At 42.9% G+C, this 144,179-nt stretch overlaps 2 protein-coding genes across 2 annotated transcripts; one reads left to right on the forward strand and one right to left on the reverse strand.

Annotated features, from left to right (window-relative positions):
• Positions 1–234: 234 nt before the first annotated feature.
• Positions 235–111,015, reverse strand: SLC1A3 (solute carrier family 1 member 3). The gene is made up of 10 exons (XM_059725219.1): positions 110,657–111,015; positions 108,834–109,116; positions 82,590–82,727; positions 31,112–31,316; positions 29,808–29,850; positions 11,738–12,033; positions 10,464–10,697; positions 5,685–5,879; positions 4,039–4,173; positions 235–2,771 (listed from the first exon to the last, which is right to left on the reverse strand). Exons 2-10 carry the CDS (start codon positions 109,012–109,014, stop codon positions 2,567–2,569), a joined length of 1,632 nt encoding a protein of 543 aa, XP_059581202.1. The 5' UTR covers positions 109,015–109,116; positions 110,657–111,015; the 3' UTR covers positions 235–2,566.
• LOC132249639 (uncharacterized) lies at positions 76,176–82,595 on the forward strand. Its single transcript, XM_059725220.1, has 2 exons — positions 76,176–76,684; positions 78,963–82,595. The coding sequence occupies exon 2, from the start codon at positions 79,318–79,320 to the stop codon at positions 80,131–80,133; it is 816 nt and encodes a 271-aa protein (XP_059581203.1). The 5' UTR covers positions 76,176–76,684; positions 78,963–79,317; the 3' UTR covers positions 80,134–82,595.
• Positions 111,016–144,179: the final 33,164 nt, after the last annotated feature.

Consider the following 144,179-nt stretch of genomic DNA (forward strand, 5'->3'; position numbering starts at 1 on the left):
TCTTCCTTTAATGTTCTTTTTCATTTGTTTTGTCCATGAAGAGTAGACACTTGTTCTTGAAAAAGTTTAGGAAATGGACATTTGAATCTAGGAGAAATACTCATGCATCAGTAAGACCCTGCAGGGTAAAAAGTACTCAAGTCTATGGAACCTTTAAGTCCCCTTACATGTTTTGAATGTGCATGAAGATTCCCCCATTACATAAAATTTGAATAAGATGGCACAACAGCCAAATAATGTAAAACTATTTTTTATTGAAAATACATCTACAAAGTAACGTTTTTCAATCCCCACCGGGTGCCTCTAAATGCAGAGCCAATGAGAGCTCGGAAAAGGGATCTCTCTATAATACCTGATTTCCATAAGAAACAAAGTTAGTGTAAAAAAGATCACATACTCTGTGACACAATTCACTTTTCTCAACTGATGTCATAGAAAGACAGCCATTTATATTAAGTCTTTGCAATGTATTTCCCAATAGAGTTTTAACAATTAAATTGTTACTCCATTCTAAAGTTAACTTTTATACACACATACTGAATACAGTATCTATATAAAAATAACTCTAATTACAAATCAGAAGATGTGTGTGTCTGCATGCTAGGGTTGTATTCTGTTAGCAAAAAAAATCACACGTTTTCACTTTCCAGTTAGAGAATTTTATAGAACGTTGCAGGTTTTAAAGCATTCTTACTGCTCAGGACTCTGAGTTAAATCCTGCTCACCACTCTTGTAAAAGTATTCCCACTTAAACTACTCACATGAACAAGGACTTGTCACTCCTGGAAAAAACAGCCTGTCATGTGGCCCCAAACATGGGAAAAGACCTGCCTTCAACTAGCACACTGACGTTTTCACTTTATAGTTGTTATGTTCTTTCAGAGACAAAAGTTACATGTGTTAATCATGGGAGTTTGGTGAGTAGTGGTTGCAGCAAGGAAATGTCTCTGTTCTGTCTCAAAAACAAACACACCAGCCAAAACCTGGAACTAAACCAAAGTTTTCTGTGCAGAAAAGGCCATTCAGTAAGTGCTGTGCTTTTTTATTCATGCTCCTTCAGTTCCCCATCTCTAACTGCATTATAAACTTTACTCTTTGACTCCTACAATGACACAAGGAGAACAAAGGAAAATAATAAAATTAATATTTTTCATAAAAGGGCTTCATCAGGGAATAATCATGAAGTGGACAAAAAAGCTACAAGATTACTATTAGCTCCCTTTTTTTATTCCTTCTTCCTGTATTCCCTGAAGGAGACCTACAGTATTGCTCTTAAGATCCTTTTTATTATACTTTCAACATTTTAATAAATGTATTTACTATTCTGCAATTTATATTTTTTCTAGTAAGAAGTAACAAAGCACCCATTAGTTTAATTTTCTAAAATAGTATTCTTTATGTTTTAATAGAGATGTTGCTGGTAAACCCACAAAAATTTGGGAACCTCATAATGAGACAGTAAGTTCTGTCTCGCAAGTAGAATAAGGTGTATTTGGCTATTAGACTCACTACTTCTCAATTGAATGACCGAGCCGTTGGCAGACTTCCACTTAAATGCCCCTTCTGTCATGACTTCCAGCAATGCAGTTTCTGCAACACCGAGTCTGAGCCAGAACTCCATCTCCTTAGTTTCTGATCAACTTCTCCCAGGCCTGTAGTGCTTCCTACAAAGTGCTGATGCTCTCAGCTTGTTTTATCATTGCTGACTATTTAGACTATGAGCACACCCACTGTGTATTAAGTATTTTCCAAACACAGATAAAGATACCCTTCTTGCATCAAAGACCAGCCAATCTAGGGCTTAGATCCTGCAAATATTTATGAATATGCATAAGTGTTCACAGGTCAAAGGGAGCAGTAAACATAAGCGCTTGTCAAGATCAGCCCTTGCTAGTGCTTAAGTGTCTTAGTCAGAAGAATTCAACTGAAAAATGATATTTCAGCTCAATCTGGTAAAAGCTCTACTCATGAGTATTTTATGTGAACATCTCTTCCTTATTTTTCTTTCATTTACTGTGACTTTATTCTGCTTCTAGTATAGAATAAGGAAATAACACAGGTGAAAAATGACAGCAGATGAAAGACCACAATCCTGTTAGTTCATATATCTTGGTTCAGTTATCAAGTTAGGAATTGTTGATTGCGTGCTTATTGGTGCTAGGAAATGGCAATAGGTATTTAAAAAAATAAAAATGTTTTTTCAGGTTCTGTTATCTATTTTGTCTTTCCAGCTTATAAAAAAAAAAAAAAAAAAAAGGTCACATTTCTGGAGCTCAGTAACACATACATGGGGACTTTTAGGATTTAATACACACACTTTTTTTTGTATTTTTCATCAGTTAACGCATCTCTCGCAGGACCAGTGTGAAGCCTGTTAATTTTTTAAAGTAGAATGCCAACATACACCTTGGTCACTGCTAATTTGGAATGTTTGTGATTAATTCTTTTTCCGTGCTATCATAAAGGGGAGAAACATGGACTAAATGGACTTGGTGAAAACAAGGTATAAATGGTTGGAGAAGTATGTTTCCCACAATTCTAGTGTTGGATACATGCCTGTTTTATCCTACATCTTGGTTTCACTGTCTAATGGTTTTTCACGCTCATTTTCCTGTGAGATGAGTTGATATGGTTTCTTCATTTCATTCTCTTCTATCACAGAATTACCCATCTCAGCATCTCTGCTCTTCAGTTCATGCCGTGACAAATGTTCAACAATTCCTGCACCAATGGAGTCTCCCAAGACATTGGTAGTGGTACGAAGACGGTCCCTATGAAAAACAGTTGAATTAGTCTATTTTTTCTGACTTTTTCAAGTAATATGGATAGATTTACTATGGTAAAATAGTCTTTGAAAACTATTACTGGATTGTCCAATGCTTTTATGCACATGCATGTATCAGAAATGTCACAGGCATGAATCCTTTTCTATATGAACCAAAAATTGTATCGAAATTCTCATTCTAATGCAACAACATGATCCTTGTTAATATTCCGTAAATAATTCAGGGTGAGATTCATCCATGGCACAGTGGACGTCCTTTCAGCTGAAGCAGTGAGGTAATGCTATTAGTCAAATGGTACCCTGAATATCACTTGTAGCTTATAAAGTTTAGAAAGCCCTCAATTGAGCTGGAGACTTATGGGTTGTAGGAAGGAAGTTAGGGTAAAATAGGATCTAGATAGCTGATGAAATAGCTTATTTTACCATTTTTTTGCTTAAAGTTTGATTTAACCAATGTGATGTCCCTTGAGGCAAAGATCCTGAAACAGGTTCTGGTCTGGCATGTTCCTTCCTTGGCTGGTGAGTTAGCTTAGCAGCTTTGCAAGTATGGGAAAGGTCCCTGGATTCTGACGGTGGCAATGATATTCCAGCACTTCTACCTTGGCTGGGCCTGAAGGAATTCCCCAATCCTTAGGAATACTGCTCAGTTTTCTTTTCTAACATGTACAGGAATGGGAAAATTAAATTGCACTGTCATTCAGCTATATCCACCAATTCTCAGTTCATATTCAGTGGCTGGATAGGGCTAATGGATATTGTTCACTGTATTTATTTTATTTACTCATCTCTTGGGAAGGCACAGAAACTCTCACTGACCTGGAAAGTCAGGAAATTTGGGATAAAGCAGTTCTGAACTGAACACTGGAACCTTTCATGCCTTTTTCACTGTAGGATGCTCATTAGCAACATGCAAACAACAGCATCTTATACTGGAGTGTTATGATTCTTATTTACTGATGTCAGATTCAGGCTGTTTGAAAGCTTTCAGAATAGTTCCTTTGGCTGAGAGGGGTGCTTTGATATTTGTATTTGTTTTGTGTACGATCCTTAATATGCCCCTCATTTCCTTTAGGGTTACAGTGATGAGAAAATATGGTTTTTAAAAAAACAAACACAGACCCAACCCCCTCTAAATTTATAAAACAGTTTCTCACATACAGAGTGAGCCGACTGATTTAAATGATGTGCAGGCTCAGTAATGATTAGAATTTTCCATCAAAATATGGTCTATCTCTTCAATGTGAAATACTCACAAGAACCAATCCACTGCAATGATGAGAGTGATATCATCCGTAGGCAAACCTACAGATGTCAGCACAATGACCATGGTGACCAGTCCGGCCTGAGGAATTCCTGCAGCCCCAATACTGGCAGCTGTAGCTGTGATGCTGTGCCAAAATGAAGGAAAGTGAAGGAAAAAAGTTAGCTTCCAAAAAAATCTTGCTACCTAGTAAACATTTAATGCTTAACTCTTAAGCAAATACAAATGCTAGATGAGGACCAGATATTGATGTTTCAGATTTTTAGCTTCATGTGTTGGAGCAGGACACATCATAAAAGACTGGGTATGTCTCTAATTTTGTAGATATGTCTGAACTCCCTTCCCAGCCCAAGCTTTGTTAAAGTTGGGATCTGCATCCAATCTTAATGCCTAGTCCACATGTTAATAATAGGCCAAACCATGGATCTAAATTTGGACCTGGCTTTGAATTTACTAGTTTGGTCCCATCTCCTTTTTGTTTCATAAATAATCTTTTGCTTCTCTGGAAATATCAAACTTTTAAAGCAGACATGCAATAATTCCACAGCATCTGTCATCCCTACTAGATCCCAAGGCAGGGGTGGGCTATTATTTTGGATGCAGGGCTGCTTACTGAGTTTTGGCAAGCCATTGAGGGCCACGTGACAGGCAGCTGGGACAGATAAATATTAATTTTCTAAATTTTTAGGGGCTCTGTGGGCCAGATAAAATGGCCTGGCAGGCTGCATCCAGCCTGCAGGCTGCATTTTGCCCACCCCTGTCCTAGGGCATTCAATATAAAAAGCAGTTTACAGTATCTGCATTAATTACAGCAAGTTTAATTTAAGGAAGGAGAGCAGATAAGCAGAGCCATGATATGCCATGAGAATCTGAAAGCAGAACTTTGCCTGCTGTGTTGGATATTGAATTAGTATTAGTATTTCAAAGCCATCTTACTAAAGGATCATGTCCACTTTATGGTAACAAAATCTGGTCTGCATGCAAGAAAGGCAGCCTCTGGCTTCTTTACCATTCATTCCATCCAGGAAGAGCACATACACCAACTGAAGATGCTTCCTCAGCCTGAGAAAGCGTATTTAAACCCCAAAGCTTGCTAAGTAGAATTTTTCCAACCATCTGAGTTGGTCTAATAAAAGGTTCTTTGGGTAAATCTGATATCTTGTCTGATGATGTTCTTAGACCGACATGGCTATAACCTACACCCTGTGAGATTTTTTCAGTGAATGTCTGCTCCCCTAATAATGAGCATAGAAGCAGGCTGCTGTGCTGTGCAGTTTGTATATTGTATAAGAAAACAAATCACAGATGAAATAGATGATAATTCACCACACGAAATCAACTACATTGAGCAGAACATAAATCTACCACTCTCACGTGCTGTTGATGACCCTCAAACTCAATGATTATGTTTTCATATTACAATTTTAAAGGCTAACCCACTTGCATGCTTTCCAGGGACTCTTTTATGCTGATACACTGAGAATACAAATCATGTAATAATTGGTTAGCTACTAAGACATAGCTCAGACTCATACTTAGCAGTTGTGGAAGCCATTCTTCAGTCTGTAGTGGGTAAGCTAAGAGGGTGATCAACATAAAGGCACTTTTAATCAAAGCATTCCCAAATGGCTTCTGTACCTGATTGTGATAATCTGCCCAAAGTTCAGATCAAAGTTGTTAACTTGTGCGATGAAAATTGCCGCCAAAGCCTCATACAAAGCTGTGCCATCCATGTTGATTGTAGCACCCACTGGGAGTACAAATCTTGTAACACGCTTATCCACTCCATTATTTTCTTCTAGGCATTTAAATGTAACAGGTAGGGTGGCAGAACTAAAACAAGGAAAAGACATACATATCTAGAAGGCTGCATGTGCATCTATACACAGACAGAGGGAACCACAGCAATGCAGTCTGATCTCTTGTATAACAAAGGACATAGATTTCCTTGAATTAATTTCCATGTCAGCTAGAGCAGTATATTTTTCAGAAACCTAACCAGTCTTAATTTTAACATTTCTAATCATGGTGAATCTGTCAGAGCCACTTGGCAAGTGGAAACAAGGTTCAAATTTCCTCGTTGTTAAACATTTGCAATCCTTTCTCAATTTGAATTTTTCTAACTTCAACTTCTAGCCATTGGATCCTTCTATAACTTTGTCCACTAGATGGAGTGTTCTGTAGTCAAATTACAACACGGCTATAACCTACACCCCTGTTCCCCGTATAGGCACTTGTGGATCAAATATTCCTTAAATTTATCTTTGTTAAACTAAACTTATGAAGGATGGAGGCATGTTTTCAATAAGAGGCATGTTTTTTAATCCTTGTATCATGCTTGTGGCTCTTTCTTAAAACTTCTTCAGTCTGTCAACCTCTTTTTTGAATCGTGGAGCCCAAAACTGAACATGGTATCCCAGTAGTGATTGTATCAGTCCCAAGAATAAAGGTCATATTATAAACCACTTTTAACTTTGTATTTCTCTGCTTGTGCATCCAAGGTTTGCATTAGCCCTTTTGGCCACAGCATCATAGTGGGAGCTCCTATTGAGGTTGTTATTTACCATGAACCCCAGCCCGTTTTCAGAATCTCTGTTTCCCGTAATAAGGTCCCCTTTCTGTGCATATGGTCCATATTCTTTTTTTGTTAGGTATATGAATATACATATGACCATATGGAAAGGCATATATTTGCTTGCATCTAGCTTACCAACCAGTTCAGATTGCTCTATCAGTGACTTGAACACTCCATTATCAGCTACTCCCAAAATGTCTGTGGCATCTGCAAACTTTGTCAGCAAAACCGTTTTTTCTTTCAGATCATTGATAAAATGTTAACATGTGTAAGGCTGAGAACAAATCCCTGTGATACCTCAATAGATATTAACCTTTTCTTTGATGGTTACTGATTTACAGTTACATTTTGAGATCTGCCAGTTAGCCAGTTTTAAACCATATTATGTCTGCTGTTTATCTTGTCATTCTTCTTCATTAAACATAATGTCATGCAATACTTAGTTGAATGCTTTACAGATTCTAATATTTTTACACTGATGTTTTCATCAAACATTAATCTCATCAGAAAAACATACCAAGAAACTTTGCCAAAAATCATTTACCATTTAACCAGATTGATTTGCATTACTTATCTTATTCTCCTTTAATTCTTTATTAAATAAGTCCGGTGTCAGAAGTTCCATTATTTTGCTTGGCACTGATTTTAGGTTGACATGCCTGTAGTAAGCAGGGTTATCCTGTTTACCCTTTTAAAATATTGGCATCATATTAGCTTTCATTTTTTAAAAAAAACTTTCTTCTAGAACTTCTCTACTGTTCCAATATTTACTCCAAAAGTTAGTATTAATGATCCAGAAAGCTCCTCATCCCGTGTTTTAAAAAATTTTAGGTCAGAGTTATCTGAACCTGATGATTTAAAGCTATCCAGATTTAGGAGTGTTTCATCATCATCGTCATCATCATCATCGGAGGTCTTTTACTCAAATAGGTAATAGATATATGTATTGAATGTTCATGTCTTTCTGCACTATTATTAAGTCTATAATTTTCTTCTAGTCGTGCCAATACTATTATAAGAATTTGTATTCTTCTTGATATGTTTGAAGAGTGCTTCTGACTCTCCTAAAGTCTGCTGGCCATAGATTTTTCCTCATGTCCTTTTGCTTCCCAATGCTAATTTTCTACAGTTCCTAGTTTCTGAGTTTTTTTACTTTCTGCCATCTGCTGCTTCTTTCTTTTATAATGGAATAATTCAGAAAAATTCCATGATTTATGGAATCAATAGTATTATAATTTTTATAGCTGCCTTCACATCCTCTCTAGACATGATTATTTTTGGATTAGTGCAGTCTTTTCTTTTAGTTGTGGGACTGTAGGTTTTTTGGACATTTAATAAAATGTTCTTCAACAGTTATCAATTATTATTCATATTTCTCCCAACAAATTTGGCCTTCTAATTGTATTCAGCTTTGTGAAATTGACATTTTAAAAATGCCAAGTATTTATATTTTATTCTGTTTGCAGAATTACACATAATTAAGTCACGATCACTGGCATCTAGACTGCTACTTCTGTGATTTGTCAAGATGCTTTAGCGCAGAAATCTCCCACATGTACACTTTGAGTCAGAAAATGCTCTTGTAATTGCTAAAAAAAATTATTGATGAACATTTTAGTACTGGCAATATGATTTCTTATGAGTATGTCACTCAGACTGACATTTGCCAGGATAACAACTTTCTTTCCCCCCCAAAATATAGAATAATTTTCTCTGAGAGCCTTTTTGTGTTCTAGTATGATTTGGTAGTTTGTTGCTGACAGCAAAAAGTAACTTATCTTCTGTAGCTGTCAGAACATAGGTCCACAAGCACTAAGATTGTCAATAATTTAGAAGCAGGTAGTGCCAATTTTGACAGAGTGCCACAATTTTTGTTATCTTCACCTATTCAGTCTTTCCTGAATAGGTTATAACCATTGACTTTTTTAACCTTCCAGTAGCATAAATCTTTCCTTCAGGTTTCAGTAAAACCAACTAAATGGATTCATGCTTATAAATGGACAATTTACGGTCTTCTTGTTTATTAACCCAGCCCCTAGTATTGATATACTGTAATTAAAGATCTTTTTTATCTTTGTGTCCTTTGTATCTTGATTACTTTTGTTCTCAACTTCTTGATTTTTCTACTGTGTTTTCTCATGTATTCCCACTTTTCACCTTCATTTCACCTTTTCACTAAACTATAAGATTATCTTTAAATCCAAACCTATAATGATGAAGAACTCTTCTTCTGAAGCCATCCAAATTGTATAACTCCCTCTCCTCCTATGAAGGTGCATCAATATACCACAAAATGAAGACCTATTTTATACTTCTAGCCAGTGATTCACTTTCAGAATATTCTGCTCCCCAGAAAGGATCTCTAAGAAAGCTCCTGAGAGATTCTTCCTATTCAACATCCTTCCAAGTCATCTTGAGCTGTCTTTAAATTCAAACCAGTAATGGCACCCATTGTGTGGTATTAGTGCCAATATGCATGCTTACTGTTGGATACTTGCTTGCTGACTGGAAAAACCTGTACCCTTTTAGAGTCGTGTTGTTTCTGGGTTCCCAAAATAAAGTACACTATCCTGTTGTCTTCCGGTCCCTTGAACAAAATTATTTCCATTCTATTTTGTATATGATCCCACTGAAGGAGGATTGTCTGGCTTCCATGAATGATCGGAATTACTTTGTATTTTTCTTATAGGTTGAGCAGCCAGGCCCAAGTGTCTCCTGTATGCCTCTCCAGTCCACTCAGCCACCCGGATTGTCAGAGCTCTTTCTCTGTTTCTTCACTAAAGAAGTGGTCATGATTATAAACAGTTAGCTGTGTGGAATTTCTTCTGGTCTTCTGTTCCCTGGTAGTCACAACTGGTCCAGTCTTGCATACCGTCAAACCCTGTTGTTTTGCCTCTAGTGAGGAAGAAGTACCAAGCCTTCTCACTGATTCTTCTTGGTTGCCCAAGAACTACTTGGTCTCCCTGGTGCTTCCTAGTCTCTGTATTTGTTGTTCCAATCCAAAATCTTTTTTTCAACTTATCCACTAACTTTCAGTTCCTGTGTACAAAGTCCCTTCTCACTCCATGCAGGAATAAAATCATGGCACATTTATTTCAGGTTACAGCTCAGGTCTGCTGCTGGTCTCCATATTGATCATTGCACTTCACTTACAAATAAAGCCTTTCAGACTCCCTTTCTAAATTTCTTTCCAAACTTCTCTGATTACTTATTTCTCTCTCTTGTTTGAATACTCACTAGTTCATCTATCAACAGAATAAGCCTTGATGCTCAACTCCACCTCCTCACTGCTCAGTGACTTCAAAAACTGATACTAATGAAATCCTAGTGGTATTACTTAGGTTCATGCCCGTAGACCTGTGCCAACAGGGCTGTTTAGGGGCCATGGACCATTTATGAGCTCTTCACAGAAAACAATCAATGTGGAAAGTAAGCAAACAAATAGATCAATCAAACATATTTAGTAAAAATTGTATGCTTACTAGAAAGCATAGACCTGAATAAGGTGTGTCCAAATGCTTGTGACAATGAATTCATTCAGTTATGCCAGCATATGTTTTTTATCATGACAATAGTATATTTTATTTGTTAACATACTTTATTCTAATTGGGTACTATTTTTAAATTTATGATCATGGTAAGTACAAAAGTAAATGCTTCCAATGATACCTGTACATTTCTTTGAGACAACCCCCACTTTTTTAAGTGTCTTCTGTCATTTGCATAAGCTAAGGGCCCTGTCAGTGATGTCAATGGGAGTTTTTCACCTGAAGTGTGACTACAAAATTGGAAAATGTCAGATTTTATTATTATTGAGTCTTAAAAGTATCTTCTTATTGTACCTTGAAGATGTTCCCAAAGCTGTAATCAGTGCCTGAAGCAATCCTCCAATAAATACCCAAGGGTTTTTACGGGTGATCAGGAAGTAGAGCAGTGGTAAAACAATAATTGCATGAATGAGCAAACCAATGATAACTGTTACAGTGTACATGGCAAGTTGTCCACCAATTACACCCATGTCTTCCATCTCAACAATTTTTCCAGCAATCAAGAAGAGGATACCAAGCGGAGCATACCTATAAACAAGTAAGCAAATAAACGTTGTGCTGAACAAATTGAAATCTAACTTCAATCCCTCCCCCCACCTTTTTTTTTTTTTTTTTATACAAAGCTTTATACATATTAGCAACCATAACCATCCTAGATTGGCCTCAGTTCAAGATTCTGGCCTGTGGCAAGTCAACTTGGTTGCTGCCATATTTACTCAGCTCTGCTGGGTTAGGGGTCAGCTAAGGGAAAGTCAAGAGGAATGGTGGTAATTCTCCAAGTTGATGAATGCCTGATGGAGCCCTGTTTCCTATTTAAAACCTAGTTTAGCCAATTCTTTAGTAATTTTTTACATAGGCGAAAGCCCATGTAATACATGGGCTACTCCTTTGCCACCTGCCTCTAAATATTGGGTAGATGGCTGAGAAAAGGGGGCATAGTAATGGAGTGTTTAGGTTTGGCTAGTCCCAGACAAGTTCAGGTAATAAGTAGTTAGACAAAGGGTAGAGAGAGCATTTTGAAGGCTATTTTTTGTTGAGGACTGAGTGCAGCATTTCAAAGATACCTTAAACTACTTTTTCTTAGTTGTGCCAGACACAATTCAGCTACACTTGAGAATTTAGCCTTGAACATATGAATCTAAGATCTACAGAAAGATGACTGCTGTTGCAGCTGGACTTTTTTCTGTTGTATTATAACTTGGTGTGGGGAACTTCTGTGGAAAGCAGGATTGCTAAAGTACCTCTCCTAATATGTATGTCCTAACATTATGAAAACAATGCCAGTGGACACTAAAGACTATATTTATCTATTAGTAATGATGGCAATGGAAAATATTTATCTGCAGCAAGAACTAGAAAATATTAAAATATTTAGATTCTTAGGGTAAACTAACAGTGTAGAGAACTATGATCTTTAGAGGTATAGATTTTAAAGCTAGAAAGAACAATTAGGATCTTCCGGTCTGACTTATTGCCCAACACAGACCCTTGATATCCAGCATATACTGTCAACAAAACAGCAACACTTAGCATAATAATAGAGCATTTGGCAGACATAAAACACTTACCACATGATTAGAGCTACCAATCTCATGATAGCTTCATTAAGGCTATCAAAGAAGTCCTTTAATGGCTGCCCTTGCTCCTTCATGCTCCCAATCACCAATCCAAAGCTTATTGAAAAAACCACCAGTCCGAGTGCATTCACTCCATTTACAGATCCTGGAACAGGGATAATCTCCTCCTTTATTCGAGTTAGGGTTTCCATTGCCTCTGAGACGTTGCTGATTACAGAAGCCATAGTGGAGGTTTCATTGTGTGGAATTGCTACTTGAAATTCTCTCTTATCATAGTTTGTTTTGAACTAAAAAAAGAAAAGAAAAAAAGGAAAGATGGGAAACAGTAAATTGTGGCAAATAATGGTAAAGATATTTATGTATTAAGTCTTCTGTGATCCTATTCTCATTATTATGTTTCTGATGCCCATATTTGTGGTCATGTTTTTATAAAATATGTAGTAAGAAGATAAACTCTGACATCATCAGCACAAACTCGGGTTACTCTGGGAGTAGGGATTTATAGTGTGCCAGCTGCTTTGCAGTAATTGCCTGTGTGTACGAACTTAGTCTACTCTAACAGTTAAGTTGTAGTTTACCCTTCAGTGAAAAATGTATAATTTTACACTTTTGTGCCTACCTGCTGAAAATGGCTATCAGGCCCAAGGAGTTCAGTATGATCAGTAATAGTCCCAACTACTGCAAAACTCTGGAAGTATTTAAGTTAATTGAATGCAAAGCCAGCATACTTATGGTGGAGTGCGGGTGGCCTGAGTACTAGAAAGCCAACATGCAGACAAGACTCCAGCTGGTCTGAGTTCCTCTTAGATGCCATACATTAGACCATACTTTTGATGTACTGTCAAAGAGTATTTTCTGCAACTATTTCAGGCTTTAGGGTGGGTTCTGATCTGCCAGTAGAAGTTGTGTTAAAAATGTATTAACAGTTTTTTGGACAAGGAGGTATTTGAATCCTCAAGCGTGCCAGACGTGTTAGGCAGTGGTTCCCAAACCTTATCCAGCTGCATTCCCATCTACAGTCAGAGCTCGTTTTGCATGACCCCACACAATTACTGTTAGGCATGTCCGTACGGTTAGCAGCATGGAACTCGGGAACAGTCTCTGTGCTTCCAAGCACTTCCTGGAGGGAGCTAACCTGGGGCAGCCTATTTTTTAAATAAGTTGCTTTGGTTGAGCTATCACTTACAGCAAAGTGATGGCAGATGTCGGGACTGTTATTGCAGAGCTAGGAAGATGGGGTAAATCCCTGTTTTCTGTTAATTTTTGCAAAATGAACTGTCCCTATGACTGCAATTTCCCCACCATAAGGGGAAGCTAAATGGGGGAAGCTTAGGCCTGTTTCACTTGGAGGGAAGCTGCCTTGATTTAGCTTTCAAAGCAGGTAACAGAAGGACATGGGGCAGTTATGATGTAGCAGCTGATGTACGGCAAGTTCCCGCCTCTTGATAAGGGCACAGAATCTGTGCATTTACTTAATTCACTGGGAATAAGGTTTTACCACAGCTACAACAAGTTTGTGTGCCTGCAGCTAATTGTAGGCTTGGGGGAATTCAGGACTTTGTGATAATCGTTAGGGCAAAGCTTCAGTCCCTGATTCAATTCAGCGGAGATTTGGCCTGATTCAGTGGCCAAATCTCCGAATCTGAATCGAATCAGAGGACCCTTTAATTTCCCTGTTTTGAATAGGAACCGTCCGAATCGATTTGGAAAGATTCGGACATAGACACATAAATTTTTTTTTACATACCTCTAGGTAGCAGGCGGCTCAAGAATGGTGGGACTCATGGAGTGTCCCACAGGAGCACGGGGGGTCCCCAGCACACTCCCTGGCAGCCCCGGAAGTGGACTGGAAGTACTTTGGATCCACTCCCTGATTCGCCGCCAAGCATGTGCGCCCCCCCCTTCCCTTCCTGTGGGACGCCTCCATCTGTCCCAGCATTGCAGCATTCAAGAGCCACACTGGTACCTTGAAGTATGTAGAAAAAACATTTAAAGCTGTGCCTATGTCTGAATTGCTGATTCTCTGAATCAGCATCGGATCTTTAGATTTGGATTTGGCCAAATTGAATCAAGGACAGTGATCTGAATCAACTATTCGAATCACTGTCCCTGGTTCGGGTCGAATGCAAATTGACTAGGGCCTGCTCTGGACTAAAATTTTTTTAGCCCTGCAATACTGGACTAACATTTTTCTTAATTTCTAGTATTTCTCATATTCTGTTACAACAGTGGGAAATATTTGATTCTGTATTACTTAGTAGTGTTTTTTCAAGGTATGAAATATGGAAGAGTTCTAGGACCTAAAATACAGATACCCTTTTGCTGTTCCAACCTTATGTCAGGTATTAGGAGCTGGCACAGAGTTATGAAGTTTTTCTGCTGACTCGCCTTGCTGGATGAAACATATGTTCATTTAGCTTCAAAGCAGACTGTGAAAGTGTTTGAGTGGATATGAAGGGGATTTCTTAGATCATGGAAATGAAGGAAAAAGAGAGTGCAGGCTAAAACTTATACTTTGTTGTTGTTTTGGGTACTGGCACAAGTTCATTCAATGATGTGACAGTTGTGCTTCCTGCTAAACCACATGTGCATGGCAGGATGCATGATTTTGGGATCAGAGATCAAATCTCAATCAGACCATTATTACTTGGCAGTGTGGCAAGGTAAACCACATGTTGGGTAAGGGGGAACCCTGCAGCTCCCTGTGCCCTGACATGCTGGACCAGCTGATGAACTCTCCTTCACTCAGCACCCTGAAAACCATGGGGCGCAGCCATGCAGGACTGCACTCCACAGCTGTCAGCCTACCAACACAGAGGGAGCTGTCAACCAAGCCCTGCCAGCAGCAGGCTGAATAGTGTGGCTCTCCTGATTCGGGTTCATTTAGAGGCACAATGCAAACCAGCAACATAAACATTACACACATTTTGTGGAATATATTTGTGGCTCATTTCCCATTTTTTCAAGCTATTAATTGCCTGAACATGTGGCTGGGTTACTATTTATGTTGTAATGAACAGGTTAATTGCACATGTCCACTGTGGGCCTCAGTTGATGGGGAATATTTATCCTCTAGTCAATGAGCTTTTTGGGTGAAGAATAGGAAGGGAATGCCACCTACTTAGAGTTAGTGGCAGGATGGAACAGGTACCTTGGAAAGAAATAATAAATGTTGGTGCCATTTATCTGGGAGTTGTAGCAGCAGCAATAGCTTTGTAAGGAACTGCTCCAAGGTTTCCTTAACCTAAATGTAAGGCCCAGGCTGCCAATAAACCCCAGCCCTTCCTGGCCTAACTTGGGAATCAGTGGTTAATCATTTCCAGTAAGGCAGTTGTTATATATCAGTAAGAGAAGTCCTCAGTTATCTTTGAGTGGAGAGAGGTAGTTAGGTGGGTTAGTCTGAATTAAGGGAGAAGGTAGGATGGCACCTTATAGACTCACTCATTCAGAAAGGCATAAGCTTTCATAGACTACAGCCTGCTTCATCCGAGGCTACGCATCTGTAGTCTACAAAAGCTCATGCCTCTCAGTTAATCTATAAGGTGCAACCATGCCCTGCCTTCTGCCTAGTTTATCTTTGTGGGCCCTTTATCTGAAAGGAAAGGTAGGAGCAATCTCTTCTAATGTGAGTAAAGATGATTCTACAACTGACAGTGTTAAACCTAACCCAGATTTCAGTCAATACAAACATGTTTTGACATTGCACTGTCTGATTCTGCAAGTCTTTAGTTTTTTTAGTTAATTTTTCAATGGGTCTACTTGACTAAATAAAGACTGGTATGGGAGAGAGGCACTTCAGAGTTGGAACGGGGTAGTCTCACAAAAACTAGGTTGACATCTTTTGGCAGTATTTTATATTTTAGTTAGATAATATTTTTTTTTAAATTCTCTCTACAAGCTATTCAGTAAAGCAACTCAAGAGCAAGAACATGAGATATGTGGTAAATATATAAACATCTATATCCTTCTATAGATGGATTAATATGGAAATCAACAGCACTTACAGGGATTAAAGTAATGGGAAGATTGAACTGTATTGCCAACTGTGATGTCATTTCACTAGTGAAGAATATATTTTAAGATGATTTCTAGCTAAAATATCGAGCATGAAAACAAGCATATTGATTCTCCTGAATTACTTATTTAAGCTTCTGTCATTCCTTTGCATTAGTCAGCAATCCATATTGTCTAAAGTAATTTAATTTCAGTTGAAACTGACTATTAGAAACCTTGAAAATGACAGAAGTTAGCCAATTTTGGGATTACTAATACCATAAACTCTGTGCTTAATGAGCATTGTTTTTACATTATGTTCAGGTGAGTCTGTACTCTTGATAAAAGCACAGCTTTCTTTGCTCACAAGGCTAAAACACAATACATTATATGTGAAATACAGCTATGGAAAAAAGTAATATAGGAAAAGTGGTTCCTTTGATTCTTAATTCAGCATTTCTCTCATTTTTATGAAAGCCCCTGTGAAGGTCATTTCAATAATTCCAAACTACTTATTGGAAAATTAATGAAACAGTCATCATAAGTGATGCTGTAGCATGCTTCAGATAATTATAATTACAAGCAATAGTTGCATTGCATCATTTGTTATGTATGTGAACCTTCTTGTACATTTAATGTTGCCATTCCATTCTGCAGAGCTTAGTACATGAAGAAATAATAACAAATAGGGGAATGCATGAGCAGGTTCAGAAGAAATACAGGGAGGTGGCTACACCTTGCCAGTCACACATTCTTGATTTCCAGCACTGGATGCCACACATTTCTTTGTGCAATACTTCAGCAGGCACCCAAGTTCCCCTCATTTTCAGCATGTTGACCCTCCCATAAGCTCTTGGACTTTTTCCTTCACCATGACCATTCAGGTTATCTTTGTCTCTTTTACCTTGTGAGACAGCTCAGAGCAGAAAGAATCAGCTGAAATAGCAGTTGCAGCTTTCAAAGCAATTTGCTAGTATTTCTGGGTTCCATGATAGGAACTTCAAATTTGAGAGAGGAAGAGAAATGAAGTGGTTGGGATCAAAGACAGAAGGTAAGGCTAGGGGTATATTCAAGTATTTTGAGGAGTTAGAGAAAATATGGCAATCATGGACAAAGAAATGCTGATAGGGGCAGGCGGTTGCAGTATGATAGATCTGGGTTGGGCAGGGCAGAAGAAGAAAGTAAAACAAATAGCAGTGACTAGGCAAGTCACAAAACATTTGGAGAAATGTTCCACCTAGATCAGAACAGGATGTTGGTAGTGAGAGAGAACTGTATGGGGCTAGGCAGGGCACTGAAGGAGGTGAGGCTGAGGAGAAAATACTTGCACTTTGCCAAAACACATCACTTTCCAGCACCCTCTTTCTAACTTGACATGGTTTGCAAGTTTAGGTCTTTGACCGTACCTCCTGCCTGGTCAACATAAGAGTCCATCACAGACTATCACTAGTCTATCATGGTCCATTACTAGTCCATTTTGAGTGTGGGACCAGGTTGGACTAGTGGGATCTGAAATTTTGTGGTGCTTTTCTGATCAGGTTTTCTCATCTCTGACTAATCTTACCAGTAGAGTTGAACAGCGGTTTTTCTCCTCCAGTGTCGTCTTCTGCCACTGGGGGCTGCTGTGGTGCTGGCACTGATGTCAGGCACCTGTTTGTTCTGCCACTCTTGGGCTAGGAACAGACATTGCATTTGTCCCTGGATAAGTTGTGCCCATATTTATTCTGGATCAAAATATCCCAGGACAGGCATGTACACACCTCAGGGTTCTAATCAGGGTTTTATGAGCATTTGAGTGCACTGTTGCTTTTCTGCCATTGATTCAATGATGCAGTCTTGGGATAATTACAGACATACTTTTCAGTATCCCCGGATAAACTGTTGCTACCTCTTATCTGGGATACTTTCTTAGGATGTATCCTGGGACAACAGGCATGGACATCTGTAAGATTGCACTTTCTCCTGGGATCACATGATTTATCCCGGGATAAATGTGACATGTCTTTGCAGCCTCAGAGCTCCCTAGGCTTCCTGGGAGTGGAGAGAAGGGCTCAAGGAAGACCATACTGGAAGGCGTAAAGAAGACTGAATAGTTTCATAGTTGGTAAGGTTGGAAGTGACCTGAGCAGATAATCAAGTCTGACCCCCTGCCATGGCAGGAAAGAGTACTGAGGTGTTCATCTAGCCTCCTCTTAAAGTGCCCCAGGGTAGAAGCCAGCATCACTTCTCTTGGAAGTTGGTTCCAGATCCTAGCCACCCTGACAGTGAAGTAGTGCCTCCTGATATCTGGCCTGAATCTACTCTGAATCTACTGAATGAGAACCAATGGCAGAAGTGGTATGGCTGTTTTTTCACATCCTCCCTAAACAAGTAACCCCAGGCTCTCCCCCTTCCCCAGCCAGAGCTGATTTCAGGTTGTCCCAGGGTCTGTTGCAACAAGACTGTCCTGTTACATGACTATGGAAGCAGGGGGTAGCCACCAAGGAGGAATATACCTACTTGGCTTGCACTTGCAGGGAGTCAGTTAGGAAGGCCAAGGCAGCAGTGGAACTCAGGCTGGCAACAAGAATTAAGAACAACTAAAAGTCCTTTTTCAGGTACATAGGGAGCAAAAAGAAGGTGGATGGTAACATCGGACACCTACAGGACAGGCTAGGGCAATTAGTAACAGATAGGAGGAACAAAGCTGAGCTCTTCAAAGAGTTTTTTGCATCAGTATTCCTGAACACGGGCAAAGACCTATCTCCAAATTGGACTATAGAAAGACACAAGAGGGACTATAGAAAGGCCCAGCAATGGTTAGCACCGACCTAGTGAAGGGGCACTTGGAGGGGCTTGATGTGTTCAAGTCAGCAGGCCCAATGATCTTCATCCCAGGGATGCTGAAGGAATTGGCCAGTGTCATAGCAGGACCACTGGCAAGACTGTTTGAGCACTCATAGCACTTAGCACAGGTCCCAGAGGACTGGAAAAGGGCCAACGTGGTCTCCATTTTCAAAACGGGGAGGAAGGAGGATCCGGATAACTATAGACCTCTAAGTCCAGTAAGTCTCACCTCTATCCTGGGGAAAACCTTTGAAAAAATTATTAAGGACTATATTTCATAAATTCATAAATTCATAGATTGTTAGGAGCTGGAAAGGAACTTGTAGATCATTGGGTCTAGCCCCGCCACTCTAAGCTCTAGACAACTGGGGTAAGTGAACCCTGCAAGGTGACTGTCCAGTTTCCCCTTGAAATCCTCCAGGGTAGGTGACTGCACCACCTCTGGAGGGAGTTTATTCCACAGTCTGGACACCCTGGCTGTGAAGGAGTTTTTCCTGGTATTAAGCCTGAAGCATCCTTTCAGGAGTTTGCATCTATTGGTCCTGGTCTTCCCCGGGGATGCCCTAGGGAACATTTGTTCACCGAGCTCCTGATGCACTCCTCTGATATAGTGGTAAGCTGCTATCAAGTTCCCTCTCACCCTTCTCTTTTTTAGGCTAAAGAGGCCCAGGTCCCTCAGCCTTTCCTCGTATGGCTTGCCAAGTTTTTCCCCAACCTTGTTGAAGTGCAATGCCCAAAACTGGACACAGTACTCCAACTGCAGTCTCTCCAGTGCTGAGTACAGCGGGAGTATCACTTAGTTTTACATGAGATGCATCGGTTGATGCATGCCAGCGTGTTATTTACCTTCCTGGCCACCGCATTGCACTGATGACTCATATTCATGCGATGGTCAGTCATTACCCTTAGGTCCCTTTCGTCCGTGGTGCAGGTCAAGCTGTCACCACAGAACCTGTATGTATACTGAGGTTTGTTTGCCCTCAGATGGAGCACCTTACACTTGGAAGTGTTAAACTTCATTTGGTTCTGGTCTGCCCAACTCTCGAGCCTGTCCAGGTCTGCCTGTATCTGCAGCCTATCGTCAGATGTGACCACACTGCCCCATAACTTGGTGTCGTCTGCGAACTTGGTCAGCAAGCTCTTTTGGACTTCCCCCATCCAAATCATTGATAAAGATGTGGAAAAGCACTGGTCCAAGCACAGACCCCTGAGGGACACCACTGGCCACTTTGCACCAGGACAACACAGATCCATTTGTGAGAACTCTCTGGGTCTTACCCTGTAGCCAGTTTCCCACACGCTGAACCATCGAGCAGCTGGGCCCACAGCCTTCCTGTTTTCCCACAAGGATATTGTGGGATACTAGATCAAAAGCCTTTTGGAAGTCTAGGTATATAATGTCTACCTCATCTCCCATATCCAGGTGGTGAGAGACCTGGTCATAGAAGGAGATGAGATTGGTAAGACAAGACCTACCCATGACAAAAGCCATGCTGGCTGTCATTCAGAATTTTACCCTCAACGAGTGTATCAATTCTTTAATGAGCTTTTCCAGGATTTTCCCTGGGATACAGGTTAGGCTGATTGGCTTATAATTGCCCAGGTCCTCTGTCTTCCCATTCTTGAAGATGGGCACAATATTGGCCCTCTTCCAATCCTCAGGGATTTCCCCCGTGCACCAAGAATTTTGAAAGAGCTTTGCCAGGGGTTCTATGATGACCTCAGCAAGCTCCTTCAGCACTCTTGGATGAAGTCTGTTCAGTCCTGCTGACTTATAAATGTCTAGCTTTTCTAGTTGGTATTGCACCTGCTCCGCATCCACAGTGGGGAGGCTGCCATTCCCGGCATGCCCCCTATGAGCCTTATCTTGCTTGTCTTTCCCCTTGGTTAGGTGAAATACCAAAGCAAAGTGGGCATTCAGGAGTTCAGTTTTTTCCTGAATATCAGTTACCAGCTGTCCCAAGGTGTTAAGCAGGGGTCCCAGCAACGATTCATAGCAGGTAGATCCTGCCTGACACATCTTGTTTCTTTTTACGACCAGGTCACAAATGGTTTAAACAGGAGTTGAAGTGGATGTCATATACTTGGATTTTTAAAAAGCCTTTGACACAGTGTCACATCCCATTCTCATAAAAAAACCTAAGTGGCTGTGACTTAAATGATTACATGGTCAGGTGGGCGGTGAATTGGCTAATGGGATGCACCCAGAGAGTGGTGGTGGACAGGTTGGCCTTGACCTGGAAGGATGTGGGCACTGGTAAAGCTACAGCTGGAGTACTACATCCAGTTTTGGGTGCCACAGTTCAAGAGGGATGTGGATAACCTTGAGAGGGTCCAGAAGAGGGGCCACTCGTATAGTTAGGGGCCTGCAGAAAAGATTCTATGAGGACCTGGATCTCTTCAGCCTCCATAAGAGAAGGCTGAGAGGGGATCTGGTGGCCATCTACAAATTCATTTGGGGGGGGTAGGGGAAAGCAAGGTATAGGAGATACTCTGTTTACCAAGGTGCCCCTTGGAGTAGCTGGGAACAACAGCCACAAACTGACAGACAGCAGGTTTAGATTAGACATTAGGAAGAACTTCCTTACGGTAAGGCTAACCAGAATCTGGAATGGACTTCCAAGGGAGGTGGTGCTCTCCCCTACCTTGTGGGTCTTTAAGAGGAGACTTGACAAACATCCGGCCGGGGTCATCTGACCCCACCACTCTTTTCTGTCCAGGGCAGGAAGTCAGACTCGATGATCTACTGAGGTCCCTTCCGACGCTAAAAATCTATGAAATCTATGTTCTCTGCTGCCCATAGCACCCTAGCTGCACTGACAGTCCTCTCCCATGCAATGCTCCCACACTAGGGCTGTGTACAGCTTTGGTCCCTGATCTGATTTGGTGGTGATTCCGCCCAATTTGGTGGTCGAATCTCCAAATCCGAATTGAATCAGGAGACACTTTAATCTCTCTGAATCAATTTGGAAAGATTCGGCTATTTGGATATAGACACATCTTTAAATGTTTTTTTCTACATGCCTCAAGGTACAAGGTGACTCTTGAATGCTGCAATGGTGGGGCAGATGGAGGTGCCACAGGAGTGTGGGGGCTCCCCGGTGCAGTTGGCAGCATACCCAGAAGTGGACCAGAAGCGGACCAGAAGCTTCCAGTCCACTTCTGGGTCCACCAGAGAGTGTGCTGCCCCTCCCCCCCCCGCACTTCTCTGCAACTGGTGCCTCCAGGATCGGGGGGGGGGAGGGGCACCCGGGGTCACCCCATGGCCAACTGCCAAGCTGAGGGGGCACAGGGGGGAGACCCAGCGTGCTCGGTGATGGACCCGGAAGTGGACCAGAAGTATGTCCAGTCCACTTCTGGGTTTGCCGCTGAGCATGCAGGGGGCCCCCCGTGCTCCTGTGGGATTCACCATCCACCCCAGCATTGCAGCGTTCATTAGCTGTGCCTGGTACCTCGAGGTATGTAGAAAAAACATTTAAGCTGTGTCTATGGCTGAATCACTGATTCTCCAAATAGGCATCTAATCTTCAGATCTGGATCCCAAATCGAATCAGGGACAGTGATCTGAATCAATGAATTGAATCACTGTCCCTGATTTGGGCCGAATCTGATTGTATATGGCCCATTTTGCACACCCCTATCCCTTACCTTGCTTTCTGCAATGGATCGCACAGGAACTGAACATAACATGGTAAAGTGAATATAGGTTCATATGCCTTAGTATTACAGCACTTCATTAATGGTCAACGTGTCACATAGGAGAATGGGGTATAACTTTTGAAAAACAGTTGTCTGCTGTAGCTGCCAGTTAATGGAGTTACTTACAGATCAGAGATAAAATCTTACGGTTTTTATTGCTGAAGGTCACAAGTTCAAGATCTGCCCTTGATTCAGAAACAGTCATTATGTAATGGGAAGAGAAAAGAGCTTATGTTTTTCACTGATAGGTGCACAGTAGCAAGACCAAGAAAGAAACTGCTCTCACAGATGCTTCAAATCTTTGTCAAGGAAATGGGCTTCCTTTTGTAGGAGACAGTAGAGCAGAAGGCCACTTGTCCTCATAAAATGCACCACAAAATTTAGTTTGTCACCGTAAATGCTTGATCCTGATGCACCTTTGATGGCAATTCATATATGGAGTTTATGGCACTTTTGGTTTTCATATGTCTGCAGTGAAAAAATGCTGTAAATCTCTTGGGGGTGAAATTGTGAATTTCCAGCTTTTAGGCAATGTTAGTGAGCCAGGCTAATGTCAGTCAAATAATCCTCCTCCAGAAATATTCTGAGAATCCCACTGAAAATCTTAACATACCTTTTAAAAATAAGATTATGTTTACATAAATTTCTCTGTAAATCTGGTCCACGTTTACTTTAACTGTGAAAGAGGTTGATAGTTTATATGTAAAGTTATAATTACAAAACAGTTTATACAGTCTAAAATATGATTTGTTTTTTCTCTGTTACTTGATTCAATAAAAGTGATAAGATTCAGGCATTAATAGCACCAGAAATTTTGAGAGATGATATTTCAGTAAGAACTGAGTGAAGACTGGTATGTGAGAGAGGCACTTCAGAGTTGGAAAAGGGTAGTCTCATGAAAACTAGGTTGACATCTTTTGGCAGTATGGGGCACTAGTCAGAAGCAACTCTTTAATTATTTCCTATTTATTTATTCAGCTACTTCTGGCAACCCCTACCAAGGTGTAAGGTAGATCATAACCATAGTATATTTACAATCAGCAAAGCCTACAGAGCATTCTTACTTAGAAACACAGTAGTGGAAGAGATGTCTTGAATTACTGACTCCAGTTCCCCGCTGTCACAGGCTGTCTCATATCACATGCTTGGTTTCACAAGATTGCAATGTTGTTTGACCCCTGTTTCTCTTACTGGAAGGCTCTTTGAGAACCTTGCCCTTCTGATAGGGCTGTTCTATTAAAAACTTTTTTCTAGTTTCTAGCCTAAATTTATTAATGGCAAATTTATACCCATTTGTTCTTATGTAAACTTTGTGTTTCTGCTTAAATAGCTTTTCCACTTTCCCAGCTGTTTACACCCTTGATGTGTTCATAGAGAGCCATCATGATCTTTCTGGGTCTCTGTTTTGTTGGACTAACCAAGCCAAGATCTTTTAATCTCCTCTTGCATTGTACACTCTCCAGTCCCTTGATTATTGTAGTACTCTGGTTTACAGATATTCTATGATTGATGACTAGCCAGGTATTTTTCTCCAGTGTTATACCCAACTGATGAATGCCCAGCTCACAGCAGGAATTCTGCATGAGTTTGCACTTTGTGCTGTTACATTTCTGTTATTCCAATCCTAAAAGGCATCTAGTTCTTCATGTACAATATTCTGATCCTCCACTGCACTGTTAATATCCTCCAATTTTGTTTTGCCAGCAAATTTTCTTTTGTACATACTTTCTGCGCCCAGGTCATTCATGAAAATGTAAAATAAGTCCAGTCCTAAAACAGCTTTTCAGCAGTTCCACTAATAACTAACCTATTGCCTGATGGTCCCTTTTCAGCACAACCTGTTGTCTTTTTCCCTTTTGCCATTAGCTAAATTGTTTTACTGACAATATGAATATTCTGAATATGGAGGCATAACTTTTTAAAGGTACTGTAATACACAGAGAATTTTCACTCAGAAGGTACAGCTACTGCTGCAGGCATTATTTATGATACAGCAATAAATGGTGTATAGCAGGGACGGGCAATTATTTTGGCTGGAGGGCCACTTGATGAGTTTTGGCAAGCTGGTGATGGCCACATGGGTAGCCCCACCCCTTGATGGGTGCCCCATCCCCTGGTCACTATCTTGGGACCAGAAGTCCTGCCCTCTAACCTCTGACCTTTGCAACCAGAAGTCCCTCCCCTTGCCCCCAGAAGTCCTTCTTTCAGCAAGGGGGTTTATCATCTTGGAACCAGAAAAAAAACAACTCATATTCTAAAACTCAAACATGTACTACAACATTCATTAACTTGATTTAAAAAATATTCTTGTCCTTATTTACATGTGTTTGCATAGTGTACATAGAGGTGGTTGTATAATTGCTTAACTGAAGTCTTACTTTTGTACATTGTGGAGGAGTGTGAAGGAGTGTGGGGGCATGGGTAGGGGGCTGTGGGTGTGTGTGTATGTGGGGTTTATGGAGGGTGTGGGTGTGTGTGTGGAGGGTGTGGTTGTGGGTAGGTATGGGGTTGGGGGTGTGTGTATGTGGGGTGGAGGAACATGTATTGGTCTGTGTTAATATGTGGGGTGTGGGTGGGTATGGAGCTTGTGGAGGGCTGTAAGTGTGTGGGGAAGGGTGGCTGGGGGGGTTGTGGTACGTGTGCAGTGGTGTCGCAGGGCACTAAGAGCAGAGGCAGCTTAGCTAGAGAGCCCTGAGAGCTAGGCAGGGCTCCACAGCTGCAGGTTACCTTGGCAGCAGGATAATCAGGGAATTAGCTGGCATCTGCACCCAGTTAGCTGACGGGAAGGAAGCAGGGCCCTGGGCACATATAGGCCCCAAGGCTGGGCCTGGCAGGAGGTTAGTTCTCTGTCAGCAGCCAGGGGAAGGAGCTTTTGCAGAAATGCTATGCAGAGATGCTTATTTGCCTACTCTGTTGCTGGTAAGACTAATGGGTTCTAGGAGCTCCTAAAGTATCTGGGGCTAGGAGGCACACATTGTTGAGGGAGAAGCTTGCCTCCTTAAAGGGGCAGAGTGTGACCTCTAAAATTATTGTTGCTATTATGTTACAGCCCAGGGGCTTGTATTTATGTTGTTATTTGAATCTGGACTTGGAAGAGACTACTTGAGAAGGAGGCATCATTAGGGTTGAAGTGAGCCCAGTGCCAGTGAGGGTGCAGCAACAGGGCCGCAGGGAGCCTTGCATCTATGAGGGCACTGCTACAGGGGGTGGAGGGACCCCAGTGCCAGAGGGCACCGCTACTTGGGGTTAAGGGCTTAGTGATGACAGGAGGCCGAGCCAGACTGCAGCCTCCTCAAAAGAGACCATGTTTAAATACAATCTGTGAGGCATAGGGCATGGTAAAGGGGAGGTTTTGGAGCCACACATCTATCCCATAAGTCTTAGGGTGTCTTGAGAGGCACTGACTTTGGGTGAGATGCAGCAAGGGTAGGGTTGGAAGGGACCTGAGCAGATCATCAAGTCCGACCCCCTGCCATGGCAGGAAAGAGCACTGGTGTCAAACGACCCCTGCAAGGTGTTCATCCAGCCTCCTTTTAAAAACCCCGCAGGGTAGGAGCCAGCATCACTTCTCTTGGAAGTTGGTTCCAGATCCTAGCCGCCCTGACAGTGAAGTAGCACCTCCTGATGTCTAGCCTAAATCTACCCTCTGCCAGTTTGTGACCATTATTTCCTGTCACTCCTGGTACTGCTTGGGGGAACAGGGTCCCCCCAACCAGTTTGTAAATGGCCACTAGGTCCCCCCTCAGCCTTCTCTTATGGAGGCTGAACAGGTTCAGGTCCTTTAACCTTTCATTGTAGGGCGTGCCCTGCTGTCCCCTGATCATGTGGGTGGCCCTCCTCTGGACCCTGTCCATGTTGTCCACATCCCTCCTGAGGTGCGACGCCTAGAACTGCACGCAGTACTCCAACTGTGGCCTGACCAGTGTCGCATATAGGGAGAGAATCACCTGCTTAGACCTGCTTGAGATGCATCTGTGGATGCGTGACAAGGTATAGTTGGCCTTCCTGGCTGCTTCCCCACACTGTTGGCCCATGTTCATTTTGGCATCAATAATGACTCCAAGATCCTTTTCTGCCTCTGCACTGAGGAGAAGGGAGTTCCCCAGCCTGTAGGTATGCTGTTGGTTCTTCCACCCCAGGTGCAGCACCTTACACTTGTCAGTGTTGAAACCAATCCTGTTCTCGTCCGCCCACCCCTGTAACCTGTCTAGGTCTGATTGCAGCCTATTCCTCCCTTCTGGCGTGCCCACTTCTCCCCACATCTTAGTGTCATCTGCGAATTTGAACAAGGTGCTTTTTACACCCTCATCCAAGTTGCTGATGAAGATGTTGAACAGTGCAGGCCCGAGGACCGAGCACTGCAGAACCCCACTGCCCACATCCCTCCAGGTCGAATAAGACCCATCCACCACCACTCTCTGGGTGCGGCCCTCCAGCCAACTAGTGACCCATTTGACTGTGTAGGTGTTGACGCCACAGTCTCCTAGTTTTTTAATGAGAATGGGGTGAAAGACAGTGTTGAAGGCCTTCCTAAAGTCCAGAAAAACTATGTCAACTGCTACACCTGCATCTAAGGATTTTGTGACCTGGTCATAGAAGGCCACCAGGTTGGTCTGACAGGACCTGCCTCTAATGAACCCATGTTGGTTACCCCTAAGCATAATCTCCCCTGCTGGCCCCTTGTGGACGTGTGCTAGGATAACTCTCTCAAAAAGCTTACTGAGGACCGATGTAAGACTGACTGGCCTATAGTTTCCTGGGTCCTCTTCCTTCTCTTTTTTGAAAATGGGAACAACATTGGCCCTTTTCCAGTCATCTGGCACCATGCCAGGGCACCATGTGTGCTCGTAAAGCCATGCCAGGGGTCCCACTATCACCTCTGCTAATTTCCTCAGCACTCTGGGGTGGAGATAGTCAGGACCTACTGATTTAAATATGTCCAGTTCCACCAGAAGTTCCCTGACTAGGTCCTCACTGACCCTAGGCCTGGGTGTGCCTCCCCAGGACCTACGGGGGTCCCAGTGGGGGGGGGGGGTGACCCGGTCTCTGCTCAGAAAAAATGGAGGCAAAGAAATTGTTAAATAGGTTAGCTTTGCTGTCTGGTGTGACAACCAGATTACCTAGCGTGTCCTGCAGAGGCCCCACGTTACCCGGTACCTTCTTTTTACCCCCATGTATTTAAAAAAGGACTTCTTGTTGTCCTTGATCTGGGTAGCTAGTCCCAGTTCCATCTCCACCTTGGCCTTCCTGACCGCCCCCTCCAGCCTCGAGCAACCGAGGTATACCGAGTCCTCCCTGGTGATGGCCCCGCCCTTCCATTGGGTGTACGCCTCCTTTTTAGCTAGGAGACGTTCTCGTATACATTTGGTGAGCCATGGGGGCTTTTGCGCCCTCTTGCCCCCTTTGATCCGTGTTGGGATTACATCCCCTTGGACTTGGAGGATCATCTCCTTAAGGAACGACCACTCTTCCTGGACACCCGACTTCCCTCCCCTCCGGGACCTCAGTGCCTCCCCGACTATTCTCCTTACCTCATTGAATTCTGCTCTCTTGAAGTCCAGGGCTGCTGCCTTGCTGCAGGCCTTTGCCACCTTGCGCTGGATGGTGAATTCCAGCAGGCGATGATCACTGTCGCCCAGGTGGTCGAGCACCCGCAGACCCCTCACCAGATCGTTGCCCATGGCCAGGACCAGATCCAACAAGGCGTCTCCCCTGGTGGGGCTGTGCACCTCTTGGGTTAGATGGAAGCCCTGTATCTTGGCCAGGAACCTACGTGAGCAGTCAGACCTAGCTGACTGCTTTTCCCAGCAGATGTCTGGAACGTTCAGGTCAACCATGATGACCATGTCCTCCGTGAGCTGACTTACCTCCTGGTCTAGCTCTTCCCCTTGGTTGGGTGGTCTGTAGTAGACCCCCACCGTTAAGTCCCTTTCCCCTTGACTTCTTTGTATTTTAACCAACAAGATGTGGCGGTCAAGATTAGAAGGTGCCCACAGGGTGGAGCAGGCATCGTCATGGAGCCCTAGGGCCATCACGGCCATCCCTGGAAACCCCATGCCGTGACAAGAGGGAGGGTGAAGATGTGTGGGTGTGGGGTGTGTATGGTGGTGTGAGGGGGTGGGTGGGTACCTGTGTATGGTGGGGTGTGCATGTGGAAACCCCCCTAAAAACATGCCCCCCCACACATGCCCCCTCCCTCATTGCCCATAGCTTCTGCCAGCAGCAACAGCAGCAGGTGGTGAGGCCTTGGGGCATTCATGGCCTGCGGCAGGCAGAGCCCCTGCCAGCCCAGGCTCCCTGCTCTTGCTGCCCTGCCCTGGGCCCCCACCAGCTCTGGACTCGGGGCACTGGTATGGGCCCTATGCTCCCACCCAGCTGTCACTGTGCTTCTGCCTGCCCACTCACTTCTACTTCCCATCCTGCCTGCCACCACTGTCATTTCCCCACCTTCCCACCTGCCACCACCGCTTCTTCCTGCACTCCTGCCCACTCATCTCTGCTGCTCTGGCACCATGCAGTTCTTGGCTGCATGGCCAGGACCTCAGGATGGACTAGGAGCCAGCCTGGCCTGGCCAGGCTCTGGGGACTGGGGCGATTGCCTGCAACTCTCCCCTCTCCCTCCTTCCTAGCTGAGTTTTCACTCCCAGATGGAGGGAGAGTGGAAGAACAGCCCCAGTCCACTTGTGGGCCGGGGGTGGGGCTGGGCTGGGCTGGGCTGGGCGGGCTTTGCTGCTGCAGCTGCTGGGTCCTGCCACCCCTGGGTCCTGCTACTGGGTCTTCCTGTTGGCTCCTCCTGGGTCCTGACACTGCTGGAGCCTTAGACAGGCAGCCATAGTTAGTTAACAATTTTCTAAATATTTTAGGGCCCTGTGGGCTGGATAGAATGGCTTGGTAGGCTGGATCCAACCCCCGGGCTGTATTTTGCCCACCCACAGTTCAAGGTGAAGATCAGTATCTAAAAGAAGCCATCCAATCACTGGCAACATACATACGTCTGGTTAGTGCCAGTAGTCCCTTGATACGAGAATGACTTGCATATGTTTAGAGGCTCGCTATATTACTCTCTTTTCCCATTTCAGGGGAAATTTAATTGGCTACTTCTGTTTGTCCTTTTTTAACAGGAATGTTGATGAGAGGCAGTTTGTAGGTAGAGGTACTGAATATTGCCAGAGAGTGAGTGATTGATTTTAGCTGGGCTTGCTTTAGGCTTGTGAATTTGGCCAACGTGGAACAATTTTAATTTTTGAGTTTTCTGGCTTGGGTAAGTATCCCAGTACAAATGAATGAAAACAAAACACATGTTTTAGTGGTTTTCTTTGGCTAACCATTGAAATTAGGTATAAGATTCATTGCTGCTGTAAAGATGAGCAAAATCATTGGTTGTTACTAAAAAAATTCAACAATATTTCAGTGTCTATTTTGTTGCATGACATATATATCATATTTTTATTCATAATATAATTATAACCATAACAGTGTCCTAGCTTACGACATTAAAGATGCCATAGTAGAATTTCAGTTACATATAACAACACATTTTTACCTGTTTGAAGCAGGCTTCTACCAAGTTTGGAGGGAACATGTTTCTGTGAAAGGGAAAGAAAATAACATGAGAAATATTAAATCATATTAAATCTCTTAAAGTAGCATAGCCAAAGAGGAATAAACCAATTTTTGGAGGATTGGTAAGAAGAAAAAAATGCAAATGTTATAGTAAATTAAAACCTCACAGGTAGTATTAGCATCATTAGCTTTTTTGCATAAAATGTGAGGGGGATGGTTTGGATCAGCCAGGCAAGATCTGTGGGGCTAGTGATATATAACAGCCACAGTTATGAAACAGAATGGGGGGGGGGTGCTTACAAATGAACAATGCTTAGTGAGTCTACACTAGCTCAAATTTTGTATTTATGAATATGCTTTTGGGATGGATAAAGTTTGCTAAGTATTTAATTAACTTTGAGTTTTCAAATGAAAGATTTTGACAGTCACCCAATCTAGTGAGCCTAACTGAGCTTGCTAAAGGGCAATAATCAGTATGTATCCCTAAGGTTTGAATCTTTGATACCACAGAAGCATCTGGCACCTTTGGAGGAGTCTGTGTATGGGTGAAAATCTCTTCATGCTCCTTTCTGGAGTCCCCCTTCCTGGCAGCACATCTCTTGGAGGCCTCCCTCCACGTCTGTCCTCTATGATCCTTCCAGTGGGCTAAACAAAGCATAAGCTTCTAGTGGATTTCTCTGTGGAAAAGCCACCGGGCTCAGATACTTCCTTTCCTGCTCCGTCTTACCCTTGTGGAACATACGACTGTCAAGCTGCTTTGGGATAGAAGGAAGCAGGTTATTAAGTCTTGACTTCCCTCTTGCATGCATTTTATTCACTTTCTCTTGGAATTTTCTCCTTTCCATGCAATCTAAGCAGAACTGAGCATTTAGCCCCAGTTTAGGGACTACAATATAAAATTAGGATGAATAGCTAAATTATGGTCTCACATGGAGTAAGAAATCTGTTGGATTTTGTTGCAGAGTAGAGGAAAAGATCTTGGTGGTGGGATAGAGCTATACTGGAGAAGGAAAGGAGAAACCTGTGTGCATGGTTAGAGCATGAATCTGTAGATACAATAGGCTTTGAAGATTAAAAGTAATTTCTTGGCTGCTTTGTTCAGCTTTGTTGAAAAGTAAATATGTGACCCTCTGTATTTTATGTCAATGTTGGCATCACCTGCTCCAAAAGAAGTGTTGCTTGTTTATCTAGTCACCCTCTAAGGCTTTTCTTGGTAGAGCACCTCTAAATATTACTGTTGTTGCTGTTGTTACAGAAAATGTGCAATATCGTATCCATACCCACCTGATTAAATCAAGAAAGGCATCTGCTGCTGTCACATGCATAATTTTGCCTTCTCTGTGCATATTTTCCTTTGTACCTTTCCCAGGGTGGACGATGACCACAATGATAATACCAATCAATACAGCAATGATCGTTGTACTCATGTAGTAGACTACAGCTCGCATTCCCATCTTCCCTGATGCTTTACTATCCAGGGCAGCAATTCCTAATAAATTTAAGCACAAGGACATTTACCTCATACAAGTGTGGGAAAAGATTGTAAACTCAGTATCCTGAATATGGCTTTGTGGGAAGTTTGGATGACCAACATATTCAAAGCTACCCAGTGCATGGGCCTAGTAAAACCACTCTGTTGCTCTTTGCCTTTGTATTCCCTCCCATCATTCGCTTGTTCTTACAGATTTGACCAGTAAGCTTATATTTTCCTATGAATTATTGCCTATTATCAACTGTTGAAGATAGGATGCTAAATTAGAGAGACCATTGGCCTGATCCTATATGGCAGTGCCTATATTTCATAATTAGTGTTAGAGAAAAGATATAACAGAATCCAAAAAATGCTCCATAGAAATCTGCTGCACTTTATCTGTAATAGCAGGGAAGCCATCACAGAGTACACTCTGATTAACCATCTGAATAAATTATGTTCACTGTTTAAAACTGGTATGTTTATGAGAGTTTTGTGCATATGGTGAGTAGTTTTTTAAGGTCTTAATTCAATGACCTGGATTTACCTCTGGCCCAAGCCATGAGAGTTTCAAATAGATTATCGTGCCATTCATTCAATTCAGAAAATCCCTGCTGTTGTATGAATAAACATTTGAAGTCTTTTGCAAGCTTCCCAAAAGTTGAGACATTAATCCTGATTCTTGGCTGATCTTAGAGCAATCTGATTTAATGTGGATACCAGGGTGCTCAGTGTGGCATCTACTTAATCATTTGCTGACCAAGTTGCACAAACAGGGCTGCACTGTGGTTTTTAAGTGAAGGAGCTGTTCAGCCACAGGAGGCTCAGGAGGAACTCTGGCTCAGAGTAAGAATGCCTCTCGAGGACCACAGAAATGGCACATGTGGGGATACTCCATAGCTCTTGAAATGCGTGGTTCTTTCCTCACCATTTAAAGGGGCAAGTGACCTCACAGCCTGCATTTGGAAGGTGAGCCCAGTTATCTCAAAACAGGAGTAATGCTGCCTCTTATAGTCATGGGACTGCCTATGAATGTGAGATAAATGAACACAAATAATATGTCAACGTAAAACTTGAACCATAATCCAAATGTTAAACCAAACGTTTTCTTAAAATGCATATCATGTCTCATTGTTATAACAATCTATATTATAATTAGTTATTGTAATTACTGTAGAGAAGTGTGTAATATGGAGTTATGGGGGAAATGGCTCTAAATATGCACTGATGTAACTGAGATCAGAACATAAACCAGGGTCCTACACCTGGCTCAGCCAGATACTTCTGTAGTGAATTTGGTCAAGCCACTTTTGTCTGAATGTTCATCTCAACTGAGGTGTGCCTCCCACTTTTGTGGGAAGGCATTTGTGCCTGTAAAATTTGTACCCCCAACTTAACTGTAAAGGGAATTCACTAGGCTTTAACTACATTGTCTAGGTTCTTATTTGTAATGCAAAGGCAGCATTATATAGGCACAAATTGAGCTATTAAGTAGAAATCCCTGCTTTAGAATATTTGACCTCTAACTCTTAAGCTTTATATCCTTCATCTGTAAACCTCTGGTAGGTTACATGAATATTATAAGGCTTAAGTCATTAATGTTTGTATGATTTTAGGTCTTGGGAAGATGGCGTTGTGTACTATTAAGTATAAAGTATTATTGTTATAAACAGAAAATAGATTGTGAAAACCCATTTGTCTAAGAATATGGTTTTTTTACTATATTAAGATTTCATAAAATAATGTTTATTTTACGTTTCATAAAACGTTCACCCTAGTTTAATGTAAACACAAGCTCAGAAGCTGATGGCACTTTTCGGTCCAAATGAATACCTATAAGTTTTATACCAGCCAGCTGTGATTATTTTAACTCCTTAGCAAGTACTGTAACTGTAATTCACAAGATGAAGTATGAGTTTACATTCATTACTCAAGTCAAACGTTTCAAAATGTCTTATATATATATATTTTGTAAAAGAAATACATGCTTCCATGTTTGTAAACTAGAAAGCAATGTGCCCTGTATTTCTTTATTTCCTCTGCATTTTAACTAAGAATTGTTATAGACTCTGTTGTGCTCTCTGTCAGCAGATACCCTGCTCTTTCTGGTGCCTGATGGTGAGCACCCCTGAACCTTTGGAGTTTTACTGCAGACTTTGATGTTGTGATAAGTTATATACCCTCTTTGAACAACTGACCTAAAGTTTGGGTGCTGTCACCTTCCAGAGTCAATGACAATAAAGGGCAGTGAAGGGGCAGTGAACTTCTTCCAGGTGATGCTCACTTTGCTCAGCACTTTACTGGATCAGCCCCTATGACAGCAGTATAACTAGGGTAGGGTAAACGGGACACCTGCCCTTTTCCCTCCTGATCTCTGATTCTGTGCTCATGCCTTTATTTCTTATTTGAGTTGTTCCAGTTTCATTCCTGCTCTTCCTTTTCATGCAAATGATATTCTAGCTTGAAGTAAGGATGGGCTGACTGCTTCGTCCCTCCTTCTGTCCTTTAGCTGCCTGAGGGGAGTGCTAACAGCAAGTGTTCAGGACAGGGTCAGATACATAAATATTAACAACGGCTTGTGTTTTGCTTTGTGGTGTGGAGATGAGGCCAGTCCTAGGAGATGCTGAGCATTGTTACCTCCCACTAGAGTCAACAGGAGCTATGGACACTCAACGCTTCACAATAGGCAGTCAGCACCTTGCAGAATTGAGTCTTCAAGAGCTTTCAACATGCTGACAGCAAAAATTATCTTTAAAAAATGTAGATCTGTTTTTAAAACAAGAGAGAATAAAAGCTTCTATTTTCCTTGGGGCTTAAGGACTGAAGAGAGTTCTTCAGGATGAATAGGTCTCTGGCAGGGTCCATAATGGTGAAGCAATAAAGTTAGCTCTGAGGCTTTCACGTGTCACAGGCCATTGTGTACATATTCTTTCTTTTCACAGAAAGCCAGCAAAAGCTCCCATTGTTCTGTGGCGATGTATGTGCCCCTTTAATACAGCTTGTAGCTCTCTCCCACATGGCTGCTGGCTTTCAATATCTCTGCCATCTCATCTCTGCTCTGTCTTCCTCTTTCTCCATTCTCCCCCCTCCTCTGTCCTCAGTGGGCCTGGGAAACTCTCAGTGCCACCAGCCACCACAGACAATGATGCCTTGCGGTTGCCAAGGCAACCATGAGCAGACTGCCTGTAATCTACACACACGCACACACACAGCTGAATGGGAATGGTACAGACCCACACAATCGCACACACCGCTGAATAGGGACGGTAGACATGCACTCAAATGCACAGAGGAGGGGGAATGGTGCGCCAGGGGAAAAGAAGCCGGTACAACGAAAACAAACCTGCACTCCCCCTCCCCTTCACCTACTTTCTCCCTGTTTTGTCCAGAAATAAGTGAATCACACCGTGGCCTAAATAAAGCTGTAACAAACCGTTCTTCAGAGTTCTTGGGACAAGGGGCAAAGTGCTGCATCAGTCCCTGACAAGGATGCTACAGAGGAAGTTGGACGAAGTGTTTTGGGAACTAGGAAAGGTAGCAAGAAGTACAGTTATTAAGAGAGTGAGAGAGAAGATGGAAAGAGAAACAAAACGGCTGTAATTAATTGTGGCCTATACTACATATAGATTACATCTATTACAGAAATGACTGCTGTGCAACCATTATTTTATTCCTTACCCAATCTGATCATTATAAATGAGCACAGGTCAATTGCTCTGTAATTTGCTTGAGTGCTGTTGCATTACTATTATTTGATATTTCTTAGTAACTGCAAGAAGGGGTCATTAACTTATTCTATGATGTGAATAAATTAATATGTAGTATTGTAATGGGATAAGGTAAAGAACCAAAAAACACATGATTAAATATGAGATGATTTTTGTTCTCCTCAGTAACACCACATACATATATAGATCCTTACAGGTCTTATGGTTAGTGACTTCGGAGCTGTAGACTGCTCTTTGATATTGCAAGAATTAATGCAGCAATTGCAATTTTGCAATGCTGTTTCCCTTGACTAGTGTTGAGCTAAAATGTGAACCTGAATCAGTCGATGGATTGGCAAACCCTGCACTGTTGAAGGTAATAAGTCATTCAAAATCTGAGATTTTAGTCTACCTAGCTTCAATGTGGCAGTAGATCAGAGCCCATCAGGGACACCTTTCTGCCTTTGACCTGTTAGTTTATGCTCCTGTCTCGAAAGGCTAATTGAAAAACTTAACAGAAAACTTGCAATAAGAATGACTCATTCCTGGTTAGCAGCTGGTACATTTTAGACCCCAGTTCCTTAAACCACTTAAGGCATACCTTGATTCAGCTCTGAATACCTTGATTCAGACTTCAATGTATGTAAAGTTGATCACTGTTTATGTGTCCTTAGTAACCAACTTTTAAAATGATAGATTTTTTTTTTTTTTGCACCTATTGCCTTTAAACAAACCACAGTTTGCAAATCAGAAATGATGCTTAGAAGTTGAATTAGGTATTTGGATTTCATTTTTTTTTTTCTGTTAGGGAGTAAAAAAAAGTGTTTCCTATTATCAGACAGGTAGCTGCCTTCCTTGGGATTGATTTTGTTTCTGTTGAGGAGTTTTATCAACATGATGCCAGGAAAAGCAGATTTGACTCATTGATTTAATTTTAAAATTTAATTTAGAATAAGTCCCCAGCTTATGCTTTCATGTGGGAAATCTCAGTTTCAGGACCTGGAACCATTACACACTTGCCTTGGTGTGATTTATAGCAGTTTTATATTCTGTTGTAAATTACACTGGGATCAGGAGTACAGGCAGTCCTCAGACTTATGACACAATTGGCTCCTGAAAACCACGTCTTACGTCGAAACGTTGTAACTCGGAACCGATTTTCCCATAGGAACGATGTTATAAATGGGGGATTGGTTCCTGAACCAAGGCCCGATACCCTATTTTCACCAAAAATAACCCAGAATTTTGTACTCAATCAATTATAGTTGAGTAATACAGCTACATTAATGTACTTATATTGAAAATAGCAATCAGACTGATTTGGAAGGACTTCTTTGAGGTGACTTTGCTGGACTTTTTGAAGGGCTCTTGGAGTCTTTTTAGGAGATTTGGCTGCAGGTTTTTCTGAAGGCTTGTCTGCTTTCTTAAAGAAAGTGTCCAAGGAAGTTTGGGCAGATGTTCTTCAGGGAGATGGGCGACACAGTGAACTTGTTCACTGGCGTGGCATCGTGTTGGATCAAGCGTTGTAAAGTCGAAACAGGGTGTCAATTTATAAATGTTGTAAGTGCTGTTTGTTGTAACTCAAAATGTCTTAAGTCAAGGACTGCCTGTGTACAGACAAGCAGCTATCTCACTATGCAGTTGGCCACATCTTGCCTTGAGGTGATGGAGATTAGGTAATGGGCTGCTTGCTTTAAACAAAACACTACCATAGGATAAATTGACACATGATACCTACCCTGTAATGTACACATGTAACACATTGGCATAGTTTTACCCTGAATTCTTCCTCAAGGAATTCTACACTAGATTCAAGTACACTGGTGTAAGTCCAAGTTGTGTTTCTGCTCCTTACTTTATACCAGAGTAATTGTGTCAATGTCCAAGTTTGCAGACAATTTTTGCCTCCCATTAGCATGTTAGAGAAAACAGGATATTTATTTCCTCTCTTACAATAAAATAAATGACATTTTATGCAAAACAGCCAAGATTTTGCCTTAAACATTTTTACCTTTTTACTTCTTAAAAAAGTAAAGCTGCTGTAAACATTGTTTTGATATATAAATCACCAGACAGCATCTATGTTTAAGTTTTAAAACTATAACCACCCCTTGGTTGTATATTAGCTTAGAGAGCAAACTAGAATTTCTGGTCTTCATGAATACTGAATATGCAGATGACCAGAAAGTGACTTCCTGGGACTGTTTAAATTTGATAGTAGACCCATGTTTTTGGATAAAATTGGCAATGAACTTTTCAATACATATTTTGTCTACATTTCCCCTTAGGGTTTCAGCCACAGTGTTCGAAAACAGAAGGTCTTTTTGGTGCTAATTGTTTTTCAGTTCCCTTTGGTGGAACAGCAGGACTGCCAACTGTTGATTCAGGAGTGTAGCCCTAATTTGTTTTCTTTTAGTTTGTCTTTCACTAGTCCCCTAATAAAGCAGTCTTTAAGGACCACTCCCAGCCCCTCATATCCTGTGTGTCAGGGGTGAGTACACTCACAGCTTTAGACCATAGGAACCATTTAGTATGTGGGTGATGATTAAGGTATTTGGAAATGAATAATACTGTGCAAGGTCAAAGGAAAAAATCTAAGAGAAAGCCATTAGCTAGATAAAGCCAGTGGATTTTTGTCTCAGTGTAATCATGACTGTACTCTGAAGCTTTATCCTGATGGATGTAGAGGTTCTCCTGGGAGGTGCTGGGCATTAACTCCAAATGATGGACAATTAAAGACAACAGGCATTAAAAGTACTGAGCACCTTGCAGGATCAAGCCCAAATAAAGACAAGAGCAGTAATACATTCCAGGTTTAAATCACAAATTGAACAACACAAAGGTGGGTAGTAAAATAGCAAAGCAGTACAGTAATGTTAATGACCTTCAAGCACATAGAAGTGAAGCTTCAGGATTATGTTAACTCAACACTGCTAAAATTAATACAGGTGATGAAAACTCCATTCACACAAAAAACATTGCCCAGGGTCTTGCTGTGTGGAGACACTTCTGAAAGAGGTATGTTCACAAGGCAAGCTGCTCCAGAATATCTCCAGTCTCCCCTTTTCTTTCCTTGGCTACAAGTTTTAATAACTGGATTGTACATTTCAGTAGGTTTCCCCCCCGAGATTAATTCAAAATAGTGGACAGAAAAGTCTCAAGAAAATAGTATTAAAGAATTGAAATAGTCCTAGCTAGCTAAGTGTAAATTGAATTTAATTCTAAGTCAGCTGTCCACCTAAGAAATGTGTGCTGTTCCATTTCATGAGCAAACAAAAGAAAGTACAGATCCTAAGAAAATGTTAGCGCTTGACAGGACATGGGAAAGTCCAGCAGGGAAATTGAGTGCAATGATTTGCTGTAATGGACTCTACTGTCTCTCCTTAGTTAGCCTTCCACCATCAAACTGAAGGTGTAGTTGGGATGTTTCTATCTATATGAAGGAGTCACCTCCACTATTGAGGCTTTTAAATTATGCCTGCCAGAGATGATTACCACCAGTCTTGGTGCTCATATTTCATTTCAGCCCATTGGGCTGAGAAGCAATTTAAAATACACCAGATTGTAGTAGAGGTCAGGTAGTTTTGCAAGTAATAGGTACTTCCGTAAGACCCACAGACACACACACACACTAAAATACATTAGCAATTATGTCTAATATAAACTGCTTTGCCAAGCAAAGACTGAATCAGGGCTAATATTTTGCTATTGAAGGCTACCAATAATCTGGATCACAAATTTATCAAACTGTGCTTTAAAACTTTTTAAATTTATTTTTCCTTCATGTCTCCTGTTAGGAGTCTGTCTCAGGACCTTACTCATTTGATATTAAAAATCTTCTAATTGCCTAACTGCTTGAAAATGGTTTTAGTTTGACTATTCAGTCTTGGTAATTAAAATAACTCATTTTCCATATATATACTGTACTTATTTTATGTTAAAAGAGATAAGGAACAATTTAATCTTTTAAATATTTTTGCTGTAACTTGATCAGGGTATAGTTTGTTACCAAGGGCAGGGGCAAGATAAATGAACATCTCCAGAGTGCAACTGGTATCACTGAGTAATTTATCTGATGCTAGAGTCTTGTACTTCACAGAAGAATGAAACATATACAGTAAATACTGTGCACTTACATGTGGCACTTCATTGGATGTCACTGGTATTTCTTTTACTGCAGGAAACTGCAGTGCCGCTGGGGCAGGGATATGCTGAACTGTTCTGCAGACCCTAACTGCATTACTCTGAAGTGCTGCAAGGTAACAGGAAACATTTGGATAACTGGTGCTGAAGTTTATTTCCTGTAACTCACATCTGCTAGAGCAGGACCCTGCTGTGGCGCTGTTTAGATACCCATTTAACTCTTCACATTATTCAATCTTTTGCTCACAATATTGGAATGTGCCAAACAATATGCTTTTTGAAGGGAAACTAGGGAGTAATTTATCTTCTTTATGTGTGCTAAGCAGAGCAGGAGGGAGAGGCAAGCAGGGATTCACAGCAAGCCATGGAGCAGTGATTAGTAACAGCTGACAGTCTCAGACCAAGACTCTTTTTCTTTGGTTACCTCATTGTAATAGCAGAGTACAAAGGACTGACTGTCCCTATGCCAAGAATCTGAAACCCAGGAACACAGAAAATAGCAGCTCGACATTTTTTTTTCTGGTAACAAAACAAGGTCACTACCTACCTAGGGCAGTACCAGAAAGACACCCTTGTATGTTTAGGACATTTAGGTAAGTATCCTTTCCTCTAAATGTGATTTTTCTGTTAGGTTTAAAGTTATCCTTTACTAAAACAGTAGCAAAAACATTAATTCAGGAACATTTGCTTGAGAAAAAGGACTGCCAGTTGATGATTTGCTCAGATGTACTCATGTTAAATAAGCGTGATGTAATCTGGTAAATTATTTCAGTTTCATTAGAAACAAGTTCATCATAGTAATTAGGAAGCCAAAGCATATTAAGATAGCTTGAGACTCACAGGATATATAGTTACAAGGGAAAAACAAATATCCTGGCAATATGACAAACTTTTAAAGTGTTCCTCACATGAAAATATTGCCTTCCATTTATTCTTTATGTCAGCGCCAAAATAACCAGTTGGCGTGAAACATGTTTGCATTTTGGCAAGACACTGCTGTTCAGAAAGATGAAGGCACTTTACTGTCCCGATCATACTGCACATATTGCACCTGTAGGCTTCACTGTTTTACTAGTGCAAAGCAAAATACTGGATTTAATCTACTAAGATTTTGGTCTGTACTGAAGCAAACTAAGACCCTAATCCCTTACATGTGTGGGCAGTCCTGCTGCATTTTGGTTTTAGCGTTTGAACCTGAAAGTGGGGGTTTGTAAGGAAACAGAAGTGCTTATGATCTGCAGTATATTTTGTATACGTGAATAGCAACATTCCCCAAATACAGCTGTCTATGTTACCTGATTCGGTAACTCACATATAATAAGGTAACATCATGCTGTGTCAAGACATTCCTGAGCTAATTTAATAGTATTTTAAAAAATAATGCGAGAACCCCTTTGAATAAAGGTGTCAAATGTATCGTGGTAGAACTTAAATGAATAGGATCTACTTTCTGATTTGTAAGGAGAAAGTATCTTGACTTGTATATACTTCTTGTACACTATATAGGCTTCTGATACCTTTATATTAACTTACTTTAAAAAATGAAATCAATTTATGCTTGTGTGTGTGGATGACCATGGCCTGACACCACTGCAATTCACTTTATGTAGTTAATGTAGCAGCCATCACTTGGAAAGAAATTTACTCAGTCACAGAAGACTTGAGATAGAGAGGGGAAAGGCTCTGTCCTATTAGTTTTACTGTACTAATTAATGTCCATTATGAAATTGGTTCCGAATTGCAGAGTCTTTTGGGAAGCAGGTCTTGAGGGGACAAGAAGTCCAGGAAAGCTGGCTTTACTTTAAGGAGGCCTTTTTTGAGTGCTGTCACAAGTGCCATTCTGTCACATGATCAGTCCCGTGAAGTGCTCTGCAGCTGTGCCTTTACAGAAGAGCAAAGCTGCAGAGCCCTTTTAAAGGGCTTTATCGTGAGATGATCTGAACCCTCATTACATGAAGGTGCAGATGAAGATGCTTCAAAGCGGAGCGCCTTCATTAACTTGTGTCAGTCGTCTTCAGAATGGGAGGGAAGGTGGGGAGGACAAGGGGGAGGGTGGGAGTGGAGGGAGTTTTGTCTGGGGGTTGCCTAGCCTATACTGGTTGGTAGGGTGGGTGGATTGGAGCCCTATCCTCCAGGTGGGTCTGGGGGATTGCTGTAACTCATGGTGCTGCACATCTGTCAGTGCCCGTGCAGGCATGCAGGGAGAAAATTTCAAAGGTCAAAGCAGAATTTGTGATGTAGCTGGCAAAGAATGTTAAATGTAATAAAATGGGATTCTATCGGTATGTCAAAAATAAGAAGAACACCAGAGATTCCATATTTCCCTTACCGAATGCAGAGGCAGTCTAGTCACAGCCAGTGCATCACCATGAGTTACAGCAGAAGACTGAAGTATTTAATGGCTTTTTTACTTCAGTTTTCACAAGCAAGGGCAGCTACCAAAGGACAAGTGCAGTTGCATGAGAGATAGAGAAGGAGACAAACAACCTAGAACAGGGGTTTTCAACCTTTTTGGGTCAGTGTACCTCTGGTGGCTGGATGCAGAGCAGTGTACCCCAGGTGGCTGGACACAGAGTGGGTGGGGGCTAGGGGCTGGATGCCAAGTGGGAGGTGGGGAGGTGGTCTGTGGCCGAACACGGAGTAGCGGCAACTGCCACATGCGACTTGCCCCCATGTCCGGGTGGCCAGCGCCTGCATAGGATGGTGCATGGCGGCTCTCCATCCCCATCCCACTGCTCATACCCCCTAGGGCCTTCTTAAATACCCCTGGGGGTATGTGTACCCCCGGTTGACAACACTTGACCTAGAATAATGGCAGAACAGGTTAGGAATTACTTAGAGAAGCTAGATGGTTTTAAGATCATAGAGCCAGATGGGATGCACCTGAGGGTACTGAAGGGCAAGCCTGTGTGAAATTTCACCGGGTGTTTCATTTTGAAGCTGTTTTGACATGTTTTGAGCTCAAAACAGCATAATCAAAATGAAATAAAAGGCTTCAAAACATCTTTGAAATGAAATGAGGGCACAAAAAATGTTTCAAAATGTTTTGACTTTTGAAGCCAGTCTTACTTGGCATCAGCGCCAGTCCTAGGTGGCAGCAGCAGCCTGTTGTCATCCTGCGTGCAGATCTAGGGGCCCGAGCCCCTTGGGAGGAGTCTGGTACAGCCCTGCCACCCTCCCAGAGGTGCAGGCCCCCAGATCTGTGTGTGGGATGAGAGGAGGCTGCCACTGCTGCCTGGGGCCAGCAGCAGCAGCAATCTTCCTGGTGTTGGGGGCAGGCTGTGCCTAGCATTGGTCCCAGGAGGCAGCAGCAGCCTCCTGTCATCCAGCATGCAGATCCGGGGGCCTGCACCCATGGGAGGGCTGTGGGGCTGTGCCAGACTCCTTGTTGGTCTGTGGGCCCCTGGATCTGTGCGCTGAATGAGAGGAGGGTGAGGCTGCCGCTGCCGCCTAGGGCCAGCGCTGAGAAGATTGCAGCTGCCACTGGCTCCAGGCACCAGCAGCAGCCTCCTGTCATCTGGCACACAACTCAAGGGACCCATAGTCCCAGGGGGAGTCCGGCACACCCCCGCAGACCTCCCGGGGATGTGGGCCCCCAGATCTGCACGCTGAATGATGCGTTTTGCTTTGAACAGTTTGAGGTGCAGTTTCCAAGAAATCTCTGCACCTACCTCCTTGAAGTTTGGCAGTCTTCATGCCCTCAGAAAGGGCTACTATTCCTGCAATTTTCATCTGAATCAGGCAAGAAATGACCAAGTATTAGGCATTTTCATGATTCCCCATTATTGCCTATGGGCAAAATGTTGAAACGTGTCAAAACAGCTAAAGTTTCAACTAAACGAAAAAGAACAGTGCCTTGAAATGAAACAAAATGATGAAACAAAGCACTGTCCCTTCAAAATAGTGAAATGGAAGTCAAAACGAAATGGTGCTGTTTGGCACAGCCCTACTGAAGGGATTGGCTGAGATTAATTTCAGAGCCATTGACTATGCTTTTGGAGAACTCACAGGGGTCAGGTGAGGTCCTAGATGACTGGAAAAGGGCAAATATAGTGCCTATCTTTAAGAGTAGGAAGAAGGAAGATCCAGGGAACTACAGAGCAGTGGTTATAGTATACGTTGACTTTAGTAAGGCTTTTGACACTCCCATGACATCCTCGTTAACAAACTAAGGAAATACTGACTAGACAAAATACTATAGCTTGGAAACATAATTGGTTAGATCATAGTTTTCAGTGAGTAGTCCTTAATGGCTAAATGTCTAGTTGAAAGGCGATATCAGGCAGGGTTCCCCAGGTGTCTGTCTTGGGTCTGGTATTGTTCAACATCTTCATTAATTATTTGGATGATGGGATTGAGTGCACATGTAGTAAATCTGTGGCTGATACCAAGTTAAGTGGAATTGTGGGCATTCTGGAGGGTTGTGCTAGGCTCCAGAAGGTAGGAGAAACGGTTTGCAATCAATGAGATGAAATTCAACAAGGACAAGTGAAAAGTCCTGCACTTGGGATGGAATAAGTGCATGCACAAATACAGACTAGGGAATGACTGGCTACAGGTTGCAGTACTGTAGAGAAGGACCTGTGGGTTATGGTGGACCATAAATGGAAAATGAACCAACAGTGTGCTATCATTGAAAAAAAAAAAATCCAACAGCATTCTGGGTTGTATTAACAGAAGTGCCACTTACAAATCCAGGTAATAGATTCTTTCTCTCTATTCGGCACTGGTGAGGCCCCACCTGGAGTACTATATCCAGTTGTGCACCCCATACTTCAAGATGGGTTTGGAATGAGTCTAGTCTTAGAAAAGATTATCAAAGAGGCCATTCTTAATAGACTGGCCAATGGCAACATCCTGAGGGATAGCCAGCATGGGTTTGTTGTGAGTAGGTCTTGCTTGACAAATCTTATTTCCTTTTACGACCTATCACCTGGACAAGGGAGAAGAGATTGATGTCATATATCTTGACTTCAAAAAAGCCTTCGATCTGGTATCCCATGATCACCTCTTAGAAAAACTGGCTAACTATGGCCTCGGCCTCACCACAATCCACTGGCTGGGGAATTGGCTCTGTGGTCAGATCCAGAGGGTGGTAGTTGACGGAAGTTGATCATCATGGTGCGCTGTGACCAATGGGGTCCCTCAAGGCTCTGTCCTTGGGCCTATACTATTCAACATCTTCATTAATGAAGTGGACATTGGTATCAGAAGCGGACTGGCCAAGTTCACTGACAATACCAAACTCTAGGGTAAAGCATCCACACCTGAGGATAGGAGGGTGATCCAGGCTGACCTTGACAGGCTCAGGAAATGGGCGGATGAGAACCTGGTGGTGTTTAACACCGAAAAATGCAAGGTTCTCCACCTTGGGAAGAAAAACCTGCAGCATACTTATAGGCTTGGCAGTGCTATGCTGGCTAGCACTACAGATGAAAGGGACTTGAGGGTCACGATTGACTACAAGATGAACATGAGTCTTCAATGTGATGCTGTAGCTAGTAAAGCAAGCAAAACACTGGCTTGCATCTATAGATGCGTCTCAAGAAATCCCAGGACATCATTCTCCTGTTGTACTCGGCCTTGGTGAGGCCACAGCTGGAGTACTGCATCCAGTTTTGGACTCCACAATTAAAAAGGATGTGGAGAAGCTTGAGAGAGTGCAGAGGAGAGCCACGCGTGTGATCAGAGGTCAAGAAAACAGACCTTATGAAGAGAGGCTGAGAGTCATGGGACTCTTCAGCTGGGGAAGTGCAGGCTCAGGGGTGATCTGGTGGCCACCTATAAGTTCATAAGGGGTGCTCACCAGGATCTGGGGGAACATCTGTTCACCAAAGTGCCCCAAAGAATGACAAGGTCAAACGGTCACAAACTCATCCATGACCATTTCAGGCTGGACACAAGGAAGAACTTCTTTACTGTCCGAGCCCCCAAGGTTTGGAATAGACTGTGGCCGGAGGTGGTTCAAGCACCTACTTTGAATGACTTCAAGAGACATCTTGCTGGGATCCTATGACCCCTGATGACTTCCTGTCCCTGGGGCAGGGGTCTGGACTCAGTGATCTTCCGAGGTCCCTTCCAGCCCTAATGTCTATGAATCTAGTGCAGGGCAACAAAAATGGTTAGGGATCTCGGAGGCAAAACTTGTGAGGTAATCCTGAAAGGTCTAGGGTTACTTAGCTTGGAGAAGAGAAGACTAGGAGGGGATTTGATAATAGTCTTCAAATATCTGAAGGTTGATTATAGAGAGGCTGGAGATGGGCTTTTCTCTGGTTGTAGGAGCAGGACTAGGAACAACGACCTCAAGTTTAGATTAGGAGGACCTTTCTAACTATGAGAGTGGTCAGACGTTGGAACAGCATACCTAGAGAAGTTGTGGAATTTCCATGCTTGGAAACTTTCAAGAGCAGGTTAGACGGATACTTGGCTGGGACGGTTTAGTCAGGGATGATCCTGCTCCGAGTAGGGGGCTGGACTAAACTTTGTAAGGTCCCTTCCAGCCATACTTTCCTATGATCCTACACCACTGTAAAGCTCATTGCAATCGGATTACTGGGATTCTTCTTCCAGATTTTATTTCTTCTCATAACTCATACAGCTCTGAGTTGCAATGTTTCTTTGCTCATTGAAAAATACTAAGGTGGCTTGAAAAAAAGAAGTAGGCTTCCAAGAAATACACACATGAATTCCTGAAGTATATTCTTTTCAGAGATTTCTTTAATCCTGGTGTAATACTTTCTGTAGGCCATGCTGGAACACTGATTAATATACACACTGCTCACACAAAGGCTTCTGGTAAAGCATTGGCTTCAGTAGGCCTGGCCAGTAAACCCAACTGATGCATGAACTCCTTACATAAGCAAAACTTGGCAGAAGTATACTCCTTCCATGAGATGGCGGGGGAGGGGAGGAGGAGGGAGGGGAGATGGCTGTTCAAGGTGTAGTATAGTCCAGTGCCAGGATGATAAAACTGGAATAGGAATACCCAGATTAGGATGTGGAACAAGCCCACAATATAAAATAGCTTAAAATATTCAAAACACAGGTGGGATGCAACATGTAATTTTTGACCACTGTGTAGAAGGAGAATTGGAAATGATGGCAACTTTGTATTGGCCTAAGGGAGCCTATGTGGTGTTTCATAGTTTCATAGTAGCTAGGGTCAGGAGGGACCTGAACAGATCATCTAGCCTGACCCCCTGCCACAGGCAGGAATGAATGCTGGGTTCACAAGACCCCAGACAGGTGATCGTCCAACCTCCTCTTGAATTTTCCCAAGGTAGGGGCGAGGACTGGGAAGTTGGTTCCAGATTTTGGTCACCCTAACTGTAAAATATTGCCTTCTGATCTCTAACCTAAACCTATTCTCCATCAGCTTATGACCATTGTTCCTTGTCACCCCAGGTGGTGCTGGGGAGAAAAGGGCTCTGCCTATTTGCTGTTGATCTCCCCTGATGAGCTTGTAGGCAGCCACCAGGTCCCCCCTCAGCCTCTTCTTGCTGAGGCTGAACAGGTTCAGGTCCCTCAGTCTCTCCTCGTAGGGCCGGTCCTGCTGCCCTCTCACCAAGCGGGTGGCCCTCCTCTGAACCCTCTCCAGGCTGGCCACATCCCTTTTGAAGTGCGGTGCCCAGGACTGGACGCAGTACTCCAACTGCGCCTGACCAAAGTCACTGAGAGGGGGAGTATCACCTCTCTGGACCAGCTTGAGATGCACCTTTGGATGTATGACAAGGTATGGCTGGCCTTGCTGGCTGTGGTCTGGCATTGGCGGCTCATGTTCATCTTGGAGTCAATAATGACTCCAAGATCCCTTTCTGCCTCTATGCTTTCAAGAAGGGAACTCCCCAGCCTGTATGTATGTTGTGGATTCCTTCTCCCAAGGTGCAGCACCCTGCATTTGTCTACGTTGCACCCTGAATTTGTCTATGCGTTGTGCCAATACCTTGTCATGGGCATATATGCACTAACATCTTGTCTGTCAGTTCACAAGCATGTTAGGGCCATGCCTTGTAGACAGTAAACCTGGTTTTTGCCACCAAACTGAGCCCCTCATTGTTTTTTAATACAAGATTGGTGTTGGGATTTCCTGGCTGTGACTTTTTTTACCAGCGTCACAGTTCCAAAGACTTCAACACTAGCAATACATCAGTAACACCCAATGAGAACAGCAATGGCACTTCCTAATCCAAGTATTCCTGTGATGATGATATTGCATCCAGAAGTTATGAATATAAGATTTTACTAATTGCCAGTCAGTGAGGACGCCATTATGTGAAGATTTTTCCTTTAGTAACTCTAGCATATTATTCATTCCAGATTTGGTAATCAAGGAATACACATTATCCTTTTTCTTTGGTTTTGTTACCTATTCCTCATGTTCTGTCACATATGTTCTTTATGGTATCTTCATCTCTTTTTTTTTTAGTCTTCTCTCAGACCCAGACTTGCACGAAATCCTATTGCTTTTCCTCCTCTTATTATGTAAAAATTTACCTCTTCCTCACCAGCTCCACTTCCAAATGCCAAGTTCCCATCATGGTTCTCTGTGTAACCTTCTCTCTGACTTCTATGACATTCAGCAGCCATGATATTATTCCCTTCTTGCTGCATTGCATGCCAACTGATCTCCTCAAGTCCTTGTCTTGGCTTCCTGTTTCTTCACAGATTGTGTAAAATATCCTAATTCCTATTTTTACATTTCAGCATGGCTCAACACCACAGTACATTTCATCTCTCCTCTCTTGCATCTCCCCATATTGCTTCCTGTAGTCTGCCTAGTCCTTTATACCTTGTTTCCTTTGTTTTCTTTCTCACCGTATCCTTCTATTCATGTTTAATATGTTCTCTGTGCCTTAGTTCACTACCTAGAAAATATTATTCCCACTTTACTTCTCTTCATTGACCATTGTTCATAGTTATGCTGCAAGCTCTTTGGGGTAAGGACTGTGGTCTCTGTACTTTAGGTGTTTGCAGAAGATATTCATCGTTCGGTATAGGTTTCCCTCGCTTTATGCTATACATGCGTTCCTGGAAAGCAGCACATAACTTGAATTCGCATAAAGGGAACACACTTGGGAATGTAACCTTATTTGTTACATTGTAAGACCTCAACTATACTGACCCCCAGACCCATTTCTTTCACTTTTACAAGACAATTTTGGTACTCACCAACAGCAGACAGTATACACAAGCACAGGGTGGGGGTGAATGTTACCATAATGGGGATGGCAACTACAGAAACATGTTGCAGACCATGAGTGAGGAGCACAGGTCCACACAGGAGATTATATTTTGGTGTGCATCACTCCCACTATGCACTGCATAAAGCAGTTGACTGCGGGCTTCTACCACACCGATCGCATAAGAATGAATTTACGTCATGTATAACAATTTTTGGTATTAAAAGGGTCATTGCATAAGAGCGAATTTGCAGGTACAGAACCCGCATAAAGCGAGGGAAACCTGTACTTAGGTCCAGCTGGCTGACAAGTACTTAACACTCTTCTGTATCTACACCCTATGTCAGGGAAGCTTAGTTCTATAGACACAGTTCCTAGTACCATATCTTCTTTTCCAAGCCAAACATCCAAGCATGACACTTGTCAAACCAGCATTAATAAAGCACGCATACAAGTACAAGTAGCTTACAAACAACTAAACTTGCTCTCTATATCCTATTAGAGTTTGAAGTGACCTGCTGCCGTGGAACATCAACACTACTTCTTTCAGAAGGTAGCAATGTTCTATATGAGCATTGCTTGGGCATGCAGGGATGAAGTCAGGAAGGCCAAATCACAATTGGAGTTGCAGCTAGCAAGGGATTTGATGGGTAACCAGAAGGGTTTCTACAAGTATGTCGGTAGTAAGAGGAGGATCAGGGAAAGTGCATGTCCCTAATGGGAGGCAACCTAGTGACAGGATGCCGAAGAGGCTGAAGTGCTCAATGCTTTTTTTGCCTCTGGGAGCTGCCCTTGCCTGTGAAGACAGACTACTGCACTGGGCAGCACAATTTGGGGAGGAGGGGGGCAGCCCTCAGTGGTCAAGGAACAGGTTAGGGACTACTTAGAAAAGCTGGATGTATGCAAGTCCATGGAGCCAGGTGGGATGCACCCAAAGGTGCTAAGGGAGTTGGCTGATGTGATTGCAGAGCCATTGACCATCATCTTTGAAAACTCACTGCAATTGGGAGAGGTCCCAGATGATTGGAAAAGGGCAAAGAGTGCCCATATTTAAGAAAGGGAAAAAGGAGGATCCAGGGAATTACAGAGCAGTTGGCCTCACCTGAGTCTTTGGAAAAATCATGTAGTAGATCCTCAAGGAATCCATTCGTAAGCACTTGGAGGAGAAAAGGGTGATTAGGAACAGTAAGCATGGATTCACCACGGGCAAGTCATGCCTGACCAACCTGATTGCTTTCTATGACCAGGTGACTGGCTCTGTGGATATGGGGGGACTGGTGGATGTGGTATAATTTGATTTTAGTTTGACTTTTGATACAGTCTCCCACTACATTCTTGCAGGCAAGCTAACGAAGTATGGGCTGGATGAATTGACTGTAAGGTGGATAGAAAACTGGCTGGAGCATTGGGCTCAGAGGGTAGTAATCAATTGCTCGATGTCTAATTGGCAGCTGGTATCAAGTGGAGTGCCACAGAAGTCGGTCCTGCTGCCAGTTTTGTTCAATGCCCTCATCAATGACCTGGAAGATGGCATAGAGTACACCCTCAGCAAGTCTGCCGATGACTCCAAGCTCGGGGGAGTAGTAGATACACTGGAGGATAGGTCTAGGATTCAGAGTGACCTAGACAAATTGGAGGATTGGGCCAAAAGGAATCTCATGAGGTTCACCGTGGACAAATGCAAAGTCTTGCATGTAGGATGAAACAATCCCATGCACCTGTACAGGCTGGGGCTGACTGGTTGGGCAGCAGCTCTGCAGAAAAGGACCTGGGGGTTACAGTGGACAGTAAGCTGAATATGAGCCAGAAGCGTGCCCTAGTTGCCAAGAAGGCTAATGGCTGCATTGGTAGGTGTGTGGCCAGTAGGTCAAGGGAAGTAATTATTCTACTCTATTCAACACAGGTGAGGCCACATCTGGAGTACTATATTCAGTTTTGGGCCCCCCACTACAAAAGAGATGTGGACAAATTGGGGAGAGTCCAGCAGAAGGTGACAAAAATGGTGAGGGGGTTGGGGTACATGACTTATGAGGAAAGACCAAGGGAACTAGGATTATTTAGTCTACAGAAGAAGAGATAACAGGAGACTTAATAGCAGCCTTCAACTACCTGACAGGGGGGCGGGGTTTGAAAGAGGGTCGAGTTAGGGTATTCTCAGTGGTGGCAGATAACAGGACAAGGAACAACAATTTCAAGTTGCAGCAATGGAAGTTTAGGTTAGCTATTAAGAAGAATTTTCTCATTAGGAGGGTAGTAAAACACTGGAACAGGTTACCCAGAGTGGTGGTAAAGCTCCATCCTTGGGGGTTTTCAAAACCCAGCTGGACAAAGCTTTGCCTGGGATGATCTAGTTGGGGATGGTCCTGCTTTGAGCAGGGAGTTGGACTAGTGACCTCCTGAGGTCCTTTCCAACCCTGACTTTCTATGATTCCATTGTCTTGACTTGCTGTGGTTGTTGGTTGTCTGAGATCCTCTTGGGCAAAATGACAGACCCAGTGTTCCCCATCCCCTTTCATTCTGGCATTTGGAGAAAGTATCTCTTGTTCCTCCATTGTGTGTACACAACTACAATGCTAATCTTCTAAGACTTCAGACAGTCTTTGGGACACTGCTGTTTGTAGCAATTGTCTCCCGTTGTAAAGATGCATAGCGTCTCTTCCACAAAGCAGTGCCTGATTCTTTGACCTCTCTGTCCACGTAATGCATCCTTTCACGAAGAATTATAAGGGTCAGAAAGCAGACCCTTATCTTGAACCATTTTGGATTCTCTCTCATGTCTACCATGACATAGCACTGTCCATTCCTTCACAATCTCCATTCCAGAATGGGTGACTGTGTTTGACAAATATGAATTGCTTTGTCAAAGTTTAATTCTGGGCCTTCCAGTAGCCTTTTTCTGTGTTTTTTGCTCCAGATTTCAATAACAACCTACTCTCTTATCAGGGACTCTGTTAACTCCCAAAATTTCAAGAGTGGCTCTTTGAACTTAGATCTCTGATTTCACCTTCCATTTGTAGTCTCCATCTAAAACCAAATCTCTTGTGTGTCTTCTATTTGCATAGTCAGCTTGAATTAATGGAAAGCATTAAACATGCCGTAGGCTTCCAAACCAGTTATTTTCAGAAAGAGCTGGCTTTTGTCTGTCCTCCTTTTTGTTGGTGCCTACTAGGTCTGTGCGAAGCAGCTAGTATTTGCTTCAGATTCAGATTTGGCCGATTTGGGGGACAGTGATTTGAGTGGATTGCCCCCCCACCTGGCAGCAGCCAGTGAGTGGGGGTTTTTTTTTTAAAGAGCCGGGAGCTGGGGCTGGGCAGGGCAGCCTTCAGGGAGCTGGGATAGCGGGTGGGGGTTGGAGGCGCTCAGGGGGGCTGGGGGAGCAGGAAGGGGATGGGGCCTGGTGGGAGTCCCCCCATGGTCCTCTCTCATCTCCTGCAGCCCCCCCTCCTCTGTCCCCTACTTACCAGCATGGAGTCCAGGTCCAGCTTCCTACAGCAACCAGTGGGGACTGCCCGAATCTCTGAAGCTCTCCAAATCATTTCCAAATCGATTTGGAGAGCTTCAAATAGATTTGGACTTTTTTATTGGTCTCCTGATTCGTTTTGGATTTGGAGATTCAGCTGCTGAATCGGGCCGAATCTCTTCTGAATCAAATCAGCCCTAGTGCCTACTGTTTACATGTGCAGAATGAAGCACTGCTCACCCTTTTACAGTTGTTTTCCACTTTTCCAGAGGGCTTCAACACTGGTAGGTCTTTAAATTGCTCTATTAATTTACCCGGGGGATGGTCTCAATTTAGTTTTTTTTTTTTAATTGTCAGTACTATGCCATATTCAGAGATTTTCTTTTAAGGAATCTACAAGTGATTTGCTCTATTCTTTATTTAGTTCCAATAACAAGAGCTTTCCAGCCTCCCACCCAAATTCTTTATCACAGACTATAGTATAGCATAGAGATACTTGGGTTAGAATCTATGTTCAGCTACCCAGATCAGTTTATCTATGGCTACACATAGCTTTGTACTGGATGATTAACCTGTTGAGAGGTAGGAGGAATTAGCCACTACTCAGCTGTGTACTAAGTGTTTAGACTTCTCCTTGGTATTCCTGCACTTTCAGAACATCTAACAAAGTAGGGTGTTGCATATGAAAACTTATACCTTTCTGAATCAGTTAGTCTCTAAGGTGCTACCCTTACTTTGCTTCTGATTGCAGTGCAGTCAGCAGTATAGATGTACCCTCTATATAGGTTATAGATGTACCAGCACAGACAGCCCCTCCTCCCCCTCTCCCAGCCCTGCTCCTTGGAGGCAGCGGCATGGGATGCTGGTGGAGATGGATGGAGAGGACAGTAGTAATAATAATCATGTTCTAGCCTTCCAAACCAGTAGCAACACTTTTAATTGTTTCATTTCTGTAGAATGAGCCTCCATGCCTGTTTTATGACTGTATGTCATTATCTGCATTAAAAATTGCAAAACTGCAAAATGATGAATTAGGCTTCACAAAATAATGCAATGTTAGATTATATTTTAATCTTTCAAAGATCCATATCCACAGCATTAATTACTATATTTATTCAAATACAGAACAAGTTGTCCATGTGGCCTTTTACCCCACATGGGGCTCAGCATGGGGAAAAAAGCCCCTCCTTTTACATTTACATACAAGGAAACCTCACTAAATACATAGCCTGTCTTTGAACTGCTGCTAAAAACAGACTTTGCTCAGTAATGGAAACCATCTATGAAGTTGATTAAATGCATCCAACACTGAGCATGACTATAAAATACATGGCCCATATTGGGCAAACATGTTGATGGGAACCGTTTCTTTTTTGGCTCCTGGAAAAATAAACAGGTGGGTGTTCCCTCCACAGAGAGCTGGAATTGGGCCTGGATTTACTGCAATACCAGGCTGGCACCGAGACAGCCAGAGCCAGCCCTGCCACCCTCTCTGCGGTGCTAGAGATGCTTGATCTTAGCCAAAAGACTGAGATTCTGATGGGAACCTACCACAAGGATAGGTAAGTGAAACCCATCTGAATAACCTCTGTGGTACTGCCCATTGAGTGCAGTCACTCTCAATGCCAACTCTTTTTCAAGTCATGGTGAGCCCCTACATTGAATACATTTTAACTTCCTTTTCACTGCCACTGTGCAATGTGGCAAGGGGGCTGAGCACTCCATGTTGGAGGAGAATCCCACCCCAAATGGTCTCAGTCCGAAGGGGACATCAGTTCAGGAAGGGCTGGTGAAGGGCTTAACTTACCTGCAGGCACTGGAGCTGGGGAAACACAGCAGCGTGCAGCACAGACACACTGTTTTAAAAGTATGTGCTCCCTGGACATAGGAGGATGTGCAGGGAGTGATATGTTAAGGCATGCCCAGAGAGTCAGATGGCCTGGGCAGTGGAGCTGGACAGGGCAACCAGGAAAGCTCCATGACTTCAGCACACCAGGGGACTCGGCTGCTGAGCCAGCTAAAGATGGCACAGAGAGATCTCTGTCTCTGGTGAGTCAGAGAGTGCAGGACTCCATAGGAGTCAACGCAGAAGCCCATGAACGGAGAACCCAGAGCAGTTCTCCCCTTCAAAGGTGGTGGCCACAAAAGGCAGAGATAACAGTGGGACTTCATGCCTGGGCAGAGCAATTGTAGGGGATGTGCGAGTGAAAAACCCTGGCCAGCACTGGGTGGAAGGTGCTGCAGGGGCAATGCTTTCCTTTGATTTTTGTTGTGCTTGTCTAGAGGCTAAATCCTCTTAAAGCCTGTGGAGCCGGATCACCCGTACCTGCATTTGGCAGAGATTAGTAAAAAAGGCATTTATTTTAGCACAGCTCTGGTAAAGGATCAAATTAAGTTTTGAGTTTCATTTTCCTATTAACCTGTGCTGAGAGCAGACTTTGATTTGATATTGGCACTGTCACTGCAAAATTAGTGGGACAGACTTTGCCCATTCAGGATGAGGAACTAGGACCAAGGTCCATTCTAATATTCCTTCTGAAAGGACGCTTGAAGTTCTGAACTGAGAGCTACTTGTTTAAACCAACCTAACCCCATGCCCAGGTGTTACAACCCAGGGTCGTAACGCACCATTTCGACCACATCCTGGTTGGTGTGTTTGTTCTGTTTGTGTTTGGGCTGTTTTTTTTCAAATTTGCTCCTCAGTTTCACGTGCTCAGGGAGAGCAGAGTCTGACAGTAAGGAGAGAGGGAACAGGAGGCAGAAGGAAGAAGTTGGGGGGCAGAGGGAAAAGGGCCTGATTTCCCTAGATTTATTTTCCATGCTGTAGTAGTGGGAGGGGGACAAATTCAATCTAAACTCCAAGAACTAGATTCTGTACATGAAAAATTACATCAAATTTATAAATTTTCCATATGTAGAATCTAATTATGGGGGGCATCTTATAATCAGGGTCATCTCATATTTGAGAAATGGGGTAATATAAATTTTAAGACATAAAAATTATATTTAAAACTACTAAAAATATTTGAAGACTATCAAAATATAGTAACTGGCATGAACAAATCAGTGAATCTTTTAATAAAGACTTTTAATAAAGACTTTTAATATGACTTGAACTGGGCTATCAAACATTCTCTATAAAATATAGGAAAGAATTGCTGCAATCTATGGCATAAATCCATAATGAAAAGGGAAATGCATCATAAAGTCAGAGTAGTTCCACATGACACAATATAGCTAACAAGAGTGGCTCACTGCCTTGTTTGCATTAGCATTCCCAACATTGTAGCTGTACTAGTTTGTAATGACATGATGGGAAACTTGAAGAAAAAAAATGTAGTATAGAGAAGAAGCGTATACTTGCAAAGTTCAACATCAGTATCAGACAGATAGCAAACAAAATCACTGAGTTGATTATTGTTTATCTAGACAGGTGGACAACATCCTGATTAACTTTCCTTCTCTCCTCCCTCCCCTTGAATTACTAATACATTTCCCATATCTTTTTAATGGATAATGATCAAACAGGCTTAGATGAAAACTGTTTCTTATTTTGTGTTAGGATCTTCAAAGAATGTGCCATAGGAATGCTGTAGAGCCTTATTACTTTAGTTGCAATTAGCTCATTATTTTTTGAATTGTACTTAAAGATTTTTTCATAATTTATTAATTATGGTAATATTGTTCAGAGAACTCATTACAAACATGTAGGGCTTGGGTTTCTTGTGAATGGGCTTTTGTTTTCATTTCTTCTCAGTTCAGTGTTTCAGTGACCATTGAACTTAAGGTCACTAATGCAGTTAAAGGCTTACAAGATCAAAGATCTACATTTTTGCTTTGACTTTTAATCTACACCTCACATGCTTGTAGGAAGCAATAGAAAGTGATGATATTTCCTGCTGAATTCATGATAGTAGCTCTCAGCACTGCCTAGTCATACTATTTAGCTTGTTTCCAGGACCTTAGGATTAGAATAGAGCTGAAAAATATGTTTTACCTTGCAAAATTCATGTGCAGCACAGTTGCCATGTGTGCAGCATCCTATTACAGGCCAGGTTAAGGATTACAAGTTCTAGGAGGGTCTGAGATCAAGAAAAGTTGGTTATTAAGGAAAAGAAATGAGAGAGAGGATACTTTTAGAACAATATTATTATTGGATTCTGAAGTTATGCGCAACAGAACGGCAGAGGCTTCACGTATATTGAGATATGGAACACTTGCATATTAAAAGTAGTATTTAAACATCTGATCTTGTATTGGGGGTGGGGGGCAGATTTTTCCCCCCATCTGTCCCTTTAGCACCCCTTGAGTAGCACAAGAGGACTAGATGGTGGCCATATTAAGCCTGTTGAGAATTCACGAAGCTGATCTGTGTTCAGTGTTTTAAGGGTTAAAACACCCTGCAGTTGTAAATATAAAATGAAGTAGATTACTGGAGTAAGAACAGCCATTCATTAGGTGAACTTTTGACCAAAACCTACTTTTCTCTGGCTCTGAAAAGAGACTCTTTTCATTGGAGAATCCTTGATGCTATCAAAGTATTTGAGCGTATGCAAGAAGTGGGTGGGTGAAATGACCATAATAATGTAATTATTTAGTTTTGCTTTATTAATTGTGCTCCTTCAGCAGCAGGAAAATAAAAGTCGATGTGTTCTTTCTGCCCAATGCAGGCGTGCTCCTGCATTTTTTTTCACTACCACCTGCTGCTCTACAGAAATCTGTACTGATTAATTGCAACCCCAGTTATTTGTATTAGAAGCTAAGGTCTTATGCTGCAACATTTACTCACATGTTTATAGTTAAGTATGCGTGTAAATGCTTTCAGAAGTGTAGCCTGGGTTAGACCCTAAAATCAAATAAAAACACAAATTGAAACAGCGTATAATTACTATATCCTGTTTGTTATTTCAGAGCTGTGAAATACTCAGTGCTATTTGCATTATGCAAGCGTACAAAAATCATGGGGCATTCTTTTTCTGATAATTAGTACTTGGTGTGTTGTTCCTTTCACTGAACTTTTTCCAGTAGTTGTAGAGGCCTTACATGGCTGGCTGTTTCAGGCAAAATGAGTAACATGTGGGACCTGATACTAGTAACAGAAGTTATTCTTACCCAACTTATTTAACTGAAAAATGACTACTGAAGTAAATGGAGTTAGGGTAATACAAAGCTGGCATAAATGAGATCATAATCAATTGTGTTCATCCCACCGAAATTTTTCACAGTGTCTGACATGCATAAATTAGGACAGTGGGGGCCAACTTTTTTGGCAGATGTACTACAAATTTGTCCTGCATCCTGCCTAAGTACACTCTTATCTCCTTCCTGTGCTCAGTCTGCTGCTCTTCTTTCTGCTTCGTGCCCTGTGCTCCCTGCACCATCTGCTGCTGTCCCCTCCCTGATCTGCAGCACACCACATGACAGAACTGCCTGTGCACCCCAGGTTGGCCACCCTGAATTAGGGCATAAACATCTAAGCAAATGTAGTATCTATGACCTTACAATCATCAACAACCAAGTTAGGGAAAAGACTGGAAATACTTTCACCTTCCAAAAACTTGCAAAGTTATCTGTACCAGCTTTGTAAAATTTATCACAGAGAAGCAGTTTGAGGAACAGCCAAGGCAAAAACTCTGTAGAGATGGAGAAAGAGATGTATTAAAGATAATATTGAAAGATTTTGCTAAATGCAGGAATTCCTAAATTGTGGACCTGACCCACAGGGAGTAGCTTAAAAATCATAAGGTTTTTTCTTTTAAATGAAGTTCTTATTGTTTGTTTCCTGGTATTTTTGAGCCAGTTATGTATAATATGGTCACATTTTCAAGTTTACTTCACAAGCATGAAGTCTAGAAACTTATTTTTTTTCTTACAAAATGTGAGAATCAAATGCAAGCTTGAAACAAAATACAGAACAAAGAAGCAGGTAGATATTGCAATATAGACACAAAAGACCAGACTATATATAGTTTTTAGCCGCTTGATTCATTAGAAGTAACCAGAGAGCAGTAATGAAGACATTAGAAGCAATGGCCTATTTTTAAAGACAAAGGCCATAACAGTAAAGCCGGGCAGGAATTGGATTTTCCATTTTGAAGGAAATACTATAATTTTGAATCCTTTTCTTTCCAAAGTAGACTGAGGAAAAAACATGTCAGTTGAGACATTTTGACAAAATTGAAGTTTTTTATCTTTTCCACTTTAAATGCAGTTTATATGAAAGCCAGTTTATTTCTTTTTGAAGTGTTTCTATGTTTCTAAACAAAAACTTGCAAGCTTTTATTTTAAAAAATATTGAGATGGTACATTTTGATTTTATCAAGGTGGTTTGCTTTGTTTTTTGATCATGACATTTCTTCAACACTGAATTTTTGTAATCATTTCTATTTAAATTAAAACTGCATTTTGGTTAAACAGTGCTGATGATACTTTCTGACTTGAGGTAAAATTACCTTGCTTTGTAATTGGAACAATTTCTCAAGTTCAGAACTGGTGAATACAGACTGTACCCACTTACCAAGCAATATCATGACAGCTAGGAAAGGGAAATAAGGAAGGATGATGCAATACCTCAAGTCTCCCAACTCAGTTGACATAAAATGTTGACCATAGCATGGTTATGCATTCACTTTGCACCTCACTGCCCTTCCTGGGGAGTTTTTCATGCATGATGGCCCTGTCATTAAATCCCAAATGAAACTAGGTGTTGGGAATGTTCCTTTTTCTTGTGAGTCTGATTTCTGATCAGCCCTGTTTTGTACCCTTCCTTTTTCCTTCCCTCATATCACCGGTGACAGTTAGACTGTATAGTTGAAATAGAACCAGATAAATGACCTCTATGTTTCCGGATGTTCAAATGTTTTCTTGGGCCCTGGTACAGAGCTCATGTCTTGTGGCTTCTCTAGCACAGTGGCTCTTCTTACTTCCTATGAATGCTGGCCAGATACTAGTATGGCATGTTGTAAGCCAGGGTTATAAAAATTCAGAGTTCTGTCACATGCTGGGGGCAGTACCCATGACTACAGCAACTGCTGTTATAACTCTGCAGTTTTCCTTTTTGGCTAAGTACAGACAGTCAAAAAACCTTAGGCTGAATTGATTCAGTCTTTGCAGGTTAGTCTAAAGTGCAGGGATTGAACCGATAAGCAAATGAACACACATTCACGTTGATTCAGGAAATGCAGCCACATGCCTGCAGTGGCTCAAACCAGAAGCCAGGGGCACTAGATCATGCCTGCCAATCACTGCCAAAGGGGAGGGAAGAGAGAAAGTCCTGTTGGAGTGGAGAGGGGTGGCCAGGTTCCAGCCTGTACTCTGCAGCAGAGGAAGGTAGTGGCACTGAATTCATAAAAGCTTGAACAAGACTAATTCTTTCTCTGAAAACTATAAACTGAAGAGCTATAAATACAGCCTAGGCTGTGTGTTTGCTCATTCGTTCTGTTGCCCCCAAAGTTTCTGGGATTTGCAGTCCACAATCAGAGCAGCAGGAGTGTCAGGGTGGCTCGTCACTTCCTTTTCCTGCTTCCAGGTGCCTCTGAGATTTGTAGTCCACAGTTGCAGCCAGCATTGAGTTTTGGCAGGACAGGGCAGGGCAGCTCCATACTTGGGGGAAGGTGAATTTAACTCCCATCCCTGGCCCCAGCCCCCAGCTGGGGTTTGCCGCGGGGGGTGGGGGGAGGAGGGTGCAGTGAGCCAGCTGGTGAGCCAGCCCTCACTGCCCCCGGTAGGGAGCAGAGGGGTGGGGCCAGTCTTGCTCTCTGGAGCAGACAGCCCAGCCCAGCCCAGCCCAGCCCAGTCTAGGGCTGAAAAGCATGCTGGGATGCTGAGGGACTCTGAAACAGGAAGGGGTCTGAGACAGAAGCTTCATAAACCAGTTTGACCTAAATCAGTTAAGTCTGACGCTACATTCAACCAGGTTTATCTCAAACTAGTTTTGGCCATTTTGAAACCGGTTTATGTGCACTGAACTTGTATTCTGTTACAGGTTTAAACCCGTTTCTGATCACTTAAACTGGTTTATATATACCTTCTGCCCCTAGCCTTTGAGAACTAAATGAAAATAAAACAAGTAGTTCAAATCAGCAACTGCTAATTAAATAAAGCACAAAATTAAAGATGTCTGGGATAACTATCAGGAGGGAGAACCCAAAAGAGAGTGCTGCTCCACTTCTTATCAAACATTTGTCAGCTGCTATTTCTGAGTCCTGATGGCTTTCTGCTCACACAGCTATGTCTTGGTTTCCAAACTGTTCTTTCTGCAGTAATCTGTTGGGATTCAGCTATCTGGAACCTGTGTTTGCCAGTCCTTCAGGTTTCTATTACCACTGAGTTAGACAGCAGATGTTACTTCTGTCAGGAGCATCCTGGATGTCTTCAAGAAAAGAGTTTATAGTTTTTTTAAAGGTGCCTTCTGTTTCTCCTTCATGAATAGTCTTCATGAGTAGATGCAACCTTTGTCACCTTGACAGGTTGCCAGTCTTTTTGATTTGTGTTGAAGTCCTACCAGGTACTTATTATATATCTTTCACCAAGGTAGCTGAAAGCTTTTTTGTAGTATGTTGTTGAGAGAACCAGCACTAACTAACGTTAACATATGTGGTTCTTCCCTCTATTTTATTCTCTCCTCATTTTTCCCCTCCCCATAGGAAAAAATTGCACATTAATTTGGAGTGTGCATATTTATCCTTTGTTTTAAATAGAAAGTAGATCACATGTTAAAGAAGCACAAGTAGAACTTAGAAGGTTTGAGGTAATCTCAGGTGCTGCAAACATTTATTTCTTGTATTCTGTTTGGCTCCTGAAAAACCCTTATTGTGCCTGTAGCAGGGCACTAAAGGGTGCCTGCTACTATAAGGATGAGGCTGCCTGGCCAGAGAGACCTGGTCAGTCTGCAGGGCTCTCCAGCTGCAGGTTGCCAGGGTAACAGCCTAAGGAGGAAATAGGGAACACCTGTAGGAGCCACATGACTGGCTGGTGGCAGGGTTTTGGCCTAGATAAGCTATGGGGGCGGCAGTTACCAAGAGGAAGCCCTAGCAGCCTCCAGAGAGAGAGCGAGTGAGCGACCTCCTGCAAGTGGAAGCAGTTGGAGAACTGATGCTGTTTGCTTTGTTCCCCAGTGCAGTGGGACCTACCTAGGAACCTCCCAGGTACTTAAGTTAGAGAAAATGCAGTCATAAAGGGGCAGCCTCTCACCTAAACTGAACATATTTATTCCATCAAAGGCATGGCAGGCGAGATAGGCAGGCAGACTGCCCAGACAGGCAAGCAGGCCACGGTAGCAACTGGTCTTGCAAACCCGATCTGTACTTGGGCGCTGTACTTCAAGAAGGATGTTGATAGACTTGAGAGGGTCAAGGAGGGCCACTCATATGGTTAGGGGACAAGTCCTGTGAAGAGAGACTGAGGGACCTGGACCTCTTCAACCTCTGCAAGAGAAGGCTGAGAAATGATCTTGTGGCTGCCTACAAATTCATTAGGGGAATGCAGCAAGGGGTTGGAGATGCTTTGTTCACCAGGGCACCTCTTGGGGTAACAAGGAACAATGGTCACAAACTGACAGAGAGCAGATTTAGGCTAGAAATCAGGAAGAACTTCTTCATGGTACGGGTGGCCAAGATTTGGAATGGGCTTCCAAGGGAAGTGGTGCTCTCCCCCACCTTGGGGGTCTTTAAGAGAAGGCTGGATAGGCATCTGGCTGAGGTCATCTGACTCCAGCACTCTTTCCTGCCTAGGCAGGGGGTTGGACTCGATTTGCTGAGGTCCCTTCCAACCTTAGCATCTATGAATCTATGAATTGGGTGCCTGGAAAAAGAAAATGCACTAGTACAAGAGAAGTTAGTACACACCACCATGGAGCCTAGGGACATCGGTGGAGGTGAGGAGAACAGCACTCAGAGTGAATCTTATCCAACTAAGTTTGCTGAATTGGGAGAAAGACTCCAGAGAGCCTGAAACAGGGTGCAGTCCCTGGAAGAAGCAATAGAGGCTCAGAGAAGGAAGGTGATGCAGCTGGAAGCCCAACTAGCAGAACAACAGGTAGCGGCCAAAATCGACCAGCGGAAACATTGTCACAAGATAGAAGTTTTAGAAACAGCTGTAACCAAGGCCAAGAATCAAGTACGGGTGGTGACGCAGGAAATGAAGGAATTGCACGAGAAGGGAGAGCAATCGGTAAACCTGAGCACAGAGACCCTAAGAAGTGAAGGGGGACCTTCAGGAAGACATAAACCAGGAAGAAAAGGGGCCATGCTGCTCTGATAGGGCGTTCTTAGAGGAAAAAGTTCTATCAATGATTTTGAAATACATAGAGAAAAATTGGGAAGAACAAGTGATTAAGCATGAGAAAAAAGTGGAACAATTGAAAGAAAGGCTGGGAAAGATCAGCAACCAATATGAAGCTGAAGTGACAGCAGTAATCGAGCATGTTCAGCAATGGGAAGCAGAACTATGAAAGAAACCAGGAGGAACAGAGACAAGGAAGAAGAGAGGATGGAACCAGGGTCCAAGGAGGAAGAGTCACCCATTGCAAAGGAAAGGGGAACGGCAGCAGAAGGAGAGCCCTGAGAAAAACCCATCTACTAACTCAGAGGAAAAGAAGACCCAATCACAAACGGAGCTACAAAAGCAAGATGATGACTTGGGGAGGTGTGTGAGGAGAAAAGAAAGTGAGGAAATGGTGGGGGGACCCTAGAGCAGCCTTACCCAGATGCAACTGAGAAAGAGACCTCAGATTCACATAAGCAACCTGCTAGGTCCTACCAAGTGGTGGACAGTTAGAAGACTGTTTGAAGAAAAAGTGGGGGGAGTGGCTTATGTAAAAATATACCTGGGGAAAGAAGGCAGGCTGACAGGCCAGGGAAAGATCAAGTTTGTAGACTGAGATTATGCCCAAGAAGCCCTAAGAACTAGATGGGAATTGGGAGGAAGAAGCTTAAACATGAAGGGAGGTCTAGGAAAGTGGAGAAGATCAGAAAACCCATGAGGAGGGAAAGAAATAGGGTACTTGCCCTTATGGTATAGCCAGACTAGAGGAAGGGGGGAGCGTAGGAGGCCAGATGTAGGAGATGGCCAAACGCAGGATCTAAAAAAGGACAGAAAGGGTAAGAGAGACCCCTTTACATGGCACTTAGCCCTTGGGCTGGGCTGAAGAAGACACTCTACTGAAGCTGACTAATGTGTGGGGAATACCAGTGGTGGGGTAGATCCTAGCAAATCCCATGTGTTTGTCCCCTCGGGTAAAAGGCAAGTAGGAGGTGCCTGAAAACCCATAAATTATGGGGGCGGAGGTTATATTGGAGTTGGAGGAAGGCTGAGAGAAGCGCAGGAAACCAGAGCCAGTGGGGAAAAAAAAACAAAAAAAAACGAAGACCCACCTAGTGAGTTAGGGTCTTCTAGCTTATAGCACTAAAGGTCTTATAGTACTAAAGGGTGCCTGCTACTTTAAGGACAAGGCTGCTTAGCTAGAGAGCCCTGCTCAGTCTGCAGGGCTCTCCAGCTGCAGGTTGGAGGGAGTAGGGAACACCTGTAGGAGCCATGTGACCAGCTGATGGCAGGGTTTTGGTCTAGATAAGCTATGGGTGGGAGTCACTAAGGGGATGTCCTGGCAGCCTCCAGAGAGAGAGCGAGCTCGCTCCTGTAAGTGGAAACAGTTGGAGAACTGATGTTGTCTGCTTTCTTCCCCAGTGCAGTGGGACCTACCTAGGAACCTCCCAGGTACTTAAGCTAGAGAGAATGCAGTCACAAAGGGGCAGCCTCTTCCCTAAACTGAACATATTTATTCCATCAAAGGCATGGAATGAGAGACAGGCAGGCAGACTGCCCAGACAGGCAAGCAGGCTGCTGTAGCGACCAGTTTTGCAGACCCTGCCTGTCACAGGGCCAGAGAGATGGAACTGCCGAAAAAGGACCCCGACCTCAAGTCTCATGGGATCTTTTTTTTTTTTTTTTTTTTTGGAAGGTTCGGAGTACTGCATTTTGAATTTGACATTAAATTCTTTGGAGAAGACATTAACAAACAAGATAGGTTTGATACCCTGTTAGTAACAAATATTGCTCATGGCTGAGGCTTGCTCTCTTCCATTTTATACTATTTGCAGTCTCCTGGTAACTGATGGTTTCATAGTGAGAACCTAAGATTTTTTTTTCTATTTGCAATATGGGGTAAATTTTATGGTCAAACTTGTATGTTCTGGTTTTTTAGTATGTGATTCTTGTGTAATTCATAGCTAATTGTCTTTTACTTAAAAATCTTGTTGGATTTTGGCACTAAGATTTTCTTATGCTTCTACCTTAAAGATTCTGAATTAGTAACTTCAGTAATGTTGTGAGGCATGTTCTGATATTGTTCACTACTAGTATATCAACACTTCATTTGACTGTAACCAGCTTCTTGTCTATTTGTTCTACTTGTCTACTTACTCGTGTTTGCTTGAACTCATGTAGCAAATAAAATTGTCAAAATAGTCTTGTGAATTCTTTTAATTTTTAACGCATTTGGAATTCAGTGGGGATAGCAAACTATGATTTACAATATGTAATAAGCTGGTACTCAACATGCCATAAAACAGCTCAATTTGAAGATATTACAGTGCTCTACTAGTAAGTCATCTTTCTAAAGCAACTTTTATCTAAATCCATGTTAAATTAAGTGGACAGTCAGTGGTCAGTAGTTCTTTTGTATTATCTTGCCTATATTTATTGCAGACTTCTTATTTGGCTACATTTATTTATTTATTTATTTATTATTTTTTGCTTGGGCAGAATAAGAAGTCAGGTTCTTATTCTTATTCAAGAAAGTCCTTACTTTCTTGCTTCTTACTACCCAGCTAGGCACTGTAAATCATGGTCAGTTGTTCTGAGTACTTGTTGTAGGATATAATTACAATGTCTATACGTATCATCACATGACATACCTGTCTTTGTTCTTGTTTCAGGTGCCACTGAAAATAAAGTCTAGAATGACTCTTTCAAGCTGTTTTGTTTCAAGTTTTCATTCTGATTTTTAAGAATTTTATTTTGGAAATGGGTAGTACTTAAATCATGTTTACATTAGACTACTCTTCCTGCAGCTCCTTGCTTTCACTGCTAAAGTACAAGCAGACTTAGCAGTGCGCTCTCTGTTTTCTGAAATCTAGGCAATTACATTTGTGTTTTACACAATAACTTCTGTATCTTGGCTTCCAGTGGGTTGTATTCAATTTCTACTTTGATCTCTTCAATTCATAAAAAAAAAAAAAATCAAATGACTGCTTATCACCAAATCAGTTGCTAGTACTTTCTCAAAAGCTCCCTTATCCCACTGTATTCTAGGTTGTTTGTTTGTTTGTTTGTTTTTTAAATAATATGATACGAAGTATTGGAAAGAACCAGCCCATGTCATGTCAGTTTGTTTTGAGTGATGACTTGGATTTCTTTGTTAACTCCAGTATATTTAATTGTTGAGGCTTCTTAGAGCACTTTTGGGATTCACAGAAGTTCTTATCTTGCTGTTCTGCACTCGTTGTCAAACAACAGCCTGAGTAGATAATTTAGCTGTAATGAGCTAAGGCTGTCTTGGAATTTACAGAACACAAGTCAGCTGTGCTGAGTGCTCCCACACAACATGTAGCATTGCACAAATTGAGAGGTGCGTGTTAGGGTTTACAGTTTTTGCCGAATTATTAGTGGAGGAGGCTGATTGTGGTGGACTGTCTGTCTAAATAGCTATTACAAATCCTAAATTCTTACACTAATTTCTCCCCCATAGATTCCTTCTTCTGATTGCTATTTCCATTGAAATTTAAAAAAAAGATAATTTCCAGGCAATCAGCCTAACAACTCAGTGTAAATAACTAATTTGTAGATTTTAGCACTGATTAAAAGCTCCAACCTCATGAATGTGCTACTCAGAGGGGGAAAGGAAAAGTTTATTGAATATGGATCCAAGCCTAGCAATCCTTCTTTGCATGATTCCTTACTCCTATAAATATCTTATTTAACTGAGGATTGGTCTTTACGAACTTAATGATTTCTATGGCTAAATGTACTGATGGCTTCAGGTTTTGGCTCGTGCAAATGGCATTTTCCTGTGTGTGTGTAAACAAGCATTTGGGCATTCATACTAGGTCTAGTTAAGCAAGTCACATGACTAATGCACGTTTGTGCATGCAAGCTAACATGCATAATATGTGAACACACAGAGCGGAAGTCACCATACAACTTTGTTCTTCCAGCAGAGAAGTACTTGTAACCCACTGGTACTGCAATTCTATACACTGAAAAACGTTAAAATATGTTAAACACTTTGTTTCTCTTTTTTTTAAAGCTTTTTAAGTAACAGTGCTGCATATAATTAATTTAAAATGTACTAATTTGGCATCTTCTTAAGATGAGTCTTTCATGCTCGTATCTGTATGCGCTCCTTGGACCTCATCCAAGACCACTGAGATCAACGTAAAGCCTCTCCCTGTCTTCAGGGCTTTTGGTTGAAGAACTGAGTAATTCTTGTAAGTATGGAATAGTTCTGTTATTTGAAATCAAAATGTGACTCATGGAGAATAGTTTTGTGCTCTCACTTTCTGCTGAAAGAGTCTTAGGATTAACATTTATAGGCTTTGAGGAAGGGCATATATTAAAGAAGAGAAGAATGGCACTGGGGATGACACTGGAATAAGGTTTCCAGATGAGAGAGAGAGAGACAGAAGATGACAATGTGAGAAATGAGGCAAGATTTTTTTTGGAAGAATGGCTTCAGCAAGGCTTACTAGACAGGAGACATGGTGTTTGTCCTATCTAACCCAGCAGGCAAAAAATTAAATTATGATATATTCATCATATGATTATCATTTGTAATTTAATTTTTGCCTGATGGGTTAAATGGTATGAATCTTAGTGCATATATAAGATTCAGGCATCCAGAATATGTTCTGACCAGATATTGATCAGAGCAAGTGTTGCAGGAGACTTCACATTTCAGGTGTTTTGATGCATTGGGAATTTTCACCTGGCTGGTTATTCAGCAGCATAGGACAAAAAGACAATGACAAGTCAGAATTTGACCCAGTGGGTGCATCTACACATGCACTTTACTGAGGAGTTGACTAGATCTGCAGTAAAGCAGCATTATCTACATGTGCTCTGGTATTAGGGTACAGTAAACTAATTAACTCCACTGTAGGATAGCACTGTTAGGGATGGTACTATCTTATGGTGGAGTACTACACTGTGCTGAAATGCATGTAAATTGCACCCAGTCAGCCAGATGGGGGCCTGCTCTGCCCCAGCTCAAACTGCTGCTCTCCCAGGTGCATATGTAGATTCTGCATCAGGGAGCAGTTCACTGTGGCTCAAAGTGCTTTGGAGCGTATTGCACTGCATTAATTGCACGTGTAGATCCACCTAGTGTTTATGAATTTTGGAACCCAGGAAATTATGGAGTTTTGTTTTTGTCCTCCCTGAATGGGCCGTATTTATAGATCATAAAACCATAGTCCTTTCAGAGTTACTTTTTTCAGTAAAATTGGCACATATTCCACATAGTGCAGCCAAAGTAAAAACTGACAGATAAACGCTTTCACTTCTTTCACATTTACTATTTTATTTCTCAGATGACTACGCACATTCTTGAAATAGACTTTTAAAGGGCATAAAAAGAAATGGGTGAGAAATCTATAGAGCAGATTTAATCAGTGTTGTGTCCTACTGTACAAGCAAGATATTATTCTGAAGTTTCTTAGTTTTCATATGTGCGTTGTGAAAGCTGGAGCAGGAATATCTTCTCCACTTACCCTGAGACATAAAAAAGTCAAGAGAGAGCGCTGCTTCCTTGCTTCTAGTTCTCCCCTCAGGACACACATTGTTGCACATACAGTATGTAGAAACCTTAGCCTCCTCTACTAGCACATGTAGAAAAGACTTCACTATAGTGTACCTCTTTTCTCAATTAGAATGGGAAGTGACTTCTGCTAGAGCCATGTTTCCAGATAGACAGACTGTCAGAGCTACATAAAGAGTTAGCAATGCATGCATGATGATGGCTCTTGTCTCCACGTACACTAGTGCAAGAGATTTGCCACCTCTATTGCTTAAGGAAATACCAAGAATACTCTATGAATACTCTAGAACAGGGGTGGGCAACCCCCAGCACGCGTGCTATCTGTGGCACGCAGAGACATTTTTCCCAACATGCCGGGAGGCACGCAAGAAATTGTTTATTTTATTTTATTTTTTTAAATTGCTGCTCTGGGCTCTTGCCTGCAGCTACAAGTCGCAGTGCTGTGGCAGGCACCAGGGCAGAGCCAGAAGAACGCAGGTAGGGACACTGTCTGTGCTCTATTGCCCCTGCCCCTTGCTCCCAGGCTGCACCCTCCAGCCCAGCTGGCCCCTGGAGGGAGCTGCCCAGGCAGGCAGGCACCCTGTCCCACCAGGGGCAGCACTGAGGTGCCGAGTGCTGGGGCCGGGCGGTTGGGACAGGGTCTGGGTGGCGTGGGGGGAGGCACTGTGGACAAGCCTTAGGAAGGTGGGGGCTGGGCAGGAAGTGGGCCTCTGCAGGCTTGAGCTATGGTGGGTGGGCAGGCGGGGGTGCCCAGTGGCACCTGAGGTGCGGCCTGGCTCGGCCCTCGCAGCTCCGCAGGGATGGGCTGCAGCCGCCCTGCACATGTGAGGATGCTGCCTGGCTGGGACAGGACGCTGGGCTTGGGGGACTTCCCTCTCCGGGATCAGCCTCCCTGCATGCTGGGCACAGCGCAAGCAGGTCAGAGCTGTCCCCGGTGCAGGGGCCTGGCCATGGGAGCCTGGTATTTACTATAAATAAAATAAACAAAAAACAATAAAACAAAACAAACAAAAAAGCAACATTAATGATTATTAATTGTATTAAATATGCAGTGCATCCTGCCATGTACCCCCTCCAGCCCAGTTTTGTTTTTGTGGTGTGCTGGCACTCTGGCACCTTACAAGGTAGACATTGTGGGTTTTTTGGCACTCCAGCAAAAAAATGTTGCCTACCCCTGCTCTAGAAGATGAACAACAAGTTTATTCTCTGTGAATATTCTAAAAGGTGAACATCATAGAATTTTCTGCCCCTTCTAGCTCTCATGGGTATTACAAATTAGGATGAGGGAGTCTGAACTCTTAGGTTTGATTGCCTGCCAATTGTCATGATGTGGGCTAGAAGAGGACATTATGTTTATGAAATTGTGACCCATGTATTAGGGGACGCAAGATGAATAGGACTTACTAGATTTTCACCTAACTACACATTATGGGCATATTCATTGCCCAGTGTCAAATCCTGAGGGCAGGTATCAAAGCTAAAATTATCACAAGTGAAACTGTCAGGTGATGGCTTCTTTCTAGAAAAATGTACTAATTTCATTTTTCTAAAGACAAGTCAAATCCATTTTGTGCTGGAATATTAATGTTATAATAGATTTTTGGAAACCTTATTGAGTCATCACTAGCTCCAAGCACTCAGTAGGTGACCTTCAAGTGATGTGTTGCACACCATCTATCTTCTTGCTGATCTTTTACTACAAATCCTTTCATTCCTTCCATAATTACTTGCTTACAGTTTTTTCACCTTTACATCTGGCATGACCTATGTGTATATATATTCTTATCTGTTGATTTCTGACAACTGGGTTTCCTTTACTTCAGTAATAAATCTGACATAACATTCACTGTCTTTTCTGTCCAGGGACATGCAATAGTCCTTTATCTTACAGGCTTAAGTGTTCTTTTTGTCACCAAACCTTGTTACCGCCAGGCAACAGAGGGAAAGGAGAAGGGAGAAGACTCCTCCCAGGAGCTGAACTTTTGAGACTCACAAGGGAAAGAGGATGCAGTGGAAAGCTCAAAAGAGACCCAAGAATGGAGGTCATAAGCAGATAAGAAACTGGGAAAGGCTGCAAAGCAGGAGGAGCCAGGCAGCCTGTTAAGTTAAGTAGGAACACCTGGACAGCTCCCTTTCCCTTGAGGCAGTGGCCAGGTGCCAAATGAAGGCATGGTTTAGGCATGCAAGCCCAGGCTCTGAGCTAGGAGGGGAGGAAAGTTCTAGCCTGGAGGTGGTGGATGTGGGAGTGAGAGGAACTCCCGGAAGCTGGGAAGGAACCTCAGACAGTAGTGACCCTTGCTGTAACCCTGGAGGGTTAGAAGTAGCTTGCAATAAGGTAATCAACCCTTTTGTTCTGATTCTTTGTTTTAGAAATAAGTAAAAAAACAAACAAAAAAACCCAGAGGACTGGGAGTGGCTGTAAGGGTGGAGGAAGCCATGAGTGGGGTACCTGGCAGGACCCCTCCACTGCAGAGCTAAGACCCAGAGAGCGAGGGCCTGAAATAGTGGACCCTGAGCCAAGGGGTCTTATCTAAAGGAAAAGGGGTTAAGGCCCAAAAGGCTGAAGCTTGAACAATGGTTGGGACCTAAGGAACCCAATGCTGATTTTTGTGTAGAGAAAGAGGGAGCATGAGAGATAGTCATCAGCAAAGCGTGGGTGTAGCAAGCAGGCCATGATAAAAGCCCTAAGGCACTGAAGAAAGGACTACCCCAGTCTCAAGGGCAGTCTTCCTTTGAATACATACAGATTACCATCAAGTCATGGCAGGTGAGAAGCAGGAGGCAAAGTAGGCTGGGGAATTTGGAAAGGAAATGAGTAATGAAGCCCAGACCTGTCACACAGCAGCATCAATATCCTGTGATTCACTCCTATAAATTGCTCTGGTAAAAATTTTAAGCTACCATGGTTTTTCCAGACTTCCATAAGGGTTGAGCCACCTTTTGCTGCTTTACCCCTTTTTTCTTTGGAACAGAATTCTTGGTTGGATGTATATGATTCCAGATAACTGAATTTGCAATTTAACCTTTAATAGCGGTGTTTGCTTGTATCCTGTTCTTATAAATCAAGTCAATGTACATGCGTTTAGTTTTCACCACATGCAGGAACAGGCTGTATTCCTCATCAACTATTTTTGCTGATTCTAGTATTCATGCATCCTATCAGTGACTGCAGCAAAGAGGTATAGCATATTTGAGGTTTCTTACAAGGTGTCCATCAATGGAAATTAATTCTCCTTCTACTTTGTCAAATCCTTGCAGGGGTGGCCTTATTCTACTGTGTGCATGTCAAAAACACCTCCAGACAGAATACATCCTTAGGGCAAATTGCTTGCTGAAGCCAGCTGCTGTGGATGCCAAGGTCCCTTGTTGATAGTACAGTCTTGTGATGAGTTCCATCATAGAAAATTAGGGTTGGAAGGGACCTCAGAAGGTCATCTAATCCAACGCCCTGTTCAAAGCAGGACCATCCCCAACTATTTCATCCCAGCCAAGGCTTTCTTGTCTACCTGGGTCTTAAAAACCTCTAAGGATGGAGTTTCTGCAACATCTATGGGTAGCCTGTTCCAGTGCTTGACTACTCTCCTCATGAGAGTTTTTCCTAATATCTAACCTAAACTTTCCTTGCTGCAACTTGAGACCATTGCTCCTTGTTATCTCATCTGCCACCACTGAGAACAGTCTAGCTCCATCCTCTTTCAAACCACCCTTCAGGTAGTTGAAAGCTGCTATTAAATCCCACCTCAGTATTCTCTTCTCCAGACTAAATAAGCCCAGTTCACTCACCATAAGTCATATTCTCTATCCTTCTAACCATTTTCTATCCTCCGCTGGACTCTCTCCAATTTGTCCATGTTCTTTCTGTAGTTGGGGGCCCAAAATTGGACACAGTACTCCAGATGTGGCCTCACCAGTGCAAAATAGAAGGGAATCATCACTTCCCTCAATCTGCTGGCAGTACTTCTTCTAATGCAGCTCAATATGCTGTTAGCCTTCTACAACAAGGGCACACTGTTGGCCCATACTTAGCTTATTGCCCATTACAACCCCCAGGTCCCTTTTCTGTAGAGCTGCTGTTTAGCCAGTCGGTCCCTAGCCTTTAACAATGTATGGGGTTGTTGTCTCCTAAGTGCAGAACTTTGCACTTGTCCTTATTGAGCCTCATTAGATTTCTTTTGGTCCAGTCCTCCAATTTGTCTAGGTCTCTCTGAACTCTATCCCTACCCTCCAGCATAACTACTACTCCATCCAGTTTGCACTTGCTGAGTAATCTGCAACTTGCTGAGGGTGCACTCCATCCCATATTCCAGATCATTGATGAAGACATAGAAAAAAACCAGCCCCAGGACTTACCCCTGAGGCATTCCACTTGATACCAGCTGCCAACTAGACATTGAGCCATTTATTACTACCCTTTGAGCCTGATGATCCAGCCACTTTTCCATCCACCTTACAGTCCATTTATCCAACTCATACTTCCTTAGCTTGCTGGTGAGAGAGAATCTTGTGCTGTATCAAAAACCTTGCTAAAGTCAAGGTATATTATGTCCATTACTCTCTCTACATCCAGAGAGCCAGTCCTCTCATTATAGAAGGCAGTCAGGTTGGTCAGGCATGACTTGGCGCTGCTGACCGTTCCTAATCACCTTCTTCTCCTCCAAGTGCTTAGAAATGGTCCTTGACCTACTCCATGATTTTTCCAGGGACTGAGGTGAGGCTGACTGGTCTAGTTTCCTGGATCCTTCTTCTTTCCTTTCATGAAGATGGGCACTATATTGGCCCTTTTCAAATAATCTGGAACCTCTTCCAATCACTGCAAGTTTTTAAAGGTAATGGCTAGCAGCTCTGCAATGACATCAACCAACTCCCTCAGCGCCATTGATTAACTGCCTTGATTGTCATTCTGATGATTGTATTGTCTTTAACCACTCAACTGAAGAACTCCTGGTCAGTTTGGATTGTTTCTGTGAAGCATATGAAATACTTGGACCTACTATCAGGTTCATAAAATCAAAATACCTTACCAACCCACCCCAAACTCACCAGCTGCTCCTCCACATCTTACAATTAGTGGGCAATCTTTGGAGAACATTGAGCATTTCCCCTACCTGGGTAGCCAACTTTCCCAAAAAGTAAAGGTAGATGACAACAGTCAGCATCAGATAAAATCTACTACAGCTGCCTTTGGATGCCTCTGAAATTTTGAGTCTTCTGTGATCGTGACATTAGGACCTAAACCAAATTTCTTTTTTCCAATCTGTTGTCATCCCTACTCTGTTGAGTAGGTGTGAAATTTGGATGAGATGTTGGAAATACCCAAAGGCTTTGGAATGTTACTACCAGCAATGTTTTTGGAAAATTCCCCATATCAGTTGGAAGGACAGAAGAACAAACAGCAGTGTTTTGGCTCAAGCAAAACCACCAGCATTGAAGCTGTGTTTATACCACACCAGCACCATTGAACAGGACATGTCATAAGGATGCCTGACAACCAGCTCTCAAAACAGGTCCTATGCTCCCAACTTACTGATGCCCACCTCTACAGCGGTGACCAGAAAAAGAAATTCAAGGATATCTTGAAGGCTAGTCTGAAGAAATGTGATTTTTAATATCAATACCTGGGAGACTCAAGCACTGAATCATCCCTGGTGGTGATGTGATGTAACACAAGGCACTGATCATTTCGAGCAAACTTGCCTTACTAAGTAGGTGGATAGACAAGAGAGACAAGGGAAAGAGCTGAGAAGAGACATCACTAGGATATGTGCCTTCCTCCTGGAACTATTTCTCATGCGTGCAGTCAAATATGCAGATCTTGGGCTGGCCTCCTCGGTCATCTATGAACTCACCAATGGCTTCTCTATTTTCTGGAAGACTCTCATTCCTGTATCAAGGGACTGCCACCACTGCTGAGAGGCCTGTTCCTTAATTAACATTTCTTTTCATTTCAGTGACTTTGTTGCTAGTAATAACAATAATTTGAAGAGACATTATCATTTAGTGGATAGAGCACTGGAATGAGACTCAGGAGATTCATTTTCTTTTCCCAGCTGTGCCACTGACCTTCTAGGAAACCGTAAGAAACTCATTTAATCTCTCTGTAACTTTTCTTCCATTCCCCACCTTGTCTCCTCAGGCAAGGCTATCTTCAGGCTGAAGGGCATCATCATGGCTAATTCCTGCTTAAGCTCTACTGTGATTCAGATCGTCCATGGTAGGCTGTCAACCTCTGTCGAAGCTCCCAAAATTCAGGGTGGATAAAAGCTATAACTCAGCAGAATGCTGAAAACTGGTTGTTGTTACCTACCTTTTGCCCAACATCCTAGTGGTTTGGGCACTTGCCCAGAACATTAGAGATACAGAATAGGTTAGGTGAGGGCACCTTTCATACCTGTGATAGCAAGACCACCGGATAGTCTTACTTTTGCACTTTTGGCTAGCCTACCTCTGTAGCCAGTAGGGCTGTGTGAAGCTTTGGTCCCTGATTCAATTCAATGGCTGAATCTCCAAATCTGAATCGAATCGGAGGACCCTTTAATCTCTCCGAATTGAATTGGAACCCTCCGAATCAATTCGGCGATTCAGACATAGACGCAGCTTTGAATGTTTTTTCTACATACCTCTGTGTATCAGGGGCTCATGAATGCTGAGATGGTGGGACACATGAAGTGTCCCACAGAAGCATGGAGGGCTCCCCAGCGCACTTAGCAGCAGACCTGGAACTGGACCAGAAACACTTCAGGGTCCACCAGGGACCGTGCAGGGCCCCCCGTCCTTGTGGCCCCCAGGCTCAATGACTGGTACCTCCTGGGTCTGGGGGGGATACCCAGGGTCCCCCTACAGCCAAACATCAAGTCAGGGAGGCATGGGGGGCCCCCCAGTGCACTCCCTGGCAGACCCAGAAGTGTACTGGAAGTACTTCTGGTTCACTTCTGGGTTTGCCACTGAGCACATGGAGGCCTGTGGGACACTCCATGCACCCCAGCACCACAGTGATCACAAGCCATGCCTACTACTTTAAGGTATATAGAAAAAACTTTTATAGCTGTGTCTGTGTCCGAATTGCTGATTCTCTGAATTGGCATTGAATCTTCAGATTCGGTCGCATTGAATCAGGGACAGTGATCTGAATCAATGAATCGAATCACCGCCCTGATTCAGGCCAAATCAGCATCGAATAGGGCCTGCTTTGTACACCCCTAGTAGCCAGTAGGTGGGGCAGTCCCCTGAGGGAAAGGAGGCCTGGATTCTGGCTCTGGCTGCCAGGGTTATTTTTTGTTTTCCAGTCAGTGCCTTTTAATTGTTCCACATCAAACAGCTAGGAACAGAGACCCAAACCCAGATCCCCCTCCCCCATGACAGTGCCATAACCTACAGAGGCAGATTACCTCTGTCTTGCTTTCTTTGTTGCTGCCCCTATGACTCTTATATTCCTGGCTGTCCTGGTGGTCCAGCTTCAACAGTACGGATGGAAAGTGCTTACACCTCTACTCCACAGCCTGATAGCAAAGGCATTCTCCTGGTACGTAGGAGATAGATAGGGTAGACCATCTCCTTAGATCTCTTCTAACCTGACATTTCAATCATTTTAGGCATATATAACAGAAGTAGGAAGACCTGGAAGCAGTCAAAGGAATACTTTCCAAAATACTAATTGTAAACTTGCCATCAAGTTACAACAACCAAATATTTATAGCCTGATTTTGTCGTGATTTCTTCTTGTCCAGTGTTCTTTCACAGGTCATGAAAGCACAAAGTTGTAAGCTTCATTCTTTCTAATATATTTTCTATGCTGTGATTGTCTGAGGGAAAGATTATTTCAAGAAGGAAGCAATATTTAAACAATTCCAATCTGTTCTGGTGGTTTCTAGGCTAGTAGGTCACCACACACATTTCATGGGACTATGTACACATGTGAATATTTTGGTCACACATGTATAACATTACATTCTGGAAACAATTTCCCAAGACTACAAAAAGAAAAGGAATTTATTCAGCTTAATATCAGATTATTAACACCACCAAGGAAATGTATCACCATGTTTTGACTCGCCAGATAAAATCTTATATTTGCAGTGTGGCCAAACAACATATAGAAAATAAGAAGCATGGTACCCAATGTTACTGTCTTGTGACTTTAGTGGAGTTATTTTATGTTTGCATCTGCAAATGGAGGATAGATTTTGGCCCATAGAATGGACTCTAGCTTTGATTAGATGTTCCCAAGACTGCTTGGAGAAACACTAGCTTCTTGCCACTTGTTGCCAGTACTGTGCAAAACAAATAAAAACATCAGTGACATTAATCTAAAATTACACTGCACTATAACTAAAAGAATAGCTTGTCATTTATAAACTAAATAAACCCAGACTATTTACCTGGGTATAACAGTTTTGTCCCCTAAAGCCCCCACACATCTATGTGTTATAGAATTACACCAACAATTTACAAAACTACTATTTAGATAAAATGTTTGCATTAAATACTATCTTCTGTATGCAATATTTCCTATGCATACCAATACCACATATAAAGTCCATATTCCCAAAGTAACGTTATATATATTTTACAAGTATATTTCCCTGCATATGTATGTGTACATTTTCACATGAGAATACTTTCACACAATTACTGTACTGTTTATTACTTTCTGTAGGGTTTCCCACCCACTTCTTTGGGGAATAAATTCTGGACATCAAGGGCTGTATGGAGTTTCTGCTTTTGTCTCCATCCCAGTTAAGGAACTATTATGTATTTAAAAAATTTTCTTCAGAGAAAAAAGGAAAGTTTTTTGCCTTTCCTCACACTGAGGTCTGTGATACATTCAGACATTGTGATAATGGGGACTAGAAAGACAGACTTCCCTTTTAGCCAGCTCTTTCAAATATGGTGGTATTAATGTCATTCCTGAAAAACAGGGGACTAAACAGGATTATAGAGGCTAGCAGAGCTTGAAAGTAAAAAGTCAGTAAAAATAATGAGTTGGTGAGATGAGGTTCTTTAAGAAGGCACAGAGCTGAGAACTCCATTTCTGATTTCTGTTTCCACAGAAACTCCTGCTCAGGCTGTGGAGTCTGTCTTGGTCTGTGGTGAGTGAAGAATATCTTATCTTACTTTTCTGTTCATACATTTGAATGCAAGGAAGTTTATATCATTGCCTGGGATTTTCTTCCAAATTTCTTGTTTTACTGTTCCAGCCCCAGCTTCTCTCTCCTTCTCCCTCTCATACACTTAGTAGAAATATAAGGATTGAGAGGGATTTTCTCCTGCAATGATTCATCCAAGTCCTCCAGGCAGCTGTGCGCTGAAGCCAAGAAAACTTTTTATTTTCTGCATTTAGAAATACCTTCCCCAGCTGTGCCCAGCCAGCTTGGAGCCTCTGGGGCAGGGAAAGAGAAAAGGAGGGGTCAGATGTGAGGTCAGAGGTTGAGGAACACACTAGCAGAGGACAATTTGTGGAGGAGCAGGAAAAAGGTATCTAAGCAAGAACAGCCTGGAGCAGTATTCCCACTAGCCTCCAATGATTCATAAGTCAGTGTCTAGTTTCAGTTTGGATCTAGCTTGACATCTGCTTAAGCTATGCACATAGAAACAAACTCATATGCCTCACTCAGGTAAGTCAAAGGAAATAGTACTGCAGCTGCCCATGCTTTTGGAATCTTGTATTTCATTAATTGCTAATATACAGTCTGTAGGATGTAGTCTCTAACACCTAGTAAGGTGGGGACCTGTGCTGCTTTGTTGTGATAAAAATGGATCTAAACAGTGAACACTGGAGAAACAGTGGGGAAGAGGGCAGCTGAATATTTTGGCTCTTGTAGCAATAAAGATACATCAGGGGTGTTCAACTCCTGGCCTGTGGGCCAGATCCGGCTCCTGGTGCCCTGGCATCTGACCCACAGGCCTCCTCATGGGTCCATTGGGAGCCTTGCAGGCTGTGACCCTGCAGGCTAGATTGGATGCAAAGGGTGTCATGTGGCCTAATCCTGGCACACAGGGCTGAATGGGGGCAGTACAGGGCCCCAAGGCCCCAATCCTAGCATGTGGAGCCAGGCAGACGTGGTACAGGGCCCTGATCCCAGCATGAGCAGCTAGACAAAGATGAAACAAGTCTCAAATCCTAGGATGTGGGGCTGGGCAGTGGTAATCCTGGCACCCAGTGGCCAACTGAGGACACGCAGAGCCTGATCCAGACATATGGGCTTTATCCTGGTGTGCAGGATCCAATGTGGCCTGTGGACTGGTCCTGTGCCATCCATCTGGTTTGTAGGGCCAAATGATTGAGCACCAATGGTTTAGGTCATAGGGTTGAGTCGGAGTAGGTGTGGTGTAACTGAGGGTAATTAAACTTTAGATAGGCTGAGTGATATCTTCCTACCCTACGAATATGCTGTAAGTCTTTAATTTTATCAAGGAATCTGAAAACCTTGCATGAAAGTTGCTAGAGAAATAAGGGAAATTATAGAACCAGCATGATTAATACCAGGAACAGGTTAATAAAAATGCCTAAGACTTAACAGAGCTGCCAACTGGGAAGAAAAGGCTCCACAAGTAATAGGATGGAGGCTGGAGTCTTTTGCCCAAGTGATACACGCTTTCTGTGGCCTCCAACTGTCCACTGAAAAGACAAGAGATAGAGAGGTCTGTGACAGGTCTTTGTCTAGGCTCAGTAGTTTCTCTCTCCAGCGGTTCTTGGAACAGGGATGAATGTAAACTATTCTATTGAGATTTCTAACTCTTGCTATTGTGGCAGATGATATCAGTGTGAGGCATAAAGGCAAAGATGTGGGGTACAAACAACTTTATAACAGTTTATATTGCTTTTGTCACAACCAAAAGTTGTGAGTTTTTGTTTGTGTGTGCTTCGGCATCGCTAAATTATGTTCCCGCTAAATTGCAGCTTCCTTGCACGGTGGAGTTCTCTGCTGCAGAAGAGAACCCCGGTGCAACGGGGAATTTCCCGCCAATTTGTAGCTTTCTTTGCATGGTGCATTTCTTTTGCATCTCAGAAACGCACGGTGCAAAGGAGTTCCCGCCATTTGTATGAAGATTCGTGCCACGTTATTGGCCGATTCTAATATAGGCACACGTAACAGCTAGCGATTGGCTTGCTAGCTGTATAAAGAGCTTGGGTGGTTTCTGCCCAAGTTGGAGAGAGAGAAAAACTGGAGAGAGAAGGAGAGATTGGAGAACTCACCAGGAGGGAGATCTTCACGCTGTGTGAAGATCTCTAAGCGCTGATCCTCACGGACCCAACGCATCTCTTAAGCAGGCAACAGAGGTCTAAACAGCCTCTGGCCTCTCCCCGTCGCCGAGCGCAATCCTAGATGTATCCCTTTCCTATATACTCAATTTTCGAACCCACAGAGATTTAACAGCTCCGGGGCCTGAGAACCGAACAGAACCCACGGAGCTTCGACAACTCCGTGGGAAAGAAATTGCCGAACCCGCAGAGCCTTAACAACTCCGGGGCCAAAGAACTGAATTTGTCGTAATTCTCCAATGAGGATTTAAGTGGAGCTACACCTGGAAACTGTCCAGCCTACACCGCGACCATCTTGGGTGTAAGTAAATAATCTTTCAATCAACCATTACGCCTCTGTGACTAATTTTAGCCTGTGCGTGCCTTGCTGCCGCACGGTCTCCTCCGACCCCGCGTGCCTGGGCTGCTGGCCACAGCCCGTGTGCACAAAGACGGGCCCGGCTCGCCCCCGGCCCGCACATGGCGACGAGGATGGGATCAGGAGAAGACACGTTACAGCTAGAATTGGTTCAGAACTGTCCTTGGCGTGATAACCAATGCCAAGTGAAAAGCTTTGAGGAACTGGAGGCACATATCGCTTACCGCCAGGTGTGTGTGGTGGGTGAAAGATTTGTGAGCGGACGCCTGTCGCTAAAGGGAGAAGAGGGAGTCTCTGAAGACGGAGCCCCGAGAGAAAGGGAAGTGTACTTGCTCCCCGCGGCGTTCGGGTGTATAATGAGAGACGAGCCCCTCGATACTGTGTCCCTCACCGGACACAACCCGGCGGGCGAAACGAACCCGACTTTCACCTGGGAGTGTGCCCGATGCCGAGCATATCGTAGGCAGAGTGAAGAACCGGAATCGATCGGCCGGTTCCCTCCCCTCATGGCGGCTAGATTAAGGGGTTGTGAGCTACCATCCGAGCTCCGCGAAGACCTGGAAGCGGAGGAACAAGCCGCAGATGAGAGGGTGGCCCCGTGGTACAAGGGGGGAGAATGTAGTGGAACTTTTCGTACTGTAATGAATCTAATGCACAAGAATTTAAGTTTGAAAGCCCAGCTGCAGATGGCTATCCAAGCGGTCAAAGAAGCGGCTGAGAAAAAGGAGCCTGAAACGCCGGTCCAAGATGGCGCCGAGCAAGAGGGAGACCGTGTGGAAGAACCGGAAAAGAAGGGTGGAGCTTCTGAAGAACCCGCGAGAGTTCGGTCAGCGACTCCGCCCATCGAAGCAGCGTCGTCGCCGGCAACCCCGCCTAGCGACGCAGCGACGTCTCTGCCGACCACGCCTTCCTGCTGACGAAGGAGAGAGTCAAGTGGAGGAGTGCATCCGCCCCTCCTGCCTGAAGCAATAACAGCAGCACTAACCCCCGCGGCAGCCGTTCAGCCGATAACAACATCAACTCCCGAAAGAACAGCTTTCCCTACAACAACGACTGATCGAATTGCTACTGCCTACTATGCTCGCACCAGAGCTGAGTTGCAGGATTTGTGTAGAGCATCAAGAATCCAGCCTGAAGAGACTCTAGCTGTATGGTTAGGACGTTTAGTCATGGAACTTGGATCCGACATGCTGAACCAGGAATAAGCTTCCTAGTTAGACAAGCTTCGTGGAGTAGAGGACATGTCACTGACATCGACATGATAACAGTTAATACTCACTGGCCTATTCCACTGCCAGCGCTTATTGCAGGACTGATTAGTCAGAAAGCCCACGTGTGGCTTGCAGGACGGCCAGAATATACCGGCGCAGAGCATCTTATGCTAGCAATCATCGGCGTCTTGTACTGTGCCTGGAACCCAAGAGCATGTGCGCTGGGACTGACATCACTCCAGCGAATAAGACCATGGCCTCGCCATCACCTACGAGATCCTGGAACCGTTCCGCTAACCGTTCACAGCTTAGACAGTTGTCTCGAGATCTATGGGCAAAAGAACATCGTTGTCCTCCGGATTCTGCTCAGTCCAATGGTGAACCAACCTGTGAGTAATCTTCTTTGTCAGTTGCCACGACTGCGTATCCTGATGGAGCCAAGATTGTCTCTTGATCGGGACTGTCGACACCCGACCGGACTTCAAGGCACCAGACATCGTGAATCTGATCTTCCATCACTGCCACCGAGAACCCTAGAGGAGCGATACATGTTTGGATTTCTCCTACAGCGTTCCGGACTCAACAAGAGGCAGCTTCGGATTTTAGAAGACGCAGGCCAATGGCAATTAGCTTATGAGTTAGGTTTTCGTTATTTAGAAGAGCCAGATGATGGATCCTCAATGATTTCATCCAGTTGAGTCATGGAAATTGTTTAAATCTGTTAAATAAGATCATTAATCTATTTTTTTGAGAGTTTTCTGTTTACAGATCCGAGATTTAGAGTGCGTGGCGAAGAGGAGCCCTGAGAGGGATGACATCACCGAAAGAAGTGAGGGCCTGACGTATGACTTCGCCATGACGCCCACTGAAGCCCTGTTCATGCAATTTTTTTCATGAATCAGATTATGTGTTTGTGTTAATTATTGTTTCTTGATTATTATGTAACTTAATTCCAGGGCAGCGAATTTTATGTTTGTTTGTTTGTTTGTTTGCTTATCTGTTCGTTTGACGACTCACGACAAGGTTCTAGAGTGATGAGTGTATAGCATAATTTAGCTATGCTCTCAGCAAGGGGGGATGTCACAACCCAAAGTTGTGAGTTTTTGTTTGTGTGTGCTTCGGCAACGCTAAATTATGTTCCCGCTAAATTGCAGCTTCCTTGCACGGTGGAGTTCTCTGCTGCAGAAGAGAACCCCGGTGCAACGGGGAATTTCCCGCCAATTTGTAGCTTTCTTTGCATGGTGCATTTCTTTTGCATCTCAGAAACGCACGGTGCAAAGGAGTTCTCGCCATTTGTATGAAGATTCGTGCCACATTATTGGCCGATTCTAATATAGGCACACGTAACAGCTAGCGATTGGCTTGCTAGCCGTATAAAGAGCTTGGGTGGTTTCTGCCCAAGTTGGAGAGAGAGAAAAACTGGAGAGAGAAGGAGAGATTGGAGAACTCACCAGGAGGGAGATCTTCATGCTGTGTGAAGATCTCTAAGCGCTGCGGATCCTTACGGACCCAACGCATCTCTTAAGCAGGCAACAGAGGTCTAAACAGCCTCTGGCCTGCCCCGTCACCGAGTGCGATCCTAGACGTATCCCTTTCCTATATACTCAATTTTCGAACCCACGGAGATTTAACAACTCCAGGGCCTGAGAACCGAACAGAGCCCATGGAGCTTTGACAACTCCGTGGGAAAGAAATTGCCAAACCCGCGGAGCCTTAACAACTCCGGGGCCAAAGAACCGAATTTGTCGTAATCCTCCAACGAGGATTTAAGTGGAGCTGCACCTGGAAACTGTCCAGCCTACACTGTGACCATCTTGGGTGTAAGTAAATAATCTTTCAATCAACCATTACGCCTCTGTGACTAATTCTAGCCCGTGCGTGCCTTGCCACCGCACGGTCTCCTCCGACCCCGCGTGCCTGGGATGCTGGCCACAGCCCGTGTGTGCAAAGACGGGCCCGGCTCGCCCCCAGCCCGCACGGCTTTTGTAATACTATTTGTAAAACAGTCATATTAGCAAAGTGCACATTGAAGATTAGTACAATTTTGTTGCGTGGTTTCAGAATGCCATGTTTTTCTACATTGTAGAGTGTATAGATATTGTATGACTTGGCATTTATGTTTAAAATGATGAGAAGCAAAACTTTAAAATAAGTTGATTTACCTGTAACTAAACTGGATACGATAAGGGGAAGGACCAGCATTTGCAGCATTCTCATCAATAGTTCTCCTGGAAAGGAAAAGTATTTGACTTCTCGGTAACTCATGTTGTATGGTCGGAGGCAAAATCCAAGGATTATACCTGAGGGAAACAGAAATATGGCTCACTCTTTGGCAGTTGTAACATCATACAAACAAATGTTTGTGTAGCAGTTGCTGTTTTAGCATTTGCTTCTAATATAAAGTATTTATTACTGACCAGACTCCAGGATTCTTACCTACCCGGAAATCATCTTACTCCAAGAACAGGCCTATTAAGGTAAACAATGTATAACTTTTCAACGTGGGTAAGGGTTGTTTCAACATGGTTAAAGAGTAATGCCATGGGTAAGGAATTACTCATTTTGCTTGTTTGGTTTTATAGAAGAGGTCACTCAGGCCTTTGCTGCCTCAGCGGACAGCTTCAAATTAAAAGTAATCATAAATTGAATCTTTTGTCCTGTGGTCTGGGGAAAGGAAGAGTCTCTCAGATAATCAGGTTACAAAGCACATTAGGAATCAAGAACTTTACCCTGGGGGGAGTTACGTGAGTTACGTCCACAGGAGTAGACCATGGCCTATGTGTTGCAGGCAGTTTTTTGCTATAAAAGTGTTGGGAAAAGTGATTATTTAATTTAGAAATGAACAGGTTAAAACCTATTTCCTTACTAGATTCATTGCTGCTCCTGTGTGAGTTCCACATAGCAGCACTAACTAGAAATGTGTTTTATATCTTTTTTTTTTCCCCAGAAGGCTGTCTCTTTTGCTTTCTTTATACATATATTTCCATTTTTCTTTCTTAGGTCCACTAATCCAATGCAGAACCTAGAACTAATCACAAAGGGTTAAATTCAGAAAGGGGCTTTTGCATTGCCAGGTTTAGCTTTACAATATCAATTCTTGGACACCCAATAGCCCAGTGGAACACACGGGTTGCATTAGGGTACCAGCTCCCTGTCCAATCTATGGAGAGAATTAAGTACCTAAGAACGGGATCCTCAGAAGTTAGAAACCTGAAGGGGAGCTGACTGAGAGCACCAAAAGGAAACACCTGAGTCCCATCCAATAATGGTAATTGGGTGTATAACTCTAGACTAGAGAGAGATGCCTATCTCTACTGGAGATTCTCCTGGAGTGACTTAGTTAAGTCTGTTCTTTTGCATGAAGAAAGAGCAGGATAATTCTCCATCCTGTTATATCCAACAGCCTAGTAGCTAGGGCACTTGCATGGGAGGTGGGAGAGTCAGGTTGTAAGTACACAGTCCAATTAATATTTATTTATATAAAGTGGAACAGCTTCTGCATACCCCACATAGTATGTTTAGGGTACTTGCATGGCACATGGAAGACTTAGGTTCAAGCCACTGCTTGAAATCAGGCCGAGTAGAGATTTGGAAATGGGTCTCTCACCTGCTAGGTTAGAGCCCTAACCTCTTGATTACCGGCTATATTTGGGGACCTATCTAAGTCATGATGAGACAGAGGGCTTTTCATGGTTCGCTCATGACACAGGGTAAATTTTGTGGGCATTCCGGGGCGGCCCTGCCCTTCGCCACTGATTGGCAGAGGGCACCTTCACTCAGTCTGTATCACTACTGCTTTTTCTTTGTTTGTTTCGTTCTTTTTTGGGGTTTATTTCACAAGGAAATTGCAGACAATGCTGGATTTCCTGGTGATCTCAGAAAGCATTGTTTTTTGCAGTTTCTGCAAAATTTGCAAAACCATGATTTAGGTAGATCCCTAGCTATACTCGCATGCATGAACCAGCCAGCCTGCTCCAAAAAGTTTCATCCCTCATTATCTTTTGTGTGGGGCCTGATCCATGTTCCCAGGGTGGCTTCTTTATTGCAAGACAAAACCAAAAACATGCCTTATTTCAGATTCCTACCAAGTTCTGAAGATTGCTTCATGCAAATCATGCAAAGATTGCTTTATGCTTTCTATTTTCGGTGGCTCTGTGCATCAGTAACTTAGTATTTAAGGGACTTTAGTGAGCTATGGGGTCAGACAGCATCTTGAACCAAGAGTTTTGAGAATCTCAGGTGGATTTAGGTGCCTGAGGTAGTGGTTAAGCATCTAAGCCTGTTTGTGGAATCAGTCCAAAGGAGACTATAAATACCATATTTTCCTGCATACCACAAGTCCCCAAGTAAAACGCATGCCTTGTTTTTGGAAAGGAGAATATGGTTCTCCTGGAAACACAGAGTCTGGCTGAGGCAGGAGGAACTTCCTGGCATGGAAAGACAGCAACAAGGGCCCTAAACCCTTGTGAGGGCAATAGCAAGACTGTTACTTCTTTACTGCAAATAGTTCTTAATATGCGTTCCTGTAAATCAGGAGTGGCCAACCTGGGGCACATGTGCCACATATGGCACAGGCAGCCTGTGTGTGTGTAGCACATGGCAGATCTGGGAAGGAATAAGCAGCACAACGGCAGATAGGGCAGTAGAAGAGGAAGAAGAGCAGTAGATCAGGCAAAGAGGTCCGGGCAGGGAACAGAAAGCAAAGCAGTGATTAGGCTGGGGGAGAAGACTGGAGGGGGGTGGTGCGGAAACACTGGGGGAGGGACCAGACTAATTTGTGGTACATCTGCCATAAAGGTTGGCCCCCACTGCTGTAAATAATGAAGTGCTGCTTCCACACCACAAACCTCACTGAGAGACTACAGACTGCATGCAGCAGTTCACTCACCCTTAGCCAGTTCAGCAGCTCTTCAGACAAAAGCCACTGCCAACGGCACGAGAACGTTAACACTGGACTCTGCCACTGCTGCCTCATAAAGAAGTGGCAGCCATTTTAGCACAGCATCTGCAGCTTCTTCTCTGCCTCTGTTCCAGCAAAGAAAAATCAGCTTCCCTGCTTAAGATATGTACTCCAATTTTGGAGGGCTGATTTTGGGGTGGGGGGCTGGGGGGGAGAAGGAAAATTGTGTGGTATGCGAATAATTATGGCAAGTGGCATGAACAGTTTCTTCCATTAACATGGAATATGATTGCCTAGTTTTGTCAGCTACATGGGGCAGACTGCGTTTTGCTCAGCATTTGGAGCTAGTTACCAGTCAGTTAGTAAATGTAATATAAGCTACTGGGTAACATTTGATGCGCGTTGTGTTTGGGGCCCTCCATCGCAGGAACTGTATCTCCTTCTATATAATATCACATAACATAGGCTTCTCTGGAACATATTTTGGAATAACTCTCAAACACATGAAACTGGGGTGTCAGGAGGCAGAATATTCTCAGTGGAAAGTCCTCGCTCCTAGAATTTGCTTTCATTCAAGCCTGGCTACATTTGGAAAACGCTGTAAGAGGGATCTTGTTTTTATAATTGCTGGCTCCATTTCTCTCCATTTTCCAGACCTGAAGGGCACTTTATGATTGAAAACTTGTCCAGCATCTCTCCCAACTGTGCAGCTAGTCCAATAAACTTATCATAAAAAAATCCTTTGCCTCATATATTTCCTGGACCATCATTGCTATAACAGCACTGTTATCATTCAGACTATTGTTAGCTGCTGGTGAGGGGGAAGTTTGTTGGGACTTTCCTGAACTGCTGAATCCTTGCTGTTAAAATGTTCCTTGAGGGCATGAACAGCAAGGTTTAATTTAGAGCAGCTAAAGGCCACTCTAACTGGCACCCAGCTGCCCCTGGATTCAGGATAGCATCATCTGAAGCATGGAGGGACCAAAGTGTGTAGTTCGTGGTTCTGAAGAAAACTTGAGAGAAATTAGTTACTGTGATATATGTAATATATTTATCATATATTGTGTTCTTATGTACAGTGGTTATGTATAATGTATACATGATTTTGTTATAAAAATAAATGATTCATAGGGTGTGTCTACACATTGCCATATGGCAATGTTGCTACAGTGCTGTGCTTTAGTACTTCCTTTTGGAAATACTAAAGCATGGCACAGTAACTTCCCCTACTGCATTTTACAGTGCATGGTTAGATTGCACTGCAATGTTGCTGTACTGGCACGCTACAATGGGGGAGTATGCTGCCATGGCACCATAGCTGCCAATCACATGTAGACCCATGTGAGCACTACATTGCCATAGCGTGCTGTACGTCGACATAGCATGTTGCCATGTCGCTGTAGGGCTACATGTAGACACACCCACAGTATTTAAAAATAAGGCAGAAAATCTTTCTCTAATTATTAAAAAAAACTTTGCCTTATGATGTTTCTTTCTTTTACATATGTTTTAAATTTACTGCAGTTGGCTTATAATCACTTTCTTTTTCTGTCCAGTAAACGCATTTCAGTTGCAAAAGGAATCCATGTGGATGCTTTGTGTCTGTGCTTACTGAGCAGTACACTCCTATACCTGGATAATAAGCAAGTAGAACTAGACCAATTTTAGTTGGGTCCAATCCTGCAATTAACTTCACATGCTTTAGTATCTATACCTGTAGAGCATGCCACTAAAGTTGATAGGGGTCAGGGATATTGCTGCAAGATCTTGTCCTTACCCTATGTTATTATAATGGCTTGATTATTAGGTCTACTAAAGCTACAATATACAGCTTGGACACAGCAGAGAATCACGGCCTAAGTACATGTCTCCTTAAGTCAGGGGCGGGCAATTCTTTTGGGCAGAGGGCCACTCACTGAGTTTTGGCAAGGCATTGAGGGCTGCATGATGGGCAGCCAGGGGCAGATAAATATTAATTTTCTAGATGTTTTAGGGGTCCCATGGGCCGGATAGAATGGACTGGTGGGCTGCATCCAGCCCACAGGCTGCATTTTGTCCACCCCTGCCTTAAGTGAATATTATCTGACAGTGAGAGCAAGTTCCTTCAGCTTCATCCTTAAACTTGAAGCATCAAAGAATCCTGGAGACTTGGACTGAAATGTTGTGCACTGTCTGCATAAATACAATGGTTGTCCTGCATTACAGAGAGCAAACAAAACTCCTAAGATGAAGAAAAAAAGCATCCTGTCAGTACATTTTAGTAGCATTCCCCGTCAGCATTCTAGGTGAGCAGAGAGACAGGAGCTAGCAACATCTGAGCTCTAATCCAGACTGCTGTTGATTTGATAAATGGCTGTGGACAAATCATTTAGCCTCCCCCTGACTCAGTTTCCCCATTTTTAAATAGATACAACATCACGATCTACTTGCTGTCCAGGTCTATTCTTATAGATCAGCAGCTAGCAACCTTTTCAAGCTGAAAACCAGAACAGCCTGGCTTCAGTCTAGGATGGGGCAGGTGACTTCCCTGGCATATCAGCATCAGGTGGGGAGGAGTGCTTTTCCTACATCTGCATCAGGGCCAGGCAACGGAGATCTGTGCCCACACCACTGCTGCATCTCCTAACTCTATCCGCTCTTGAGCTGGGGTGCAAGTGTAGCTTCCAGCAGGTGGGGAGCTGCACTGGGGCCAGGCAGCTGGAAGCTGTGCCCATGCTACCATTTCTTCCTGTGTCCTTCCCTTCTTCCCCCCATCCCACTCTGCCCAGCCCTGGTGCAGTTTTCCACCTGCTGGAAGCTGCACCCATGTTGCAGCCTTGCAGAGGGTGGGAGGCAGGGAGAAGCAGTGGCAGTATGGATGCATTTCCTCACAGCTCAGTCTTGCAACGGGCACAGGCTAAGCCCTCCAACTCTGTGGGGCAGATCCAGTGGATCCATGGGCCATATGTTGCTGACCCCTGTCATACAGTATTAGCTATTCAAGAAAGAACTTAAAAGAATAATTCACTCCACTATAGGAATCGTGAGGCAAAGCTGTGTAGGTAGGAGGTCCAGTTGCAATGAGTAAAATACTCCTTTTTATATTAAAATCTACAATATGCCAAATAAATTTTCCCTTTAATATTAGTTTAAATATTCAAATACCACTTTTTCTAACCACGCTACTGGACATTTGGCAATGTTGTGTTTTTTTTAAAGTAGCTAACAAGACTGAACCGAAAAAGATAGGGCAAGTTTTCTTTGATTTGTTTGAATTCTCTCTGACGCACTATTTTCTAAAGGACTTCAATGATGAGACAAAGCAGTGCATTGGCCGTATAGTGATGCTCTGAAGATAAAACCTGGTATCAAAGTCAAATCAGGAAGTGGGACCTGATCCTGTTAGATGCTGAGCAAGGTACTCAGCCTGCCAACAATCACTGAGTTCACTGAGTATTGAAGAGACTGAGGCACTTATTACCCTGCAGGATCAGGACTACAGAGCCTGAATGCTAGAGCTGGCCTATCTCAATGAGAGTTTCAGGTTTCTGATTAAATTCTGAAAATTGGAATGAAATAAAGCCCCATGTGAAACGTGTTCGCACAACCTGTGGTACAGGTTTTTTCCTCTACCTTTTGTACCAATAAAGAACAATTAATCTATGATATCAGAGTCCCAGCATTTCAAATGGTAAAGCAGTGCACCATTTCTGCACTGTGGTAACAGAATTTTCTAAGTCTGCTTCAAGACAAAAATCAATGCTGTTTACTAAAGCCAAAGTGGCATTTTTTAAGACACCTGTAATATTGCAATGAAATTGTATATTCATAAACAGGAAGAACTAATGTTCAGGTTATTTATTCAGAGAGAGTTTGCCCTTTTTAAAGGTCCAAACTAATTTATGGGAGATTCCCTCATCGTGGGACATTCCCGCTGGTGTGGGGCCTTTTGCTGTCACCGTACATTGCTTGATGCTTTACTTGTTCTGCCTAGTAACAGGCAGAGCTAAAAGTGTAAAGAACAGTATCCTCTCTGCTGGCGACCTGTGAGAAAACATCCAGGTGCCACAAGATCAGAGGGGAGGCAGTCGTATGCCCTGCCACCCTTTCTCCTGGAACACGCTGAAGAAAAGAAAGTTGAGGAACGGGAACAGAATGAATAAAAACTGTGGGAGTGGAAGAAGGATAGGAAGTTCCCCAGGAAGAAAGTAAAGATAACAAAATCCTAGACTTAAGCTGGGGAACACTTTATTGCATTTTTCACTGGAGAAGTTCAAGCTAAGATTTAGTTTGGATAAACACAGTGGAGGAAAGGGTCCAAAACCCAACTTGCTAAAGAAAGAAGAAAGCAATAACACTGACGGTGATAAAAGGGCTGAAAGCAGGCAGCAAATTAGATGTGAGATTGCAGTGCAATATGGTATCAAAGAAAAGCAAACATAATTTGGGTTTGCTAATACATGGCACAGGGAGATACAGTACTCTGGTGAAGCTGTGCTCTGGATTCTGCCGTTTCAGGCAACACTGTACCAAAAATAAATGACAAATATAGAATACTTATGTTCCCCTACCCATAGCTTAAAAATTATTCCTGTTTCTCTTATTGTTTGAAAATATGATGACATTCTGTAGAGAAATATCTGAACAATAAACCCCACAGTGAGATGGTGTCTGTAGGCTACAGTTAACTTTGAAAGCAGGCAGGCCAAAATTCATATTTTTAACAATCGTTAAGACTAAACCATGAAGATTTTTATTACTCTTTTTTCCATATGAGAAAAACAGTATAAACATTTTTTTGCCTTACATGTGGTGATGGCAAAAGGAGTTTTATGGTCTTCTACCAAAGGAATTTAAACTTCATATTCTTATTTTGGTGGACAAAAGACTTTGCCTTATTTTTTAATATGACTTTAAAGAAGAATAAAAGATCTTTTCATAGAGAAGCAAAGAAGTTCTTGTGGTCCTATCTGTATTACAAAATGGTTTTGAAGTTGTTAGAGAACTGCTTCAGTACTAGTTCCACTGTGTTGTATAGATAGACCACAGTAGCAAACAGAGTTCTCCAGATTAGTAAAAAACAGATTGGTGCCTGTCTGTTAGAGATGGGCCTTAATTCAGCAGCTCTGAATTTTAAGGAAATTTAAGTCTATTTTCCTTTCTTTTATCAATTTTTTATTCTGAACTCATCACCTTAAGTCCTTCCATAACTGTCATACACCTTCAACAGTCTGGGTGATAGCATCATGTTCACTGTCTGTAGCAAGGCAGACAAATCTGATAGCAGAGTTCAAGTCTTGGACTTCAAAAACGGTAATTTCAACAAGCTTAGGTCACTAGTACAGGAAGTGCTGTGGGACCAGGGACTGAAGGTGAAAGGCGTGTATGAAGAGTGGTCATTCCTTAAGGACATGATCCTTGAAGCACATAGGCAGTCCATTCCCATGCAGAGAAAAGGAAACAGAAGGGCTGGAAGCCCTCTTGACTAAACAGGGAAATCATGGCCCTCTTAAGAAAGAAGAAAGAGGCTTATAAACAATGGAAGCTTGGGGCAGGCCCCAAGCAGGACTGTACAACAATGGCCTACACTTGTAGGGAACAGATTAGAAAGGTTAGTGGTGACTGAACTCAAATTAGCAATGGGAATCAAGGAGAACAAGAAGTCCTTCTTTAGGTACATATGGAACAGGAGGAAAACAAATGGGAGTGTGAGGCCATTGCTTTATACCTCAGGCCATTTGGTTACCACCACTCAGGAGAAAACTGAACTCCTGAATGACTACTTTGCCTCAGTATTTCACTGGGCCAAGGGGAAAATCATGCTAGGTAGGGTGCAGAATGAGTGGGGTAGGAATGACTGCTGTCCTACTATTGCAGTAGAATTGGTGTGTGATCAATTAAAAAAATTAGACATATAAGTCAGCAGGACCAGATGAACTTCATCCAAGAGTGCTGAAGGAGCTGGTCGAAGTCTCTGTGGAACCCCTGGCAAAACTCTTCCAAAACTTGTGGTGCCCTGGAGAGGTTCTTGAGGACTGGAAGAGGGCCAATGTTGTGCCCATTCACTAGAAGAACAGAAGGGAGGACCCAAGTAACTATAGGCCAATTAGCCTGACTTCTATCCCAGGAAAAATCCTGGAAAAATTAATCAAGGGATCTATCTGCAATAAGCTTGCAGATGGTAGGATCCTGAATAACAGCCAGCATGGCTTCATTGTGGGCAGGTCTTGCCTTACCAACATCACTTCCTTTTATGACCAGGTAACTCGCCACTTGGACAAGAGAGAGGAGGTGAACATTGTATAGCTTGACTTCCAGAAAGCCTTTGATCTGGTATCCCACGATATCCTTGTGAGAAAATTGGAGGATTATGGGCTTGACTCCGAGGCAGTCAGGTGGGTGGGAAACTGGCTGTGGGATAGGACCCAGAGAGTCCTAATGAATGGATCTGTGTTGTCCTGGTGAGAAATGGCCGGTGGTGTCCCACAGGGGTTGGTGCTTGGTCCAGTACTTTTCAACATCTTTATCAATGATTTGGATGTGGGGGTGAAGAGCTTACTGGCCAAGTTTACAGATGACACCAAGTTATGGGGGAGTGTGGTCACGCTTGAAGATAAGCTACAGATACAGGTGGACCTAGACAGGTTAGCAAGTTGGGCAGATCGGAACCAGATGAAGTTAAATGTCGAGAAATGTAAAGTGCTCCACCTGGGGATGAACAATCCCTTGCATACCTACAGGCTTGGCGGTGCCAACTGACCAGCACCATGAATCAAAGGGACCTGGGGGTTATAATAGACCACAGTATGAATATGAGCCGGCAGTGCAATGCTGTAGCCACCAGGGCAAATAATACACTGACATGCATCAATGTATGCATCTCCAGCAAAACCAAGGAGGTGATTCTTCTACTCAGCATTGGTGAAACTGCAGCTGGAGTATCGTGTCCAGTTCTGGGCACCGCACTTTAACAAGGACATGGACAAGCTTGAGAGAGTCCAAAGAAGAGCCATCCATATGATCAGAGACTTGCACGGCAAGCCATATGAGGGGAGGCTGAAGGATATGGGACTCTTCATCCTGAAAAAGAGAAGGCTAAGAGGGGACTTGGTAGCAGCTTGCTGCTACATTAGGGGAGTACATCAAAGCCTTGGTGAACAGCTGTTCACCAGGGTACCATTGGGGAAAACCAGGAGTAACGGCCACAAACTCCTGAAAGATCGTTTCAGATGCAACATTAGGAAAAACTTCTTCACAGTCAGGGTGTCCAGACTGTGGAATAAGCTCCCTGGGGTCACTTGACCCCACTTGTCTTTTCTGCTTCGTGCAGGGGGCTGGACCCAATGATCTCCTGAGGTCCCTTCCAGCCTTACAATCTATGAATCTGTGAACAGATTTATTTTTCTTAAATAATCTAAAATTTGAAGAGTAACAGAAATTGTGTTTTGTAAATCACCAAATTCACAGTTTTTAAAAATTATCATGGTGAAGATGCTGCTCTCTTTTTGTTTAGTTGCTTCTAAGGAGGACGCAAGGTCTCCATAATAGATGTATATAAAAAGCTAGCAGTTAGCTTATACTCTGAAGCATGAGGGCTTACATCCTTTAGTCAACTGTGCATGTTTCCATAATTGTTACCAATATGTAATCCTTGTTTGAACCCACTAAACTCTTGGACTTGATAATGCCTTGTGGTACCTCCCTGCCTGCCATCTGACACCTCCAGGGAAGGAATTCTACCTGATCAACACATCAAAAAGCTACTCAACACAGCTCACGAAGACACTTTCTTGGACTCAGAAGGACAGCGTTCCATCTTCAGCTCCCTCTGTGCAAAAATGAAGTCTATTTCCTAACTATAGGGACTTTCTACCATCTTTTACCATCTACACTTTTCCCAGAGCCTGACAAAGGGACTTTGATCCCCAAAGCTTGCAGAAAAGGACAATTTTCTTGTCATTTTCCAATTGATCTAATAAAAGGTATCATTTTGGAATCAAGAGTTCTAGTTTTTTTGTATGTCTTTTATGGTACTTTACGGTTTATAAAACACATTTCTATTAATCATTTTTAAATGTGCACTCCTGGGGGGTTAGGGGAAACCTGTGCCCTCAGGTCTGTACATGGCAAGTGACATAAGAGGGCTGATCACTTGTTAGATGTGGTTGTAAAAGTTTGAAGAGGAATTGCTGAAGTCAGCTCTTTGATGACTTCAGGTGTTCCTTATTTCTAGAGGTTTGCTTGTGTAGTTGTTCTGATCTCTTGCTGTCAACCCAGTTCTCTTTCCTTTTTTCTGACATTACATCTTTTAGGGCACCCTATAACCATGGAACAAGCTTTCTTTTTGCCACCAAATGTTTTCCCTCCCAACTTTCAGATTTATTGTTAAAACCTTCTTCCATTGTCTTATATTACCTTGTCATTAGTGATTTTTTCAGGGATCCTGGTTTTCCCTGATAAAAAAAAATCACAAATTCTGTGATAAATTGCAAATTCTCTGATAAACCCCCCTGTAGCAGGGCACTAGGGTGCCTGCTACTTGGAGAGCCGGGATAACCCCGCAGGTGCTGGTTGCTGAGGTAACCAAAGGGAATTAATGGCTCACACCTGCCTAGCCAGCTGACAAGAAGGGGCAGGGCCTGGCTCCTATATAAAGCACAGGCAGGAGGCCAGGAGGCAGTTCCCTACCAGCAGCCAGAGAAGAAGCTCTCGGTTAGGGAAAGAGAAGAGAAGCCAGGTGCCGAAGCAGTGTCTGTCACTGCAGCGGGATGGAGCACCCCTGGTAGGCCTGAGCATAGTTATAGCCAGGCGGCGCATGTTTACGTTATAGCCCAGGGGCTTGCGTTTGTGTTTGCTATTTGTTACACCGGTGGTTTGGGTGAGGCTATTAGGGGTTGGAGGAGGCCTCATAGGGGACTCCCACTAGTGTGGGGACCCCAGTGCCAGTGAGGGGGCAGCATTTGGGGTGCACAGACCCCAGCCCCGGAGAGGGGCAATTGAGAAGCCCCAGAGAGGGGGCATTGCTGAGAAGCCCCAGTGCGGGTGTGGTGAGCCCCGGAGGAGGGGGCAGCATTGTGGTGAGCCCCAGGGAAGGGGGCAGCGCTTGAGAAGGCCCTGGAGAGAGGGCGGCGTAACTGAGAAGGCCCCGAGAGGAGGGTGGCATTACTGAGAAGGCCCTGGAGACAGGGGCGGCATTACTGAGAAGGCCCCGGAGAGAGGGCACGGAGAGAGAGAGACAGGGCTGTGGAGAGCCCGAGTGCCAGAGAGGGAGTAGAAAGAGAGACAGAACAACGTCCGTGACATCTGCGAGGCTTGGGGCATGGTACAGGGGTGGTAGGAGCCACGCATAGCCCATAAGGCTGGGGTGCACAGAACACCCGAGACTGGAGAACCGTGGCCAAGAAGAAGGAAGGCAGCCTCCCTATAAAAATATATAAGATCAAAGACGTGGCAGGCGAGACTAGAAGGGTGCAAGTCAGCAGCTTGGCACGGTAAAGGAGGTGGCCGGGGAGAGCACGGTGACGCTGACGTCCCTCCTGTTACACCCCCCCCTCCATGATTGAAATAAAAGGCCCCTCCACAGTCTCCCTGGCCCTGCTTGTGCCCCTCACTCCCCGCCATTGTCTTCTCAGCCCTGCTCATGTACCTTGCACCCCACTCACAGTCCGTGCCCACCCAGTCTTGCTGGAGGGGCCCTCAACTGCCAGGGCTATGGGTCCAGGGACCTGGGTCTGCAGCCCCCTGCCCCTGGCAAGAGGAGGAGGCTGCTGCAGTGGAATGGGGCCCGGCTCCCCCCTGCTGCCTGCCCACTGTGGGCTTGGGTGGGTAGAGGGGTGGCTCCCTGCCATGGTGTGCACTCCTGGGGGGTTAGGGGAAACCTGTGCCCTCAGGTCTGTGCCTGGAGTGAAGGCAGGTATGTGCTGTGCACTGTGTGCTGTGGGCTTGGGATCTCACCTTGGTGCCCTCCCCCAGGTCCTCAGCAGCCCAGCAAGCGTGACTTGGCATTGCAGGGAACAGTGGGGCCATGCAGGAAAGCTGCATGTTGCTGTGAGCTCTGCTCTGCCCTGGTAAGGTGCCCCCTGCCTGCATGGCAGCAGCGAGGGACACAACCCTGTGCCGCTGCCTCTGCTGCTGCCACACATGCAGGGCATGCATCACTAGGGCAGCATGGAGCTCGCAGCAACAAGCAGCTTTCCTGTGTGGCTGCGCTCTGTCCTGCAGCACTGGGTCACACCTGCTGGGCTGCAGTGGCCCTGGGGGATGGCAGCAGTCTGGGAGCCCGAGCATGCAGCATGCATCCACCCCTACCCCATGCACAGATCTGGGGGCATGGGTCCCCCCTGTCCCTCTGGGAGTGTGTGCAGTGGCGGAGAGCCAGACCCACCCCCCCCCCCCAGATGAGCAGCCCACGTTTTCCTCCAGTAAGGGGGGAAATCCATGTTTATTCTGTTTTTCCACGGGAAATGGAAAACCTGGATTCCTGGTAATTTTTTTCATTTACCTGAACTGATTCAGTGTGGCCTGGCCATGCAGCTAAAATAGAGGATTGAGAGTCAGGAGACTTGGACACTGCTACAGACAATCTGGAGAAATATAAATTTTGTGCCTCAGCTTCCTATCTGTAAAACAGGGACAATTCATATATATGTTGTGTCTCTCAGCCGTGTTGAGAGTCATGGCTATGCAGAGTAGTTTAGAGAAGAAGCAGGTTAGAGCCTATTTAGAAAAGTTAGATGTTCTGGGATCTCTTGCTTAGAGAACTGAAAGAACGCAATGAAGTAGTTGCAGAGCCTCTAGTGATTATATCTGAGAACTTGTCATGGACAAGTGAAGTTTCAGAAGAAGGTAAATGTAGTGCCAATATGTAAAAAAAAAAAAAAAAAAAAAAAAAAAAAACCAACAAAAAACCCCCCAAAAAATATGCAGGGAAGGGACCAAGGAATGTTAACTGCTTAACTTAAATTTCCAGAAGGATATTAAAGAAAATAATCTATTTGTAAGAACCTAGAAGATAACAAGTGATAAGTAATAGTCAACATGGATTTGTCAAGAATAAGTCATGTCAAGCCAACCTAATTTCATTCTATGCCATGATAATAGGCTTTGTGTATCAGAAAGAAACAGCATATGTAATGTATCTAGACTTTACTAACACTTTTGACGTGGGGGACTGTTTCTGATATCATTTTTACTGGTGAAATTCCCAAACAATTCTATCAACTTCACAGAAATTACCCCAAATTACCACTGGTGCAAGAGAGATCATAACCTGTCTCATGGATCATATTTGATATATTCTGTACAGAGTTAGGTACAGTTAAAGTGATCATATATATTAATTATAGACTTGCATAATATAATATATATAACTATATAACATGTACTGTGTATGTTATAATTGTTATTTATATTATGTGACACTTATAGCCATAGAAAATAATGAACTAATCAGTTTATTATTATTATTATGTCTAGGTATTCACTCCAGCTCCACTTCCTTGATTGATATTCTGCTCCATAAAACATGGTTCCCAAGAGATAATAAAGTTATTAGCTTTTAAGCAGAGTGAAATGTTGACTGAAGTACCGGTCAGTTTACAGGGTTTCTTAATATTTTACATTTCTCTCTTGTCTAGCTCTTCCTGGATTGGAAGTTGATATATTTTTTACAACTTCTGTTTCTTTCCCAATTATGATAAAATAGTCTCAAGATATTCACATCCACAGGACCTTTTCTTTATACTATATTAGCATCTGAGAAATACAGTCAATTTTGTGATCTTATAGTTCCAGGTACTGTCCAAACTGAAAAGGCTGCTGTCTATAGAGAGATAAAAGATAATTTAATGTAAGATCCTACACTTTCCTTATTTGTGTTTAAAGAAATAATTTTGCTTCATCTAGGTATATGATCACCCTGTTAACAACTACTGCCTCCAAAGAGATAATGGGAACAAGTATTTTTAGCCAGAACATGTCTGTTTTATCTACGCACCATAGCTCATAGAAAGTTTTCTCTCTAAACCCCAAATTCCATGTTCTTTTCTCTCGAGAGCAATCATAACTCTTGCTTCATGCAAGGATCACCTATTTAGGCAATTTATTACTTGGCTAGTCGAACAATGTAGCTGAGATGGCTGTCATGGTGAATGAAAGAAGTTTGTGCCAAAATGCTTTTTGAAAGTCTAAATAAATGTGATCGCTTGGTTCTCCTTTGTCTGCATTCAGACGATTTGAAAAGATTAGAGCAAGGATTTCCCTTCAAAGAAGCAGGCTGATGTGTCCTTATCGTATCAGGTTCATTTAAGTGTTACTCAATTCTTTTGGTAATGAACTCAGACTTCCTAGCTTGTAATTCACAGGATCACATCTAGCACCTTTTTAAAAAGGCAAGTAGGTACTTGTACAACGTTTGCAATCCTATAGTCTTTAGATAGGGTAGGAGATTTTAATAAGCCCTTGCATATTTTTATCTGAATCACTTCATTCTTAAATACCTTAATAACTGTTGGATGAGTACTCTCCAGCACTACAGTCTTGTGTCTAACTTACTGATTTACTATCACTACTTTTTTCACCCTATAACCTCAAAGAATGTCTCATCTATATTACTTGAAAAAAGGTCTTTAATATGCATTGTCCCACTGTTCTCTTTAGCAATCAGGCTCCTAAGAAGAGTGATTGATCCATGATCCTGAAACTCTATTGCATGTCGGATTAATGTGTACACGTTCTCATAATATACAGATATATCTGCCTCTCCTGACCTCTTTAAATATTTTTCAGAAAGTACAGCAATCCTGAAGACCACATTGATAATCAAGGCTAAGTGTTAAGACATACCAAAAAATTGTCTCATCTGGTACCTGCCTTTAGCCAGAACTTTCAATAACTCTTTGATTAAGCAGAGACTTGATAGGTTGATGCCCAGTCAGTTTTGATTCACTTTGTAATGTTTTTCCGTAAATTACTGGCCATGAAAGGCATGAATTCACAGCATGTATTTAAGCTAGTCTAAGGTATAAGTAAGCGTTTCCAAGTTTCCACATACACATTATCTCAGAACGCACTAGCAATAGCCCTATGACAAAGTTCTCACATCAGTTTGTGCAGACTAGTTTGTGCAAACTAGTATAGGATTTTTGAAACCAAACTGATATCTACTAAGAATAATAATAAAAAATATCAAATTAACTTCCTTTTATTACTTTGAACCTGTGCTAATAAAGTGTCCAGATTTGGCAAATCTAATAAGAAAATGCATAGAAAATGCACCTATTTCTGTCAAAAATAAGATTCTGCATTAACTATTTTAACACAATTTGTCTCCCCTCCTCCTCATAACCCCATTCCTCTTTTCTGATGTACATATGGCTTAGAACTATTGTCTCTTCCTTTTCAGAGCTTTCCTCAAACCTAACTTTGCTGGATTGTTTGTTTTCCTTGTTCTGCTAAACTCTCACCTCTGCTAAGTGCAAAAAGGTACTGCTTCATGTTTGTTCTCTGAGTTTGTTTAACAAATAGTGATCGAGTCATCTTCTGAGGAAACTTTCCCTGGAACAGGTTTTTCCTTTCCCCTTGTTTTCAGTTGTTTCTCTTTGATTTCCTCACCAGTGTCTTTCCTACCCTGACTGGCTGTTTTTTCCACTTAACCATTCATTTTAAACTGCAAGCCCCTTGAACAGGAGTCTGGCTTTCCAACTCATGGATATGTTTTCCTTCTTTTTATGAACAAATGAATAATAAATATAATCAACTATTCTTGGCTCTCACTCAGCTTGGCACATTGAGCCAAGTATATAGCCAATAGTTTCGGAAATCTGACGATTTTCAGGTTCTTGTTTTTATGAGGCATACTAAAATCCATCATACCCTTTCTATACTGTTGAAAAGAAAATTCCTCCTGATTAATCTGTCAATAGCTACTTGTAAGACATTATTTAATCAGCTTTCATCTCTCTAGAATGTCTGTTTAAGTGTCAGTGTCATCTTTACATGCTGTATTGTTCTAAATGATACAGAAAATGTCAACCTGAATGAATGAAAATTTCAGAAATTTGAAAGCAATTGGGCACAGAATCTTAGGTTATGTTATTCCTACAGTCACTGTTGTAAATCTGCGCCATGGCTGTCCAACTTCTAAGTGCCTGGGGGACACGCACATACAAGTCATATGACAGGGGGCACACTAATGCAAGCTATGGGTCCATGGGCTACCCTAGGGGGTGCTGCACATGTGGGTAGTGCCTCCCCCCCACACTGCTGCACTATGCTGTGGGATCCCGTGGCACCAGAGGATGTGCCATTCCCATTCCTTCCCTTTGGGTAGGAGACGGAAGTAAAAGTTGATGGCGGGTGGAGGTGGTGGAGTCCAGGAGGGAAGCTTAGAGACACCAGCTGCAACAGCAACCAGAGAGATAAAGGGGGAGGGTCTGGGTTGCGACTGCATGCTAACCCTTCACAGGCTGCGTGCAGCCCCTCAGCCACCAGTTGAACAGCCACAGTCTTCACTAAACCGCAGTTCTAACTACAGTGTAGAAGAGAAAGAGTTAAGGAATTTTACCAATAGTTGTTGCAACATCTCCTACTATTGAATCCCCTGTGAGGGACTGAGGAATATGCAAATAAAAAAATCACATCCAAACAGTCACCATTGTAACATATTTGTTCATAAAGCTTGTGCCATATCCTGCCATCTTTTCACATGGAATTTCTCTATAAAAATCACAGTTACAAGCACACAAACATCTTTAACTCTCTCCCCATGTCACTGCCAACCTCTCACATTCCACACAGCATAGCATTTAAATCTGCTTTGTATGAAATAGTATTACTTAACAAGCTTACAAAGAATTTTTGGAAGTCCATTGTTATCATCTGCTTAGGAAAAATTATTTTGTTTGGACAGTTTGCCTGCAGGCTGTAGTACATGTGCACTGGTTTACTGGTTCGTTCTAAATATGATATTTTAGCACCACTCTGTACCAGATGGTTGTTGTTAGATGAGTTTTGAGCATAGGAGGCAGCTCTTGGCAGTGTAATGATTTACTTGCACCACAATGGATCTCTGCACAACTACTATCACCAGAACATACAGTGTTGACACACCAAGAGACAAAGCATGTTACTTTCTGTCCTGAGTATGACACTAAAGAAACCAGTAGCCATGCGAATTTTGGTGTGCTGTTCAGGTTTAGTAAGGTGGGACTGTGCAATAATTGTGAATCTAAGATCAAGAGGATTTGTTCCTAAATCTGGAAGTAGACAACAAAACAAATTTAGAGATGAATAATCTGAATTTCTAGATTATTCATTCAGTGGGGGCTACTTTTCTGGCAGGTGTGCCACATATTAGCCCCATAACCTTTCTTAGTGCCACTCTGATCTCCTTCCCCTGCCTGATCTGTTGCTCCACTATCTGCTCCCTGCCCTGTGCTCCCTGTCTGATTTGCGGCGTTGCTTTCTGCTTCTTGTCCTATCTGCTGTTATGCTGCCTGTCCCCTCCCTGATCTGCTGTTTGCCACACATGGAGGCTGCCATGCCACATGTGGCACCCAATGCCCTAGTCTTTGAGTGACTTTACTTTTTCAAACTTTATTTGAATTTTCTGGAGTTATTCTGGTTTAAAGACATTACAAAGTCCTTCTACATCCCCCCCCCCCCGATATATTTACACTTTACTTCCAAATAAGGGTTTTGCCTGGGAGGTATTAGTGGGAGGTTTGGAAGTACACAGTGAGAGGAGTCAACGAGGACTTGTGGGCTGCGGGTGTAGATGCTCCCACACCGCTTCTGAATTCTGAGTAGAATTTGGTTCTCCTTAGACCACCTTCAGCCCTGAAATATTTGCTTGTTCCCAGATGGCCCCATATTTCCCTCTGTGATGTGCTGATACTTGTTCTTCCAAGAGCATACTCAGGTGTAATTTCTTCATGATTATGCCTCTTTGTCTTGGTCCATGTAGATTTTATGAAGCCTAGTCTGGCATGATGGCCATGTTCATTTACAAAGTATATAATGGAGTCATAGGCATCTCTCATGAGGCAAATTATGTCTAGAAGGGTCATTTCAGCACACAAGGGGATGGCAGGCCAGGGCACACCCCAGCTGCATATTCTACTCCTCAGGACTTGTATGGGGGCTTTCCTGAGACAAGGCAAAGGAATCTGCTCCTATGTGTATCCTTTGCTTCTGGCTGCTAGATTTTGATTAATAGCAACAAAGCAGTACTGGTTCCTTTTCTTGGTAGAGCTAGACACTGTGAAGCGGATTTTATGCCTCCCCCAAGTTCATTAGGGACATGATCATGTCACAAAATGAGTAGGAATTACTGCTTCTTTTATCTGCTCCTCAGCATCACTGGGTAGCTTCATTTTTAATAGTGCTTCCCTGTCCCTGTGACCAGCTTCATAAGAGATCTGCTCATTAACTCTGTGTGACTTGATATTTTCCTCTGTGTGGCTGCCAACCTCCGCTGAAGAACTCTGTTGGAAAAAATCTGGACTCCCATGGAAGCTGGGAAGTGGGCAGAAGGGAACTAGGAGAGACTACAGAAGGAGACAAAAGAAGGCATTTTAGGACAGGGTGTGAGGCTAAGCAGTCGGAAAGTGTAAAGGAGCCACTGAGGCTCCTTTGACAAAAACCTGTCAGAGTTTTTGGTGAACATTCCCAAGTTTGCAAGACCTTCTCTAAATTTTCCAAGACCCATCAGGACCTCTGGCCCACCCTAAATTGACCTATTGGTCATTTTGGCATTGTCATCTCACCAGTGAACAGCTTCCCAAATATGCCTTTCCAAAGTGGACCTGTACACCAGCTCTTGCCAGGATCCACTAAAAGAAACACCCCTCGTGCAAAGTTTCTAGATGACTCATTTGGCAGATAAAAAAAAAATAAAAGTACTAGAGGAATTTTCAACATTGGCTTCGCTTACTCTCTTCCACATTGCATTTCTCAAGGTTGGCAGCAGGTCAGATTTCAGTGTGTGTGTGTGTGTGTGTGTGTGTGTGTTTGAAAATGATAATGATCTATAGGAGACAGGACACATGAGGTAGTTGAAGCCACAAGGACAATCCTTTCTTGGGGGTTTTAGGAAGGAGGCCAAAATCAAATATATTACACACACATCTTTCAGCTTTTGGATATTGAGAAACTTCTGATATGTTCATAGTTAAATTGTATTTACTTTAATTACTAAAAACTTTTTATCTGCATGGAAAGCAATTGTGTCTGTCATCTCTTCAAGGCTACTTGGCACTGCACATTGCCCTTTCTCATGGTTTTTGTTTGTTTGTTTGTTTTTTGCTCTAAGATGTATATATCCACCCTTTTTCATCAGTTCTGTTGTTTTTCTTCAGCTTTTATCAGAATAGCAGCAGAAATCAGAGCCAGTAGTTATGTTTCCCCTTATCTTATAAGGGTCATGATGCTATTTCCCGGTACACTTACTTTACAGAAGAAATGTCAGACAGTATCAGGTACTGTTCACAAAACAAATATAAATATATAATGCAACAATGAGGTAATAAGTAAGGCTAACCACACTCCTTCATGCATTAGTAGGTGCATCACGAGCAGGTCTAGGGAGGTGATACTTCCCCTCTATGTGGCACTAGTGAGGCTGCAGCTGGAGTACTATGTCCAGTTTTGGGCACCACACTTCAAGAGGGATGTGGATAACCTGGAAAGGGTTTGGAGGAGGGCTACTCATTTGGTTGAGGGCCTGCAGGTAAGACCCTATGAAGACAGACTGAGGGAGCTGAATCTCTTCAGCCTCCACAAGACAAGGCTGCGAGGTGATCGTGTGGCTATCTAGAAGCTATCTCGGAGCGGGGGGGGCAGCAAAGGCACCAGTCGCAGGGCTCAAGTGCCTATATACTAATGCTAGGAGCATGGGAAACAAGCAGGATGAACTAGTGCTCCTGCTTGCACTAAACCCCTATGACTTAGTGGGGCTAACAGAAACCTGGTGGGATTCATCCCACGACTGGGCGGTACATATTGAGGGCTATAGATTGTACAGAAAGGACAGGGTGGGGAAGAAAGGGGTTGCACTCTATGTCAGTGAGCAATATACATCGACCCTCATCAAGACAGAATCCAAGTTTGAGGAAGTAGAAGGATTGTGGGTTAGGCTACATGGGGGGCAAGGAGAAAGGGATTTGGTGGTAGGGGTCTGCTACAGACCCCCACATCAAGGGGAAGAAAGACATTCGGGGCTCCTGAGGCAACTCTCGGAGACCATAAAAGCTAAGGAGGCGGTAGTCATGGGGGACCTAAACTACCCGGACATCTGCTGGGAGTCGCAGACAGCAAAGTCCCACCACTCACGAAGGTTTCTAACCTGTGTACAGGACCTCCACCTGACACAGGAGGTACACGGTCCCACTAGGGGGAATGCCATACTGGATCTGGTATTGGCAACGGGGGATGACATGGTAGGGGACCTCCAGATTGGTAGCCATCTGGGGGACAGTGATCACCTAATAATAGAATTCAACATAAGACGGTGAGTGGGTAAGGTAACTAGTAGGGTGAAAGTGCTAGACTTTAGGAAAGCTGATCTCAATGCAATCAGGTGATTAGTCAGGGACGCACTGCAGAGTAGGAGTTTTGAAGGGATGGGAGCCCAAGAAGGGTGGCTGTGCCTTAAGGAAACAATCCTTCGGGCACAAAGCAAGACAATCCCTGAGCGAGGCAAAAGAGGGAAAGGGGCCAGGAGGCTTCCCTGGTTGACCAGAGAAATCCAGGGCAGCCTAAGGGCCAAAAGGGGAGCACATAAAAAGTGGAAACGGGGAGAGGTCACCAAAGACGAATATACCTCCTCTGCTCGTGCTTGTAGGGAGGCAGTTAGACAGGCCAAAGCTACCATGGAGCTGAGGATGGCAACCCAAGTAAAAGACAACAAGAAATTGTTTTTTAGATATATAGAGAGTAAAAGGAAGGCCCAGGGAGGAATAGGACCCCTGCTAAATGGGCAGAAACAATTGGTGGTGGACAGGGGGGACAAGGCTGAACTCCTCAATGAGTTCTTTGCCTCAGTGTTCCTAAGTGAGGGACACGACAAGTCTCTCACTGGGGTTGTAGAGAGGCAGCAGCAAGGCGCCAGACTGCCATGCGTAGACCCTGAGATGGTGCAGAGTCACTTGGAAGAACTGGATGCCTTTAAGTCGGCAGGCCCGGATGAGCTCCATCCGAGGGTGCTGAAGGCACTGGCCGACATCATTGCAGAGCCACTGGCGGGAATATTCGAATGCTCGTGGCGCACGGGCCAAGTCCTGGAGGACTGGAAAAGGGCCAACGTGCTCCCCATTTGCAAAAAGGGGAGGAAGGAGGACCCGGGCAACTATAGACCAGTCAGTCTCACCTCCATCCTTGGCAAAGTCTTTGAAAAAATTATCAAGCCTCACATTTGTGACAGCCCGGCAGGACAAATTATGCTGAGGGGAAACCAGCACGGGTTTGTGGCGGGCAGATCGTGCCTGACCAATCTAGTCTCTTTCTATGACCAGGTTACGAAACGCCTGGACACAGGAGAAGGGGTGGATGTCGTGTACTTAGACTTCAGGAAGGCCTTCGATACGGTATCCCACCCCATACTGGTGAACAAGTTAAGAGGCTGTGACTCGGATGACTACACAGTCCAGTGGGTGGCGAATTGGCTAGAGGGTCGCACCCAGAGAGTCGTGGTGGATGGGTCGGTCTCGACCTGGAAGGGTGTGGGCAGTGGGGTCCCTCAAGGCTCGGTCCTTGGACCGATACTCTTTAATGTCTTCATCAGCGACTTGGACGAGGGAGTGAAATGTGCTCTGTCCAAGTCTGCAGATGACACAAAGCTATGGGGAGAAGTGGACACGCCGGAGGGCAGGGAACAGTTGCAGGCGGACCTGGATAGTTTGGACAAGTGGGCAGAAAACAACAGGATGCAGTTCAACAAGGAGAAATGCAAAGTGCTGCACCTAGGGAGGAAAAATGTCCAGCACACCTACAGCCTAGGGAATGACCTGCTGGGTGGCACAGAGGTGGAAAGGGATCTTGGAGTCTTAGCGGACTCCAAGATGAACATGAGTCGGCAGTGTGACGAAGCCATCAAAAAAGCCAATGGCACTTTATTGTGCATCAGCAGATGCATGACGAATAGGTCCAAGGAGGTGATACTTCCCCTCTATCGGGCGCTGGTCAGACCGCAGTTGGAGTACTGCGTGCAATTCTGGGCGCCACACTTCAAGAAGGATGCGGAATACCTGGACAGGGTCCAGAGAAGGGCCGCTCGTATGGTTAAGGGCCTGCAGACCAAGCCCTACGAGGAGAGACTAGAGAAACTGGACCTTTTCAGCCTCCGCAAGAGAAGGTTGAGAGGCGACCTTGTGGCTGCCTATAAGTTCATCACGGGGGCACAGAAGGGAATTGGTGAGTATTTATTCACCAAGGCGCCCCTGGGGGTTACAAGAAACAATGGCCACAAGCTAGCAGAGAGCAGATTTAGATTGGACATTAGGAGGAACTTCTTCACAGTTTGAGTGGCCAAGGTCTGGAACGGGCTCCCAAGGGAGGTGGTGCTCTCCCCTACCCTGGGGGTTTTCAAGAGGAGGTTAGATGAGTATCTAGCTGGTGTCGTCTAGACCCAGCGCTCTTTCCTGCTTATGCAGGGAGTCGGACTCGATGATCTATTGAGGTCCCTTCCGACCCTAACATCTATGAATCTATGAATATGAAACTCATTGGGGGGGTCAGCAGGGAGTAGGGGATACTCTGTTTACTAGGTCGCCCCTTGGGGTTACTAGAAACAACGGCCATAAACTGAAGGAGAGTAGATTTAAATTGGACATGAGGAAGAAATTGTTTATGATGTAGGTTGCCAAAATATGGAATGGGCTTCCAAGAGAGGTGGTGCTTTCTCCTACCTTAGAGGTGTTCAAAAGGAGTTTAGACAAAGACCTGGCTGGGGTTACTTGACCCCAACGCTCTCTCCTGCACTGAGCAGGGGGTTGGACTCAATGATCTAATAGGTCCCTTCCAGCCCTAGAAGTCTATGAAATCTACGTGTTGCAATATGAACAAATAAAGAACAGACACACCAATCACTGGATGAATTCAGACCCCAATTTAAAACTTCGATCCTGAGATGGGAGTCCTGAGATTTATTATGATTCTACCCATTTAACCTCTAACACTATCAGCCCTGCTTAACAAAGTGAGAACAGGTTTTCCCAGCTGATCCCTTGAGAAAAAAGCCCAGTAGGAAAAGGTGGTATAACGGTATCCTTAGTCTTTTTTAATATCTCATTTAACTTTCACATGGTCCTTTTGTGAACACTGCTGACTAATGGTCTTGGCAACTAGTTTTTCTGTTCATCTACTTGTTAGAGCTAGGACAGCAGCAGTGTAAGGCTCCTCAAATACACTCTGCAACCTTTACCCAAGATTATGTTATCAAGGAAAAAGAGCAACTCAGTTTCCAGGTCTATTTAAACTTTGGTTTGTCTGTTGAGACAACCAACAGGGATACCGGCTAATGAAAGTTATTAGTTTTATGATGTGGACAATTGTCCATTAGGAACAGCACCAAGCCCACCGTACACCACCACTAGCTCGTGGATGATTAGTCACTGCCAACTTGGTTTGACAGCTTAGAGGACTCCAAACTCTTAAGCCACCTGTTTCTGTACTAATGAATATTTCTACAACAGCAAATCAGTAAAAGAGCTGTACCCATTTTTAACTGACAAAGAGTGAAATCGTTCTTTTCTCAGGAGTTGTATGTACACCCAAATTTTACTCAGGCATATACCATGAACTTACAGAACACTTATGGATCATGGGCAAATTCTGTAACTGTCTTGAAGTTTCTGGATTTACATCAGTATATTATTGTGTAGATGGGCAGAATTTGGCATGCTGGCCTTTGCAATGCTGGGCATTTTCAGCAGTTCTCCAACTCTTGTTTTAGTACTGCAGGTGCCCCCCAATTATGAGCTGGGGTGGAGGCACTAGTATAGATCAGGGCAGATATTTCCTACAATAAGAGCTGTACAGAACGGCAGAGATGACTCAGCTGCAAAAACACCTGTTGTGTCTACTTTTGTATGCCTACCATTGTTAATGTTAGTCCCAATGGAGCTGCCACATTGCCAGACCAACAGCAGACAAATTGCTAATGTCTGAACCCTATTCCATGATACAAACACTGAATTGCTTTTGAAATCATTCATATCTTTAACTTCAAAACCTGCATTGCCTGTTAATGGGCAACCAGATAGATTCCTAATGTTAGTTTTGTTAACCTGAGCACGTGGTCAGTTAGGAATCAAAAATATCATTTCCAAAAAAAATGATATTTCTATCATGACAATGACATATGTTACCCATATGCACATTATCACATATCTCCTATTGCATTAAAATGGGCATTCTTACAACTAGTGCTATAGAAATGACAGACATTAAAACCAGTCAGAATGTCCAATTCCAAGGGGGGCTTAGGAAGCAAAACACCTAAATATATACAAGATGGCATCACTTCTGTGTGTGGCGGTCATGGCAGTGCTCAGCTGAGCAGGATTGGGCCTCTAATGTATAACTATAACATTTGGCTTAAAATTTGGATGAGCACGTTAACAGTCTCATGTTTGGAATTAATCTCATCACAAAAAAGGATAATGTAATAACTGCCAACACAACCTACTCACTCCTCAATCAGTGGAATAAATTCATTCAATACAAGTGTTATTATTGAGATAGCAAAGCTAGAACCATGACAATTATGGATAACAATCTACTATTCTGCCTAAAGCACATTTTAGTGGTGGTTTCTTTTCTTCACATAAAAAATCTTTCCAATAAAAACAGTCCAATGTAAATTTTCAATATGTAGCTGTAGGATATTTTGATTGAACATTTTGGATCTTTCTAAGTCCAGCAATGAACTAGTTCCACTCCCCTCCTGTTTAAGGTTCTGATTTCCTTCTCATGCTCTACAAACAGTACTAAGTAAGGCAATATCCTGCAGCCCTTCATCAGGTAGAACTCCCCTGGACTCCCACATTTAGAGCGCACATAGAAGAGGGAGCACTTCAGAGAAAGCATGACTGTATTAAGGTGTGTTTAGCAATAAACGCTGCAAAAAATTCAGGCTTATTTGGCTTATCTCAGAAGCAAATAACTTTGTAATTAAGCCTAAGGACATCTTTCTGTTATTTCAACATGCTAGATAAGTAAGAGTTGCATTGCAACAGGTTTATGTAGGAACTAGATTTAATTGTTCAGACCCTTTGATACAGTTATAGCTGTGTTGGCTCTTCAGTAGAGGAATCCAAAAGATAGCCAAATTAATTTCCTTTACCAGAACGATGCTCATTTCCCCCAAACTTTAACCTGTGACACTTACAGCCTAAAACCCTCCAAGCCAGCAAACTCTTATCAGGAGAGAAAAATTTGGAATCTCATTAAAAATGCTAATTACCCAGGCCCAGTGACACTGTCAGATGCAATGAAGAAACAGAATATCTCTATTGATCAAATTACTCACCAACAATGACAGCAATGATGGTTAGGAGCACAAAGGCATTCCTTAGTAAGTAGCTTTTAACATCATCCTTTGTTATGCTCTGCACTTTCTTTTTTGCCATTAATGTACGTTTCCGGACTCCTTGCTGAAAACGCTCCATCCTACTTCCAGATCGTGGATCTTCTCCGTTACTTTTAGTCATCTAGCTCTCAAAAAGTGATTTCTTTTTTCTTTTATATTTTACTTTCGCTAAAAGGTCCCCAGAAAGGCTCAGATTCTTTTGCTTGGGTGGTACTGGAGAAAGCTGCAAAACAAGAAATACCAAAGTATTAAACTTCAGAGGGACAATCAAATATATCAATACACCCAAACAAATCCTTGTTACATATCAATCAGATTCAGGATATTTAGAATATGTAATCAGTTGATTGCAATAGATAGTGAATAACTGCATATTTGTAAGAAGACTGATTTGTAAGAAGGGTTCTACAGATTTGTTCAGATTTGCATTTCTGTGTTTCTAATGAATGGGCTCAATTCACTTGTCATTTACACTGATGAAAATCAGAAGCAATTTCTGTGCTGTAAAGAGAGCTGCAAAAATGTAAAGCTAGTTTAAGTCAGAGTAGAATAGCTTTCAGCCAGTATTCCAGTTCATGGAGTTAGTGAACACAGTTTAGTAAGTACTTCAAATTATACTTTTAATAATTTTTTTTTGTTTAAATCAGAACATTTGAATTGTTCTATATTTCAAATATTTCGAAATGATTTAATGAATTGCTCCACACTGATTTTCTTCCTGTCATAGGGTGAAAAAACAGTAGGAGTGAGTTATTTATCCCTTTACTTATTAATTTGACAGTTGTATTACTAGTGTCATTCATCTTTGAAGTGTGTACTGTATTTCTGATCACATCAATAAAACACCAGAAGATATCAAGCAAAGTAATTTCTGGATTTCTTGACATAAATTTGCTATGTAAACAAAAATCTGAATTAAAAAAAAAATGTTTTGCGTAGTGATGCTGTACTATGATTAACATAACTATTCCAGCAGTGCACTGCAATGTTTCATTGCTGGAATGCAAATTTATGAATGGATGTAGCTAGCTGTAACAGCTGAAATCCATTTCTAGATATATAGTTTACATCTTGCCCTCCATAAATCTATTGCCTAACTACTTTTTCAGAAGGCATTTAGAAAGCCCAAGTTTTACAAAAGGAGTTTTTAAGGGAATATCATGTAATTGCTTTTGGAATTCCTGTAGAAGTTAGGTGCATTTGTTCATGTGTTATTCTTTTGGAATTTTAGAACATAGTAATTTGTTTCTTAACAATGTTGCTCACATCTACACATGTTGCTTTCACACATCTCTTTACCATTACCCTTCTCTATCTTTCCACACCCCTTTAGATTTTATATATACATAAATATATACACCTATACTTTTAAAAGTGAAAGCGCTTATAATATTTACTTGTTCTTTACATAACTTGTTGAAGAATAAAAAAAAAAATAGTTGTTAGGTTGAGTTTAAGGTTTCAACTATTACATACAGCATTACTAAGCTTTGAAGTATGTGTGTCTGAGATTTTTCTTCAGAACAATCAGTTTGCAGTATTTTATAGCAAGCTTACAGATTCACCCGGTCCCCTTTTTCTCTCCTAGACCATTAAAGCAACCTCATCCCAATGTGGTATTTCTAATTAAGATTAACATCATGAAAAAGCCTTAAGTATAGCCAAGTAATCATTACAGAGCAACTGATCTAGAAAAGTATTTTGCAGATGACGAGGGTGAAAAGCAAAAACTACTGAAACAATAAAACAAACACCAAGCTCACCTTTTCAAATTCTGCCAGACTCCTCGGGTGCAAGAAAACCAGCAAAGTAAATTTCCCAGTAAGGTGAAGTAGAGTTGCGAAATTCAGTGAGCAAGAGACAGAGAAGGATAACGATATGCATGTGTTCTCAGTACAGCAACTTACTATTTCTGTAACTTAAGAAAAGGGGAGGGGACTATTAGCCCAACTCTGGAAAAAAAATTGAAAACCCAACAGAAGAGGGGAAAAAAGCTGAGCTTCTGGAATATTGATTAGTTTTGGCACAGTAAAAACAGGGTCGTTTTCTTTGTTTTTCCCTTTAGACCACTTTCACGCTTTGTCAGTTCAGCTTCATTAGAAATGCAAAATCAGGACCCAGGAAGAATTGAAGAATGACACACACATACACAACCCAGAAAGCTGGAAGCCTTCTTGATTAGACATTTCAAACGGAGTCTGTGAAACCTAAGCATAATTATATAACATTATTCCAATATTTTTTAAAATGATGAAATATGAGGCTATTCTGCTCTGAAAAGAAAAAAAAAGCAAACATTGTGGTTTGGAGCTTTGAAGTGTTTTCTAATCCTTAATGATAGTTATTTAAAGAAATGACTTTTTTGTGGGGTGGGGAACTACCCTCATATCTCTCAAGAGCAACTGGCAGAAAAATAGGATCAGATATTATTCTTTGTAATTTCCACGTAAATATTTGAAAAGCAAGATGAGGCTTGTAGTTCAGAGGAAGTCCCATCCAGCTTAGATTACTTTCAGTGTAGTGTGTGAATTATAAAAGGAAATATACTAAATACCCAGATTTCCCCAAGAAACCTGTGGCTTTTGGCTCTTTTCTGTTTTGTTCTTTTCTTTCTGTTCTTTTCTGTTCTTTTCCTGTCTAGTTTTCACAATTGGAAGGATACTTTCTTTGAGGGGGAGAGAGGGGTTGATCTCATAAGAAAAGAAGAAAAAAATGAATATTCTGCTGTTTAGGAGAAGATTTTAATTTTACATGCTGGTTTGGTCTTTGTAAGATGCTGTGTGATCACGCCAAGTTTTCTATGTACTGGAAGCTTTTGGATGATTCCTGAGCTGTGAATTTGTATTAAGACCTCAGGATGAAAACAGTTGCAATATGTGCTAAGAATATTATTACATGCCACACTGATTAATTCTACTATTATATCAAAGGATTGAACATTGATTAATATGCTTTTTCTAAAAAAGTTATAAAATAGGTTCTAATCCTCTTCCAGACTAGACATCATGCAAAGATAAAAGAACGTTAGAAAAAATGGAATTTGTGGGATTAAAATTACATCCCAAAAACCACACTAATGGTTTTGCTTTCTTCTGTAGGGAGCATTTCTATGTTCACCTTGTTAATGTGCCTGATTTCAGCTCACATTATAGATCTGAACTGAGGAGTTTCGCAAAAGATTTCTATCTTTTTCCCTCTTTTAATGAGTAAATGGGAAATTACTGTTTACTCTTCAAGAACAAAAATGCTTTTAATTAATTTAGGTTCAGATTCTGAATATGGCCTAAAGAATCTGGCACTTAGATAACATATGAGTAAAGAAAACCAACATGAAAACTGAACTCATTTTAAACAGAATGAAGTAGATTATAAATATAGGTTTAGTGAATTAAAATGATCTTATTTATTATCCATTTTAATAAAAAGAGCAAGAGAGAGTGGATAATTTGTGATGTTGCATGTTGAATAGTGATTTTTCTTTGACCTAACTTGTTGGGCTTTATCTCCTGATCAGAGTTCCTATATAGCCCATCCATCAACTTGAAGGTGTTTTTCATACTGCCATTTTAAATACTTTCATCATCCAGCCTGAAATAGGAATTTGACCTTATAACTGACCTGGCCTTAGTGATCTGCTTTTGTTTGAGTTTCCGTTTGGAGGCCGGCAAGCCATCTGTGGAACTTCCCAAACGGGGACTTGAACCTGTACTTACTGAAATGAACTCTAAAGCTCCCACTGATTTCAATGGAACAAGATCAGGCACCAAAGCAGGTGATTTGGATGTTGTCATTTCATTTCCAGTGAGTTTTAGGAGTGTGTAATGTTCTCCCATGAAAGAAAATTAATTGACCATTGAGACTTAATGAGAAAGTGAACAAAAGGTGGTCTCACAGTTTAGCATTTTAAATTCAGCCCATGATCATTTTTTTTTTTTTTAGTTCTTGGTGCGTGTTATCTTGGTAAAACATATTATATAAGTCATTATTGTTTCTGCTCACAGCAACATACCACTGAGTAATCTTTGAGTATCCTGTGATTGATGGAATTTTCTCTTTCTGCCTGTATATGTTCCTACTATGTTTTACTCTGACACCCCAATTTAAATAAAATCTGTTATCGCTGTGTGAAATGACACAGTACAGTATAAAGAAAAAGGGGGTGAATTGTTTTAAATAACTGGAGATAGTGTGTGAGCCACAGTGAAGCACACAAAGTGATATTCACTTCAATGTACTCATTAAGTTTTCACTATACATACAACAAAACTGGCACTAGAATTAGTTTTTAAATTTTATCTGTTAAGCAGTTGTGCCTTGGTCAATAAATTCCAGTAATTCTAGTGGTTTCCTTGTTTCTGGGAATAGTTACTTAAAACCGGGCAACATTTGACTGAAGTTAGTCAACAGAAGGAATATAAGAAAGAAGAGCCAGCATGTCTTGTGGTGAGAATAAGGGAATGTGAATCAGGAGAGTTGTAATATATGCCACTGAGTCATTATTTGGCACTAGCAAAATAACATGAATTTCTGTGTGCCTCAATTTCCCTTGGAGTGGAATGGAAATAGTGCTTTTGAAAAAGCACCATCTTAGGTCTCATTAGGGCCCATCACCAAAGTATGTGAGGGCTTTTGCCAACAGTTTGAGGTAGATCCTTGGTTGAAAGGTACCATGTTAACCATAGAGTATTGTTGTTATCTCTCAAGAGACATATCAAACAGCAACCCACTCAGGTCAGCTCTAGAAAACATAAGAGAGCAACAAATAACAAACTTCAGTATTAGCAGCTTCATTTCTTGAATAATAACAGAAAATGTAACACAGATGAGTATGTTGATTCCTTTTGAAATATACCGTTAAACTATTTGAAGTGAGTGCATTCTTCTCATTAAGCAGATTAGCACTAGGCACTTGTGCAGATTATTTTATAACAAAAACAAACAAACAAAAAAACCAGAATAGAAATTGCATTAGAATTGGTTCTTATATATAGTTTCTGATCTATTAGATAATATTCTTACTAATCATCCTGAGGCCTCAGAGCACCTTAATCATATAGCTAAGTAACATGAACTTGCTGTCCTGATGGGAAAGTTGAGATTCATAAATGTTATGACTAGTTCATTATGACAAAGTGGCAGAGATAGGGCACATAGTAAGACCTCTTGAACTTATGCCTAACCCCTTATCCATGGAGCCACGTTGCTTATTCTGTTTTAGATTGTTTTGGAAGCTTTATGTCTCAGTCTGGGTATGTTAACATGGGAGAGTTTGTGGGTAGATGAAATATTGTGGGTTTTTCTATTGAAAGCTGTTCAGTCATCCTCTGTTTATTATAGTGGAATTTAATATACCTGTATTTTGGCTGAACTTATGTGGAGACTGTGCTATACTAATCATTAACTATCAAATCCAGATTTTGTTATTGTTAATGTCAAAATTCATATTGAAGCCAGCAGGGCCCAAATATGGCTCTTTCCTTTATGTGCTCTATAAACATTGGAGAATATGTTAACAAAGCCTATCTAATACTTTAATACTTGGGGTTTTCTTCCACTTAAACAAATGCTCTAGTGTTGAAAGTATGAAAGAGGGAATCAAATTTCAATTCATACCAAAAATAAAGGGCATTTTTACATGTGTTCTGAGAGGCGTGCTAATTAAAAGCACCTGAGTATCATGTGTATCAGTGTCCCTGCACTGAAGAATGGCAGCAGGGCGCTTTGAACTAAAGGTTATCCAATGAGCACTTCACTGCCATTTTTCAGCGTGGGGCTGCTGATACATGTGATGCTATAATCTGTCAGAGTCTGTTAATTTTCGTGCTCCAGCAGACTTGATTATGATGTGCTGGATTTCCAGTGCATCAGAGCAAACTCCCTGCACATGTCTAGGAGCCCCAAATAGCTAGGTTTTCTGTAGGGGTATTCTGGAATTTCCTTCATGGGTAAGAGGTACTGTTTGATTGTATTTGAAAACATAAGGCATCACCTGACAAGATAAAATTACATGCTCTGAAAACTACTGAGTTTATGTAGACTATGTGATATCTTATAATTGAACATACCTGATTCCATGGTTAGTTATGTTATGGACAACTGCCTATTTGATTTTGCCTTGGGATTGCTTTAATTTAATTTACCAGACAAAATTTTTAAAAAAGTTCGTGCTTGCCAGTTTTTACCTTGCAGGCATACCCAATGTCTTCTATTCAAATAGCAGGGGCCATCTGAAAAATCAGCTAATGGTGACCGTTTTATGATGACCATGATATGTCATGTTATTTTAAAGTTCCTGCACTGACTTGCATTCTTCCTGTGGTATGGATTGGGTACACATTTTTTCTATGTAATCTGCCATACCAGAAACAAGAGTGCTTGCTGTCCTATGCAGGATGAGGTTCAAACCCAATCCTTTATTTATTACTTAACCATATATATTAATCTGAAATCCTTTTCTACAATAGTTATGAATAACTGAAATTCTATTATTTAGGTAATATTTTCATGGGTGTTTGTAAACATCAATGCAGAACTGTGTTAGCAAACAAGGTTCCCTTTCACAAAATGTATGTGTTTGGTTGGAAGCCTCCATTTTCCCTTCAGTGCAAATCAACATTTACAGCCAGAGAAGTTGGAGTGGTAGTATCTTTTAGGATAGTGCATCATGTTGTCTATGGTGCTCTAATGTGTTCTGAGAGTCAGTGCAAAACATGGCAAGGGGGATATAGTTCAGTTATAATCTGAACAATTTTCTTGGCAAGAACAACAAGAAATTTTTCTCCCAATGGAGGATTCTAGCATCAACCCTGCAGGAGGATGGGGTTGGGGAGGCAGCATACATTAAGGGTACGTGCAGACATCCCCAGGACCCATTCGATGGTCATCTGGCTTTAAGCTGCATGATCATAGATTGGGGCTTGCTTATCCAGAGATTCACTATTGCTGGGAGCTGCACTGGGAACATGATCTAAGTAAATTAGGATGGAGGGAGGGGTGGACTGGATTGGGGGAGCCAGGGGGCTAGTGGGTCCACAGAGAGGAGGTTGTCTGGATTGGGGAGGACTGGGGGGGTTTGCTGGGGGATGGTGGGTTCATAGGGGAGGGAGTTCAGGGGGCTAAAAACAGCCTGGTGAGAGTAACATGGTAGGAAAAGCACAGCCCTGGCACTGGGGTGAGTGGCTAAGCTTTTCCAGCCTTGGGGCTACACTCTGAACATGTATAGACATTTGGTAGATCAGGCTAGCGCATCCCCAATCTAACTTGGTGAACCTTCTCAGGTGAAGTTAGTTAAATTAGGCTGGCTATTTTTTCCCCAATCTAACCTCCCCAAACATATTAGAAGATAGATCGACCTGACCTGAGTTAGGTCGTTTTAAGTGTAACATCTGCACATACCCTAAACAGTCACTACACTGAATAACTCTGCAATTTAAGAATATGTAGGTGCTGGGAAAGAGGAGAGAGAACCTCTTTTTTGCATCAGCTTGGCAAAAGATCTCCATGGTGCAGATATCTTCAGCATGAAACTTCCTTTTAGTAACTTCAGCATCTCTTTCTCCTTTCATCGGCAGCAAACCAATGTGATCTACGTGAGTGAAGTTGGGGATGACAATACAGAGGGACCATTCTATTGATGATGGGGAATAAGAGACAATTATACAATCCTACCGATCCACCAACACAGTGGTATTCTGGGACCATAACCTTAGGTAAAACAGTTGCTAACATGCCCAGTCTGATCTGTGGGACTCATTTTCAGTGCTTTGTATCTAAACTGGTATTTAGGGGCTGATTGCAGTGCTTATTACCATTATTGAGCTGTACCTGGTGACTCTAGCCAGCCAATAAATTCCCTTAATATTTTTTATTTCTGTTCTCTAATACCTTTTAACTCTTAATTAAACAATATTGAAAAGTTTTTTTGCCGTGAATGTAAATTTTGATTTTTTGCCAAAAGTGCTAACGTGAAGGCTGCATACTCAAAATGAAACGTTCTTCCCTGTACCATGAAAGTTCCCAGTGGAGAAACCTTAACCTTGGCTATCTCTGTTCAACGTTATAGAATGGGTGGACCCAAACATAGACTGTAATGCCTGATTACAGTTGAATAGCAACCTTGTTTCCTTTAAGCATATGGAGCCAGATCCTTTCCCTCCTGGGATTTGGGGGCAGGTAACCTGGAGAAGTTAGACAAGTAGAGAATGTGATCTGTGGCTTTCACTCCTGAACATTACTTCAAGATCCTCCCCATACAACAAGCAGGGGCCTCCAGAACATGACCACAAGTAAGTATTAGTGTCCTACTAGAAATTTCTTCAATGATGTTTCTGGTTCCAAGTTTCCTTATATTGCAGTGTGGCTTCATTGAGGGATCTTTGACAGCTTGCTGCCTCTTAAGTGGGTGCCAATACAGAGAACACATGGAATAGCCGGTGCAGGCTTGGGGCTGGATTATGGGGCTACCCTGCATCCGGAATCCTGCTTTGCGCTCCGTTTTTGGATTCTTCTTTTTCAGCTTGATCTCTAATCCCCAGGAAATGTAATAGCTGCAAATCCTCAGGAAATGTATTAGCTGAGGAATGTACCTTGCAATGGGAGTTTGAACATGTTAGGATCACTGCTGGTGTAGATGGTAGAGAGAGAGAGCTACAGCATTGCCCCTGCTGTCCCTTTCATGAGGACACATGCTGTTGTTGGCACTAGCTGTATTTTGTGTGCATGCTCCCCAGTTACATCATGGCAGGCCTCAGTGCCTACAGCACAGGAAGGAATATGCTTATTATTCACTTTCTGTCATCCTTGAGCATCTGCTTGGGAAAACCATGATTTGTCTCATAGTTTGTACTGCCGTATTTACCCCAGTCCAAGGCAAATCTGAATTTAAGATGACAACCCAATAATTAGATTCTGTAAATAAGGGGGGAATTGTAGAGGTCAGCTATTAGGGCTAAGGGTGGTTGTCAGGCACTGAGGGGCAGGCAGCTTGGCCCTATCCCTTGCACCCTTGCACCTTAACTCCTCCTGCTTGTTTCCCCCCTACTTGTCTCCCCTTGATGCCTTTCTCCCTCCAGCACCTGTCCTACTCCTGTGTCCTCTCTGGTACTTGCCCCCCGCCCATGCCTGTACCTCCTGGCACCTGCCCCCGTCACTGAATCCCCCTGCAGCCTCTGACCCCTGCCACCATTACCTTCCAGCCCCACTCCAGCCTGGGGAATAGAGCACGTGTTTTCTCTGGCCCTAGCCTGGCCTGGTAGCAGTGGTGGCATTGTCAGTAGCTCTGGCCCAGGTTTGGGGGCTTGTCTGGAGCTACTGCTGCCACATCAGTAGTTACTGGAATGGGGCTAAAACAACACATGCTTCATGGGTGGAGAGGGGCCAGAGCCTGCCAGAACTGGAGGGTAAGTGGCAGAGTGAGGGGTAGGTGGGGGTAGAGGCTGTGGGGGTGTGTGAGAGATGAGAGGGAGGGGAGGGGCAGAGGTGGTGTGATGGTAGACAGCAGCTGTGGATCTGACCCTGTGGATCTGACCCCAGATCAGGAGTGGAGCCAAACCTGTAGTCACAGCAGCTGCCTGCCCCGTGCCACCTTGTACTTAAATGGTGGCATGCTGCTTCCTAGCTTGCTCCACCATTGCCCCCAGTGTCTTTGCAAAACCCCTGGTGACATATTACACAACTCCAAGGTTCTGCAAACACAGTTTGAAAACCAGTGCCTTACAGGGTGGAAGGGGACAGGTGTGTTTTCTAGTCCCACAGCTCAGTCTCCCACCCCATAGATTAAAGAGGTGTGAATTTGTGAAGGTAGCACAGAGTATGACTTGATCCGTCTAATGTTGCCTCAGCATCCTCTACCAAAGCAGGACAGACTGTTCCGATGGCTGGGAAGAATGTGAAAAGTGGTACTACTTATTTCTAAAATGTGGATTTGAGTACCATCTCTCTATGATCCTAAACCACAGAAGTACTGCTCTATAAATCAGCTTTTGCCTACAGTTGTACCTATAATGAAATGACAATATATAAATTAAAAGTGTTATGAATTCTGGTTACTTTTTGCAATATCAAATAAAGCATAAATGTAGACAGAATCAACCATTTAAATAAAGCTTAATTAAAGAAACTCATTTATTTGGAACATTATGGCAATGTGACTTTTAAAATATTTGTTTACTCTTATAGAATTGTAATTGCAGGGATTGAGACACGTAAAAATCTTTAGTAAAAATAATTACAATTTAAAAGCACGCCCCTCGAAGTAGTTGTTATAATAATGACTGTTATAGCAACTGTTTAGCATTTGGACTTTTTTGGCAGGAGAGTTATGCATTGTTTATTGTGAGAAAGAAGCAGGCTCTGAGAAAACATGCAAATTTTTAGCATGAGAAACTGCAGCTTCAGGTTTAGAAAACTGAATGGAAAAAAGCCTTTTGTGCGCCTGTTTGTGTGTATAATCAGTCTATATCAGCCCAGATGATTTCAAATCATTAAGGTTTGCTGATTGGTTTCTGTTTTGTATAATGCAAGAAAAATCTCTGAATGTCACTCCGCCTTGTAGTATCCCTGGCATCCAGATGTACAGGGTGTTTGGTAGGCAGACATTTTGCCTCTTTGCTTTTCATTTTGAGATACTGTGCTCTGCTGGGGCCTTATCCAATGCTCATAGAAGTTATAAGGAACCTTTTCATTTCTTTAAAAGAGTATTAGATGAGACCCTTCACATCCATTATACTTTCTCCATTTTGAAGGATGGTCAAGGTACTTTCTTTAGACTCTATGAAAATTAGGTCTATAAAGGAGTTAGGCCAGTGAACAAGGGCTTGTTTCCCTCCTCCCCCTCAAAGATCAGATCTTTCACTTGCAAGAAGTATGAGTCAGAGCATTCCTACTTTCATTTATCAGATCAATGTGCCTGAGGTGATTTGCAAAATGTATTTAGAATGATCATGTTTTTAGATAGCATATATTTCACTTTTGTTTAGATGCATCTTTTTTATTTTGAATCATATCAGCAAATGTGACAGCTATACTATATATTATTTATTTAGTACAAAACTTATGTTATAATCATGAAAACAAAAATACGACCAGTAGCCAGGTGCATACCAGGAAATTTTACCAAAATAGGAAGAGAGTAGGGCAAAATGACATCTTAGAAACTAACTGGTTTAGAGAGGCATGATCTTTCGAAGTCAATGACCTACTTCATCAGATGCTAGAATGGATTAGACTTAGACTGTGCATTCCTACCATTGGACAAAGTAGGTTGTTGCCTGCAAAGGCGCACACCTCTCTTGACCAGTTAGTGTGAAGGGTGCTACTACCTTCTGCCTGATTCCTGACTAACATGGCTAATCCTTTCTGTGCTTACAAAAAAACCCCTACATCAAAGGTATGACCTGAATAGCTGAGGGCCAGAAGTTGAGGGTGAAGGTTACAAGAAGTCCAGAAGCCAACGCTGAAGGCCATAGTAGTAGGTGTCAGTTCGAGTCTGAGATATCATGGTAAGAACTGAGATGGGTACAAGGTCAAGACTGGGCACTAAAGATCCAGAGTACAGGGTAATCAGGAGTGAGGTACTGGAGTCCAAGGCAGGGGTGAAGCAGGTAAAAGAGTCAATGGTTGAAGCCAAGGCAGAACAGTCCCAAGGAACAAGGTTTGATGTTCAGATACCTGTGGGTGGTGCTGCAGCCCAGGCTTCTTCTCTTGAGTTCAGAAGACCTGGTTTGAGTCCCAGGGGTCTTGACACCCTAACTATATGCTGCCCCACCCACATATGTATTAGTTTTAATATTGAATTTGCTTTTGTTTTACCATTAGTGTTTAAATAACGGCAGCAGAATGGTAATGATATTTCTGCTGTGGAATGCATACATTGGTCCCATATGCTCTTGCGGTGACCTTTAGCACTAATTGTATTTACTCTGAAGATGTATACAATTTTGCACAGAGCAAACACCTGAAGGACTAAGGCCTGGAGGTTGACCTAATCTGCTGTTCTCAGTTCCCATCACATCTTAAATTGTGCTACCAGTTAAATCTATCAGAAACTTGCATAGTCATGTTTGGTGAAGATTAAGGGTGTTTTTCTTTTAAAGTATGGCCAAAACAAAAGCTGATGGTTTTCATAAGTAACTGCTTAGTCACATGTGATTTGAAAAGAATAACATTGCTTGCTCTGATCTTTCACTAAGTTGAAAGTAAAAATAAAGCCACGCAGTACTTTTTTAACCTTCAGAACGGTCCTCAGTACAAATTGGAAGGATGGTGGGTCTGTCTGATGCCCTGAAAATGTGCTGAAGCCTGAGGTGCTGGATGCTGCTTCCTCCCCTATCTGTATAAAGTGACCAGATTTCCACAGGAGCAGTGCTTCTCAGTTTGCCTGCCAATTCCTGTATCCAAAAAGCCACAGTCTCACCTTCACAAGCCTGCTCACCCATTATTTCTCACTTCCACAGGTCTGGATTTTACTCAGTCTTTCACTCCCACTGTTGTCCATTCTGTCATTCACCTAGTCTCATCTGCTCTTGCACCCTTTCGGGTCCTCCTTTGGGCTGATTCTTTCATTTATCTTGTCCTTCTCCCACCTATATATCTTGCACTCTCTACTGTCCTTCTGTTGCAGAACTGCTCCCCAAGTCCAGTCCAATGATCTCCCTGCCCTTGTTCCCCCTCTGTCCTCCATTATTTTTCTGGTTCCATCTTACTTAGGGACATATCTTATTTTCAGTGAAATCAATCACGGACTTCTGTGGGAGAAAATCTGAGTCTTTTAAATCTGTTCCCCAAAGACCTCACTCCCATTTGGATCTTCAACTTCTAATTCCAGGTCATACTGTATTTTATACTCTAGCTGTTGGTATCCTCTATCGTCCTGCCCTTCATTCATTCATTCATTCATCTTTTCCATTCTGCCTCCAGTCTCCATTATTTTGCCCCTTTCCCCTTTTCTTTTCCTGGCTTCCTCTGTCCTCTCCTCTTTAAACTTTCCCTGTCTCCTTTTATCCTTTCTTTTAATCTCTTTCAGCAGGGCTGGAACATAAGGTTGAAGGTCTTGTTCATGCTGAGCTGTGGGCACTGAGCCCTTGCCATTGTTCTCCCACTGCAGCTTGCTTTGCTTAGCTATGGCCAGCAATAGATGAGACTCCCTTCCACTAACAGATCAATGGACAAGCATATATGAGAGCATGTTATGGAATGTGGAGCTGGATGGGAATCCCCTGAGGCAACCCAACAGGATAAAAGTACAACCAAGTCCCACTTACACTAAAGAAGCAAGGATATCAGGTCTGTCCCTAGTGACGGGGACATCCCATTCAGCCTACCAACTGGATGCAAAGGAGTCATTATTTTAATTAACTTCTTAAATTGAAATTACCTTAGAGGGAACAGCCAAATGCCTTGAAAAAATGAAACATTTAAAGGCCAACACAGGCAGCCCTCAGACTTCCAACACAATTGGTTCCTGAAAACTGCATCTTAAGTCAAAATGTCGTAACTCGGAACCGATTTTCCATAGGAACACTGTTATAAATGGGGGATTGGTTTCTGAACCAAGGCCCGATACCCTATTTTCACCAAAGATAACTGAGAATTTTGTACTCAATCAATTATAGATGAGTAATATAGCTACATTAATGTATTTATATTGTAAATAGCAATCATATTGATTTGGAAGGACTTCTTTGAGGTGACTTTGCTGGACTTTTTGAAGGGCTCTTGCTTGGACTTTTTGAAGGGTTCTTGGCTGGAGTCTTCTCAGGAGTCTTGGCTGCAGGTTTTTCTGGAGTCTTGTCTGCTTTCTTAAAGAAAGTGTCCAAGGAAGTTTGGACAGATGTTCTCCAGGGAGATGGGCAACACAGCAAACTTGTTCACTGGCATGGCATTGCATCGGATTAAGCATCATGAAGTCAAAACTGACCTCAGCAAGTCAAAACAGGGTGATATATAAACATCATAAGTGCCGTTTGTTCTAACTCGAAATGTCTTAAGTTGAGGACTGCCTGTATAGGGGAGAAGAAGTGACAATACACTTAGACTGTTGCTTTATGCAAGTTTTTGAAATGGCTCCAAAAATGCCTGTATTTCTTCCAGTTATTTCTCGCCAAGTAGTGTTAACTTCTAAATAGTGACGTATTGGAAGTCTTACTTAGCTGCTTTGTGAATGGACCCCATTCAGTAGTACTCCTGACTTACTCCACATTTAGGCAAAACTCCCATGAAGACAATGGGAGCTCAGGTCCCTAACTCACTCCTGACTCAGGCAGAACCCCCATTGTTTTCAGTGAGTCAGTGGTTTTGAATAGGGACCAAAGTCAGCTGTAATTTGGATTTTGATTTCCTGACCATGGTTCATTTAGCCTCTAGGCCTGCTACAGAAATGTGTTGTGTGCCACTAACTGACTATCTTGTTCATCCCATAATCACCAAATTATGTCAAAGCATTATATGGGTGTGTAATGTCACTGGGCCCTGGTCCTGTGAGGTATTCAGCATCTCATGAAAGGTGTTGGGCACTTTCAGGTCATGTTAACTCCAATGAAGTTGGAGAATATTTGATACGCTGAAGACTGCTATTCCAAATCAATTATCCAGTGATGTCATAATTCAGGGGAGGAGAATGAAATGGGAGATTAATTAACATGATATTATCAAAATGACAAATGTTTATCATGATGCATTTGAATAGTTTTAAACAGGCTCCCAGAGGTGTCATGCCATTATGAACTATTAAAATTTTCCATAAAATTTCAGTAAGAATTGGGGGAAGAAAAGGAATTTTATTTATGTAGAAAAATATAGTTTGGAAAAGTTAAAATGCTTTAAGTAATTTCAGGGATAATATTCTGTCTTTAATTGTTATTACCTCTGTAAATAGAATGAAAGAATAGAGCTCAGTTTCTGGAAGCATATTTTTCCTCTGCCTTTGTGCTATCCTTTTGCAGATTCCTGTAAAGAGTATTTGATTCTTCTTTTCCCCTGAGCCCCATATAGTCATCTGTAAGAGAACAAAGCAAGTGTAATACTCTACTAGTCTCATTTTGCAGTGTTTTACCCACATTTGCATGGATATAAATACCAACACAAGCTGCAAGTCAATGGTGAATTGGACCCAGAATCATGCATAATGTTAATGGATATTTATTTGGAGGCATATTGCGTGGCATTAGTATTCACATGCTTGCTATATACTACAAAATAAGCACCAAATAGATATGAACCATTGTGCTTCAGTTAGTTGATTTAATTATTTCTAGTTACTCATGTCTGCTTCTAGTGTAGTGCACTATTATACAGCAAGGTTCAGTGGGTCATACTTTGTGCTCACGATGACCAGGTAGACATTACATGTGAATCGGTATAAGTGACTGAAAACTGAGACCAGTTATACACCTATAACAGGACAGAAGTTCAGCTCACATAGACTGGTTTAAAAATGGTAGAACTTGGTCTAAGATAGACCTAGTTTCATAGTTTCATAGTTGGTATGGTTGAAAGGGACCTGAGCAGATCATCAAGTCCGACCCCCTGCCCTGGGCAGGAAAGGATGCTGGGATCAAATGACCCCAGCTAGGTGATTGTCTAGCCTCCTTTTGAAGACCCCCAGGGTAAGAGCGAGCACCAGTACTCTTGGAAGCTGGTTCCAGATCCTAGCCGCCCTAACTGTGAAGTAGTGCCTCCTGATGTCCAGCCTGAACCTACTCTCAATCAACTTGTGGCCGTTATTCCTAGTTACTCCTGGTAGTGTCCAGGGGAACAGGGCACTATTCCCCACAGGTCTTCCCTGGTAAGTTTATAGGCGGCCACCAGATCCCGGTTAGCGTTACTGACTGTCCTGACATTGTCGGCCCATGTTCATCTTGGAATTAATAATAATCAATAACTCCAAGATCCCTTTCTGCCTCTGTGCTGACAAGAAGGGAGTTCCCCAGCCTGTAGGTATGCTGCTGGTTCTTTCTCCCTCGGTGCTGTACCCTGCACTTGTCAGTATTGAATCCCATCCTATTCTCATCCGCTCACCCCTGTAACCTGTCCAGATCTAGTTGTAACCTGTCCCTCCCTCGCTTCGTGCTCAAACTCAATCAGTCAAGGTTAGATTGGCACACTGAACTTCTGTACCAGATCCCCTATCAATTCACATTGGATTGCTGTCTGCCAGGGAGATGCACTTGTACTCATGCTGTTCTTGGCTACTCCGGCTGAGCGCCCAGCAGGCCCTGCCCCCAGGCTGTCACAGAACCAAATCAGTACACAGACAAGCCAGCAATAGGATGCACCTGGAAGCCCAGGGGGAGGGGAGGATTGAACCATGGTGACTCGGTCTGGGGCTCTCCTGGAAGCCTAGAGCTGGGTGTGGGGAAGGGTCCGTGGTGATGGCCGGGGGGGGGGGGGGGAGGAGTAATGCTCGCCCAAGCCAGGAAGTCAATCGGGGTGGTCCAGGTGCTCAGCTATACTTGGCAACTTCCAGCAGCCCAGGGAGCCAGCAGGGCCTGCTGGGAGGTGTACAGGAGCACCCCCAACCTGTTGCCTCAGCCAGTATAGGCAGCCTGTGTGCCTCTCCAAATGACAAACATGTCTACTGTTTGCTACCAATCTAACCTCTTCTGCTTACAGAAACTTGGGGGTTTGATCAATTCCACCTCAGGCTTTTTGAATATCTGTATCTAGCCCATGTGTACTAAGTGAAAAGGAACGAAGCCCTGCTGTTGTATAACATGTGGGACTCATAATCAGCAGTCCTTTCTCTGGCTGTTTAGGCAGTAATGGTGTTTGAGGAGACTACGTGGGATGATATTAGGGAACACAAGTGTGTTTGGTTACTTCGGCAGACAAGGTTTGGTTACTTCGGTAGATGCAGAACCAGGAGGAACTATAGATTCCAAAAGCTGTATCTAGTAGCCTAAGGTTCTCCCACATTATATTCATTACAACTTCCATTGCCTCCCATAGAAACTGAAGCATGACTTCTGAGATGAAATATAATCTGGTAAAAACATTGGAGTACGGCCAGATTTTTCCAGTAGCACATTTAGACTCATACAGCAGAAGGGCAAGTCAGTGGGACAGGCCAGCCTGCTCCCATGGTGGAATGAGTGAGCAGTTGTCTGGGTTTACAGATGAAGTTTAAGGAGAAAAACATCTGTTAATTGGCAGAGTTAAAATCTAATTGCTGGAAATTAGATTTCTATATAGATAGATAAATTAGATTTCTAGACAGAGAGATAGATAGACAGGGACTTGCCCAACGAGGACTATAAACTCTTCTTTGACATAAAACCAATTAGAGAAGAATCTATCTATCTATCTATCTATCTATCTATCTATCTATCTATCTATCTATCTATCTATCTATCTATCTTATTTATTTATTTATTTATTTATTTATTTATTGCTGCACAGGTGCTGTTTACTGAACCATTTGCCACTGAGCCAACACTTGATGTAAGAAATAGTATCTACCACTGCACTTTTCACAAGCGTGCTGATTGTTCCAGTCTTCAAACTTTTCCCTTTGATTGTGGCTGCAAAGCTTATGATAATAAAGCCTTGCTTTTTTGAAGACCCTTTCAAAAAAAGGTCTTTTAATTTCCTCTTGATTTCTTTTTTTTTTTTATCATTATTATTTCTAAAATGTTTTCCCAGAGGAGGGTCCAGGCCTGTGTTAGAACAATTCAGAGTTCTATTCCATTTCTAGCTGAGTGCTTCAGATAAGAGCCCTGGAGAGAGGAACACATTCACTCCCCACAGTAGGGTATCAGTACATTATAATAACCTCTCCCACAGTCCTAGGATCTCAAAGCTATTCACTTCATACTGGCACCTTTAACAGAGTACAATAAAGAGAACATTCAAAGTCCCTGTGTGTTACTTCCCACTGAGAGGCTCAGAGCTCAGGATGTACAGCAGTCTTCAAAAAGCAAGAGAAATTCTATTATAATCTTCTATTTTTTTATAGAATACTTCTGTTCTAATTCAGCCAAACAGCTGTGTAAATAAAAGTGTTTTCAAGGCGAGCAAAGTTTATTTGGTTCTCAACACGCACATTTTCTCTGTATGTAAGCAGACAATATATATATACTGTAAGTGTGCAAGAGGATGCATGTACACAGTACACACACAAGATGAGATCACTAGCTGTTGACCTCAAAAGAGCTAGGTTGATTCATACCAGTTGATGATCCAGACCATTGTCTCTATAAGTGGCGTTTCAGTATGCCAGAACATCAGTAATAACAGTTAATTTTGTAAGTTTGCCTTACTTTTTATTTTTATGCACTTACATTTAAGACATACATTTCTCCAAGTGTTCTAATTGAGTAGTATAATAACAGATGATCTATAAAAAATTTTGTGTCATGTTATCCTCAGTAAAAAACAATTTATATGGAAAGTAACATACATGTATCCTGGTCACTTAAAACTTTTTTTTAAAGTTATTAGGCTGCTTTCCAGATCTGGAATGCATTTAATGTAACTTTTAAAACTATTTATCTTGCACATGCACCCCAAATGAGAATGTGGTATCCTCATGGTACTTTTGTATATGTATTTTACAAGTCATTCTATCCTCACAGGAAATACCTGTAGCAGTATCCCACTGAGCTTTTCTGTGATGATTTTTCTCCCTTTTTAAACATTAATTTTATAGGAGAAACAGGCTATAACACTTAAATTGAACAAGATGGTGAATGTTTCACTTATTCCTAAGAAGATAATTTAAGGAAACATTTCTGAAAGGGTGAATAGAGCTGTGCAGTGTGTAGAGGTCTTGACTTTTAATGAGGACTGTTGGGAGTGAACTTTTCATGCATGTTATGCTTTCTGATTTTAACCAATATAATATGAAGGAACCATACAGGCATGGTGGAGCCCAAGTAGCCATGTTTGCTCACCCACATTCACTTGGCTGTTTTGGCAGGTTTCTGAACATAGAAGACAGAAAGTGTCTCGAAAGGGCTCACAAGTTATTCACAATTTCTTCTGGTCACATTAGGAGGTAGGACCCAGAGACAGATGTAAAGTGGATGCAGTGGCAGTTGCATCCCTCTTTCAGACTATGCCGTGGGAGCAGCAGCCAGAGATTTAAGTCCTCAAATTAGTCCCCCCATGCTCAGTTGCACATCTACTCTTCCCTCCCATTTGCCCCCTCCCCCAATTGTTGTTGCCACTATCTCCACTGTCCACAGCTGCCCCAGAGGCAGGGGACTTCAGAGTCACTCTTGCCCCATTGCAGCTGGGTTGCATGAGGAGCTGTTCAGCTGGAGACAGTGGCAGTGGCAGAAGGTGGGTTTCTTCTCTCTGCCCAGTTCCCCTAACTTACTTGCCAGCCCAGAAGTAGGCTCAGGGTAGGGGGTAGCACCTGCTGCTGTTATCACCACTGCCTCTGACTGAGCCTGGCTTCCTGCACAGCCTGGTTGGAGCTGAGAAGAAGTGACTTTGGAGCTCCTTTGCCCATGGGACAGCCAGAGAGTGGGGGCAAGGCATGGGGCAAATGGGAGGGAAGGAGAAGGGATGTTCTGCTGAGCATGGAGAGGAAGGGATGCCAAGAGTGGGAGAGGGCGTATTACTTGTTTCAGGAACTTAAAAAAAAAAATCCCTGGTTCCCTATGTGGACCTCCTGTGGTATGATCTGCCTGTCTTGGTGGGGAGGCAGGGGAGGGGTGAAAGCTGCAAGTGGGGGTGCAGCCACTCCAGCAGTGCCAGATGCTAATCCCATACTCTTTTACCAAATCCCAGATCTGGGATGGGGCCACATGGAGCCTAGCCCACTTGACTGAAAGTAAGGAGCTCTGTTTTCTCTTCCTGATTCTTTCATTGATTTGCTGGATGAATGTGGGAAAGCCATTTTCCCTCTCCTATAAAATGGGCCTAATACTACTGACCTCAGTAAAGCACTTTGAATTGTATGCATGCCAGCTACCATGCAAGAGCTAGTGAGTATGATCTTTAATATTTCCACTGCCATTGCTAATTTAATTGAATTCTTTGAGCTTTTTACAATGGACATGCATCTCAGGCAGGTCCAAGGAGGTGATTCCCCCCCCTTCTATGCGGCACTGGTCAGGCTGCAGTTGGAGTACTGTGTCCAGTTCTGGGCGCCGCACTTTAGGAGGGATGTGGCCAGTATTGAGAGGGTCCAGAGGAGGACCACTCGCATGATCGGGGGCAGCAGGGCAGGCCCTACGAGGAGAGGCTAAGGGACCTGAACCTGTTCAGTCTCTACAAGAGAAGGCTGAGGGGGGATCTAGTGGCTTGTTACAAACTAGTCAGAGGGGACCAGCAGGCATTGGGGGAGTCCCTGTTCCCCCCGAGCACTCCCAGGAGTGACTAGAAATAACGGTCACAAGCTGGCAGAGGGTAGATTTAGACTAGACATCAGGAGGTGCTACTTCACTGTCAGGGCGGCTAGGAGCTGGAACCAACTTCCAAGAGAAGTGGTCCTAGCTCCTACCCTGGGGGTCTTTAAGAGGAGGCTAGATGAACACCTTGCTGGGGTCATTTGACCCCAGTGCTCTTTCCTGCCACGGCAGGGGGTCAGACTTGATGATCTGTCAAGGTCCCTTCTGACCCTACCAACTATGAAACTATGACATCTACTGTCCTAAAATGGGACATGTCTCATAACTGGTTTAGTGTAGTGCATTCACTGGATTCACTAGCACAGAACAGCTGGTCATTCACAAGGCTGCAAAGGCACATGCTGCATTTGTTGACAGCCTTGACATTGTTTTGCTATTTCTTTTTGTTCTGGATCAGCCCCTGGCCACTCTACCAAATTCCTGGCACGGACTCTCTCATTTACAATTTCTAAATATCCTTCATGCCGTTTTGAACTACTTACATCCTGAACTTTATAGGAATAATCACTCAGATCCACACACTAAACAATCTTGATAGACACTTAGTTGCCAGTGTGAGCTGCAAACAGTTGGCTATGTGCAGCAGTCGATTCACGCATCGCGTTGTGTACTTTGGGACTTCGGATCATGTTTAGCGTTGGGTTGTGCCGCTGCATTTCTCACTGTCAAGGGTTCCAGATCTGCTGTATACAACATATGTACTGTCTTTGCTTTGACTTCAGTATAATGCTGGAATATTTTAATAGTTACCATCAATAATAGACATGGACAAAGCCACTGGTATACTAAACTAAACATAGGAGCAGTTAAATGACCCCTTGTGTTGTAATAACTGAAACCATGGAAACTGCCATCAGAACAATAGCCAGCATGGCAAATCTGAGTAGAAGTTAAATCAGGTGGGCCAAGGAGCTTTTTTGGGGGACTGATATCAAACACAAGGGTGAGAGACATGCCTTGGTTGCAGCTGCGTATCCATGTGTTTGGCAGGAGCAGGAAGCTAGGAAAATGCAGCAGAGGGTCAGAGTGCCAGTAGTAGGAATGGCTCTAGTAGGAAGCTGAAAGTCAGATCTTTTGGGGAGCCAGTGTTAGGTGGACAAGGAAACTGGCTGTTGTTGCTTGTTCTTCCTGTCTTCAGTGAAACAAGACTTTGTGTTATGACAGGATCAGGGCCCAGGGGTGGCTGTGATGCCTTCTGGTGGCCACTCAACCCCAGCCCCTTCTCTGGCTCCCCAGGATGCCCCCTCTTTTACCTTGTCTGCCATGCTTTGATGTTATTTCTAGGGTTTTGGGAGGCCCCAGAGTGCTGCTGGGACACTATGCTATGGCCCTTCTTGCCCTATTAGTGCCTCTGAGCACCTATTCCCCTATGGATATTCAAGTCCTCCTTCTGTCCCTGTAGCCATGCCCATGCTTCACAGATATTACTTTAATTTGCAGGTGGGCTGCCTGGCCCACTGGTCAAACACTCAAGTCAGCCTGCTGAGCCCATGGCCCGGGCTAGACTCTCTTTTCCCTGGGTCACTGGCCCCAGCTTAGCTTCCACTCCTTCCTCCAGGCTTTAGCCTTTGTGGTTTAAGGCTGCTTTGGCTTCTGTCTTACTGCCATGGCCCTAGTCCTCCTGGCCTTGCCCTTCTTCCCAGACCCCAGGCCAAGCTGCTTTAGCTCACTCCCAGACCCCCACACCATGCTGCTTGACGCTGGCCTTCACTCTCCTAGCTTTAGCTTAATTCTTCACACCAGCCTCAGCCCTCTGGGTCCGTGACCCCCCAGCTAGTCTGCCTGCTACTGAGTGCCCTGCCAGGCACCCCTCTGTGGTCTCCACGCCTCCCCTGTATCCACAATCCGGTCCTCCAGTTAACTTAACCAGAACATAAACTCAAGCACAATGGCTGTACTACAGAAATCCTCCCCACACTGGGTCATTACTTCCCTACAAGCTATAAGTCCCTCTGAGCTCTTTCCTTATAGCTCTCTGGGACAGCTCAGGTGGTGGGCAGTCTATCACCTGTAGCCATCTCACTCAGGAGCTCCCTCCCTTGCAGCCTGTAGGGCCAGACTGACTGCCTGGTCTCAGGCACTGGCATTATGTGCCTCCAAAACCTAGCCCTTCCTTTCAGGGGCTCTCCAGCACCCAGAGGGTTTCCATTTTGGCCTGACAGTTGGGCCTGCCCTTTCCTGCTGCAGCTTCACTGAGCTGCCAGGCAGCTTAGATGTCAACCCCCTTTGCTGCTTACTGCAGTGCAGCTAGCTCATGCGATAGTGCCTCCCGCAATGGTAGCTCCAATCCTGGCTGTTACTGGCCTGCTTGCTTCCCAGCAGTTCCCTCTTACTCAGCTGCCAGTCCCACCCTGAAAGCTTAGCCTGTTGCAGTTCCTGTTACAGTGTACTTTTTTTTTTTTTGGTAAATAAATAGGTCTTTAGCAAAGCGACACCTGAAGGAGAATAATAAAATTCTCCTTCCTGCAATAACCCAGTATGGCCCCAAATATTCAATAACTGCTCAGCCCAAAGTATCTTTACTTGCCTTTCTGATTTGCAGATGTCATATAACCAAATTGCCTGCACATGTGGGTTGTTACTTTGAATTTCATCTTATATCAGAAGGTGCCTGAGAATATTGCCCATATCTGTTGTGTATTGTAGCCTTTGTTTGGGATACAAAGGCTACAATACAAGTCCCATTTCTTTGGGTTAGAAATTGATACTAGGGGTTGACTATCTGTAACCAGAGTAAATGATTTCCCATATAGATATGCCATATATATTTTAATGTCAAGACTCAATTTATTCCTTCTATATCAATTTGATCATAGTTACATTCTGCAAAGGTAAGAGAGCTGGTAGCAACAATAATAGACATTTCCGTATGATCTTCCATCTTGTCTAAAATTGTTGCCCTTATTTCATATAGCAAAGTCTATAGGGTCTATAATTACCCTTTCAGACATTGAGTTGTGTGGTTTCATCTTATACTTTAGTCCATTATATGGAACAACAATGTTCCTCTTTCTTGTAAATGACAGACAATAAACTATGATAGTAATTCACTATTTCCCGAAAGGAATATAACTGTAACATGTTTTTTAATTGGATTGAGATGCTTTGTTGTTTAGGAAAGCCATATTTATAGAACTGTGGCCACAAAACATTACTGGATCTTTGAAAAATCTACATTTTGTTTTCTTTTCTTTCCCTTATGTAGGGTACCTTGGAGTCTAGCCTCTGCCCACCAGCAACCCTTAGAGTGTTTTTCATTCTGGAGATATCTGTATATTTTTCTTTATGTTAATAAGAATAGTGATGGCACCACCTGAAATTAGCCCAGCCACTCACCCTTGTCCATCTTACTGTCCCCTTCCTGGACTTGACTAGGCATTTGAATCATTCACAAAACAAACTAGCAAAAATCATTTCTTAATAATTTTGCTTTCTTTCTCTTTCAGCAATCTAGTAGATAAAATCATTCATGACATTTTTTACTGGTGGCAGTGCTTGCAAGAGATCATGTACACACCAACATTTAAGTAATCATACTTCCATATCTGACAAACTTTATGTAGAAGGCATCAACAGACATAATTACACTTAGGGCATCAACAGACATAATTATACAATTACACTGGTGAAAAAATAGCAGTCAGGCTATGCAAACCTCAAGTAACTTTGCCTGGTCCAGGAGAAAATTATTCCTGAAAAAAATAGAAAAAATGCTTCTGATGCAAGTTAGTTGGGTTTAGGTTTCATCAGTCTGTGGGCATCCCTGTGTGGTTGTTTGCTGAAGGCAAACAGTCTATTGCCTGTTCTCCTACTGCTTAGAGGCCAGATGCCATAATAGCCACCTATCCCAGAACAGCTGCGCATTTCTCTGTCTGATCCCAGTGTAATTTTCATCAACTCAAGTAAATAACACTGGAGTTATGTACAAATCTCTCTGTGAACATGATCTCTAAAAATACAGCAGTATATCAATAACTGGAAAAGAGTAAAAAGAGCTAAGGCAAAAGATACTTAAAAGGAACTCCCCAAAAATGAGCATATAATGATTACCCTTATAAAATATTACTCTATTCAGTATAAAATACTGTATATAATATTTTATATGGTATTCCACAGAGGCTTAGGTTTTATCAAACAGTCATAATCTCCACCTTACTGTATGGAGCTAAGACATGGACAATGTACAGGAGACATCTCAAGTTGCTTGCGAAGTACCATCAGCACTGCTTGAGGAAGATCCTTCTACTCCAGTAGGTAGACTGATGTACCAATATTAGTGTCCTCTCACAAGAAAACAACACAAACATCAGGGCAATGGTCACCCAACATCAACTTTGCTGGGATGACCATGTCATCCAGATGTCCAACTCCTGACTCTGGAAGCAAGTTTTGTTCTCCCAGCTCAATCAAGGTGTACGCAGAAAAAGCTCTTCAAGGACACCCTCAAGGCCCACTTGAAAAAAATGAAACATCAACATCAACTTGTGGGAGACTATTTCCCAGGACCACCCCAAATAGAGGAACAGTCTGCTGCAAGGATCTCATTACTTTGAAACCTTACGACAACAACAGGAGAGGAAAAGTGGGAAAGACAGAAATAGCGTGTCACAGACTGAATCAAGAAACCAGAGCCACCCACCCTTCATGGACACATGTGCTCAAGTTGCAATAGAAACTTCTGATCCTGAATTAGCCTTGCCAGCCCTCTTTGGACTCACAGGAAAGGCAATCATGGAAGACAATCATCCTCAATTGCAAGGGATTGCTGGTGATGATTCCATAGAACTGACCAAATCAGAACAGCTTGAAATGTGGTTACTATGGTGTTTTGAAACATCAGTACCAAATCCTGCAATACTTTGTAATAGGACTCCTGCCGCCAATAACAGGTAACGATCAATGAACCCATTCAGATTAAAAAATAATAACAATTAAAAAGATCAACCTGCATTTGAACTGAAACATTAATCAGGCTGAATACTTTTCCCTTCCCAAGATGCATCTCTGTCCTTCCTTGTTTCAAATGATTTCATGATTAAAACTATGAAATACTATTAGCAAAGTTTATTCTTGCAGTCTTTTGCTTCGGCTATTGCCAGGAAATCTTTTCTGGTCATGCTGATGCTATCTACAGCACACTTTTTTAAAATAAAGAGCCTCTGATGGATTCAGGAGAACATCCAGACCTCTGGATTTTCGTATGTTCGTCCATCACTAATTGTATTACACATACCCAAATTTTTCTTTTAGTATTTAAGTCACTTTGCCTAAGTGTTCGTGTTTCATGATCTTCTCTTTGTTCACAAACATGAAAAAAGATGATAGAGTCAGATCTTCTTGAGATGAATGTGCAATAATTTTATATAGTAAAAGAAGTTTTGTTGATCTATTCTTTTATTGTTTTCTTGATAAATATGTATTTTGACCCTGAAGTTGTCTTCTTCCTGGCAGAAATCTCATTCCAGTGGTACATGTGGTTTCTTTGTGAATGATGCATAAAATACAGCATCTCAAGACCTATGTGGAACTTGTTGGTTCCAGTTTTTTAATACCATTCAGATAAAATTTTATTTGTTTTGCCAGGTTTTTTTTTCCTCCTCTTTTTTTTTTCCCCCTCTTTCAAGTTTTGGGTTCAAATAAATGTGAAATCTCAATCCATGCTCACAAGAAACTCCATAATTTCACCAGATTTAGGGTTATGCCCATTAATGCCTTCTCAGCACAAGGCTAAAGGGAAGAGGCTCCTGTATAAATCTTTGATGTAGGATCACCCAAAAGGTAAATCTGGGCTAATTTGTCTAGATCAATAGGTTCAATAAAGTAGGCTTTCCTTGGCCTTTCCCGTAATTTAAAATGGAGCATGAAATTTTCAGAGAATCAGTTCTTGGTTTCCAAAACTGTTTTAAATGATTGCAATTGTGAAAAGGAACATTATTAAATTAATCAAAATCTATTTATCCATAGATCAGTGTTGCTCTTTGAAATTCTGTTTCTAAGCTATACATTTTCCATAATGTACTTGAATTTGGAACTTTTTTAATCTTCTCATTTGCAGGACATTGTTGACTGAAATTGTGGGTGATGCTAGGAGAAGCCATAGGAGATGGCAAAAATAAGCTGGCTTGAAACCTTACAATGGTGTCTTAAACATAGATATGAAGGACTCATGTGCTGAGGTGAATTACTTTTCTGTAAGCAATATAGTGGAAAAATAGGAATAAAAAAGTCAGAAGTGAGAAAAATACCATGTTTTGAAGTCAGTTTCCTACCATATACATTTTTACCTAAAAAGTTATCTTACCAACACTTTTGCATTTAGAAAACAGAATGGCAGTGAAATTCCTTGTAAAGCTATTTTTATTCAGACCAGATGCCTTCAAATAATACATTCTACATATATCATTGGCATAATATGTTTTTGCCTTTTGTTTTTCATTTAATGCTTATGTTTACAAAGGTTGATGGGTTGGAGTAGGAGTTTCCTGTTTACCCTCCAGCTGCACAGTGTTGTATGAATCATACAGCAGCCTCATAAGGAGCTTCCCCAGTACCCTGCCAATAACCTCAAACCCCTGATTGGAGAGCAATACTTTTTTCATTGGTAAGAGAGAATTTATTATCCATGTGATTTTAGTCTGGGCTTGGGATGATAAGCAATCTAGAAACCACCAATTATATTAGTAGGATGGTATAGTAACATTGTATTTATGGGATAATTAGTGAAAAGGAACTCAGTCTGGTCTCTACTTTTAATTTTATGCTTGAATTTTTTGCACATACTGAAAATCATGTTTGAATGTGCACATTGAGACATTTGAGAGCTAACTACCTGATCAGCACATACCAGTCTGCACAGTGCTCTAGGGTAGTATGCAAACAAAACTTTAAGCATAATTTTAGAATTTTCCCAACAAGTGGGTTCATTGGGTTTAAACAAACCTACTGAGGGAAGAATAGGGAAGAGGCATTTAGAAGGAAAGAAGAAACAGATGCACCTGTGTCTAAAAGCAAGGCATAAGCCTGCAGGCAATGTGTGCAAATATATTGTATTTGCTCAAGCTGAAAGTGTTTAGATACTAGAAGGGCTCCTGAGGCTAAAACTGAGGAAAAGTAAGATATTTAATGGAGATAAAACCTTGTGGGAGTCAAAGTGGTAGTAATAGAAGTAGTTGTGAATATTTATAAAATATTCGCAATAACAGTAGTCTCAGTAACAGTTGACATCCTTTGGTGCTGAATATTATACAAACATAGATAATCACTGCCCTGAAAGGTTTTCAACCATGGGCACAATTAGACAAAGGGCACAGTATATAACAGACAAGCAAATTAACATGGTGAAGAATTGGCAATGCTTTGTTAGTTCCATGGAATGTAGTCATTTGTTTTGGGTTTTTTTTTACCTGGGTTTAATGGAAGAGAGAAAAAGAGAAGAAAAGAGGAATGAAACACTGCTTGCCGCTCTAGTCATAATCAATCAGCAAACTGGGGTTTGTAAGGGTCATGAAGAAATTGAATCTTAGAGAAGATTTGTAAGGTAATGGCTTCCTTCCTTTTCATGTCCTTGTGACAAGGTATTTACCAGAATTCACAGATTCGTTGGACTTTGATATGACCACACTGTGAGCGCTTCTGCTATGGCCTCAGACTTGTGACCTCTGAGCTCTCAACCATGCGCCTTAGTGCCCATAGCACTCCAGCCCCCAGGTAATGGCTGTTAACACTTTATGAGCTTTTTCCTCCAGTGCATAAGACCCCATGGAAGAAATCCTGGAGGTGTTTACAGGAGAAACTTACCAGCAGGTGATAAATAGATTTCGTTATTTTTTTTCAACAAATAGTTAATTTCCTGAGAAATGGATTTTGGGTGTAGAAGACTGGAGCTTCCAAAATTCAGGGCAAATTTAGCAAATAGTTCTGGTGAAAATGTGGGAAGAAAATTTAACAAAATGACAGAATATTTATTTTTTATATTTGTATACAAAATGTTTTGACTTTTCATTTTGAAGCAGTATTTTTCATTTTAAAATTGAGGGATATTTTTAAAACGTTTTAAACAAAAGGTTAAAAAGGCCGAAAATGAAACAAAACATTTAATGTTGTATAAAATGAAAGACGTTTTAGACTGACCCAAAACGAAGATCTTCTTATTTCAAAATGAGAAATGATTTCAACATTAACTTTTCCCCCCCTGAGTTTTCAGTTTGGATACCACATACAAAAATCCATTGTTTATCCAGTTCTAGAGATAAAGGCTTGTAGGATAAAGATGTACTTACTACACGAACTGAGTTATGGAAGATCTTAAAAGTAAATAGAAAAGGCTTGTTTTGGATATTAAAGTGAATGAAGGCAAGACAGGGGCTCAGAGAGGGAGCTGACCTTAAAGCGATGGTTGAGGGAGATGGTGTTAAAAAGCAGAATTCTGGGTTGAATTCAGGGCTCCAAGCTGGTCTTAGTCAAGGCCTAAACAAGTGGTTGAAATACATAGAATGAAATGATTTGCTGATAATTTTGTCTGTGTGGAGAAGAAATATTGGCTTTTAGAGATGCTATGTAAGAAGCAGCAGCAAGGTTTAGAAAGGGTTCAGCATGTGGATTCAGTGAGAAGGCCAATCAAATACAGCACATGGTTTATGTGCCAGAATGTCTGGGAGAATGGTGGTGGTCATGATGAGAGAGAAAGTGAGGTAAGGGGAAGGTATGAGAATAAAAATCAAGAGCTCAGTATTGGCTATAGTTAGCTTAAGATGATAAGTTGACCTCCAGGAATAGATGTTAGAGGGTGCATCTACACATTAATTTGATCTGGGGCCAATTTACTTGGGAGTAAATGCTCCTGGTGCATAAATGCTCCTGGGTAGGTCTCTTCACATGCAGGGTCATGGGAGCAGATTTGCTGCTCCTAGCAGCAAACTGCTCCCACTTCCTGTGGCCCTGCAGTGGGTCCCTACGTCCACCAGACAGAGCTCAATGCTCTGGCTGCAGCTGCCAGGAGCTGGCAGCCATCTTTTTTAGTTATCCCCACTCTTTGCTCCCTGGCCAGCCACTTTTCTGACCAACAGTAGCCTACAGAGGCTGGGGCCAGTGCATGATGGCTCTTCTGCTGCAGCCTCTGTCTCCCCGCACCATGGCTTCCCCAGCCTCTGCCCCTAGCAGCGATGCCCAGCACTCTGGGCTCCTTCTGCCTATGGTGCTGGCTCTGCTGGCCCAGCAGGCCCCTCCCACCAAGGCTCTGAGTGAGCCTTACACCCATCAGTGGCGGGCAGGGCACCGGGTGTGAGACACTGGCTGACCACCTCCTCCTGCACTCCCCACTGTAGCTCCAGCTGCCCATGGACCCATTCCTGCCTCACCCCCAGCACCATGCTAACTGTGGACATCTCTCAGAAAAACACTTTATTGCCCTCACCAAAAGCAGACCCCTTCTCCCCACTTTCTCCCCAGCAACAGAGCACTTCCACTACCAATCCCACCCACCACCAATAAACCACCCTCTTCCTTGTACAAGCTATTTACAACAAGTGAAGTACTGTGGTTGTGTGCATGTTCTAAGGGGGTGGGGAGCTGTGGGGTGGGATTACCTAGCGGGTGGAGCCCAGAGACAGGTGGCCAGCACCCCAGCCTCTGGTTGTTCTTCTGTGGGTGCACACTAGGGGTGTGAGAAGCAGGCTGTATTTGATTCAGATTAGGATTCGGTCCAAATCGGGGACAGTGATTCAATTCGTTGATTTGGATCACAGTCCTGATTCAATTTGTCCGAATCCGAATCTGAAGATTCGATGCTGATTCGGCCATAGAAACAGCTTTAAATGTTTTTTCTACATACCTTGAGGTACCAGGAGTGAATGCTGGGACGGATGGAGCATCCCACAGGAGTGTGAGAGGGCCCTTTGTATGCTTGGCAGTGGACCCCCCTGTGCCCTCCTGGCTTGGCAATCGGCTGCAGGGAGACCCCAGGTGCCCCTCCAGACCCAGGGGGCACCAGGCGCTGAGCCAGGGGGGTAAGCATGTGGATGTCTGGGCAGGGGCCCCCTTTGGGGACAATCTGGCTGCTGATGGCTGGCGGTGACATGGCTGCTTATGCCTTGTGTCTGGGGCTGAGATTGTGCAGCCATTGGGACATAGTTTCATAGTTGGTAGGGTCGGAAGGGGCCTGAGCAGAAAATCAAGTCCAACCCCCTGCCATGGGCAGGAAAGAATGCTAGGGTCAAATGACCCCTACAAAGTGTCTATGTAGCCTTCTTTTAAAGACCGCCAGGGTAGGAGCAAGTACCACTTCCCTTGGAAGTTGGGCAGGTGCTGGCCCATGCTCCCTGAGCTGCTGGTAGAGGCTAGGGCAGGGAGCTTAGTGGGATGGGCTCCTGGCACCCCAAGGGAGCTTGGGCAGAATACCTGTGCTTCAGTACACAGCATGGCAGTGGCCTGGGTCCTGGGACACAAGGGTGGCATCCAGGACCTGGTGGTATCTGGGCACATAAAGGGCATTGACCTGTGAGAACTCCACAACCAACAGTTGTGGTCAGTAATCATGCCCGCAAGGCCTTGAACTTTATGCAGCACTGCTGCACCAGCTGTTTGTGCCTGTGCTCCTGCATCTGGCCTGACATCCCCTTGTAGACATGCACATTGGAATGCCTGCCCCACGCGAACTTCCACTGCACCTCTGCCTTGCCTCACAGTGCCACAGGGTCACAGTTTCCTCTGTGGACCAGTTGTGGCCCCAGGTGGCAGCGTGTGGTGTGGATGAGGATGCCATCCAGCCTCCTGCACTGGTTCTCCAGGCCTCCACACAGCTGTCCCTGTACTGCCAGGCCTGGGAAGCTGCCTGCAGCACTCAGTTCAGGGGTACAGTGTGGGACTAGGAGCTGCATGGTGAGGCAATGCCCCACAGCACCTGCAGGGTCTGGGCAGGCTGCTGGGGATTGGCTGTGGGCATCTGGAGCTGGCCCTGGTGGCCAGGAGCTGCCTGTAGCTGGGCCTGGGTGCTGGCAGCATCCTGAAGTAGCCAGCAGCCCTGGATGGCATGGCGCTGTCAGTAGTATGGCACTGTGGTGCCAGGCAGTGGTACTGGGGTTCAGGCAGGCTGACACAGGTAGCCTGTGGCCTGTGTAGGGGCAGTAGAGGCCAACAGTCCCTCCAGGCTCCCTGCTGTTGTGCCTCAGGGCTCAAAATGCCTGCAGGTTTCTAAAGGGCCTGTGGCTGGGGCAGGAGAGGCTCCCAGTCCCTGGACCCTGGGGCTGAGCTCAGGCTGACCCCCTAGTGGCAAGGCTGACTGGAGTAAATTTGCTCCCAGTTGGCATCTACACCTGTGCTACTGTGCAGTAACTACTTTTGAGTAAATTTGCTACTTGCATTTGCAGGTAGCAAATTTACTCATGAGTAGCGAAGTTTACTGCACAGTAAGCATGTGCATGTATAGATGCACACACTTACTGAGCAGTAAACTATGTTACTTTGTAGTAAAGAGTCTTATGGAGATGTACACAGAGAGATCAGCCAAGACATTAGACTGAATGAAGGGAGAGCGTCCATGAATTGAAGTAGACTTTTGAGTCATCCGTATCAGGAAGATAAAGGTTCCTGAAGAGAGAGACTACAGGGGAATGAAAAGAATGCTAGAATGGACCTTGGATGGACTCTAAAAGAAATGGGGGGATAGAAGGAGAATGATACAGTGGAGGAGACACCGCAAGTGTGATCAGGTAGGTAAAAGGAGAGTCAGGAGGAAGTAAGTGTCATAAGATGGCAAGTGGTTGAGGAGGCATATCTTCAGAAAACTAACTTCTCTTGGATTGGAGAGATCAGAGCTATTCCTACTGAAAGATGAATAACTGAACCTTCAGTGTTTTAAATGTGGCTACCTAAAACAATCCTAATGAGGCAGTGGCTTGTGGCAGTTCAACCACCTGAGCACACATGAACAGTCCCAGTCAGAAGACTCAGGAGATTAAAATCAAAGCATGATAAACATGTTTTATTCTCAGCTTTGTGTGTCTTTGACAGCTGTAATGAAACAGCTATTCCAAATGTAGCTTCTTCACTGACGTGGATCAAATAGCATGTGTTCATATTAAAAGAGTGGTCACAAAGCAGAAGCAGCAGGGCTTTACTGATCATAGTTTAACAGCTGGAACAAAATGCTTGTGAGCTGGCTGGGCGAGTTGGCAGAAACAGAACATCAGAAATCAGCAAGGATTGTTCAGGAAAAAAATCTCTATCAACATTAATCAAAGCAAATTACCATAGGAAAAAGAACAAGGAGCACTGCCTTTTCCACACACATTCTTATTCATCTGCCTCTATGGCAGCCCTTCTCAGCATCTCACCCAAAACATCTATGCATGGAGAGGATAATGGGAAGCTGGGCCTTGTCTAGGTCATGTTAAAATGTTGTGCTAGATGCTTTCAAAGGTACGTCTGAATGCAACAGGAGATGTGAGGGAGGAGCAGGGACAAAAGAGGGAGAAAAGAATCTAGTTATGCAAAGAATTCTGGCATTACGGTATCGTTTAGCACAAGTATAGATGGACACTACCTTCTGGCAAGGACCTGCATAGTCGCGTTGGCCAGTGGGTGAACAGGCATGGCATTCTATGACCTTGCAGATGGCAATATCATATATACTCTTTTCTAACCTAAGCTCAGAGTAGTGATGTATTTCTGCTCCCTCATTTTTTCCAAGGGATGTAGCTATCTAAATTGTATTTTATCTCTTCATTCCACTGCACTGGCTTTTCACTGGTTTATGGACTTCTTTGTTCCACTTTCTGAATGCATCCAGATGAGCATGCATGTGCCGTTTGTGGTGCTGCAAACGGCATGTGCTGCACATGCTCGCGTTCACCGTACTGCTAATTTGCAGCGCATCAGGTTTTTTTGGACATGGGGAGATTCTGGTGTAAAAAAAAAAGGGCCAGAAAAAAGTGGGGCAGCACATGTGGTGGCAGTGTAGATCACCCAAACTCAGAGGCTGGCTGGCCAGAGGCCCCCAGGACTCTAGGTAAGACTGCTAGGGCCAACCTACGTGCTGGCCCTAGCCTCCCCTACCCCATCTGCAGCAACTTGCCATATGCCAGAGCACACATGCAGGGGTATTCCCTGGGGACAACTAACAGCAGCGCAAATATGTGCCACTTTCCCATTCATGGGGATGCGCCCTCTGAGTGCAGCCACTTACAGCTGTTGCTAAGGTTTATTTAAGTTACTTACTTAAAACAGCGATGAAGGCCATGTAGGTATCTAGATATACAAACTCAGTTGGACTTTCTGGTCAGCAAATCTTGCTCTCTTTTTTGTACCAGCTCTTTCTTTCTGGGTTACTTTTCTCAGCTCTTCTCTTAGCAGAAAAGCTTCTTCCATCTGGCTGCAAGGTCTAGTTTTCTTTTATTTCTTGCTGTGTTTAACTTTTGTAGAGCAGCCAGGTACATGGGAAAGGGTGTTATGTAACAACCACAACAAATAAATAAATAAAGACCCCATTTTTCAAGGTTCTTGCCGTTCAGAGGGAAGTCTGTGGTCATGGAGAAATGAGCTTGTTACACAAAAATGCCCTTTCCAATCCTCTTGGGGCAAATGGCTAGAGAAGGAAAGGGATATTTTGGATACACAGTTTGGGGCCCATATATGAAATTAGCATATAGTTAGCCAAAAGTAGAGTTTTTTGTTTTAAAATGTTTGATGCATAGTATCTCCTTCTAAGCCAAGCAAGCCATTGGATTCAGGATTAAATTCTTGACCATTCTACAGTTCAAATGGTTGAAATTCAGGTTGCTGCTGGCAAAGACTGCTGAGCAGCAATGCCAGATTCTTAATGTATTATGGGAAGTTGATTATTCAGAGCCAAAGGACTAAACAAGGATTCAAACTTTGCAAGAACTCAGCTTACTACCAATGCTGTGTTTGACTTTATAGCATTTACAACTAAAAGAAGTTTGGGGGAGGGAGGTTAGAGCAGGTCAAAAATAGGGTTGCCAGCTTTCTCAAAAAGTTAATTTAACAAAGCTGAAGTCTTCTTCTCTTCCCCAAACCCATTTTGTGTTGTCTTACTGGATGTGGGTATAATATATATTACCGTTCCTTTAGAGGAAAAGTACTGAGGGAACAAGTCTTGAATGAAGACTGTCTTCCGGTTGATGACCTGCAAAACAAGAGAGAAATAGGATAACGTTTACATGTTTGAACTTTTAAATAAGGAACAGCTCCAACCCAAAGATGCCTTGGAGCATCTCAATAGAATACATTTTGCCTTACCTTTTAATCCAGGGTATCAGTCCATTTACAGCTTCACTGCTGGCAGTGGTAGCATATTTTGACAGATTTCGGGTGCTTACAGACGTGGGGGAAAAAAACAAACAGTGCTTTACATTCAGCTTGGTGTGCCCCCACACCAAGCACAGTGTTTTATCAGAAGAGGAATTGCATCAGTTTGACTCAGCTCACCCAGCGTCTGTATAGTCTGTGTGCTTCAGCAAGGCTTTTTGATGCTCTTATCTAATAGCTGATAAAAGCACCATGAAGCTCTGCTGAACCGCACAAACTATACAGATGCTGGGTGAGCTGGGTCAAACTGATGCAATTCCTCTTCTGATAAAACACTGTTTTTGTTTTTTTGTTTTTGATGTCTCTCAGCACCCTTTCGATTAGCAGGGTTTACTTTACTATGCTTCCTATGAAATGACTACACAAAATATGGGAAGGTTTGACGGGCTGCAGCACTTTATACCTACAAGTTGCAAACAATCTCAAACGAATGTCTGGAATCAGGAAAAATTGTCTTCAGTTCTTGAGTTTTGTGGGTTTTCTTTTTTCTTTTTTTGATAAAGTATATAGTATTTAATTTAAAATTGGCCTGGGACACTCAGTAGTAAGGAGCTACACTGGCAAAAAGATGGAAAGAGATTTAATTTCTTCAGTGTCTTGGTCTTTTATG

The sequence above is a fragment of the Alligator mississippiensis genome, chromosome 3 (genome assembly GCF_030867095.1).
Source record: "Alligator mississippiensis isolate rAllMis1 chromosome 3, rAllMis1, whole genome shotgun sequence".
NCBI lineage: Eukaryota > Metazoa > Chordata > Crocodylia > Alligatoridae > Alligator > Alligator mississippiensis.

Excerpts from the sequence above, each read along its gene's own strand:
- LOC132249639 (XM_059725220.1), top strand. The coding sequence starts at position 79,318 with ATGGCGACGAGGATGGGATCAGGAGAAGACACGTTACAGCTAGAATTG.
- SLC1A3 (XM_059725219.1), bottom strand. The coding sequence starts at position 109,014 with ATGACTAAAAGTAACGGAGAAGATCCACGATCTGGAAGTAGGATGGAG. Across the intron at positions 5,880-10,463 it reads GCTTTGGGAACATCTTCAAG|TTCTGCCACCCTACCTGTTA; the intron begins GTACAATAAGAA and ends TCCTTGTTTTAG. Across the intron at positions 2,772-4,038 it reads ATTGCAGTGGATTGGTTCTT|GGACCGTCTTCGTACCACTA; the intron begins GTGAGTATTTCA and ends TGTTTTTCATAG.